The sequence below is a fragment of the Cimex lectularius genome, unplaced genomic scaffold, assembly GCF_000648675.2.
Source record: "Cimex lectularius strain Harlan isolate CLEC.00 unplaced genomic scaffold, Clec_2.1 scaffold138, whole genome shotgun sequence".
Classification (NCBI taxonomy): Eukaryota; Metazoa; Arthropoda; class Insecta; order Hemiptera; family Cimicidae; genus Cimex; species Cimex lectularius.
In genome coordinates this window covers 25,369-169,547 of record NW_019394229.1, presented here as the reverse complement: position 1 = coordinate 169,547, position 144,179 = coordinate 25,369, and the positions used below count along the sequence as shown (strand labels likewise).

The window sequence follows — 144,179 nt, the reverse complement described above, 5'->3', positions numbered from 1 at the left end:
AAGTGTATCCATATAAAGGTCGAGATGAATATAAATGTTACGGATATACCAAGGAGAATCATCTTTTTTCCGCAGTCATTTTTCTAGGAATATTGGAAAATTTATTAAGGAAATATTTAACGATAACTATTTTTATATGGTTTAACAGAAGTTGTTTAATTAGTAATTCGGTCTGGAGAGAGATACTTAATAGAGAGGTTTAGATCGGTCGTGACCTTTGCTGCCTACATCAGCGATATTATACCTTCAGCTAAGTAAATAAAATAAAAAATATAAGCTTATCAATAAGTACACTTCTAGTTTTTTGACTACTATTGCTTTACTCGCGAGTTGTTTAAGCCTTAATTTCTCTTATAATTATGTAAAATCTGGGAGCCAAACTAGAAATGTACTTATTGACAACAGTTGATCGCCTCATCGCTTCGACATGATTATTAAGTCGGCATTCATGACGCTTGGAAAAATTTGGATCTTGACTCCTTAACCATTTCCATATTCAGAACTTGAAACTTACTTATTTGGAGGCACTAAGTTAACCAACGATATTGGGCAGTATTTTCACTTAGTATCCTGCCCCTAAAGGCATATACAGGTGCTTCATTTTCACTTGCATTTGAAGAGTTCCAAACAAAGACACCATTCACAGATGTTATAGATTTTCTCTTGATTACTGATGAAGCCACGATTAGTACTGATATAAAGAAGACAAAAAGGAAAAATAATAATGGAATGTATATATAAATTTTATAATTTATAGTAATGGAGGAATTGACAAAAAGGGTAAGCAAAAGAATAGATGCGTTCATTAAAAAAAATCAATGTTAGCATACGAACGTCATTTTAAAGTGCCAGCAAAATTAATTTAACTTTTACTGCTGACTCATTCAGGCGATGATGTTTCAGCCTGTCATAAATACCACTCTGATTAATTGTGAATGGCTTAAACGCTGAGATTAGGAAGCGATTTATCTCGGATCCCGTCTTTTTTAAATGGGGCCATTTTAGCACAAATTGAAACTAGGAGTTACGAGGCTAGTCGTAAACGCCACTTCCTTTCCTAGACGCCCTCTCAACGCCGTTAACGGCTTCTCAATGGTTTTTCTTATGCTGGAAAAATACTCGGATAGAATCACCTTGGTGGCGGGATTCGGTAAACATGCTACTGCTTTTACGCAACGCGACGTTTTTAAGGAAGTCATATAAAAAATAACATTCTTTAAACGTGATTGAGGATATTCTTGCTTTTTAAATGCCAAGAATATATAGAAGTTGCATAAATTTTATTCCGAATCATATAAATACATATATCATGCCATAAAAGAATTGCCATTATTATAACAGCAAACTTAAATGTCTTATCAAGTAAATAAATTAAACTATTTTTTCTTGCAATGTTCTTATATTATTATCAGATTGGCAAAGTAGAAGAAAATGGAAAAATGAGGATAGAAATACCATACCATAACAAAACAATCTAAAAATATTTTAGTATACAAAAACTCCACTGCCTTAAAAAAACCGACCACCTGCTTTTTGCACGACAAATGGCCAACTTTGAACTAAGCCTCTTAAGCCACAGACCTGAACTAGGTCTCATTTTTTAGAAGATTTTACATTGAACAAGATGGCTTTTTGAATGTTTTCCTAGCTTCAGTCATTTATCAGTAAATTCAAAAATTCGGGAACATGTTAATTTTTGCACCTTTTACTAAAACTAAAAATTAATCTGCGGAGCCTGAAAATCGTCCTATAGACATCTACGGGAAATTTTAATAAGCTTGGTTACCTTGGTCACCAAAATTGGTCACCTTCCATTTTGGCCGATTTCTCTACCGTTTTCGAGCTATTCGCAATTTTCGGACAAATAAGTGTTTGTTTTTTTAATTGCTCATGGAAAAAACAAATCACTCTCTGTCCCGATTTTACCATACATAAATCCATTTTTCGATACGTTATTCGTACCCAAACTGTCACAACACCTGTGGAATTGGAATGAAAAGTTGAATTTCCGTGATGGGTTAAACAAGTGTTTGTCGAAAGCAGAATCATTTCGGATCCTAAAAGGTCAAAGTAAGAAAACGTAAGAATTGTCGCTTCACTGTTCACTGTTTTGAATAATATTCTCGAAAAACTGGCACAACACACAGTTGACTGTTCAAATTTCATGCATTCACGAAAAACAAGAGAGTGACTATCGGTTTATTCCACTTCGGGTATTGGCAGCCTGGGATCAGACGTCGATTTTTTCCGAGTGCCAATGATGTTAGGCTCCAAGACTGCTAACAGCTAGGTCACTTCAGCCCTCAGCGCATGTAGCTCTTCAACTTATAACCACTCCCACTCTCACTCATATTTTAATACATTTTTTTTTTCTATTTCCACACCATTCACTCAAGTATGGTCGTGGAGTACGCGATATTCTTTAATCACCTTTACTCATATGATCTACCTATTCTAACATAATCTAACACATGCACACTAATAAATACGTATCATCCATCGGGGTCAGGTGTTTTTGAAAAAAGAACCTGTTTGTAAGTATGTCATGTTCGAATGCAGGGCCGCTGGATTTGAACTCGGGATCTTTACCGTGAGCGTCGTGTCAACTCCTAAACTGTTGCGGTGACAGAAGCTCTATCTTTCCTAGTATGTACAAACAGTAAATATTCCTTCCTCCCCAAAATTAATATTCGCTGCCTTTGCTTACCATATATTCCTTTCGCAGACCAATGATCCCGGCAGATTCAGAAACTGCAAAACCATGTACAGTGGACAATTAAAAGAAATGTAACTAACTTCACAAGTAGACTGATTACACACCCATACTATCAATTATTTACTTTAACGGAATTTCATTACTCCCATTTGAAAACGTACGTTACTTGGGCCTTCACTTTGATACTAACTTAGAATCCGCACACAAGGCTAAAACTTCCAGAAAACTACAAAAGGTCGATACACCATGATTCTCAAACCACTGTTGACTTATGGTATCGAACTTTCGAGATCAACCTTGCATTCAACTCCTAAGTCCTAAGTACAATTGTTACCCATCCTGCTTATGTATCAAACCTCCACCATGACTTTAATACTCCCTTGTTCCAGAAGTACCACAATTCACTTAACAAAATTGCATCAATCCCTTATCACACATTCCAATGCCTCGGCACGCAGTTCCCTTACCGGATGGTACCCCCGGTCGACTGGAACGTCGATGGTCACGTGATTTCCTACGTGACTAAGAAAATGGAAGTGTGATGTAACAAGGATTTTTATTATTAGTCGTTATTTATTTGTTCTTTAGGTGGCTCACCGCTGGATTAGATCTTCTCACAACTAAATCACGATGTTGTGAAATTATGATGACTGAAGTATAGTCCTGCAATACCCGTCAAATAAGTTTTTCATACTTTCTGGGTAATTTTCTTATTTGGTTTTTAGTAAGGAATGCGTACCTGCTTTTATTATTTATAATTAATGTTATAATCACTTCATTTAATGTTATAAAATGACTGGATCTGAGGGCCCTAGTATCGCTACTTTATATTTTAGTGTGTGGTGTATAGTGATCGATAGTTAATGATTATTTGGAGATCGTGAGATGCGGTCTGGTGTGACGTAGGTTTTAGAAAAACTTTTTCTTTATCGTACCAACGTTTCGAACTTTATTGAGATCATCTTCAGAGCTCAAAGTGTTTGTTTTCTTTGTAGATGTGCCATTATTGATCATATCGATATCTCAATAGAGAAAATGTTTTTCTAAACCTACGTCACACCAGACCTCATCTCACGATCTCCAAATAATTATTAAAATTTTAGGGTGCAGTTTGGACTTCAAAAAATATTCATTTGGACTTCAAAAAATATTCATTATCTTCCATGGGGCTGATGATTGATTGAGATGGGATTAGGAGATATTTAAGTGGGAATAATTTTTTATTGTTATGGCTTCGAATAAAATATTGATTCTTTCTAACTTGTATCTGAAAGAATGTTGTTCAAATGAAAGTTTTAATAATCATAGAGAGGGAGTCGGTTGCTGCAACGGTAGACATTGACACGGCGTTCATCACTGCAAGGTAACGGTCCCGGGTTCAAATTGGGGCTTTGCATTCAAACATGACAACTTACAAATGGGCTCTTTTCAAAAACACCCGCACCCCAATGGTTGATATGACCTCTGCTGTTGCAAAACCTCGTAAAAAAAATAAAATACTAAATGAAAATGAATAATCATATTTTCAAAAAAATAACTTTAGTGTTATAACTTATGTGTGGTGTTTAGTGACTGTTAGTTAATGATAATTTGGAGATCGTGAGATGCGGTCTGGTGTGACGTAGGTTTTATAAAAATATTTTCTTTTTCGGCCAACGTTTCGATCTTTATTGAGATCATCTCCAGGGCCTGTGATTTATAAACATTTTTTAAATACATGTAGGATGTGAAAAAAGTGAATTTGTACAATGCTATGATAATTTCATTTTTTTTACATCCTACATGCATTTGTATAATTTAAACAATGTTTACAAATCCCAGGCCCTGAAGATGATCTCAATAAAGATCGAAACGTTGGCACGATAAAGAAAATGTTTTTCTAACCTACATCACACCAGACTGCATCTCACGATCTCCAAATAATCAGTTATAACATATCTAAAATATTAATAAGTTTTGAAAGGTTTCTTCTATGTTAATGATGGTTTTGATCATTCAAAAATTTACTTTTATTCTACAGTGGTTGTTTTGGTTTTCACATATTTGGAGACAAACGGCTCCTCCTTATTCGCATTACAGATGTATTAATTTTAATTTATACGATTGAGAGAAAGAACTTTTTAAACCATTCATTTTGTAATTTTTTCTTGTGTAACTCAATTGGTCTGTTAAATATACCTCAATATGCAAATATAACGACAGGATTAATTGTAATTAGTCTAAATACTGCCTGTCAACCTTTAGCATGATTGAAAAAAACAGTTATTAAGGAAGTTGAAGAAAGTAAGATTGGTTTCAACTTCCCTATATTTCTATATCTCCTAGTTCATAATAGTTGTTTATAATTGTTTCTTGTCTTAACGTCTTATTAAACAGTACATTGGGTTAATTCTTCACGCCTTCCGATTAATTATTTCTGATTTTTCTGATTGCTAGAAAATTACCTGTTATTTTATTAGGCATAAGGATAATTATATTTTTCGACAGATTGCTTTTTTTCCATTTGTGAAACGGTTATTTTTGATTTGAACTTTAAAAATGCAATATTTTGAGCATGTATTGATTATGTATGTATTTATTTATTATACGTTCAAAACTATTGTCGATTTTATTCACGCACGTCGTATGAAAAAGCCCTACTCAATACGTGTGGTGTTATCAATCTATTATTACCATTTCATTATTTATGTATTTTGTTTTTGCATTATATAAAGAATTGCATAAAAGCATTTTGATAATAATAGGTCATAAATACCTTTCATCGATTCGCCCTTAGCAGAACGTCGAAGGTCGCACATCTCACGAAATTCATAGCTCGTTCTGTCTTAACAAAATAAGCCAAAGTCCGATTGTTCGTCTGGCGTTTTCACTTTCTAGAAAGAACAAACAATGGCACAACTGTTCGTGCCCCAACGAAAAAAAAATCATCAGCTCGTCTTAACCCAGATCGGGCAGGTAGCCCTTCACCGTGCGCGGGCCAAATGTCAGAACTTGCCGAAACCAGCTGTTGATGCCGTGATTAACCAGAGTAGAATGGTCAAAAATTTCAGAGGGCGACCCACTGTTGAGGAAAATCACATCCAGATTTCTGGTATTATAACAAAACCAATTGACGTAAACGTCTCCCTTTTGAAAAATCCGATCCACCCCGAGGCAATTTCTTTCGTTTCTACCGGCCTACGGTCGAAAATCTCCGTAATCGTTTTCCAAGCCGGATCTTCCAGCTAGTGCACAATAAATCTGGTCTTTTATTCGACAATATACTCAAGGTTTGATCTTCTGACCCGGCGAGAGACCACGCCTCAAGGGCGCATTTTTTCTCGCTAGGAAACGTTCTTCATGGCGTGACATTTATTTTTTTTTCTGTGATATATTAATACGATGGTTTTAAAAGGAGTTCTTCGAGCTTATTTACTTGTTCTAGATTGGACAGTTAGTAGGATAGCCTTGTCACCGTTATCGCGGAAGTCCTTTGGTACAACGATGGATTTGTTTTAATGTCATAGGGGTTCCGGTTTGGGCTGAGGCTATGAAAACACACCTAAAGTCCCTAAGAAGTGTTCGAAGGAAAATATAATTCAGGATAATTAAAGGAGACCGGATTATCTCTTCTAAGCAGCATGTGCCGTGACAGGTTTTTTATTAATGGAAATGAAATTAAAATAAACAGTTGAAATAGCTGAACACAAAAGGACTAACAGAGAAATGGAACTACCATTGAAACATGATGGCTGGCATCATCCTGCTTAGGAAATAAAAGCAATGCTACCCATACGAATTACCCTCCTACAGAATTTTCACTTTTCTCTGTTTATTTTATTTTTTTAAGATCGGAATATAATAGGGATATTTGGTTGTAATCAGTCATTTTCATTTATTCTTCAATTTTTTTCAAAAAATAATTGTTATGAAAAAGGAATTGACTTATTTTGATTCAGTGATCTAATCCCAATGTATTGCTAAACTAGTATGGATTAAAATGTTTTTACTACCTACACTGATTCACTAACAAAGATGATTTAAGGAATTATTATGTGGTACTCTGCCAGGATAGTGGAAGGAGCATAAATAATGATCGACGACATCAGCACCATCATTAATAAAGTGCAGAAATAATAAGGGACCTAAATTAGAACCCTGGGGCATTAAAGAATTTGCGTCGATAAATTTACAAAAATAGTCATTTTTGAAAAGAATGTAGGGTTTGAATTGATCCCATGCAAATTACTACGAAACCATGACAATATTGGCGCGTGGAAACCTAGAAAATGTAATTTTTTCAAAAGCATATTAAAATAAATACAAATGAAGAAATGATAAATGAACAAGTTATCTTACTTAAAATGTAAATGTTCCCACAGCATCAGAAATAAAGAAACATGTTAGATTGAGAAATGAAATAACGGAGAAGTGGTCAAAGCAGGTTCAATTTCATTAAATGATTTTCAATTTTAAATCTAGGTCTGACTTTTTACTTATCATTGGCATTTAAAAAAATCAATTATTGATCAACTTCGGCCTCGCGATGGGATATTTATCTTTTAATCTCATCTTACATTCTTATTAATATTATTAATTATCATCTTCCATCATCGTGTTATGATTTGGTATTTAATACCGAAACACCTATTCAAGGGCTTGCTGAACATAATGCCATTTACTTCAAAGTAAGAAGGCCCAGAAGTAATTGTAAACATTATTAAATTAAAAATGTTTACACTTTTTTTTAATATCATTTGCATTATTTACGCAACCTGTAATAATCGTGTTGAGTATAAAATGAGTATTTTTGACTGTAGCATGAATTGAATGATAGAAAAAATGATCAACACAAAACAAAATTCAATTCTATCTAACGATTCCCATCAATGCACATTAAAAAGTAATATAGTTAATAAAAGAAAAGACAGTATGAGTTTACAATGGTTTCTGTGTGGTTTGCAGGATGATGAACCTATATATATATATATATATATATCGGATATATATCGGTAACGTCGGTTACGAATAGCATAGTTCGGGCGAGTATTTTTGAGAAATCAGACTCAAAACTTTGGTTCAAGCAGAATAAAATGCACATCCATCAAGACACGTTTGGCAAGATAACTCGAGCAACTATGCCTATGTACTTATTTTTGGAATGACCACTTAACAACACAATACAACAAATGCGTGATTAACCTTAATATTACATAATTGTGAAAAAGAATTGGTATAATTAATCGAAAGTGTATGAATAACCATGTTTAACACGTTTGCTTATATGCGTACTCCCTTAAACCCACAATGCGCTAGGTAGCTGAAAATTATATAAAATTCGACCTAGATTACTCATTTTTACTTTTTGTTATTTTTCAATAGTCCTTGTAAAAACAGACTTCAAGAAATAAATAAAAATGCATTTTGTTGAACCTTTCGACTCGATGTTTAACACAGACTTGACACAAAACAACGGTTGAAAAAATACCACAATCACTTTTGATGTAGACGCATCTTGTAGATTATGCCCTTTCCTTAGCTAAAATCATACTCTGCAAATTATCTTTCGTGTGCGCTTTTGTACAAAACAAATTTACATTTAGATGTTCTGTTAGATTATCAAAAAAATGTAACCCCTTGGCGCAAGTCATGCCCAATTGCTTAAAGTTTGAGTAGGTAAGTATACTATCGCAATATTCAGAGATTTCAGACTGATGAGTGTTTTGTAGGCGGTTAGTTTGTTATGTATGCTTAGTTTTGATTTTGGTCCAAGGTGTCGGAGTAGTCCATATCTTTCGTTAAATTCTTGCCGTTTTAACCGTTCATGTGGGTTTCAAGTAAGTCTACTATCTAAGTAAAGCCCAAGGTAGCGGACTTGGTTCGATGGTGCTTATTTTGTTGTAAATGTGCACTGGTGGACAGGTTTGTCATTTGAGCGTAAATGTAACTTGTTGACTTTTTGTTCGATTAACCTGATCCGCCACAGATTGTGCCAGTTGATAATAAGGTTCAGATGTTGTTGGAGTGCTTCTGTTGCTAGGATAGGATTGGAGTGTGTTGATAAGATTGCGGTATCGTCCGCATAGGTTATGATTTGTGTTTAGATGTGTGGGTATGTCAGCAGTGTAGATGGTGTAGAGAATTGGGCCTAGGATACTTCCTTGTGGAACGCCAGCTTTGATTGGTGTGATAGATGAAAAATCGGATCCGATTCTTACTTTAAACCATCGATCTGAGAGGAACCATTTCACGATAAGGTAGTAGGAATGAGGGAGGATACATTTTAACTTATAGAGGAGGCCAGGGTGCCATACTCGGTCAAATGCTTCCGTCACGTCCAGAAATACGGCTGAGCAGGATTGTTTGTTTTCTAGAGCCGAAGATATGGTGTCGACTGCTCTGAAGCACTGCTGAACAGTGGAATGGAGAGTTCGAAACCCAAATTGATGATTACGTTCAGTAATTAATGCTAGAGAGAGACTAATAATTATAAGATCAGTCATATGTACTTTACACATTTTTATGCTTCATTTCATCGTATTCACTCTCCAATAATTATCTTAATTGGTAAATTTAAAATTTTTAAGTTTTGTACTTTATTTTTCAGCTTAATATTTGTTTGTATCTTTCTCGCTAAACTTTTCTTTCCTTTTTTAATCTTTAGTCTCCTTTTGATGTCAAGTACGATTGACAAATGCTTACTTATACGCATTTCATACCTTTGTTATACCATTGAAATCTTTACACATCACTATTCACAATATTGTTTAAACAAAATTTCCTTTTCCATCAGAAATTTTCCCATATTCGCCCGAAATCAGATTTATTAAAAAAATTATTTGTATTAACTGCCACCTTACCATATTTATTTATATAATATTTTTCACCCATGTTATTAAATTATAAATTCTTTCATCGTTATGCCCATCTAGGGAGTATTCATTTATATTACAATCTTTCAAAATGACTTCCTTTCCTTTAGTCTTTATTTATTTGCAAAGTTGTTTTTGTATTGTGATAGTTTTAATAGCCAATGTAACCGAATAAACTAGTTGCAACAAGTGCCGATCTTTGCCCAGCAGCTGCCAATTTGTATCTGGTAACGGAATGTTTTTGGAATGTAGATATAGGATTGTTCCACATACGGAATAGCCTGGAATCCTTTCGTTTATGTTCCAACTCCCGCAATTTGCTGCCATCGCCTCGGCATAATTTTCGAACGAAACACCTCCCCCGAGGAGCTCGACTGCAGGGAAAAAACAGTTCTTATAAATTTAAATCGGCAGCCTTCAATCAAGAGTGAAACACAAGAGAGATACTAGAGTGAGTACAGCGGAGGCGAGTGGAAATGGGCCATAAATAAGCCCATGCTTGTCCTGGCCCGGCTGGTCCTTTCTTTCGATCGGCGTACGATTCCGCCAAATTGCCGTGCCGGGAACGATAAATATGCGACCAGTCTATTTATCTTCGCATTTGAATAATTTCTCGATAACTCGAGAGGACAGAAGTACCCGCGGCGTGGCTGAGGGGCACTGTCGTGAATTATGAAGAGCTGTGTAATCCCTTCTCCAAAAATCCGTCGTCGTCCCCCCAATCTGCAATACTGCAGCTTCGTATAAATCTCTTGATATGGCCAGTATACACCGTAGTATCACGACTAAGCATATGTGCCTTTTTTGCAACCTTTAAACTAATTTTGTATTATTGTATGAAGTAACTTTACAAACATGGTTTAGCTTATTCTGAATCTTTTGAAAGCAACTTACTTTTTTTCAGACATGATGCCATGCATGTGTTCAAAAGGTGAAACACGTAACATTACTACAATCGTCACTACTGCCAAAATTACTAACTTGATTTTGCACTCTTTTTTTGTCTGTTCGTCTGTTGCTCTCTCTCTCTCTCTCTCTCTCTCTCTCTCTCTCTCTCACTCTCTCTCTCTCGCTCTCGCTCTCGCTCTCTCTCTCTCTCTATCGCTTTCTCTCTATCTCTCTCACTCCACTCTCTCAGTGGTCAAGAAGTTCTCAGTTACATTTATAATTATTCATTGCAAGTTGCAGTATGTCCGGAAAATTGGAAAAGGTCATTTATTATTTCAATAGTGAAAAAAGCATCACCAAAAAATTGTGCCTCTTACAGACCCAGATAAATATCATCTGTACGTTAGGGAAAATTCTAGACAAAATAGTGTGTTTAGAACTTAATCAATATCTTGAATCTAAAAATGTAATTTATCCATATCAATTTGGTTATAGATCAGCACATAACACGGAAACTGCTTTTATTATGCCTGATGAAATACGAGGAAACATAGATAACAGTAAAATGACTATCATGACGTTAGTTGACTTTGGTCAAGCTTTTAACACTATAAATCCAAAAATCTTAATATTCTGAAATCAATAAATTTATCTGATAACGCTTTCACAAATATTTAACAAACAGAAGTCAGATGATGAAAACACACGATGGCACTCAGTTTCTGAAGAAAAATTCATCAATCACGGGTCTCCGCAAGGGTCTACATTGTCAGCGTTGTTGTTCTCTCTGTATATTAATAGAATATGTCAAGCTTTCCATTGTTGTAAAGTTAAGTTATATGCGGATGATCAAAATGCTTATATCGATGCAAAAGTTTATAATATTAACGAACAAATCGAGAAAATAAAGGCTGACCTAGTAAGACTGGCAGATTTCAATAATAACCATATGTTAGCGTTAAACCCAACTAAACGCAAATCAATAATTTTTGGCCATAATAAATTATTAGAAAAATTGAACCTTGATGATGTAAATAAAAATTGGTAACATCTTTTTAAAATATGAGGAAAATGTCTGTGTTTAACGCTTATCAAAAATTTATCATGGGATGTACAAGCGTTAAAAATCAAAAATCACATCTACTCGACCTTACATAGATTTGATAAATAGTTATGTTTTGCAAAGTACAATTTAAATATCAAAAAATAACGTAATCTACTCAAATCTTTCAACACATAACTTTAAAGAATTCATCGAATTCTACCATTTAAAGTTTTTAAAACTTCAAAACCCGAAATATCTATATGCGAAATTTAAGTACATGTCTCAGATTTATGATAGAGATACTAGGTTTGCAAGCTACCGTCTGCGTTTCGTTAAGCACAAAACCATAAGTTTTAATAGGTCATTCTCAGTAAAAGGAGCAATAACATGTTCGAGGATCCCTATACACAAAAAACGATGTAAAATATCAAAGTTTTCCATGTACTATTTTCCAAACAGTCTTAAAAATCATCTCTTATCTAGTTATGATTGTTTTCTTGTAGATTTATATTGGCAATTAAAATTCATGATTTGTATTGCATTGTATTGAAAAGTATTTTTGTTCACTTATTTTATTAGTAATTTACTTTATAATTGCTCAATTATTATGTAAATTAAAATATTTATTTCAATAAGCAATTTTAAGTAAATACATACGAAGTTCAATGTAAATCAAATAGAAGGAACATATTGACCACAAAAAAAGGTTATGCGAAGTAATTGATGTTTAATAAATTAGTAGTAGAGTAAAATTAGTAAACATTGTATTTCTCATTAGATGTAAGAATGGTCCTTGAGTAATTGAAAATAAAGCGTTCATCATCACTCTCTCTCTCTCTCTCTCTCTCTCTCTCTCTCTCTCTCTCTCTCTTCNTCTGTTACCTTAATATCCCTGCGTTCATCATCACTCTCTCTCTCTCTCTCTCTCTCTCTCTCTCTCTCTCTCTCTCTTTCTCTCCATGTCATAAATACCACTCTTTATTTCCCCTAGATCTTTTGCTCTTTGTATTTTTTAAATATTGCATCCCTTTTTATACTGAATAAGAACGGGAATTTCGGGTCTTTAATGGATAAAATTTCAACGCGTTTTACTAAAAGAAAAATATATATTAATATAAATTAATATATATTAATAATTTTAAAAATAAATATTTTAATTTTTTATCAGCAATATAAACACCTTGATTAACAATTACAAAACTGAAATGTTAACTTGCTCATATTGTTTTGAAATCGGGATTCCAAAATAATTATATTTATATCCTTCGGAGAAGATAGTTTACAAAGTGTTAATGGGTGGCGAAATAATGTTTTTTAATTTCTTAAACGTGACGAGAAAAGGTTAATCTTATATGTCTAAACACCGGTAAGTAATTAAAGCTTTTTCTATTTAACAACTAACCGCCTCCATCTATCAACCCCTAAAACATGCTATAATACTCTTACAATTAGACATTTTGACGTTATCTACCATCTGAAAATGGACTGTCGAAAATTATTTATGGATACGGGCCTCTGGGTCGCTGTTGAATCACATACTGTTCCTGTTACCGTGTCCGGCACATATTAATTAGTGGCCAAATATGTGCCATGCAAGGAAACAAGCTGCCGTAGTTTCTTTCTTTTCGCAACGACGGAAAGTCGACGGAGATAAAGAATACGAGTTTTCTAAAAGAGGAGGGCTTCTGTCCGAGATTACTATCGGTCTTTGTAGCCAGGTAGGAATCTGGTACTCCGCTCCAGTTGAAAGACACACACACACACACACACACACACACACACACACACACACACACACACACACACATATATATATATATATATATATATATATGCACTACTTGCAAAATAAACACTTTATTAACAAGATATCGCTATACAGTATGCGTCGTTCGTCTTACACGTCTACCGACACTCTCACTAAAAAAACCGTCAAAAAACATCTGTTCCCCTCTACTTACTATTTCAGCCAGACGCGGAAGGCAATTGGTCCGAGATACTCTCTCCCCACATATATATGCGTATATGTAAATGAGAAAGTTGTGTTAAATGTGTGTTATTTCTTGCCAAAATTAACTTGGGGTTTGTATAAGACCATTTTTTGCTAAAGGTTCGACAGAAAGGGGGTGGACCACCTTGTTGCTTTTTATAACATAAGCATTCTCCGCTCACGCGCCTTTTTTTGGGCATAATTCAGAAAGGGTTTATCCCATCAAAATTTACCTTGCAATAATAGAGGCATAAAATAAGCTCTAGAGTTATTCAGATATCGTGAGATGCGGTCGGGTGTGTTGTAGGTTTCAGAAAAACATTTTCTTTATCGTGCCAACGTTTCGATCTTTTATTGAGTTCATCTTCAGGGCCTGGGATTTACAAACAATGTTTACGTTTAACAATTACATTTAGGATGTGGAAAAGTGAATTTATACAATGCAAAATATATTTTATATTCAAACAAAGTATTTCTACTCACTCAAAGTGTTTGTCTTCTGTGTAATTGTGCCATCCTTGCGTGTCGTGTTGAGAGTGCCAGTGAGATTTTGCTGTTTTATGTTTATATATGTTTGGTGTTGAAGGTAGAAAGTTTCTCGTCCGATAACTTCAAAATAGCTTTCAAAAATTATAAAACAATCCAAACACTTTTTTCCAAAGTTAAAGATCCCACACCAATAAAAAATAAACTGGCGTAATCTACAAGAACAACTGTTTAAACTGTCCGGCAACTTACATCGGTCTTACATCCCAATATCTGGACAAGAGAGTAAAGCAACATATCTATGATTGCAAAAAACCTAAGCAAAATCCTACAGCACTCGCTACCCACCATTTTGAACACCAGCACAATTTCGACTTCAAATATCCAAAAATATTACATACAGAACAAAGCAAACATAAACGTAATTTCTTAGAAATGGTTAATATCAACAGAGATAAACACAGCATCAATTACAGAACAGATACATGTAAACTCAATCGCAGCTACGCCAATATCATTAATCAAATTCAATATAGCTAGCATACATATATCATTACATTACATTCCACAGTTCAAATATTTTTCATAGTCTAATTGTCCAACAATTTAGCTTTCCTTTTCCTATTTATCCCTTTCTATATAATCCTGAAAGGATAATCTGACCGAACCATCACCAACACATTTTTTCCCTTCGTCCGCACTTTTCACCTCAAAGAAGCCGACGCCTTATACAAAAATGTTTTTTCTATACCGACTTCCTTCCCCACCCCTTCAAAATCCAACGTATACATAAAACAGCAAAATCTCACTGGCACTCTCAACACGACACGCAAGAATGGCACAATTATACAGAAGACAAACACTTTGAGTTAGATGCGGTCTGGTGTAACGTAGGTTTTAGAAAAACATTTTCTTTATCGTGCCAACGTTTCGATCTTTATTGACATCACCTTCAGGGCTCAACGAAATAACGAAGTTAGTGTCGTTTCCCAGCTGGATGAGAGAGTTATGTTAAATCTACTGTCACTGGTTGATTCCTTGCCAAAATTACCTTGGGGTTTGGATAAGTCCATTTTTTTCTAAAGTTAATCTTTACGAAATAAAGGGGGTTGGCCATCTTGCAACAAAAAACATACCACGCGTCTTCTGGTGGGCATAACACAGGGTTGATCCTAGAAATTTTCCATTCACAAAAAGTCGCATAAAATACGTCTACAATCGAATTGTACAATAAATTAGCGAAATTAAATAAATTCTTAATTAAAATAGCCCAATTAGTGTCATTTTCCAGCTAGGTGACGAAGTTAAATCTGTTACCACCGCGCAATTTCTAGCCAAAATTTACTTGGGGTTTGTATAAGACCATATTTTCTAAGATTAGTTTTTTTCCGAATTAAATTGGTGGATTATATAAGTTGATACACCCTGTATATATATTGGATTATATAGACACACACATATATATATATATATATATATATATATATACATATATGAGAAGACATGAGCGTTTATGTGCTATTATGAAAATCATGCACTCATGCCCTTAACCATAGGTCCTTTTCAGGTCCTATTAGATTCGAAAGAGTAAGGCCATTTCACGCCTTCACGGGTATTATCTAGCGTACTTTAATTACGATCTGAAACATTTAATTGTTACAAAATTTACAAATATTTTGAGGGTTTTTCTTCAGATATTGTTTGAGCGAAGAATGAAGAGGTTTCAGGGTGAAGAAGCGTTGTCACTGGGCAACTTTTCCTTTACTCAATAATTGTAGAACATTAAATGTAATAAAAAATATATATATACTTTGATACTTTCCTCTTGCATTGGTCATAATACACCAAATGGCAAAACGTCAAATTCCCATTTAGAACGATAAAACGTAAAAACTTGAAATGTGCTAATTGATTTTTCAGAATTAACCAGAATCGGCACCGATTTTTCACCTATCACACCAATCAAAGCTGGCGTTTCACAAGGAAGTATCCTAGGCCCATTCCTCTACAACAGAATTGGGTAAAATCAAACTAATTCAATCATGATTAAGAATTTGGATTGAAGTTTTATCGTGATTGAATTAGTCATGAGTAAATTAATCATTATATGATTTAGTCATACCTCATGATTGAATTAATTATGATTAAATCATATCATGATTAATTTACTCATGACTAATTCAATCACGATTAAACTTCAATCAAAATTCTTAATCATGATTGAATTAGTTTGATTTTGCCCAACTGGCTACAATGACCAACTTACCAAAATCCAACCGACTCCGGATAAAAATTTTGAGATGAGAGTCGTGCTCAAGGCCAACCTTCAAAAAGTGTTATCATAAACGAAAACCAAAGTTACATATTTATTCTACATGTCTAGGAAGATTGATTTTTGTTAAATAAGGTGTTGAAAGATTTTTGTTTTGATGAAATAAATTTCTGTTAGAAAATTTTTTAAAAGTGCTGAAGTTGTGTATTTTTCATTTCTTGAGCACCCTTTTGAACATGATTTATCGAAATTTAGTCATGACTAACTATATTGTGACTAAATTAGTCATGCCTCGTATTTAATTACTAGTCATGACTAATTTAGCCATCAATCACATATGGCGACTAATGACTAAATTAGTCACTTACTACCAATCATGACTAACGGTCTGAGTGATCAATCATTAATCATTAGACATGACTAATTTTTGCCCAACACTGCTCTACACCATCTAAACTGCTGACATACCCACATATCCAAACACACAAATCCAAATCACAACATACGCGGACGACACCGCAATCTTATCAACCCACTCCAATCCTATCCTAGCAACAGAAGCACTCCAACAACACCTGAACCTTATTACCAAATGGTACAATCTGTGGCGGATCAGGTTAAATGAACAAAAAAGCCAACAAGTTACATTTACGCTCAAACGACAAACCTGTCCACCAGTGCACATGTACAACAAAATAATACCACCATCGAACCAAGTCCGCTATCTTGAGTTTTACTTAGTAGACTTACTTGGAACCCACATGCACGATTAAAACGGCAAGAACTTAACAAAAGACATGGACTACTCAGTCACCTTCTTGGACCAAAATCAAAACTAAGCATAACAAACTAACCGCTTACAAAACACTCATCAGACCTAATCGGACCTACGGAGTCGAGCTGTGGGGTTTGGACAAATCATCCAATATCCAAAGAATTCAGTCTTTTCAATCTCAAGTTCTCCTCCGTACCCTCAATGCTCCCTTCTATGTCACCAATCAAACGAATCATAAAGATCTTAAAATTCCTTTCGTGAAAGATCTTATCCAAACACGCTTCTTCACTTTTCACACTAAACTCTCCCTCCGCCCTAACTCACTAGCCCTAACTCTTTCCTCAACATCTTACCCTTAACTAAGTTCCAGCACTAGTTTCTTTCTCCACTCTCTCCTGGTCTGACAGGTCTGTCAGATTTGTTTATAACTAACTATTGCTCAATGTATATTATGTACAGATAGCAATAAATAAAATAAATATCTTAAAAAAAAGAAGTAACCTGAACAAACTTTATCAACGATATTTTTTAAGAGATATGTTTGTTTGTTCTGGTTGATTGTCAAAATTACAAAAACTATTATTTTATAAAAAGAACCACTTGATTTATGACAGGATAAAAATGATCTATGGACGATACTTGAACTACATTCTTATTAAAGTTAGAAGAGAATGCCAATGATTTTCAAGGTTTCTAGCATATTTTTTTATTTATTTCCACTAGGCGAAACTCAGTCGATTCTGTCATGTTATTTTTCTATCTTTTTAATTTACTACTCAGTGATTAAATACGATTATTATTATTCACAGAAAAGTCTTTAATTAGTAACTTATCTTGGTCGTTAGGATCGTAGTAATTAACTTTAATTGCCGTGTTTATTGTTGGTTGTCTCGTGTGGCCGGATGAATTATCCTCCATCTTTACGATTGAGTATTAGCGATCGCTTATCCGCCGATCTAGCTCTATGAAAAACTTCATTTAACCCGCGGAACAAAAAAAAACCCAAATCGTAGCAGATCGAACCGGCCAATTATTTTTTTTAAAGAGGATCGGATCCTTTACAACCCGGCCATCATCAATGGTAGATGAGGAAGTCGTGATCCCGCCATTACGCACAGCCGACTTCCGCCTCTAATTGATATCATTATCGAGTATGTACTGGGGCCCGCGCATATATTTTTTCAAGGAGTGTTTAGGTCAAATTGTTCAAAAAACGGTATTACTATTAGGGCGAAGGTGATTTCCTGGCCGGGCAATTCATCCGCCACCTCATCTTAAATGCATTAACCGATCCGCCCTGCTCGTTAAACGGCCAGTACGCAGTTTGATTAAGTCAGTGTAAAAGGATCTCATTGAGAACTTTTTTTTATCCCATCTTCGAGACGTTCTTCATCGAAAAGTGGTTCCGGTTCAGAATTAAATGGATCTATATCGAGATTAAATTTTTGATCATTTTCAATCATGCTTCACCCTTCGTACCACTTTCCCAGGAGCCCATTAGCAAAAAAGAGATGCTGGATGGTTCATAAAATATTATTTTAAAAAATTGTCCCATGGCCTATTTTTGCTACTTTGGACTACATGTTCAGTATGACCAAAATAATCGTTAACGGATAAATTAGAGGGTCATTAATGCGCAGACCACATAGAAAAATCCCACAATTTAAATAAAATAAGCTTGTAAAATAGTGTTAAAAATAAAAAGTACATAATTTTGTTGGCTTCTTGGCCTACCTCTTAAATGAAACATTAACTCTAAATTCTGTTCAATTAATTAATCTTTAATTAAGGATTTGGTTGAGATAAAAAATCAGTGTCACGGGGGGATTCGAACCCACGATTTTCGGCTAAATACGCCGCTGCTCTACCACTTGAGCTATCGTGCTATTCTCAGCCCCAGCTTTTGAATTTTCCCTCCTTTTTGCCATTTGTCAAATGTGTAATTTATTTGATTCTCGTCGATAAATAAAATGGCCACGGAGAGCTTTAGTGAAGTATATTTCATTTTGCTTATTACATCTATTAGGTTTCGTGGCCCGATTGACCAAATGAATTCATTTCAATTAATTAATCTTTAATTAAGGGTTAGGTTGAGATAAGGGTGTGGAGATGGGAAGTGGGTGTCCGAGTGGATGGAAATCAAGATAGCCCAAGTGGTTAGAGAAGCGGCGTATTTAGTGGAAGATCGTGGGTTCGAGTCCCGCTCATGACACAGACATTTTTATCTCAACCAAAACCTTAATTAAAGATTAATTAATTAAAAAGAATTTATTTGGTCAATCGGGCCACGACACCTAATAGATTAAATCTAAAAATTGAACTTGTCTAGTCATGATTGACTACCCATCCTCGCGGTTTTGTATGCCATATTCCAGTATTTTCTCATAGACATTGGTTTTTGAGGATATAAGCAGGATGAGGCTAACACTAAAAATCCGTGGATACACAAATAGTGTACACACATATTTTACACCATTTAAGACATTATAGAAATTAAAAAATAAAATAATGAAAAGACAGACGGGAACTGTACTAAACCCTGACGTAATCCCTCAAAGATACTGGCATTCAAAGAATACGTTAAAACATTTGTTTCTCTTTGGATGAACCAATACAACGAGTTGATTGTTGACCTACTGCGGAGTTGATGACAGTGGCCAACACAGACTATTCAACTGCCCCCTCCTTGAGAGTGTGAGGGAACCACTAAAGCTCCTTTTCCGCCACACTTGGCCACCGACCCTCAACGAACTGGTTAAAGAAAAGAGGACCTCAAGCCTGTTAGCCGAGCTATAGTAGATAAAGTAGCTGACTAGTTTTTTCTTTCTTTCTGTTTTCTTCTTTTTCTTCCTATGATGAGTTACTTGTTAGATCTTAGCGCTTCCCTGAACTTTTAATTCCGGGCTGATTACTCCTTGTACCCATAATTGTTAGTTATTTATTAAAATATTGTATATATATCTTTATTAGAAAGTTTACTCAAAAGGATTAACCAGCGAGGGGGAGACCTATTAGATTAGATAAATTAATAATAAGAAAAATATTTCCCTTCTTCCACGGTTCTTCCCTTTCAGGGCAAGGTCGTAGGAAGACATTAAGGACAATAAGATCTCCTAAACTTGCATACCATTTGAATTAGTTTAGTGGCCGTGGTCCGCTGGTACGGGGTCTCCCTTAGGTACGGTGGGGAGGTGGATGGGTAAAACAAAAAGAAAAAAGAACCAATACAACGGACTCAACTAAACTAATATACAGATCACTGAAGATGGCAAGAAATCGAAACTCAGTCAGACCAAAGTCATGAGGATAGGACGACCAAACTACAAGTTCGTAATTCTGCAGAATCTAAATGAAAATGTAACATTAGTTCATCAAGTGACAGAAAATTTCTAATTTTGTTAAATAGATGTTTTTAAAGTTTTGCAAAAAACCGGATAAGACATGTGCCTATTAAGAGTTTTTAAAGTAAGATTTGAGGCAAAAACATACATAATCTTCTAGGACCGCAGAACAGGTTCTGATACCTCATGCCACTTTCCATAATGCTGTAAAGTTTCAAAATGTTTTTAATTGGAGTTTTATTGATTTAAGATACATGGCAAGGGCACAGTTAACAGCTTTCCGGTGTGTTGAACCGTGTCACAGAAAGTATTAATGTAAAAAAGCATAATGACATGGCCTTTCTTGACCTTGAAGTAGCAATAGATATAGTTTAACACAGTCATACTAATTATATTGAAGTTCTACTTCCACTCATCACTGATCATGACCATTCACTCAGTCCAGATCATTCTGTGTTTCACTGTACAATTCATATCCAAAACATTTGAAACTGCTGAAGTGGTTAAAGAGTGGTTGGTGGTTTGTACTGGCTTAGTTCTTAACATTGAGGCGAAGCGAGGGTGCAAAAATTAGCCGTTTTTGTGAATGATTAAGATTGAAAATAAATAGGGCAAAAATATGTTCAAGGCTAGACACGAAATAATTTTTGAATCTGTATTCTGAAAATGTATCATTGGCTTAAAAATGTCAGCTACGGTATTTTCCTTTTATGGTAAAATGTATTTTTTTTTTATACCCATCTCGATCGTGGTTATGATTACGTCGTGAGTGACGATCATGCTTTCAATTCGCTCTCGATTATTTAAAACGCTTAGTAAGCTCTTACGATCCAGGTATAATTTAGAAACACTTGTAACAGACGAGAGCCAATTCATAAATCGAGAGTTGATGGCTTGCGCCTGTCAAACGCATCGAACGATCGCGAAGATGGCTCGGAGATGATAACCGATGTTTCCGTGTTGTTCGTCGACCTCCGGGGCTTTATTGCGACAAGTCAAACGCAAGGCTAAGACAATATTTTAGTATGAGAAATTTCATAAGTTCAACCAGTTGTGAATAAGTGCCTGGTTGAGTTACAGATGTACGACAGCGGACTCCTGGCCAAGTAATTAGCCAACTATTGTATCCCACTGAGTTTTCAGACTAATTTATTGATCCACAAATGATTACACATGTGCTGGAAAGGAAAAAGATATTTCAGTAGATTTTAATAATGTAAATCATATTGGATTTTATTTATCTGTTCATCTGTGTGCGTCGAATTTGAAAGACAATCTTGATATTTCTTTGTTAAAGACGATCTGCCCAAGCATCCCTTATTGCGAAAAACATGTATTATTGACAATTCTCTTCTCCCTAACAATAGTTAAATAACCATGATATACCTTTTTCCCGTAGATTAGTAAAAAAACAAAGTAAATTTACTTCAGTAAATAAACCTAGTATTTATAAGGCCATACTACCAAACAATCTAACCCAATCCAAATCCCAACATATCAGTTCAAAGTTGTTCGCATCATTTTTATATGTCTCTCATCAAGCAGTATATAAAGAAATTAATATACTTTATGCAAAAGTGCGAGCGCAATCGGTGTTGAAAAGTGTAAGCGTTGACACGGCGCTCATCGCTGTAAGGTAAAGGTCCCGATTCGAACCCAGCATGCCTGCTTCTTTTTCATTCTTAGAAATTTTTTTTTTTCAAAACACCGTCACCCCGTGGAATGAAGCTCTGCTGTTGAGAACCCTCTATTTTTTACAGAAAACTTGCTGACTATTGCAATCCTTAACTTCGAATATCCTAGCTGAAAGACCGCGGTCAAGAGATCCCATGTAAATAGCATAACAATAAAGAAAGACAATAAACAAACAAAAATAGTTAAATAGTGCAAAACAAAAAATAACTAATGTTGTGAAAACTTTACTGACCCCTTCAAATCTGTAAAGAAATTAACAAAATAACATTGCTAAGTGGGTAGTGAGTGAGTGTAATATTAGGGGTATTCACAATCTTTGTGTTAACCCTGTTAACTCTGTTAGGTCCTGTTAGATCGATAAAAATGATGACGTAGACTTGTATGAATCGAATACTTAACACGATCTAACAGGCCAGGGCCAATGTTAGGTGTTAGGTCGAAAATGTAGTCACATTGCTATCCGTTAGGACGTAGGTAACCAACATGGCAGCCATGAATTTAACAGCTGTTTTTTGTTTACACTTATTTTTATTCTTAAATACGCATTAAATAAATCAGACCAATACATTTCTTGTGTTAATTCCTGACCTGTCCTTATACTCTCATTCATAATAGATACATCTCCTATCTTATAAGGTCGTAGGCTGTCAGACGTTAGCATACAAGTTAGCTATGTCGGCACGAATTGAAGCGCGTCATTTGTTAGTACTTTTCGAGTGGCAGCAATAGCATTTTGAATGAAAGTGTTGATTATTTTTGCTTCTTTATTAACTTACAATTTAAGACAAAAGAAAACCAAAACAAATAACGACAAGCCTTCCAAGACTGTAATTGCTTTATTTTTGGTTCTACCAATCGCCACGCGCAGCATTGCGGAAAAATGATTATCATGTTTAAAATGCTAAGAAAAGAAGGGAGCGTTTACGATCTTACTGGACATTTTTCTATTCGAGTTAACACGAGTTAACATCTTACAAACATTGTGAATACCCCTATTGACTCTTTTCTGATGACGCAACAATTATGCCAAATGATTCCATTTCTTCGAGGGCTAGTCTAACACCCGACTCAATCTCCTCTAGTCTGCCTTCGTTACCTCTATCTAGTTACAAATATTTACAAGAGCTTTTTAAGGATGCTTTCGTTCCGTCATATTAGTCCTCATTGTGACAAAAATGTCGAGTTAAAACGAAGATTACTTGTTCTCAGATTGTTTCTGTAATGGACAAAGTTTATTGCAGCAGATAATACTTATTCTTATTAAGTTAATACAAGACAAACGAATTCTAGCAACGACAGTCTATATCCTAGTACTCCATGAGATAAAGATCGAGTAACTTCTCTGAACTACTGAGTACTGAACTAAGTAACTAGGAAAGTACAATAAGCCAGAAGTCTGCAGTGCTTGGAGAACAAAAATCCCCGACTTCCTAATATCCATATTCATCCATTATGGATCCAACTGTAAACTGTGTTTGACCATAGGAACCCTCTGTTTTCCAAACATCTCTCCTTTTCAGAAAAGGATTGCTAAAATTGCTTTAGTAAATACTATTGTCGTGTTTCTCTCGTCTGGACTCTATTTTCTTAAATGGCTTTTTGCTATAAGACATTTAATTTTTAGATTTTACCATGAAGTCTGCGGATAATTAACTTATAATTTGTTCGTAACCGATCATTTTGACCTAATCTCTCAGATTAATGTGGATAGATAAAATTCAAAACAAACATTGAAGATAATGAAATGCCGAAACGATTCTGACAGATCAAACTGCCAAGAATAGACATGCCAAAATGATCGGTAACGGTAAAATTACACATTCATAACTTAGTGAGTCTTTTGACTTGAGAAAGCGCAGGAGATATGACTCGAAAATAGAATCGAGTCTCAAGGTTGCGTGTTATATCGGATTACGTCAATCTGCTAACATTTTCAATGGGGGTCACCCATTTAATCGTCCTTGCTCTTCACCAGCGGTCAGCATGGTCAGGGGCTCTACTGCCCGATGGCTGAGGGTGAGCCAACGGGCTGGATCGCCCCAGGGTGGCCCTCGTGCAGAACTGCACAACTGCGCCATCGGCCCGAGGGGAGCACGCTGCTCAGTTATAACTTCCCTGTGGAAGTCCAAGTACATCTTGATAGCGCTTCTGGGTCGATAAAATTCAATTTAATAAAAACCTACGTCGCGCAAATGGAATCCACCGTCACGTCAAAAAGCCTTTAGAAATTTCATTCCATAAGGAGCGTGGAAACCAGTTTTGCTAATATCGCGCGGAAACTGCATTAAATGCACCTTATGCAGGAGCTTTAATGCGTTAAGAACCTTTATTCTTTTTTAATTCTTCTAGTCCTTGTCTTCTTCTCAATATGGAAGGTTTTAGCGTTGATTAATTTGAAAACGTTTAGTTATTTCATGGTGAATCCTCTAAGTATAAAAAAAACTTCTAGCACGAAGTCAGAAATGGAAAAGTGACAAGGTTATACATTCAATCAAGGAATTAATAGTGCAAGGTATTTGTATGTTAATTTGATTGATAATTTACTGTTATGAATATTCAAACATATTATTTTAATAAAGATTAAAAACAAATCATAAAATTGGAAGACACAAGACGAACATATTCTATTATTTTTTCTTAATTTTAATGTTTTAGGCTACACATTTTTTACATAAAAGGAGAGCAATATAAGACATTCATAATTCTTCGAACATAGTTTATTAGTTGGAGTACATAAGGGCAAACACATAATTTTTTTTATATACAAAAATGGAAAAAAAAATCCTTAATGTTTTTAGGATCAGCCATGAAAATAAATGAACTAAACATTACAAGCGTACCAAAGTGTGCAAAAATCATAAATATTACTGTTTTAAATCGTTCCCTGATAAATTTTGACATAATAAATACTGTCGTGGCGTCGGTTCAGCACGGCGCTCATGACGGTAAGGTAAAGGTCCCGGGTTCGAATCCAGCGGCCCTGCATTCGAACCCGTCATACTTACAAATGGGCTTTTTTCAAAAACACCGGCACCAAGAGTGTTGATGTAACCTCCACTGTAGCGAACCTTCGTAAAAAAAAATAAATACTATGATTATGTTTTGATTAAAACTTAAACAAAAATGACGTTCGGGAGTAGAAGTGAAAAAGTAAACAAACGTTATTTTGCGCGTAAACAACTGAGTAATAATAGACCTGCAAAAATTCCGAACATATTTTTTACAATTTTTTAGAAGAAAATAATATTTGTACAAATTAGAACTTTTTTCTTAACAGAATAGACGTGGCAAGTAATAAAATGAACTCTAGGCATAGATTCACTATTTTTCGTGGTCCGCTTGACCAATTAATATCATTTTATTAATTAAGGTTTTAAGTTGAGATAAAAAAGTCAGTGTCACGAGCGGGATTCGAACCCACGACCTTCGGCTCTACCACTTGAGCTATCGTGACTTCAGGCATAGATTTGTCCGAAAAATAAGTATGCTAATATTTATGTACGTATACAAATGCGCTAAGACCTACATAAACCTACAAATTTGGTTTCTAATATGTTAACCTTAAAACTAATTGTTAGGGTTATTAATTAAAGGCTTGGTGAGAATGGTGGCCGAGAGGTTAGGGCGTTTATCTCGTCTTTGACACGCTAGCGGTTCTGTGTTCAAATCCGCACAACCATTGGAATTTTAATTGGTAATATTTATGTAAAAGGTATTCTAAATTCCTCTTCTCTCTCTCTTTCTTTCTATCTTTCTTGTCACTTTCATCTTTCTAGCTTGTCTTTTTCTTCACTGTTATCTTTCTTTTTTTGGTTCTCTTTCTTGCTCTCCCTCTCTATTCCGTATTCTTTGAAATGGTATAAATACGACTGTGGTAGCCCACAGAGATCTTCCGGCTCTCATATTTACCATGTTAGTAGTTCTGGGTTCATGAAATTTTAATTGATATAAGCATCTTCTTTGTGATAGGAATTACTGTTTCTTATTTTATATTTGTTCCAAAGTTCTTTGATTTTGTAGTATAGGGCTCAGGAACGTGAAATTATCTTATTATCTTTATCTTTTATCAATTTTTAATTATAAAAACATAACGAAGTTAGTTTTTTAAATATCAGAATTCGTATTACTTATTGAAAAACGTCTTGTGACTTGTTCATTTTAACATACTATGTACATAAACACCCTTAATTTTATATCTATTTGTATTATGCTTGTGTCCATCTATCCATTGTAGTTTTAACCAAATTTCCTCTACATTTTTCATTATTAAAAGTGCAGCTTTTAAGTAGGAAAAATGAAAATATTAAGTAGGAAATGAATGAAAATATTGTAAAGTGCCTACATGCTAAGCCCAAAGAGTACATAGTCTTAAATTTTTAATGTACTCTGTTAAGTTTCGCATGAAATCTCGTCGGTTAGAGCATGAAGGATTGTTTTTGGGAGTCCAGGTTTTGTTTGATGTCCCCTGATGGTCGGGCGGGGGTTTGGAGGACAGAAAAACCACACAGTGCCGCAACGTTTTCATTCCTGAAAACCGACGTGGGTAGTGGTGTAGATTTGTGGACGAATCTCTATCGAAGGTGACACTTGATCTTCATCGAGGTAGGTTTTCTAACAACACGGCCGAACATTGAAGAAGTATTATCAGTAAAAGATCCCCTTGTGCCAATAATTGTGGACGTGTTTACTTTTGTGCATGATCATTCAAAGCTAAACACATCCAGGATCTTTCCTGATTGGATGTAACGGATTTCTCTGACTTAAACCTATTAATACTACTGACTACTGACTAAATATTAAATACTTTGAGACTGGTCGTCTCAAAAACTAACTGGTGAACGACAGTTAGTAAAGAATTTGCAAGGCTCAAAAATGGCACTGTTCGAAGGATATGAAAATGTTTCACAACTCTGAACGAGCAAATTCAACACCTTATAAATTCATTCCACGTCGAATGAAAGCGGTGATTAAGGCAAGAGAAAGAAATACACTATAGCGAATGAACAATATTTAATCCTTTCCAAGATGTAGTTTGAATAACAATTGTGTATAGTTATTTACAATTTTTTTTATTTCTTATTAAATAAACATGCAATGAACAAAAACTATTAAAAACTATAACGATGCTAAGTTCTTAATCGAAATATTTAAGAGTGGCCGTGGATATTCCTGTCAGTGTGCTATGTGCGTTAGTAAAAATTACAGGGCTGAATTAACCCTGTAATTTTGGGTAAAAAGATTATTTATTCTTGTGCAATCTAATATAATTTGTGATAATTTAAAATATTTTAAAAAAATAGGCAGATAGATATTTCGATGGATACAGATAGTAGAAAAGGAGGCAATTGATTTTTGAGATAGTTTGGATAAAAGATATGGGATATAGTGGGAAAGAAAAGCAAATACATAAATATAATTTAATATTAAATGGAGGAGATATCGGAAGAGAGCGTAAGAGAAAGAGAGATAGATAGATAGATAGATAGAGAGAGAGAGAGAAAGAGAGAGAGAGAGAGAGAGAGAGAGAGAGAGAGAGAGAGAGACGTGATCAAGGATATGTGTGAGTGACTGTCAGAGGATAAAGTTAATAAGTAAGTGATTGAGTGGAAGTAAAGCAAGAATCTGAAAAAATAAAATATAGAAAAAAAGAATGGGTAGTTAGATCGATATATGAAATGGAAGAGGAAAGCGAAAATTTAGATACACAGATAGATTAGTGACCAGAAATTATTGAGTGAAAGAGTGAAAAGGAAGAGGAAGAGAGATAGATAGATAAATTGGTAGATAGATAGATAGATAGATAGATAGATAGATAGATAGAGAGAGAGAGAGAGAGAGAGAGAGAGAGAGAGAGAGAGAGAAGCAAAGTATGAGACTGAAAAAATAAAAATGGAGAAAAGAATTGATAGATAGATGTATGAAATGGAAAAGAAAAGCGAAAATATTTAGATATACATATAGATAGATGAGTGACCCTAAATTTCTGAGTGAAAAACTGATAAGGAAGCGAGCGACAAAGAAAGTGAGAGAGAGAGAGTGAGAGTGACGGTGATCATGGAAATGTGCGATTGACTGTCAGAAGGGAAAGTTAGTAAGTGATTGAGTGGAAGCAAAGTAAGAGACTGAAAATAAAATTGGAGTAAAGAATGGGTAGTTAGATATGTGAAATGGAAAAGAAAAGAGAAAATATTTAGATATACGTAAAGATAGATGAGTGACCCTAAATTACTGAGGGAAGGAATGAAGAGGAAGAGAGAGAGTGAGATTGATAGAGAGAAAAAGAGAGAGAGGGATAGAGAAAGAGGGAGACGGTGATCATGGAAATGTGCGATTGATTGTCAGAGGAGAAAGTTAGTAAGTGATTGAGTGGAAGCAAAATAAGAGACTGAAAAAATTAGAAATGGAGAAAAGAACTGGTAGTTAGATGAAATGGAAAAAAGGAACGAATAGAATTAGACATGCAGATAGAAAGATGAGTGACCTTAAATTATTGAGTGAAGGAGTGAGAGAGGAAGAAAGAGAGAGAGAGTGAGAGAGGGAAAGAGAGTGACTGAGACACTTACGAACAGACAGAAGAACGCATGTCCAAACCAAATGCACGGTAAATTCACTTATAATTTATAATTTGGAAAATTTCGCTTATCATAAAATAAATTTTTAGGTAGGAATCGATTGTACATATATGTATGTTGTATATAAGTATTTTAAATCTGTTATCGCATAAAAAATATTATAAACTTATTGTTCTAATGTCAGGAAACTTTATCTACGTGTGTAAATTTCCGATACAATCAGCATTCATCATTATAACTTTTGTTTTAAATTATGATCAGTGATTAAGACAAGTAGAAAAATTTAGTTCATTTGTACAATTTTCTAGTTTAAATAATGTTCATAATAATACACTCTTCAGGAATATGTAACTGCAACTTAATTTAATTGTTGAACTTTTATTTCAATTTTTTTTAAATTGTTTAATACACAATTTTATGTTTATCCAAAAGGAAAATAAAACTTACTTATCAACAGGAATTCATGAATGCAATGGACGTTAAGCAATACTTATTGCCAAGTTTGAACCAGATTTTTATCCATAACTGACATTCGTTGATTATAAATGCCATCATTAAAGAGGGCAGACGGGCCATTTAATGGATTCGCCTGCGAATGCAAATATCTGTCTTTTACTACCCGACCCCTGTTTCATTAGCTAGCTGCAATCGCGCGAGAACCGAAAGCACAATCGTTAAACTAAAACGATCAGAAAGTCAACAAACTTTTACGGCCGGCCCAATCTATTGAAAAAGCTCGCTTAGAGAGATGTTAATTGATCTTAGGAGAGAAAGAGAGAGAGAGAGAGAGAGAGAGAGAGTGTGAGAGGGAAAGAGAGGTAGACATGGAAATAAATTCATCAGTGTATCCTATTTGCGCCTTCCCTCCTTCATAACGCCCATCCTATACGTTTTCAGAGCAAAAACCGGGAGCAACCTCTAATTAAGTTATATTTTTCTCTGTTGGGGCCACTCATGGCCAAGTTTTTGGCAGCGGAGCATTAACCCGAGTTCACGATCATCCCTGATCTATCGGTGCCAGTACCAAAATCGCTAAATCAATGTTTTCTAGGTTATGCCACCATGAAGGCAACATTAACCAAATCTTTGCCAATTTCATGATGCACGGTAACGTTATTTTTCATCCATTGTAAAGCAACACTAATAATGTAATCGATCTAAAGAAATTTTGTTACTCTTTCTTTGCGTAATTCTTGTACAATCGTGAGGCAGCCAGGTTCAATGACAACCTGGTCATGCTTTTAGTATCGTAACACATTAATACAATTTGAAATAGATTCTCTTCAGAAATATCTTACTATTTGGAACGATGACATAAGCTTCCCAGTTTTATATAATTATTTATACAACAATAGAAAAATTCTGAGGTTGTGTGCTGACCACAAATTATCCTCAAGTTTGTGATAATTCTTTGTGCCATCAAATTGTATAAATAAAATAAATGTAAATAACTTATGTACTTACATGTCCTGACATGTCTTTGTACTTAAAACCTTGTAGAACGAGTATTGCAGTTCAAAATTATTTCCTTTGATTAGTTTCGCTAATTAAAAGAGAACCAGTTTTTCCTATTTATAAAACTTATTTTTAAAGCAATATTCTTGCAAGTATTCCATGATTTTTTGTTGCCAAAGCGAATTGTTATTCCATTTAAAAAATACATCTTTCAATCATCCAAATGGGGTAATAAGAACAAACATTTATTATTAAATATTATATTTATCTCTAATTTATTTTTAACTGTATACAAAAAGAAACATATAACTTGGAAAAGTTACAATAGACAACAAGTAATAAACTATGAAAATATTGATAAACTTCAAAAAAATACACAATTTTTATAAACTACTTTTCGGGGACGTGATCCGTCCGATAAAATAAGTATATATTAACTATGATCCTAAGCTAAACTTGTTTTTTAAATAGCGAAACACAAAAATAAAATATTAAGCTTTGTACAAGGACAAAGTTAAAAGGCGATATAAGAAATAAGCAGTTCATCTCTTATAATTATACTTTCAAATATGTACAATAAATTGGTAAAAGATCATTGTTTTGTCCGTTTTGTGACTAGTGCAATGCGATCAAAAAGCACTTAGCACTTGATATGTTCTGGTAACACAATCACTTGTCTTCTGTCTGAGCAATATAATACACCACGAAGATCACTAAACTAGTTTTTGGGATGGTTGGCAGTTTGTTAGGAACGTGGCGGTGTACCACTGGCAGTGAGGTTGTTCAAGGAGAAAGGTAACTTTGCTTGGCTCTCATCTGACTAGGGGAATAAGAAGGAGGCTTTTTTTCACGTGGGCTCCTCCGTCCCACGGGGGCTAGGACACGTGGAGCTAGAACTGCTCTTGTCCTCTTCCAGATAAAGGGGCGGTCTGCCCTGCAGCCTTTCGGCCGTCACTTTCCCCATGAAAGACCTGATTTCTTCGAAGTAGGATTCTTCTCCTTGAGGCTGTCTCAGAGACAAGAGGCCGCGGTCCGCCCGGTCGTCGAGGATCGTCGGCCCGTCTGCTTCGTGCTTCTTCAAGTGCCGGTCCAAGTTGGTCTGCTGGCCGAAGCACCTATCGCATAGCGGGCATTTGAAAGGCTTCTCTTTGTTGTGGATATTCCGCACGTGGCGCTGAAGATTCGACGATATGCTAAACGACCGCTCGCAGTATTTGCACTTATAGGGCTGCTCTCCTGTGTGTGTCCTCAGATGACGAGTCAGGTTCGCCGATCTAGGGAAAACCTTTCCACAATACTTGCAGGCGTATCTGTCTTTCCCTTTGGAAGGCGAAGTCTCTGGGAAGGATTTCGCCGGGGGTAACGCTTGCGGTCTGGGGTTCAAGAGGAAGGGGTACGGCCGCGGGGGATAAGCCGGCGGCGAGTACTCTCTGTACATGGCCTCTAACATCATGGGGTGAATGGGTTGATGAGGGAAGATCACAGGGTAGGTCGGGCTGGGGCTGTCCTTTTCCCGTTCCGGCGAGGCTATTATCAGGTTCCTGTTTTCGTCTTCCATGTCTCTCCTGACGACACCGCCGCTCTTTTTGTGGTCCACCCTGAGGTCCAAGGGTTGTTCTTCATCCCGTTCGTTCTGGGGCCGTCCGGCAGGCGACATGTGCGGCCCCCGGGTGTTCCGCGACAAGTCGAACGGCATCTCTTCTGCGTGCTCCTCCGGCGTTCCTCCGCACAGGGGATAAACGGCCGCCTGCTTCGGCGAACTCTGACCACTCGCTGGTACCACCATCTTCCTCGGTGATGAGTCTTTCTCCCGCATCCTGTCTCCCGTGAACTGGAGGGGTGACACTCGCTGGTAGGAGCAGTACCACGAGTCCACCACACTCATCCCTCCCTGAAACCAACCAAACAAACATATTACAGAACCTGTTGACATTTTATACAAATCATTAAAGAAAATACAATTCAATTTATTTTAAGAGTATTGGAATTAGGAAATAAAACTTTTAATTAGGCTGCTAATGATCTGTTATTACTGGTGATCCAGACATTTTCTATATAATCTTGTATGGTAAACCGAACTCACGTTTAAAGTTTTATAATCTCTCCACCGAAAATGTTGTTGAAATAATGCTGAAATTAAATTAAAAGTAATTGGCAAATGGCATTTCAGCGGGAAGATCGTCAGAATAACTTACATAAAAGTAATAAAGTCCCGATATGAATTGGATTACATTTTTCAATCTGATAGGTGTTTCTAAACGGCACTGCAAAATGTCGTAAACTTTATCGCGAAGATTCATTAACGGTCTGTGCAAAAGTGCCTCAAGACATGCAAAGAAGCATCCAGGAATCTGGTGCAACGTACTTCATGTCTCGCCAATATGTTCAGATCTTCCTATACCCTTCCCTCTATCACTTATTCATATTTTTTTAAGTATAAATCGAAGACCGGTTTTGATTTGATCGAATCCCGTTTGCTTATTTTCATTGCCACTTTTAGGAGAATCGGGAATACAAATAAAGTAAAATATCTCAATTAACCAGTTTTCGGTTGTTATTAATTTACTCAATCGACCTTTTCAAAGATGGCAAAGGTTTCCTTTTCCTATTTCTAGAAACAAAAGAAAACTTATTTGCGCATTAGAGGTCGATATGAAAAATCTGGCATTTAAACTCTATTGTCTCTGGTTTCAGGGACGGGTCACGGGGCTAGATAATGTCTTATTCATTAGTTATGTCGTTATGTTGAAAATCCTTCATAACGGGCATCATTCTATGTTATTATTCTAATGATTAAGCGCGTTCTCGGAAAAACCTTCGGATATCCTTCCGACATTGTGAAAACAGGCACGTCTCGGATCTGCTCGACGATTGGATTTGAATAATAGATTTAATTTTGTATTATAATCGTATTCAGCATAAAGGATAATTACACGCCTTTTGGTGCAAAATTTTAAAATCCTTCGCAATTGCACGTACCTCGGATACGGCAACAAATCGGCCTGACTTTAACCATGTGCTGATTTTAATTACTACTGAGGAGTTAGCAGTCGATCAGACATTTACGTCAATTTAAAATCGATAAAGCGATGTTTATTATCTCCCTCTTCTTAATTTTACCAGCAAGAACACGAAGTTAATCATCAAACATACAAAGAACAACTGGTCCCTGGGGTGGCTATTAAATACAAATCTTTCTAGTTTAACGGTCTGACATTTGCGGTCTCCGCATGAGTTTGACCGGGACATTAGCACACGAAATATGTGGTCAGTTGGATTAGGTACCGGATTTAAACCGTGTCGCCTGATCATTCGTCATGTCTTACTGATTACTCATGGTCAGCTAAACGCGTCTTAATACACATAGAGTTTCTTAATATTTCCACATGTCAAATCATAAATAGATCTGTTTCTAATTATCAATTTGTAAAATTTAACATTCATGTTGATTCATAGCATTTCTAATATTGCTAATAACTATTCTTAAATTTTTTAAGCGTGGAGATTATTAAAGATGTATAATAGACTGGAGTTTTATTGGTTCCGAATTGGTCAGATTGAACTTGTGCAGAATACATTTCTCCAATTTGATTCTTATTAATTTAAAATTTACAAGGATCCTCATATTTATGAAGCATTTCTAAGGGCATTGAAGTTGCATATATTATGCACTAGAAGACTGGTGTGTGATTTTTTTTTTTTGTATAAGTTGTTAAATAATGGAATAGATTGTTCCTACTTATTAACTTCATTAGGGTTCGTGGTCCGATTGACCCAATAACTTTTTTCAATTAATTAATCTTTATGTAACGTATTGAGATAAAAAAGTCATTTTCATGAGCGGGGTTCAAACCCACGACCCTCCTCTAAATACGCCGTTGCTCTACCACTCGACCTATCGTGACTTCGATCCACTCGGAATTTGATAAGTAAAATGAAGTATATCTTCACGAAAGCTCTCCGTGGCCATTTCATTTATCGCCGAGAATCGAATCCTGATTACACATTTGAAAAATTGCAAAAAGGAGGGAAAAAATCGAACGGTGAGTGAACGGGTTGAGATGGGAAGTAGGTGTCCGAGTGGATCGAAGGTACGATAGCTCAAGTGGTAGAGGAGCGGCGTATTTGTCCGAGGGTCGTGGGTTCGAATCCCGCTCGTAACACTGACTTTTTATCTCAACCAATACCTTACATAAAGACTACTTATTAACATTAATCCAGTTTAAAGTTCCTACTTTTTTCAACGTTTAAGGACCTATTTCATGTAAAACATGGTGATACAAATTACATTATAAATCAGCCTATGCTGCGAATATTAAGACATGCTAATGAATATGAGAATATTGCTTTGCTTAATATATCAGTTCATAACCTAAGAAAAGATGTATTAAACTCTAATCATTAATAGTGGAATTTGTTCCATTTATATAATAATTTTTGGTCTGTTATGTGTTTAGTTTGTAGTATCCAAAATATGTATATATATATATATATATAAATATATATACAGACTGGTTATAGGTATCTACATATTGATAAATAATGAAATAAATAATCCTCATAAAATCCTCATAAAAGTCTCATCGATGTGACAATATATTACAAAGAGACTAAAATCTTTCACATGTGTAATTAAATTTACTTGTATTTTAAAGTTGTCCCTTTCGTTTAGACAGTTCTCTTTATAGTTTATCACTAGGAACGATTTAAATCATACTGATTAGTGGTCTTTTCGGCGTTCGTTTAGTATTGCCCGAGGGCGGCCGAGGCGAAGAAAGCAGGAAAGTGCACAAAGGGAGATTTCGAAGGAGAAGGCAGTTGTGGAACGTATCTTCCATCAGTTGAGCCTAATTGTGGTCTTGTTCATCTCGGACTACACGCCCGTCGACGTCCGGTGACTTTCTACAGATCGCGACCCACACCCAGCGATCTTTCTCGTACATGGGAACAGTCTGCGTTTGGCGATGTGACTGCAATTTCTGACGAAAAACTCATCTTCGTCTCTGTGACCGAGTAATGAAGGGCGATGCGATTAAATAGCATAAATAATCCATTTTCTAAGGTTAACTCGTGATCACATTTTATTCAGGAAAGGTCGTCGAGTTACGCCCACGCGACGACGCCGGAGCCTAGGCGTTCAAGGAGTATTTAATATACCACCTTGTGCGTAAAACCTGAACGTTCTTTTTGGTAAAGTCAAATTAAAACCAACCGTTAGACAATATAACAATAAGAAACACTTCAATCGTGTAAAAGGCGGCAGAATGAAAAATGAGAATATTATATTTTGTCAGGGGTATATTTCCCTGAACAAATTTGCCATGTTTCATGTTCATTTATTTTTTTTCCGGCGTCATGTTGTGTGCCTAGTGTGTCAATATTCATTATTAAAAAATTAATTAAGGTTTTAAGTTGAGATAAAACAGTCAGTGTCACGTGCGGGATTCGAACCCACGACCTTCGGCTTGATACGCCGCTACTCTACCACTTAGGTATCGTGACTTCGATCCCCTTGGGCACTAACTTCCCATCTCAACCGCATGAATAACCTCATGGTACAATTGCCAACCGAAGATACACACATAATTAATTTACAATTTTTGATAAAAATAAATATACCTGGACTATATTCATACATATAATAATAATAAACATAAAATAACCCAGGTCCAACATTAAAGATTGAAGATTGCCAAAACTCGTCTGTCAAGCCGACCAAACTCTAGATTCGTCGACTTTACGGCTATTGCTATTTACTCCGTTTTATTGAGGTAATTGTTAGAAATATAATCTATTTGGTAAAATTGTACTGTTTAATCTAATATTCAAAGGTTGGACAAATCCCAAGTTCTCCGTGGTGGAAATATTTTATTTCATCTTGTCTATTACATAGCGTTTAAGGCTTACGGCCCATCATCAGAGCCTAAACATGAATAACTTCATGGTACAATTGCCAACCGAAGATACACACATAATTAATTTACAATTTTTTATAAAAATAAATATACCTGGATTTTATGTACATATATATATATATTTTTTCCATCCCATTTTGAGGGGGATTTCGTCAAAAACTGTAATAATAACAATAATTTTATTTTAGCCCCTTCATGTGTACAACACATGGTAATGAGATTCTTCACATATGTACCAACTGCCGCTATCCGCCCATATCAGCCTGAGTCTCCACTTATCAGATGGTTATTATTGGTTTTGTACCAATTTGTCAAGCAGGGGAGGCTGGAAAACAGTACCTAATAGTACCATGAGGTTTTCCATGTTTAGGTTCTGATGAAGGGCCATAAGCCCGAAACGACCATGTAAAAGACAAAGTTAAATAAAATATTTCAACTGAGAACGGATGTTTCAACTTTTGGTAATAAATGCTACGAACCTACGAAAAATACGTTTAATTTAAGCAAAAATATTCAATTTATGTAACTATTTTGATTTTTTGTATTTAAATAATTTGTTCCTTATATTTTTCTATATTTGTGATATATCCTCGATTTGAGTTCACGCAGCAGTTAAGCCCATACAAAAGCATCCAAGTGTTCGAGTCAGGATTAAACCGTTATATACAAAAACCAATAGTTTAAATCTCAATTATAGCCTTAACACTAATTAATTAATCTTAATGTAAGGTTTTGGTTGAAATTATAAAGTTATTGTCATGAGCAGGATTCGAACCCACGACCTTCGACTCAATACGCCGCTGCTCTAACCACTTGAGCATCGGGACAAGTGGTTAGAGCAGCGGCGTATTGAGCCGAAGGTCGTGGGTTCGAATCCCGCTTGTGGCACAAACTTTTTCATTTCAACCAAAACCTTACATAAAGATTAATTAATTGCAGGAAGTTATTTGGTCAATCGGACCAGCAAATATAATTGAATTAAATCTAATATATATTTTTATTCCTAATTTCTTGCACAGTCGCATTAGGATTTCAGATAGTTTGATTTTGGAAGTATTAAAAGTGTAGATGTGGCCTCTCAAATAAACACATAAACACTCACACAAATTGTATAGTAGAAATAGTTAATATTGAGTAAGTATATCAGTTGAAAACGACATTTCCGCTCACAAATTGAAATTAGACACTCAGTTTATGAGTGCAGTTTATGTGCACTATCACATTGGTTACAGTCATTTTTAAATTAGTATCCTTAAAACTGAAGCAGAAAAAAAAATAAAAAAAGGTATAGAAATGTATGAAGAAGCCTAAGGAAATATAAATGCCGAGATTTAATTATAAACTATTTTTACTATCTCAGTAGTTAATACTCTTTTAAAACTTTGATTATGATTATCAGGCTTTTTTCGGTGGGAGAGTACATTTCCCTGAACAACTGTGCCATGATCTTCGTTTAATTTTTTCCAATGTTGTGATGTGTGCCTAGTGTGTCAAGTATTCGTTTTCAACTTGCAAACCAGTGGGTCGCTGTATAAAAAATTCCCCTCAATCTAGTCCAAATATCGGGCTAATTATGGTATCGATATTCGATAGAAATGAAGGCGATCCCTCCCTCTCAATTAGACGATTGCGCAACCGAAGCAGAGTCCGTATATCATTACGATAGACGAAATCAGCCGTACACCCGAGTAAGTACTGTAATCAGAGTGAACCCGCTTGTGCAACAAGATACGATCTCCAAGGATAGCCCGAACTCGATACGTTCCGAAACGTGCGCATCGCTCATCCCCGCTTTTCTGCGGAAAATTCCCTTCAAAAAATCCCCTTATCGCGGTCATCATGAAATTAAACGATCTAGGCATGGGCTCACGTTTTTAAAATCAGAGCTCACACACGCTTCTTCTTGTAAATGAACACCTTCCGCGGAGTATGAGATGAAAATCTTCACTTGGGCATTAAAACTCACGGAGCCCATCTCTGTGCGCACTTGCCGTTTTAGAATTTAATTTTTGCCCCCTATCTCGGCTTTTGTCTAGTTGAACACGTACCTCTCCTCGGTGGCACGTTTTTAACAATTTGGCCAATCTCTCTCTTGTACTTACCGAAATGGAGCTTTTTTTGAAAGCACGTGAGCTCACCGGTATTCCAGCGAAGCAGGTGTGAGTGACCGTCGTTTTCTCAAAAATGGAATAGCCGACATTTGTTTAAACCAAGATAAATAAATATTTAAAACTCAGATAAATACTAGCCACCAAAAATATACCTTTCTTGAACCATCACAGCTTATAGCCTAATAATAAAATATGTCTAATAGTAATGTACTATTGTTTATTATTATTTGGAGGTGGTGAGATGCGGTCTGGTGTGATGTAGGTTTTAGAAAAACATTTTCTTTATCGTGCCAACGTTTCGATCTTTATTAAGATCATCTTCAGGGCGCAAAGTGTTTGTTTTCCGTGTAGATGTGTCATTCTTGTCTGTCGTGTTGAAGTTCCATTGTTTATATTAAATACACATACACACACAAACACAAACATCTTGCTTCTGTAATACCTTAAAACAATAAAATATAGTATGTATTTTAACCTTTTTAGATCTGCTGGGTGATGGACTTGTCATATAGTCGTACCAGATCATCCAGGTCTCCCTATTATCGATGGTTTGGCTTATAAAATCCGTCTTTACAATTCACCATCTTCAGTGGTAGATTTTAATTATTTGCTTATATATCTAGCCATATTAATCGGACTGATCAAAAGAGCCCTCATTTTCATTTCTAGTGACTAGCAGATTAAGTGGTTAGGAGACGGACAAACTATAAAACGTGCATTTACAATAGTTATGAAATAAACCATGCTGAAACTAGCTACTTAAACACGTATAAAATTATTCTTTTAGACATTTACTTCTCGCGGTGTTGGGTTACCTTAAAAAAAATTTTTTTTTTTTTCATTTTTAGTCGGTTATGAGTAAAGCCGTCTTAAAGTGTCACAGTGACAGGTTATAGTGGCAGATAGTGCGTAGGGCAGTTTAATAGTCGGGCCCGGCTTTAATGATGTGACATTTACCTCAGTCGACCGGTCCTAACATCTTTTGATAAATCTCTTTTTCCCAAAATGAGCAGCCTGCCGTCGACGGGAATCGTATTCTTATTTATTCGCTCACTCCCTTCGTTACCCGCTTGACAGCTTTTGCCAGTTCCCACGAATAATAGTTAGCTCATTCCCTAAATCATTTTTTAGTACTGTTTTAGCTCGTGGCAACTTAAAAAAACATATAATAGAACTGATATTTTACATAATCGAAACGATATTAATTCTTAAAATGTGGAACTCGTTTTATCGATGATTTAAAAGACCATGAATTTACACGGGATAATTTAGCAAAAAAGTTATAATTTTATTACCATTCTTCAGCAGATTGATAGGTCTTGATCCTGATATATCTTCGATGTTTCATTTCGCCTACATATCGCCTTCATTGGTTGTGTCTGTGCGTTGTCTCTCGTGCTCGTCCCTTTACTAGTGAAAAGTGAAATGAAAGGGAGATTGAGACGAAATTTGAATCAAGGACTATCAAACTGCATATGAACGTTCAAAAACTCCCAAAACAACCAACAATCTTCACAGTTTCTCAATATAATCGGAATATTGAAACATTTGTGCTGGGAAAAATTGTAATAATTGTTTTTTATATATAAGTATAAGTGTACAAATGTCTATAGCGAAGAATTTAATAATGTTATTACTGTAATTATAATATGAAAATTAAAATATTTTATAGGAAAAAATAACTATTATTAAAAATGACTACATTGATTATCGCCAGCCCTCTATGCCTTAGCTTTGAGTTTGGATATTTTATGTACAATGGTAACCAACTCTCTCTTTTCTTTGTACCATTGCCTAGCCTCTTGGTACGTCAGGACCTCGTCAATTGTGGATAAAAAAAGACAAATAATAAACACAAATACACAGAAACAAGTAACAAACAACTGGTTAGCATTTACACAACCCCCAAGAGTACTCGATATTAGAGCTATGGCCTTCTATTCACGCTAATAAATTACATTCATACGTCATACTACATGAACCCTACCCCCAGAGTACTCGATATTCCTCGGAGAAATTAGTGCTATGCCCTTCCATTCACGCTAATAAATTACATTCATACATCATACTACATGCACCCTACCCCTAGAGTACTCGATATTTCACGGGGTATTTGGGGATAAGCTGTCATTCACGCTAATAAATTACGCTCACCCATTCATTCGCACTATTCAGAGTACTCACATTCCTCGGAGTAATTGAAAGTAAAACCTTCCATCTGTGCTAATAAATTACATATAGACATGTCAAATAATTTACTCTACTCAGAGCACCTCAGGATTTAAGATTTAAGATATACCTCGGAGTATACTATTTTCTTTCCTCAAAAACTCTTCAGTCAGTTTAATTAAAATTTTCTGTAAAGAGGTGTAAATGTACGTTCAATCTCTTTTGAGTTCGTGGTCCGATTGACCAAATAACTTCATTCAATTAGTTAGTCCTTATGTAAGGTATTGGTTGAGATAAAAAAGCCAGTGTCACGTATGTTAAACGTGTATGTTAAATAGTGAAGGCTAATAGATTTTTTTAAGGGTAGGTAGCTTACTATAATAAAAATTTGAATTTTGAAAAAGCACTGATTTCTTTTTTCAAATTCTTTATATAAATAATTGTAAAATATATTCTCAAAATTCTAAAATTCGTTAACAAGAACGGTTGGTAGTATTAAGAGAAAGGTGCATTTTTAAGTTTTTAAGGAGAGGCAAAAAAGGAAGAAGTCATAATTCGCACCAAAAATATCTCAATATGACGTTTCAATGGTTTCTTGGGCTCTCTTTCAGGATCATCTCTTTAGAATATGATTAACTATCGATTGCAGATCCTCACAAGAAGCTTATCCAACACATTTTTTTTTGGTTTTTGTTATAACTGATATATTAAGTCTATACTTTGATATTTCACTTTTGAATGTGATCTAACTTGTTTATGAAAAGATGTTATAACATAAGACATTTCAGTAAATGGCGAAATAAACTGGCTAATATTCTAGTAATTGCATCATTTTTTGCAATACAATGGACAACCCGGGATTGCATGTTAATTTTAAGCAGTTTCCCTGGAGATCGAATAGGAGTAAAACAATCCAGTCTATTGCTAAACGCAATGTAAAAACGCATATAAATGTGTGTAAACATTAGATCATAACTTGCCAAATGTTATAAATTTATGTTGTAAGGTTGAAAACAAAGTAGGATTACGGCCAATTATTCATTTTGAACCGGGAATGGAAGTGAGCTATAAATCGTCTACAACTAGGAACGAAACGCGTGCAATAAATCCGTCTCGTTTCGCTCAGAGGTGCCAATTGGCAACCAACCGGGCGTACAAATTTTCCAGCGACAATCGGCCCCATGCCCCATTCACTCGGACAAGTACGTGACCGGAGAGGCGCGTGTCCAACCTTCTCCATCTTTCGCCATAGCCGTAATGAGTCTCCTCGGGAGTTCGACTTTATTAAAAGATCACGGATCGGAGCTCGAGCGACCCCCGTTTCTGAAAAGGGGAAAAAAAACAACTCAGCAACTGGCCAGCATCACGATGGCAATTATCGATATGAGTCGTGACCCCCGCGCAGCTTTCTTTCGGGAATTTCGGGTCGTGTCCGTCCTAGGCGGTGATCCGGGCGGTTTCTGGCCCAGTTTATCTTATCTCTACCAAATATAGACTTCTCGCCGCTTTAGACAGCAGACATTTTAAAAATACTATTTCAACATAAAAAAGGATATTTTAATTTTATAATTTTCCTTCATATAAAAATCATTCTTCTCTATCTACAGTTCAACAAGCTTTTATTGTTCTAAATGTACACCTATGTACAAGAATATTATTGTGTCCCTCTTTTCAATCTTTAAAACTTAATTTTTATCATATGTATTTATAATCTCTTTTTATCCTTTATTAAAAACTAACAATAATAATAAAATACTCTGAATATGATCAATTAGGGTAGCTGGTCTTATCTATTTGTACATTTAAACAATTTTTGTGTAGCAGGGGTTAATCGAGCAATTACGTTTGGCAAGAATAATCAAGTGTGGCGAGAGGCTTAATGAAGCTTCGCTTTTTTGACTGAAGACCGCCGGGGTAAACACCTCTAATGTCAAGACATTCCTTTTTAAATTCGGCGGCAGGTGTACCCTTACATAAAATTATTTTCGTTTATAGTGCTTTCTATAGTTATTCATGTTATTTGTTTACTCTTAAATCTGTCCACAACTGATAAAGGAAATAATTTTAACGAGAAAAGAGTCATACAAGGATAATCATTTTATATTAAAGGACAATAATAACTGAAATTGAATGAGAACACATTCTATCGTCGACCATTTCGAGAAATGTAACCCGTTCAACAGGATTTTGAAAATATTAATAATCTATTATATTTCGTGGTCCGATTGACCAAATAACTTCTTTCAATTAATTAATCTTTATGTAAGTTATTCGTTGAAATGAAAAAGTTAGTGTCACGAGCGGGATTCGAACCCATGACCTTCGGCTCAATAAGCTGCAGCTCTAACCGCGATAGCTCAAGTGGTTAGATCCCTTGCATAAAGATTATTAATAATTTTCGAGTTTAACAAACTTTTACAATATTGAAATTTATGATTTCACTATGTCCATTTACCTGTTATATTTCCGATAGATTCTTCAATTGGTGTCGGTGTAAGAAAAACAAAAGCAAACTTCAAAGAAAATGTGTTTTCTAGAAAAGAATTTGTTCAAAAAATCGAAGACATGCTGTCTGCTGAAAGCACATATGCATAAAAAAGAAAAAAAACAACCTACATTACTATCACAAACTTGAAACAATAAGGTAATTAACACATTATTGAAACACTTCATAAATTATTGGCAAAAGTAAATATCTACAAGTATGCAGGGATTCTTCAATAAATATATGGAGTACAAAACCCAAAAAGATAACTTTTGACCCGTGATCTGTATAGTACAATTTTCTTTATATAATATATCCAAAACCACTAACCATATAAACTTGTACGTCTTTAACATAAAAACTCCACAGAAATAAATTTTTTTACAAACTTTGAAATTCCAAAAAGATTTTATTTTAGTTAGCTTATGGAATCCATGTTAACATTAATATCAATTTATGGTTTCAAGCATAATGAAATTAGAAACTGAATTTACACTAAACTAGATCATTTTACCTCTGTTGATGTTATTTTACCCTGTTCATTTTACATCGGAGATATAACCTCTATCTAGTATAACAAATACCGAATGGCCACTACACCTACACATCTATTCTAAATTTACCGTAAGGATGGATGTTTTTAATTTTTTTTCAAATTAATTTGTGGCTTTATTTGATTTTTACAATAAAATTACAATGCTAAATGCAAATAGTAATTTCGTGCTTGAGCGCGGCAGCGAGTACCTGGGTCCCCTCTTCTGATTTGTGGAGGAAACAGGGTTGTTTTCTTCTACATATTACTGATAGTTTTGTTTAAATAGCGCGTGTTGAGAGTGAATGTATTTATTGTCGAGAATGTGTAGTGTAAGGGGGCGATGGCGGAATATTGAGACCTCAACAACCCCCTTTTTTTATTTTTTTGCAGACCTTTATTCTGGTCATCTTCAGGGGATAAAATGTGGTGCTATTCTTGTCGTGTCGTGTAGGTTTTTGGTGAAAGTTTTGTGTTCACCACAAGAATAGCACCACACCTTATGCGAGTGTGAAATACTTGGTTCAAAATTTCTCATTACATCTTAAATTGTACTTTTTCCAATCAGCATATGTTTTGTATTTACTCAGGCGCTGAAGATGAGCCGAATAAAGGTCGAAACGTCAGCAAAAAATAAAAAACTATCTCATTCGTGACCGCATCTCACGACTTCAACAAATTTTGATACAACCGATCACTAAGAAACACAGTAATTATATCGTTATTAAATAATTGATTTGAAAGAAGAATAGGCAAATTATGGACGGAATTCTGTCATTGAGATCAATAAAAAAGGGCCAAAAAATGAATGTGTAAGAAATGAAAAATAAATGCGTGTTAGGTACGTGAACCCAGTCTTGGTCTAAGTAACTCAAACTTTGTAAGAAAACACCGTAAAATCTAAAAAAAGAAAAGAACTACATGCTATGATCGTAATATCGAATATGACTTGAAAAAAGTAGAAAATCGTTTAAAGTTTTAAAGTTTAGAGTTGCGACATCGAAGTAATTGCCTCCAATGAGCAAGTTTATAGAATTCAAGCACTATAGAAAAGGCCTAGCAGATCTGTCCTCGATGCACATTCATACGAAATTCTCCCTCCAAGGATGCTCACATCCTCACGGTTAACGAGACGGTCATGTACTCCATCTTATAATAATACTCTTCAACCACAATAAAATCGATTTACATTAATCATCCCTCCATCAAAAAGAGCAAGATTACGGCTTAAACAAAAATTGCAAAGAGATATTGCTAAAAGTTTTCGTTTACTTCACTCTTCTGTGTTCTGCCACAACACACTTCGTGTTCTCAGAAAAATTAAATTTCATTTCTCTTGAGGAATGCTGTGTGGATCTCTACCGAACTCATTTTAACAACCATTTGCCAAATTTTTTATGACTGTGATCAACTGAAAACCTAGAAGTCTTTTCAGATAACATAAATAAAAGGGTGAAAAAGTATAATTTATTAACTAATAAAGATCGTGAGATGCGGTCTGGCGCATCTCACGATCTCTAATTAGTCATTAATTAACGATCACTAAATACTACAAGTATAATTTATTATTGAAAAAGAACAAAACAAAAATACTAGAAACTTAAATCGATGAAAAGCACGATCTCCACAAACAGTGTGGATTCAAACGATAAATCCACTTAAGTATATTGCTGTCAAATATTATTTTTTTCATTGCTTTTGTTGTTAGGACACATGTACTTAAAGTCATTATTTTTTACAATATGATATTTTGTTTTTAATTATTTTAATATATGGCTTAGCGAAGCAAAAAATTTAAATATGTGATGTGGAATCATGTACATTATGAAAACTATAATGCACAACTTCTTAAATAGTTTGACAATTCTACAACTTAATTAAATACTTATTCTTTACGAAGTTAGCGAAGAACGACATATATTTTTCCATATTTTTACAATTTCTGTTTTGAATTTGAATATTTGAATCAATTGTAAAGACTAAATAGACATGTTGCCGACAATATGTTTTTATGTGACATAAAAGCGCTTATTTATATTTAACTTACATATATATTATGATCCATCTCCACAGGTACTGTTTTTTGAAAGCTAAATCGTTTGGTAACAAGTTGCTATGGATATTTATTCACACTTGCTTGGTTTCGACGGGAAATTGGAGAAGTTGGAATTTCTGTCTCCGCGGATGGGGAAGGCGTTCTCTGACATAATAGCGTAAAATCCGCCGAAAAAGCCCCTGTCAGCCCAGATCGGCCGATTCTCCTCGGGCTGAGACAATACAAAGTGAAACGTGAAAACCGGAGCGTGAGACCGATGACGCAACGGAGGACGATGGCTCAATTAGATTCTAGGGTCGCCTATGTTTAATGCCTCATTACTACACAGGGATGTAAATTACGGATATGATAGGGAGAAAAGGGCCCGAGGCCCTTTGTACCTTAATGAGCTTCTTCATCCTCCTACCCTCGGGCCTCCGTTGGATGACGGCGCATTGGGATTAACTTGAATTTATTGCGTCCTTCCAACTTCCGCGCATTTAATGCTATTTCGTCTGGCCATAAGTCTGTCTTCATTGATGATAAATCAACGAATACGACATAAATCATACAGAAATCCACACTGTAATTAGGCTATCTCGATGGGAATCTTGAAGAAGGAACGTTGTATCAAGCCTGTTGTAACTTGTTTTTTAATACAGTATAAACGTTTTTTCCCAAATCATTCAACACGTTCCTTCGTATTCTTACCATAATTTTATGTTCGATCCCAGAAAAAAAATTAGCGTCCAAAGTAACTATTGATCTAACGAAATTCCCCCTGCTTTATGTAATCAATTGCAATATAGGTGAAATGACGGTTACTGACAACCTTTAATAATTGTCTCATTCCCGTTTTTAAATTTTTGAATGATTCCAAAATATTTCCTAGCCCGTTTTAAATACGCGCGAGTATTTTGACGGTAATTAACGTCTGTTTCTTGGTGGCCTGTCATTTCATAATTCGTTGATGTCGTGAGGAGCGGTCAAGAATGAGGTAGTTTAGAAAAACACCTTTTTCATTTTTTTGCGACGTTTCGACCTTTATCCGAGTCATCTTCAGGGCATAAATTGTGGTGCTATTCTTGTGGTGTCATATTTGTTTACTACATTTTCACACAAAACCGATACGACACCACAAGAATAGCACCACACTTTATGCCCTGAAGATGACCCGAATAAAAGTCGAAACGTCGGCAAAAAACGAAAAAGGTGTTTTTATTCTTGATCGCTTCTCGCGACTTCAACAAACTGTGATTAACGAAAGCGGCGTTAGTCAGCGAAATTAAAAAAATCACAATTTTCTAACGTAGTCATGCCGTTGATCTCCATGAAAATAGATTTACTAGGTTGTACTCATGAAGAACATTTGTCTTTAGTTCTTTGAATGTAGTTGCAATAAAAGACGCGATATTAGTTGATGTAGTACATTTATTTACAAGAGAGATTTATTGATAAATTTCATAGGACATAGGTGCAATAAATTTATAATTTAGGGGAAAGTAACAGGGCTCTGTACATCCTAAAGCAATCATCCGAAAAGTTAAATACTTTAGGTATATATTGCAGAAACTTCGAATTCAATTAGTGGGGAAAAACCACTAAACAGTTGATGTAGGGGAAACTCTAGACTGATTTTGTTTATAGTTTTTATTTTTGAACAAAAGTCGCAGTCAAATTAAATTTTGTTGAACAACAACATATTGTTTATGAGCAATTATTTTGGAGAAAGAAAGAGAATAATGTAGAAAAACTGGCTTGATATTGGTAATCTGATTCTCATGACTCTCCTTGAGAAGTGTGATTTCATAACGTTCCCTCAGCAGGGGTGCCCAGGGGTTTTTCTCGTAGCATGTTCACCTAGATTAATTACACGAAATCGATTAGTCGCGCATTGTAAAAACAGAAGGTCCTGACATATAATTGACTTGATGCATTATACGTTTGACTTTATCGCATGTCGGCTCTACGCTAGAAGAGGTCCTGGCCTCTCTGAAGGCTTACTGCCCCTTGATTCTGCATTTATTCCAGTCAATCCTGTCAGTCGACTTGCTTCTAACTAGACTTAGAAACTCCAGCTTGTTATCGTCGAGGAACCTGTCCGGCAAATTAAAGTCTTCAAAGTCATATCTCGATTTGTGCCTAATAAGGGTCAGGACATGGACGTCCACTGTCAGCTCTCTCCGGCCGGGCATAATGATGTTGGCCAAGTTGGCATCCACCTTTGCTTTACAATCTCTAAGCCTTCTAAGCCCAATTGGAAATATTAATACAGGCTATTATAATCAACATCAACACTATCTCCCGGATAACGTCCGACCTTGTTTGTTGTACAAAATCATTAACCGCTGTGTAAATATTTGTTCGTAATAAAACGGCCTGCCTGCCATTAAATTACTTTATAACGACTATTCGGTCGGCCAGGGGAACTGCAGATAATTAAATCTGCAGGATAAACTACTATGGATTGCGAAACTCCCAATAGCGAGTGTGCTGAACGGAATGCTATCGAGTGCAACAATACGATTTACATCCCCAGCTTGCAATAAAACAAATGTACAGTTATATAAATAAATAATATAGAAGAAAAATAACTGTAATAAAGGATCGGAAGTTTAAAGAAAAATCAAATGCAATACCGAACAAAAAAATAACAAGGAATGCATTTTACTACGGTTCGAAAGTTATACAGCGATATGAAACTTCAGTTTCGTAACTTTTTTGCAACTTGTGATCACCCGCAAGGAAAAGTACAATAGTTGCAGGATAATCGCAGAATTTCCATCTGGTGATTGGCTAGGGTGAGCCTACACCGCATAATACGCTATACGCCCAAGGCAAGTGTGGTCGCTGACCCAATGAGCGATAGTCAAAATGATTTGAACCAATGCGAGTCGATACAATCCGAGAAATGCAGTTACAACGAGCCGGACGAAAAGTGCCCGGATTGCAACACGACGACGTTCCTGCAACTTCGAGACCTGCAATTGATCCACTGTTCACTTCCGCCATATTCATAACATATTTGTCCGGTTCTGTTTTTGAATATCGAATAGACCACCCCAAATCAAATGATATAAAGAAGGAGCAGAAATTTTCTCCAATGAAATCTCAAAATATATCGTGGGAAGATAACCTAGCAATTTGTAAGCTAACAAAATTTTAATTATTTATTATTATTAACTATCACACAAAGTTTATTCAACCAAATCTGAGAATTGGAAAACTTCATTTACTATGAACAACGAGATAATTGAAATTCAACACCAACAATAAAACAATTACTAATTAACAAAAATTTGATTATTACCTATTTTTTCTATTTCTCAATGTCTGCTACTCACTCACTCTCTCTCTCTCTCTCTCTCTCTCTCTCTCTCTCTCTCTCTCTCTCTCTCTCTCTCTCCCCTCTATTTCTACCTATGTATCTCTGTCTTGTTTTCATGTATGAGTTTATGATTATTCAAAGATCGCGAGATGCGGTCTGGTGTGACGTAGGTTTTAGAAAAACATTGTTTATAAATCCCAGGCTCTGAAGATGATCTCAATAAAGATTGAAACGTTGGCACGATAAAGAAAATGTTTTCCTAAAATCTACGTCACACCAGACCGAATCTCATGATCTGCGAATAATCATTAACTAACGGTCACTTTATACCACAAATTTTTATGAGTTTATGTTGATCTACCATTTTTCTAAATATTCTTTCTGCTTTAAGCTAGAGTAGTACATCGATTTATAATATATTTGCCTATATGTTTATTGGCTGTCAATCTAAATGTACACATTTATAATTTTATTTATATTTATTTACATTCTATAACATCTAATGTATAGCTATCTCTTTGTCAATCATGTTGAAAGATACACGTTTATTTCATTATTTCTATTTACCATTATTCTTCATTCTAAATTACCCATATTTTTATGCACGTCTCAATAATCTCATTATATTTTTCTAGCAACCAATTTGTTTGTCCATCAGCCTGTAGATGCGTATAATTTTCTATCTGACAATCTAATAGTCCATTTATGTATAAAAATATAAACAATAACTGAATATTTCTATTCACCTAACAAATATTACCTTTATATTTATAACTGTCGATTTGTATTATTAAATTATATGTTTGGGCTTATCTTTCCTTTTAAAACCAGCTATTTTCTATGCAATAATCGAACAGCACGTTTTCCATCTTTTTATCGGCTTATGTATTCATGCATATGCTTATTGTCGAACTAAATACAAAATGAAATAAAAAACTTGTGAAACTTTATGTCTTTCTATCTACCTATTGATCTAATCTATCTTTATATCTTTATAATCAATATGTTTATACTTCTCATTCATTATTTATATTGGTTAAACTATCCATTGTGCAACTTGTTTAATATTGAACACAACGCATGGGAACAAATACAAGTTAAAAAATTTTCCCTGATAAAAACAATTTGACTTTCACTTTCACGAACTAATTTTGAATAGGTTGCAACAGAGTTGGAACCAATCTGAAATGTCTGGTTTATTAATAATTTGTGCATAATTACAGTCAATGCCATAATTTATATCAACCATTTAAATGCTAGTCCTCAAATATCTGGAACAATGAAAAATATTTGAACTCTCATTTCTTCTCTTTGAGTTCAAAACAACCTTTTGGAGCTTTTTCTTAGAAATTAATAGTCAATTTGTAAAAAAAGCTTAATCAGGAAGGTGATAATTTACAATGATCTTGGGTCTTATATTCAATCATGTTAGCGAATAAAAAAATATTCTTATTAATTATTATTATTCTATCGACAAGCAATTAATGTTTAATACAGGCAGAATTATTTAATACAGAAATGACGGTATGATCATATATGCCTATATAATTTATTTTATTTGTCTAATACGTTTTTCTTTATTCTTTTTTCGTTTTTCGTTATCCTTTGTTGACAGTTACTGAGTTTTAAAATTTATAGTGTCTTCTAGTGACTGAAAATAATTATTGAGGTTAAGATAAGATTTTTATATAAGATCTAGAGTTTTAGGTTTAACTTAAGATATTTTAAGAATATCCCTGAGAGTTATGATACCCAGGGGATCCATAATGCAACATTATATCCGAAGAATCAGAAAGTCTAGAATAACCCTCAAGGCAAACATCCTTCCATCCTTCTTCTGGGTTTGATGAGAATCAAGGGCAATTCTTTCGATCAGGTGCGAGAATGTCATCGAAATGGCAAAAGGTAAATCTTCGGTTGTAAAAATTTCAGCTGCTGGTGGGCAAAAACCGATGTCGCCCTCACACCCAGGCTACAGAACGTTGCGAAGCCCGGGTCCCGACCCTGAGATAAATCTGCAACAGGGGGCGAACAGAGTGTGGCAAGAAGATCAACCTTGCCCAACTAAATTCCCGGCTGTAATTTGTTTGAAGCGTGATCCTCGTTAAACCCGAGCCCCGGATCCATAATGCTGCACGGTTCACGACCTCACACGCAGCCGGGTCGAAATCAAATTGCCTTCCAATACCAACACACCTTTTGTCAGCACTCTTATCAATGTGAAAAACGATCCAAATATTTAAAAATTTACATAACATGATTTTATTTACAAGGCTTTTTCACTTCCAATTTTTAAAAAGTGAAGCATTTGCCATCACCCTATCCTCATGATTTTATACTAAACCGTTCTTCATACCAAAAACAATCATATTTTCAATGCTATCTTGCTCTAGTACTATATGAAAAGTCTCCCATTGAAATATTAGTAATAAATGCACTTATTTGGATAAAATGACGAATCTAAAGATAGAGGTTCAATACGTTTTAAGTTATTGATGATTATTATTTTCCAGCTACTAAGCAATCCCACTTCGTTTTCTGAGCTGATATTCCTTTCTTTTCACCTTCCTACTAAGTCACTATTATTTTTCACATTATTATCATTATTATATTTTTCACTTTAATAATTCATATAAAAAATAAATAAATTGACATTATTTAATACAGGAAAATTATATCGTTATTTTATATACAAATAATATTCATAAAACAGCGTACAGTTAAGCAAATTTGTTAAAATTAAGTTTTTAACATTAACTATAATTTAAAATAATTTTATTTAATTTAAATTATAGTTAAATTTAATTTAAAATAAAATAATTTAAAAATTACTAAACTTTAAAAGACATTTATCCACATTTTTTCATTTTTATATGCCTTAGCCTGTTCGACTACCTTTTTAGTTTTATCTCTTGATTTTATCACGATTTTTTAATTACCTTTTAAATGTACATAAATTAAACTGTAGAAAAAAATAGAAGAAAAGCAAATAAAATAACTGTACAATTAGATTAGATTTTATAAAATCACATATGTGCAACTGAAAGCGGACTAAAATATATAACTGTGTACATATATAGTCAAAGATAATTTAACTATGCATCTAGACTTATAAGTCTAGATGAACTTGTAATGGGCTTAAGCATAATTTTTCAAAACACATGAAATAGTTCAGATTGCAATGAAAATTTGAACCATCCATTTCTTTATATAACTACTGTTTCCTGTAGAGCTCTTTTAACTTAGTCATGTTTCATCCTAATGCCAGTCGAATCATTCAATTTGCAACATATCGTGGGGAAGGAAAACGTATATTATGATTTGTTTATCTGTGGTGTACTTAAAAATATATATATGTTAATTATATCTACCTTTCAATCACAAAATCTCTCACTCGTACTCTATATCTCTTTCTCACGGTCACTCGCTCTCTCTCTCTCTCTCTCTCTCTCTCTCTCTATATATATATATATATATATATATATATATATATGTATACACACGTATCTAACAACTATCTAATTGTGGGTCTAAGTGTGTGTTAGAATTATAGAAGAAAATAAATATTTTTGCTTAGAATGTAGATTTGGACAATCTAATCCTCACTACACTGTGTATTTTTGTTTTTTCATTCTCTAAAAAACTAGTTTTTTTGATGGTAATAAGTAGACGTTTCCAGATTTTGCACGATGGTTTTAAACATACCGGCAAGAACTACTTTGTTCCCAATTTTAAAAATGTTGGCATGTATTCGTGAGATGTTAAAAAAACAGCATGTCATGTTAGTTTAAGCTTTTCCCAGGTGAGAATTTAATGAGAGGTACGATTTTCGAAATTATGCCACCCTTCTGCCAATAAGTTGTATTTTTCGAAAAGGATCTGCGGTAGAAAGGATACAAGCAATTCAGGACACAGTCCGAGCCGTCAGATAAGAAAATTGTTTGCTTCATTGTTTCACTGACCCTTAAACCCCGTCGGTTGGTCAATTGCTGGCCAGAGGCGGTTTTCGTAAATCGTAATTAATCATATGCGAGATATCGGCACCATTACATGCGATGGAGGCCTCCCGAGATACGATCAGGCGGTGGTTGAAGTAAAAAAAGGCGACTTTTAAAAAACCATCCATTTTAATAACTAGGTGCGTCAAGGATGAACAGGTCGCAACTACTCGTGAATATTCAGAAACTTGTCTTGGAAAAGGGCGGAAAAAACGCAATTTTTCTTCTCCCCGGGTCACTTTCACAAGCGGGAAACGCGCGCGTCTGGGGAATCGTGGGCCCGCCGGGTCCAGGAAGTGGGAAATTTTCCGGTCGAACGGAGATCTCCTTTAGGGACACTTTCCCTCTTTTTTCATCGATACCCTAATAACCCCGGTGACAGTTTGGTCGATTCACTTTATTCGGAAAGGAAAGAATTACTTTTACTTTTTATTTACCGTGATGCGATGAGTCTCGTAACCTGAAACAACCCAACAATTTTCTTACGTTTCAACTGACTTTTTACGATGTTAAAGAGCATTTAAATTAGCATACATTATCCTAATTTACTTAAAACAAACTATCATCTGAACCAAGCAACACTTAAATAAACAACAAAACATCTATTTATTGTATTAATCACATCTGACAACTTTTTCGATATATTGCTATTTTGTGGTCAACGAAAACAAGTCACTGATTTAGATCATAAGTTTAGAATAGATCGCACACTCATAAAGCAAATAGTAAATTTAAACGTAAGTGTAGAAATCACGACGTTAACTCAAGTAGTAGAGCAGCGGCGTATTTAGCCGACGGTCGTGGGTTCGAATCCCGCTCGTGACACTGGCTTTTTTATCTCAACCAAAACCTTACAATAAGATTAATTAATTGAAAGAAGTTATTTTGTCAATCGGACCACGAAATAATAGATTTAATAAGTAAAATTAAGGATACCTTCACGAAAGCTCTCATGGCCATTCATTTGTCGCCGAGAATCGAATCCTGATTACACTTCATTTGAAAAATGGCAAAAAGGAGGGAAAAATTCGAAAGGTTGGAAGTTGGTGTACATTTGCTCAAGTGGTCGAGCAGCGGCGATTTTTCCCGAAGGTCGTGGGTTCGAATCCCGCTCGTGACACTGGCTTTTTTATCTTAACCCATACCTTTCAATAAAGATTAATTAATTGAAAGAAGTTATTTGATCAATCGGGCCGCGAAATCTAATGGGTTAGTATAGATTTCAACCAAAAAGTTTTAATTGGACCCTACGTTTGGCCTTAGTTGTACAAGTTTCGAAGTCGTGAAATTTAGCTAGTTAGAAACCAAAAAAGTTGTAATTTATGGGCTAAGATTACATATACTCATTTTGTACTAATTAGAATGGTTGCATTAACCTGAATAGCGTAAACTCCTACTATGAGTGATGCATATCACGATTATATATTGGTTGTTTAAATAACACTTTCTCAGACGTGCTAATATGGTTTATAAATTCTAAATTATCTAAATGGAAATGCATCTGATGATCAAGTCGTCAAATCCCCAGTTTGCAGTAATAAAACTAGCCTTATGATATCGTTTACTTATAGGGAAAGTCCAAATCATTTTAACTAGAATAAACAAAACTCATGTTTACTTATACATTTCGACATCTGGATTAGCATAAGTCTTGAAAGGTTAAGAAAACAATTCAAAACGAAGTAGGTTTTTGGAAGCCGGGCTGTAAATAACGCCAGGTAACGTTTAAAAAAGTAATTGCAAAAATCCTCTTAAAAAAAAGCAAAAGCATAAAGATTGTTTATGGTGTCGATGGCTATCTCAGCATGTCGTGCAATAATAATTCACCCTAGAAATAGCGTCCTGCGGTGGCCGGGTCGGCCTCAGCACCTCATCGTCCAAGATGGATCGCCGAAAGATTTTGACTTATGTTGTTGTGGGAGTCGCCGAGGAGCAGCCCTTATCGACGGACAAGATTGATGCATTGTCTCATACGGCGAGGTTACAATTTCGAAACGGGTTGGCCAACCTCTGCCCGATGATTTTGAAACGGTACATGATGAGGTTTCGAAACGTATTTGGGGTACTTGCGGTCGGCAATAAACAGCCACATAATTCAGGCGTTCTAATGGCCTCTCCGCTCTTTCAAAACTGCCAAAATATTATCGGGAGCACAATTCAACGGAGTCGATACGTTTAATCATATTGCTTATGTAATATGCGTAGAGCAGATTTTACCATAAATTTATGATTCAAAGGAATACGATTTTTTATTTCTGTTTATTTAGCCGCCAGAAATATATGACTTTCTCTCATCATCAATATGCAAATCAAAACATCTGCTATTGCCACTATAGTATTAGATTAATACAAAGTAATACACGTATCCAATCAATCTTCTATGAGGTCGAAAATAATCTAAACCTTTAAGATGCTATCCACACTCTTTTTATTCGATTAAAATTAATTGATCAATAATTTTGCTTTTCTTGTTCCATGTGTAAAATCATATATTGGGTAGTCGTTAATGAGTTCTAACAATTATTCTATCTGACTAATTATGCAGATCTATTTATGAACGCTGAAGTTCACCAGAAATCTAAAATGAAGACGGTTGTCTGATAATCCAGGACGTACAATCATGAACATGTTTGATCAGACCATTCATTATATGCATCCTTAAATTGATTCACATTTGATACATTACAGCTTATTTCACTTATTAAGTACACTTTGCAAGTGTGTACAATGAATCAAGTTGGTAATTATCACTGATTTATTTTCTGGTTTGAAAAGTTAAACTACAAGTAAATTATTTTATCCGTATCATATAAATTTACCGATTCTACATCAAGTTTACTATTTTTGAATTTTTTTCAGCCAAATGCAGGACGGAGACTAAGCTGAAACACTGAACGCCCTTGGGAGAAGAAAAGCAGTTTCGACTTAAATTGCCAGCAATTACACGGTAGATCAGGGCTGTCACTAAAAAAATATATATTTTTTTTGTAATATGCATTTTCTATTAGGTGTACATTGCAAAATGACAGACGAGGACATCGTATCGATTATATTTTAATGCGTAGGTATGCTGTGCATTCTACTTAATTACACAGACAAAATTAAGAGAATTTACATTTTTATAACACTTCTTTTCAAAACTCTCACATAAAACAGAAATTATGGTCAATTCAAAACCATTAGTTGTAGGATGTAAATAATTAGCTTCCTATTTTTTTCGTAATCGCTCTATTGGTCAACCTAAACTATTTTTTAAACACAAAAACATAACAGCTACTTTTTAATAATGAATTGTCCAAGGTAATTGATAATCCATTATATTTCGTGGTTTGGATTGACCAAATAACTTCTTTCAAGTTATTGAAAGTCAGTGTGTAGTGTAAAAAGTCAGTGTCACGAGCGGGATTCGAACCCACGACCTTCGGCTCAATACGCCGCTACTCTAACCACTTGAGGTAACGTGACTTCGATCCTTTGGGATACCAACTCCCCATCTCAACCTACATTTCGAATTTTCTCTCCTTTTTGCCATTTAAGACGGGGAGTTGGCGTCCGAGTGGATCGAAGGCACGATAGCTCAAGTGATAGAGCAGCGACGTATTTGTCCGAGGGTCGTGGGTTCGAATCCCGCTCGTGACACTGACTTTTTATCTCAACCAATACCTTACATAAAGACTACTTAACATTAATGCCAGCACCTAAACAACATAAACAATTACTTTCAATTAATTAATAGTCCCAATGCTCAAGTGGTTAGAGCAGCGGCGTATTGAGCCGAAGGCCGTGGGTTCGAATCCCTCTCGTGACACTAACTTTTTCATTTCAACCAATACCTTACATAAAAAGATTAATTAATTGAACGTAATTGTTTATGTTGTTTATGTGCTGGCATTGACATTTCAATTATCACAGGTTCAAATTATATTTTAATATGCAGGTATGCTTTTCTTACGTTTTAATTACTTAGAAAAAATAGCAGGACCGATGGGGCTAGGAACGGTGCCGGCGTCCGACTCATATTTGCCACGTTAGCGGTTCTGGACTCCAATCCTGACATAGCCGTTGGAATTTTATTGTAGAATATTTTGAAAAAATATAAAAGTATTGTAAAGAGCTTCTCCTAGTCCTCGACACGGTTAAGCCTTTACAAGAATTACTTTTTGACTTGCAACTGTGAGAGAATTGATGAAACAAAGAAGTTCAGTATAGTGATTATTTTGGAGTCTAAAAATCTCTACTCGAAAGTGAAACGTGTTTTTTGCCATTCAGATCAGTAAATGTTTTGGTATTTTCTGGTCATTTTGGTCAGTCTATCCTCGCTGTTTTGGTCTGCCAGACGCTTCTCGCCTTTACAACAATTCACTGTTAGGCTAAAAGTAAGGTGAGGCACACAAAGACTGAAGGAACAAATGCCCAAGAATAGCAGACCGAAATGATCGGAAGCGGCAAAGTCGAGATTAGTCAACTCGTTGACTCATGAAAAATTTCACAATTGTCTGTATTGGGAGATTTCACCATGTGGGTCTAGACTCTCAGCAATGAAGGTGGCGAGAAGCAGAAATCAAACAGACCAAACCAAAGGGACTTAACAGACAAAAATAACTTGTAACTATAAGCTTACAAATATTTTTTATGGCGAATTTGATATTTTGTTTTATTGCAATACATTTCAGTAATATTGATTGAGTTTTCTGCCGTTGCTAAACAGGACTTTTAACACTATATGGAAAAGACAAATTCTCAAAAATGTCCAACTATTGACGTTAATAACTTTTGTACAAACTTGATGAAGGTAGTTTTTATAAATAAAGAAGTAATTATTTTCTGCGTGGACCATTATTTTATCTTATTTCTATCAAGTTAACATTTAAACGTGTTTACATTTATAAGGGGACGGACAGATTGATGGGTCAGATTTGGGCCAAAACTTTTTTGGTGATTCTGTACTCCAAAATATCGTCCTAAATATTAAATATTTGGGTATTTATGGAATTATTTAGGATCACAAAGACTTCACTTTTCCAATAACAGCTTGTTATTTATACATGTTATTAAGGGAATTCTTATTCGTTAATGAAGCTTTTTTCAAAATCTAATTTTAGTCGCAATAAAATGAGCATCAATCTTTATTCAGGGTTAAAAAATATTATTTTTAATGTATTAATTTTTCATTGTTGGTTAACATAAAAACAAAAATGTACTACAACGCGTAATATTCTAATTTGGTATGATTTAAAAATATAAATCAACAAAATACCGATTTTTCTTCATATTTGAACAAACATTCTGTAACCAAAGTAGGTCAGAAACTGGTACAAACCTTCGATTTCAATTCATTGTGGTGATTCTACCTTTATAAAGCCCTTAGATACTGAAATACGCGGAAATCGGTGTACATTAAGTTTTTGACTGGAGAATTTCGACGACTTTACTAATATTCCTAGTGCAAGCTCTAACATTTTCAAAACATTGACATAGTGAACCTATCATCATATATTATCAAGCACGTTTTATAACTGCATCAAACATTAATATCTGTTTACTATTTCCATTTAAAAAAAGAAGTTAATTTCTGACAACTAATTTTGCCATTTTGTGTATTTTCTTATAGAAATATTATATATCTATTTATCGTACGTACTTCGTTAAAAATTACGTTTCAAATTGTCTGTTTGACGTTAAAATTCTTTCAGATATTTTTGTATTGTAGGCGTTTCAGTCTGATATTTGGATAACTATTTCTCAAAAATTTAAATTCAAACAAAAATTTATATTTAGGGATCTCTAGAGGTGCTAAAACCACATTTTGTATTAGTTTCACGAAAAAAATATTACCTAGTTTACTCGAAAATATTTGGTGTTTAGAATGTTTTTGTTATTGGCAAACTTTGATAGCTTTTACTATATTTTTATTGCAATCTACATTAAAAAAAGCTGCAAAATTTTGTATACACATAATTGATTTGAGCAAACAGAACGGCGAAAAATAATAAAAACATAAAATTTCAACTTTCAATTTTTTTTGGCTAAAACCAGGGCCTATCACAAGAAGTGAGTTCGTGTGCGATATTTTGGTGCGCAGACGCACCAAATAAAGTTTTGTCCAAATCCGTGACCCACCTGGTCGTCCCGTTGTTAATTTTGCGTGACATGGCTAATAAGCTAAACCCAAGGCAAAAAAAAACTTAGTTTTGTGAAAATATCTTAGATTAATTTTGCATTGAAAGTCAGTTTTTTTGTTGCGAAATTTATGTCAAAATATGTTTATTCATATCCACTTAATGTATTCATAATTCAAGTACGTGATCTGTCGCCTATAATCGACCTCAATTTTTTTAAAAATAATTTTTGCAATTTTTTTTATATTGACGGGATAGATAAGGATAATCATAAAATTGGAAGCATGTAAAGGTCTGAGGTACGTACTTAACAAGAAAGGACTTTCAGCATTGCCTCAAAAATATTTACCTGAAACAAAAACAACAATAATTAACAATTTATTGATTGCACAAACATCCTGATGTGACAATGAGGAATATTATTCATTTATTGTCGTATATACTGCTGATTTTTTAAAATAAATGTTAGGGTAAGTGTAAATGTTAGTATTATATTGTTAAAAGTATGCTGCAGAATTTGTTTATTCAGTAAAAGCAGACCTTATGACGAACATCCCGGCTGTGTGAAGATGATCCAGCATCATCTCCCTCTTAAATCGGATTCTCTCCAGCCCAAAAACTTTCGCGGATCATATCGCCCAGGGGATCCTGGACGGTTTACGTAACGGGTCCCTTCCTCCCCTCCCGGCCAGCTTGCCGTATGAATGAAAAAGCTGAATGGGACCTCGTAAAAATCCGTGACGCAACGCCGAGTTCGCGTGCGGCAAAGGTCACGGGGCAGGATGACTCTCGCCCGGTAATAGCGCCGATATTTTACACCGGGGGCGAAACCGGTTGCTGCCAATCAGCAAGCGCGCTCATCCTCTCTGCACCAAAAGGCTAAACGATTATTGCCCCGTAAACGACCCGGCCGGGGCTAAATCACACGACTTTATTGATGGTTATCGTGTTACCGACATAAAAACAGATGTTATAGAATGCAGTTCTCCAACATGCTTTTCATACTTATGTTTATAACTTTACGATCGCTTATTGAAACTAGTCTCAATGTGAGAATCGACTATTTCAAAAGCTTTTCAATCTATCCGTTTAATCCTTTCTTGTACGTGTGGAGGAAACATGCGAGCTATAAAAATATTTCACACATTTGTTTTGCTATCTCTATTTCGCTTCATCGCATAGAGACGAGCATAAATGTCTTAACATACAAGCAAAGAGATCTTGTTTTTCTGAAGAACTATTTTCAAATAAACTCGTCAAAGTTGAAATTTAAACAAGTAAAATTTTAGTTCATTTTGCATAAATAACTATTGTTTATGACACTATAATCTCGAAAACCTAATAGTCAATACAGCAAAATATATTTTATCTCTTCTAGTATAATACCATAATAGTTTTCTAACAAATGCGTGTTGAAATTTTAGGTTACCGACATACCTCTTGGGGGCTAATGGACCTATAGCAAGGTCATTTCTAGGGGGCGTCAGTGACCGCAGCGTTTTAGACGTTGATACGGCGCTCATCGTTGTAAGGTAAAGATCCCGGGTTCGAATCCAGCGGGCATACTTACAAATGGGCTTTTTTTTTTCAAAAACACCTGCATCCCCAGGGTTGACATGTCTTCTCTCGTACCACGAACCCTCGTGAACAATGTCATTTCTAACATTTCTACATGGCAAAAACTTAAAAAAAAAAAAAAAAAAAAACGAAATTTTTCAATGGAAGCAACGTTTTCAAGTTTCAGTTTTCTCTTGGGTTCTGACGGATCATGAACCTGTAGTTTGGTGTTTCCTATCATTTTCGTATGCCTACATACCCAAACACTGAGGATGGCGAAGCTGAAACCCGTCAGAGCGATCAAAATAATCAAAAACGACCAAACTAAGTATGTATCCTCCTAACAATAAACGGTGAATATTTTCTTATTTGTACTTACATCATTCATCAATAGATTTAAAGAATACATTTTTTGGCTGTACAGTTTTGTTTATGGAATTAACTACATGAATGTGAAATAAAGAGAATGATTTTATGATAGATTTTGTTTATTTGGCGTTGTGGTATTTGGCGGGTGGTAGTCTTGTGTTGTAGCTGAAATGTGAAGATGTTACCTCACATGACAGCAAGCTACCCACAATATTTTCAAGGTTACAAGGGTTAAATTGTATGTTGTACTAACCAGCATAAACTTGTTAAAAAAACGATTTGTTAAATATTTCAACAATTTGATTGATTTGTTCGACATAAAGAAATCGGTCTATTGCCAAAGTCTGAAGTCTTCTTCATGATATACATCGTGATGATATACATCTAGAATTGTTTATCATATCTACAAGAACGATTTATATCATGTTCCAGCATCTGTCCAACGAAGATATTTTGCAGTGTTTAAAGATAGTTTTGTTCAAGCTCATTATTCAAATAGTTATTACGATGGTATCTAGGAAAATGGAAATAAACACAGATTCGGATGAACATAGCAGAAACATTTACGTATCGGAGAACTGCACTGTCGTGTAGCCTGTATTATTGTGACCGAAAACAGGAAAATGCCAGAAGACTGGCTATTATCCCCGTCGCGAATCTACGCGAAATTCGAAACCGGGGCGCAACGGATGCGCTGATGATGTCCATGTTTTGGCTCTGCGGTTGCGTAATGGCTGGCCGAAGATCCAGTTACAGCACTTACGAACAGTTGTTACAGATCTTCCGTTAGGCGGGGACCACTTTCATCGTCTTTTTTATTCTTTTCACTCCTCTCCACTCACCCAAGGACATGGTACGTCTCACTTTTCCCCCTTTACTCTTACTAGCCTCCCGACTGAGACCCACCCACGCGAGAATAGAATGTAAACAAAACGTACCGTCCGGCTCTGCTCCACTTCATAACTTTCACCGCTATAAGCGAATTATGAGTTAAATTCGTTTAAAGTAAATTTTTGTTGATTGGCTTTCTCGTCGCAAAAATTCACCTTCACTATTTAATTATTACATTTCAAACATGCCCATTGGCTACCATTAACGTTTTAACACGTTAACTTAACACTGATAGAACATTTGTTTCAGAGGTGTTTAAGTCAAATAATATGCACATTAAATACAATTTTGTAAATAATTTGCATTATTAAACTAAAAAAAAATATTTAAGAAATATTCTTGATCACGATAAGGGTCTCGTTGAAAAAGCAAATTCAGTTGTTACTACCAAGCTTTTGACTTATTTTAAGGCGTCATAAGGGAAAAACAATCTTAAATATGTGTACAAATTGACCGTTTTTTACAGACGATTTCAAATTTCTTTAGACTAACGCAGTCCCAATATTGCCAAGGACTGTAACAATTATAAGCTTTATGAAATAGGTACGGAAGTAACAACTAAATTTGCTTATTCATCAAGATCGTACCGTGAGTATTAGTGAGTAGAAAAGTGGTCCATACATCTTTGATTTTTAAAAGATTATATTTTTATTTTGATTTTTAAAAGATTATAGTTTATATTTTTATGGAAAGACAGTTCACAAAACAATTAATAATAAAATAAGAGAATTTTATTTTTATGTACTAAAAACTAAATGCATTTATGTTTCCTTCTTAGAAAGACTCGTATGTCTTCAACAATTTTGGTGTCTTAAACGACGTTTAAGAGCCCTCAAGTTAAGATATTTGACCATAAATGTGAAAAAATGTATTTTTTCTCATTTATGCAATACATTACAAAACAATCTATTTTATTTGTTGTTTATATTACCTAAAAATTGTTTACATGCGTCAGGTAGAACATAAATTTTATAATTTCTTCTATACTATAAAACAATTGCGATATTTTTTTAAGCTTTGTTCATAAAGGCATTAATATTTAAATTTTATATTTTTCCTTGGGTTAAATTCTAAAATATTACACAGTGATAATTTATACTAAATCTACTTCTTTTCTATTTATTGTAAAGAATACCTAATTTGTAACAGTTTCTTGCCTTATATAAAAATAACTCTTTGGTTTTTGTAAAATTATCACACAGTAAACAAATTCTTTTCAATTAAGAAATCTTTATATAAGGCATTGATTGAGATAAAAAAGTCAGTGTCACGAACGGGATTCGAACCCACGACCTTCGGCTAAATACGCCGCTGCTCTACCACTTGAGCTATTGCCGAAATGAAATGTCCACGGAGATCTTTAGTGAAGTATACCTCATTTTGCTTATAAATCCAATTAGGTTTCGTGGTCCGATTTATCTCAACCAATGCCTTACTTAAAGATTAATTAATTTAAAAGAATTTATTTGGAAACCTAATTAAACTTGATGCATTTTAATTGGTAACATTTTTAATCGAAGGTGTTGGTTGAGATGAAAAAGCAAGTGTTAGGAGCGGAATTCGAACCCATGGCTTTCGTAATTCAAGTCACGTTAGCTCAAGTGGTTAGAGGAGCAGCGTATTGAGCCGAAGGTCGTGGGTTCGAATCCCGCTCGTCTCACTTGCTTTTTTATCCCAACCATGATGTTAGATTAAAAGTATAATTAATTAAAATAATTAGGTAGTCATTTGTGACTACTAAATACATGCAAGGATTAATTCTTGTTACATTTTACATTACAAATCAAAAGAACTGTCAAAATACCAAGTTATCTAAATTTGTCATAGCAATCCTGTCTGTATGAGGCCCACTGATTAATCTTACTGCCCTTTTTTATAACCTAAATATCTTGCTCATATGTCGCTACCCTAGGCCAAAATAGCCTTAATTTACTATCACAAATAATAGGCGACTAGCATTCTTTTTTTATGTTGAATTATTATTTACACTCCTTAATACTACTGTGAACTTTGACATAAAGTTTTGATCAGCATATCACAGTGGATTTTCCATGTCAAACATACGTATATAAAGATACCTAATTGTTTTTCAGCAACATTGTTATCAGGTACCATTTTTAGATCTTTGTGACAACAGTTTTTTTTGTGTTTTTAAGGTTGGGCTTTTTTTTTAAATCAGTGTTTGAACTGCGCTTGTAAGACTTGGTTACTGACTACTCCATTTAATTAACTTTTTAGCAGTGTTGGCATCATTTGCAAAACCACTGAAATGTACCAACTGAAACCTTTTCTAATGCATTTTTGTAAATAACTTATACAACCGGTCCAACAACGAGGTGTATGATTTTATTTTGATTATTTTATCTACTATATTTTATCCAGCATCCTTTTTTTGCTTTAAGTTTAATTTTATACCAGAATTTTTCAATTGATTTATATTTAATTAGCGCTATTAATTCGGTCTTCTATTCTGTTCATAGATTTGTTATTCCACTTCATGTTCTATTTTGTATTATTAATATTTTTTAATTTATATAGATTCAAGCATAAACTTGGCTTTTGTGGAATGATGTACCTATACCATACATACTCCTGTATATTGTAAAGTAAATAAAAAATACAGTAATTTTTCTATTTTAATTTTATTATATATAATTTTTCCTTCTTTCATTTCATACTTATGCTTTATTTTACATGTTGTCAGTCGTCATTTCCGGCCCATTGAGCAAGTTCGTCTTCACCGTGACGAAAGGAAGAGGAAACTGAATGGCTTTTAACTGTTTATTATTAAAATTTAATCTGAATGCCGGAAAGTCGCCCATTGCGAAATGGCCAGGAATGGGCAGATCTTCTCTGATTAACACTCGGGAAGTGCGTTAACGCATTGCGATCGCGTTACGTGTCTGTGATACGAGCCGAATTTTTAAAAATAGATAATATATGCTGAACGGTCACTGGGTCATTTAATGGGTCCGTCTTCACTCGCGGGTTTGCTGAACTACTCAAAAGCGTTTCGGTATTGACGAATTTCTACGTAAAATGCATAAGTTATTCCACCAATATTTCATGATAAATAAATATTCAAAGATTACTGGTGGTTTCTTTCTAAAATATTTATTATTAAGCGTACTTGGAGTATTTGTGTTTTTTTAAGCTAAACAAGGCTTAGAAATAATTAAGAATTAAACTTTAACGTAAAAAAAAAGGAAAAGCAAAACAATTTTCACCCCTTTTTTAGCCTAGAAATGCGGGAAGGAATTATAATTTAACTTTTATCTGTAGAGCTAATAATAGTTATATGCTGTTTGTTTATTATGATTATATACTTACAAACTAAAAGGCTCAACACCAGTCAAAATTTTATTTCTTTATTGCGCAGGACAAAGTACTTCTGGATAGATAAAATGGAAATACGGGACGGATCCAGCCGAGCTTCCTCTTTCCGCTGTGCTATGGTAAAACTGAAAGGCCGGAGGAAACGTCGTCGTTTCGACCCAGCCTCGGTTCTACATATTAATGGCGGAGGGATTGTGATTGTAGATTCGCCATGTCCTCTCATTGGGAGTGGTGAAAGTGATTTAGTTATCGCCCCTACGTACGCACGTGCTCCACGACCCAGATCCCGCAGGAGCAGCCTAGGAGCCCCCAGGTCCTTAACCCCGCTGGCTCCCAAACCCAAAATCCGGCTGTAGATTGATGACCGATGCATTATACATCGGCAGCGATCTAGGACATCCGCTCTCGAAAATTGAGACGTCCCTTCCAGAAAACTCGCCTCCCCCGAGTTCGGTCACGAACCCATTCCTCGCGAAACGTAAGACTTGTTTTCGTTAATTTACATATTCACAAATCACCCGAGCGATCAACAAGAACCGACAAGTTGATCACTCGAACACAGAACACCATAAAAGTGAAGGACTAGAATAAATTCTCAAGTTTTATTTAATAACTGCTGATTTATATTCTAGTCTTAAGCAGACAAGAGTAGTTTGATCATTAATCCAACCTAATATTTTTTTTTCTTGGGGTCTGTTGAAAGATATACTTTTAGTTTGTTCATATCCGATCATCCTCGTTGGTATGGAACATCAGACAAGTTTAGGTATATAAAATGTTTATCATGGAGTGATTACATAAATTCAATAATTTAATATTTAGATATTTTCCATGGTTAGCACTTGCGTTATTCTGCCAGCTGTCCACCTTAATAATCATTTTTGGGTGGTGTTTAGTGACCGTTAGTTAATGATTATTTGGAGATCGTGAGATGCGGTCTGGTGTGACGTAGGTTAGAAAAACATTTTGTTTATCATGCCAACGTTTCGGTCTTTATTGAGATCATCTTCAGGCCCTGGGATTTGTAAACATTGTATAAACACTCAAGTGAGTGAGTACAAATACTTTGAGTGAATCTAAAATTTCTAGCATTGTATAAATTCAATTTTTTTCACATCCTATATGTATTTGTAAAATTTAAACAATGTTTATAAATCCAGGCCCTGATGATGATCTCATTAAAGATCGAAACGTTGGCACGTTAAAGAAAATCACTCAAGGGAATGAGTTTAAACAGTTTGATTGAATCTAAAATTTCTACCATTGTATAAATTCAGTTTTTTCACATCCTACATGTATTTGTAAAATTGAAATAATGTTTATAAATTCCAGCCCCTGAAGATGACCTCAATAAAGATCGATACGTTGGCACGATAAAGAAAATATTTTTCTAAAACCTACGTCACACCAGACCGCATCTCACGATCTCCAAATAATCATTAATAATCATTGTTCTATGAACCATCACTGTTTGAATGCCGTGTCTATTTCCATTAATTAGAGGAAACCTAACTTTATTTTTAAATTTAATCTGAATTGTATCTTAAGGTAGGTGGGGCGATGTTTACGAACCAAAGTTTAGACGTGCTATGTTGGCACTTTTGCAAACCTCGTCGCCTTTCCTTGCTGGTTTGATACATCAGACATGTTTTGACATTTCGCCGTTTTCAGCAATTGGTCTTTTTAGCCAATTTGGTGATTAATATCAGAAAACCTAGTTTTATTATTTATATAAGTCAGTCAAAATTATACCGTGAATTTTTTGGGTTGGCTGGGTGATGACTATAGTTTAGCCATCTCTTTGATCTTTTGTGTTGTATCTATCCTCGCGGTTTTTATGTCAGTCTTATTTTCACGTTCTTCTGTGGTTGGTCTGTGTGTTATTTTGCTGTCTTCCATAACAGTTCTTGTTGAATGCGTCTGTAAAATTGTATTTATAATTAAGTTGTCATAGTCACATTTGTGCGTTTGTTTTTATTGAGGTTAGATTTATTGAGGTTTATGGGTTAGGTGAAAAACCCATGTTCACCTTCGGTCATCTCCGATCGCCCTGGTCGCTGTAAATTCATGGTTTTTTTTAATTTTAATTTTTTTCTGTGGCAAAAACGATTTACATAACTTTAAACTTATATTTTCCCCATCACATAAATACTGTAGAATAACTCCCAAGCTTTTCACGATAACCACAACGAAAGGTTTTATGAAAGTATTCAAAATACAATAAAAAATGTTTACGACACCCAAAATAATTGGTAATTTGAAAATCGTGATGATTTCACGCAAAAATAATTTATCCCGTTTTTGTAGAGGCTGAAAAACAATCTCCATTGCAGAAGCAAACAATGAATTCAACGTTCAACAGGACTTGCAAATATATAGGACAAAAGAGAATAATGTGCCATGAACAGTGCACATTAAAAAATATTGGACAGTCTCAGAAAAATATTTGATTATTACTTAATATGTTTTTTATAAAAGAGTTGATATAAGAGTGATATCTAAGTGAATAAGATTTTTTGTAAATGACATAAAATAAAGTAATTTTCATAATATAAATATATGATTTTTTTATTTACTTACATTAATGATATATTAATTGTAATATAAGTAATTGTACTTAAGGCTAGGAAAGAAATAAAATGCTTGTTTTCGAAAAGATTTAGTTTTAGAAATCTAAAACTTTTCTAGTTTACAATTTTTTCGTTCATTTTTTATTATTTTAGATTCTTAGGTGTACTTTGAGGGAATTTTTGATGGGGTTGATATGATTCAGCTGACGTCTGAAAAAATCGACAATTGTTTTAAAGTTTTCTTATATTTTTTAAAGAATATTTTGTATTATTGCATTTTATGGCTTCGAAGTTCGCGGATTTGTACTTTGCATCTTCTTCATTGTTCCACTATTTGAAACAGCGTAAAGATGACGGCAAGTGAGAATACATGAATAATTTATGCATTATTATAAAACAGCATGATACATTATTTATGCGACCATAAACAAGACGGGAGCGGAAATATGTTCGAGGGAGTAATTAAATTTAAAGCGCTTCAAATAAACTCTTGGCAGATGTATACGTATCAATTGAAGATGACGAATACGTAAAGTTTAATGCCTGAAAATACCGGATAATATTCATTTTATAAATGCCATATTTTACACTTTCAATTGTTCATTTACGTAAAAATGAAGAAGTCTATCAACTGTATTTCACAAAACAATCGTTTCCTACCTTAATATTCTTTTGCATAATGAAGCATAAGTTTAAAATTTTATTTGAAAAATTTCAACAACAGCAGCTGTTTACTATTAATATTAAAGTTAAATAATTAATCTGTATATGTTTAGCGGTCATAATTGACCTATTTAATTGTTTTGATTAATTATACTTTTTATATAAAGTCTTGGTTGAGATGAAAAAGTTAGTGTCACGACGGGATCCGAACCCACGACCTTCGGCTCAATATGCCGCTGCTCTAACCGCTTGAGCTACCGAGACTTTGATCCACTCGTACATCAACTCATTCATTTAAATCCACAACCTTTCGAATTTTCCCGCTCGTGGCACTAATTTTTTCATCTCAATCAATACTTCAGATAAAAAGTATAATTAATTGAAATAAAAGTTTAAAAATATTCTTGTAAAAATTGACGATGGCGAATAAATTTTTTTATTGTACCATTCGTTAGACCGACTTCAGAACCAAAATTGAAAACAAATGTGTGATTTGTGCGTGCGGTCGGCCAGGTGTTTAAGGCAGACTTTGCCCGTTTCCGGTGATTGCGCGCCACAACCTATTTATGACCCTGACAACCACTGAATGTGGCTAAATTCCTAAGTGCATCTGACAGACCAATCTGTTAAGGGAAAGTAGACGAAAATGACCAGGAAAGACCAAATTACAAATATGCTCAATAATTGTTTTTCCCCATTTTATTTTAAGATCTCAAGTCTATGACTAGAATATAAACAAGAGAAATAAAAATAATATTACAGAATAGTAATATACATATATTGATTGAATACAAATATTATAAGTAATAGTGTTAAAGAAAGAAATTGACGCTTACAGCAACTTAAGGATCCCGCCCCGAGGAATATCGAGTACTCTGGGGTGAGTGTGTGATGTCTGGGGAGTAAAAGTAAGTTATTAGCGCGAATGGAGTGGGTTCGGCCCCGCCCCGAGGAATATCGAGTACTCTGGGGTGAGTGTGTGATGTCTGGGGAGCAAAAGTAAGTTATTAGCGCGAATGGAGTGGGTTCGGCCCCGCCCCGAGGAATATCGAGTACTCTGGGGGAGTGAATGTGACCAGACTTTTATGTTAGTATTGTATGTTGTTTATATTTTACTCTGTTGGAATGAATGTAATTTAAGCATGAAAGGAAGGGGTTATTTACCCCGCCCCGAGGAATAGCGAGTACTCTGGGGGAGTGAATGTGACCAGACTTCTATGTTTGTGGCGATATATATGTTATGTATTGTATGTTGTGTATCTATTCTTAAAGTGACAACCTGAGGTACTAACAAGAGGCTCGCTTTTTAAAATAACGACGCAATGTACAAGTAAAAGCAGAAAGTCAGTAACCAGATCGAGATGCTCAAATGGCTGCAGTTCAATACAAAATACGCGAGAAAGCGAGGAAAGAGAAGGAATACACGCGGACGGCCGGCGATGACCTCAGCTATTTGTCGGCCCATAAACCTTCCACTTTATATATATACAGCAACTTAAGTGTTTTGTAATATTTATTACTACTACTTGATTATTACTATGATAAAAAATTTAATTTATGATTTTTTAAAAATAATTTTCTTCGTTATCTTTGAGCTAAAACTAAAACCTGACGGAATGTCGTATGTTCTACTTATTTTTAACAAGCAAGATTATAGAATGAACCAATTATGTCCAGGCCTTTTTTTATAGCATGTGTGTTTTTCAATATAATGCAAAACAACTGGTTATTCTGTTCCAAATTCGTCAAGAAAACGGGAGTATTGGCCATTTGTAAAATTGGAAATTTTCCAGGCCCCCGGCGTGCGATCGACCCGACCAATTAGCCGGATGAATATTCAGTGGGTGGGGTGAGAATTCGTTATGCAAATAGGAAAACTATAGAATGGGAGTCCGGCGATGCGTTGGGAGATTATCCAGACTCATTTTTTGACCTGTCAGTCCGGCGGGTCGACCTGGATTGGAAAGTTGAAGAGGACAGATCTGGAGCTCGGCTAATTGGCCGATGCCGGGACCGGTTCGAGGAGAAAAAATGCGAGCATCTTTGCCGCACAGAAACGAACATTTTTGATCTACTCGGCTGAAATTAGTTCGGACATAGCGGAATTCGGCGAGTTGTTTGTCAGAGTGGCTACTTAAGTTGAAGCTTCAAATAAAAAATCCTTAAGTATTTTTATCGCATTAGGTCTAAAATAGTACTCTTGAATTCAAATAAAATCTCCAATCTAAAATGGTAATTTAAATAAATTTTTAGAGTTTCGTTAAATTAGGTAATTGCTGTCATGCAAAAGGGCCGACCAACTACCCGTTTGGGTGGCATGGATGGCAGGTCAGACCTTATAACTATGTTTTTTTTGTCGAAATTCGAAACCATTAACGTGCCAATTCGGCCACCGACGTATGGTAAGCATTTAAACTCATATCATCCGATTTTTCGGGCGTTCGTATATTTGAATTTGTGTGCGTGCGTAGAAACTAGAAAAACATTCTTGCGTTGTTATCAAAAGACTGAAGAGAATTGGCTATGAGAGTGGAAAGTCCGTGTACTTCATCAGCTTTATCAATCATTAAGACATGTCGTTTCCACGGCATGACATCTCGAAACGTACACGTAATAAGCGTATCTACGAGGATTATTCAAAAGTTCGTGAACGTTCTTTTACGTTATGAAACCAGATCTTCATCGAGCTTACGCTTTCAGAGAATTTAAATGTCCAGCTTTTTCTCACCTATAAAAGCCGTGGTCACCAAGGTGTGACCGATACACGCGGTTTCTGAGATAAATGCTGTTGTAAAATGAACATTTTCTACTATTGCGACTGTAAAAATGTTGGACTATCGTTGTGTGAAATTATGAAGAAATAGTAGGGCTAGTGAAAGCTATTCAAAATTGGGCGAATCCGCATGAAAAAGCCTTCATGAAACGAGGCGAATCTCTTCGGCCTTAGGCATCCTTAATTGGTTCACTTTCGCCTAAATCCACCGGTCATTTATCTTATATTTCGATTCGCGCCGATTGGCGATCATTTGGTTTGTTTAGAGACGTAGAAAGCAAGGATAAGCATACACCGCCCTCGTAAAAACCATTGTTTACAACTCACCGATGGGAAAGAATCATCTCGTCCAGCTCATTCCAGAGAGACCGGATTTCTCTATAATTGTTACTTTTATTGCATATCGTTGAGGATATACGTGATCGGTCGGACGTTCCTCTTTCTTTGGTGGTCAAATTAGAAAACCCAATACTGAATTTGAGCAATCAGATATCAGTCGATCTTTAATTAACGATGTTAAAGTGACCAATTAGATCGAGGGGCGGAAATACATCTCATTTCACAGAAACATTACTACATTTATGCAAAAACCTTTTGGGACAAATGTGATGTTATGAAGCTTTTTAAAAAAAAAACGAAAAAAACTCTTGTGATACTAGGAGATTATTATTGATAAATATGGAATTTGAGTGTTGCCAATAATTTGCAAAAACTGCACTCTATCGTACGAAGAAATATCATACAAACTTGCACAATTATTTTAAAAACCTTAAATTTATCGTAGTTTAACCATTATCATATACAGTTGCTAAGATTAAATAATTTATTATTCATGATTATCAATAATAAAAAAATCATTATTTTTACTTAAAAGCTTGGCTGCTCACAAGTCGTCTACCTCCAAAAAATTATAGTAAGTAAAGTTAGCGTGGTGATATATTAATCAGTACATAATCATTAGGTTTTAACTTAAACTTGCTTCTGTTTATGTTGGAAATGTTCCTGTGAAACCTATACGTCCAAAATGCCATAAAATTGTAACATCGGCAACATTTCATATTGTTTCCTTGAATTTTTCTTGTTTGTTGACTTTCTCAACGTTGCGCAAGAATGGTGGGATTCTGTGTAAAGTCAAAAGCATCCTTCCTACTACCTACTGCCTTATCCTAAAGTCCTACCTTGCCGACCATTTACCCATCCATCCTGTTCGCGCACGATTCCCCCAAGGCAGTGTTCTTGGTCCAATTCTTTACGCAATATGTACTGCTGCCATTCCTAATCACCCAAATACTTCAGTGTTCACATTTCCAGATGATACTGACATCCTGTCCTTGCCATTTATTTTCTACAGTCTCACCTTATCATCTTTGAGCCTTGGCTACAAAAATAAATGAAAATAAACGCCAGTACATTAGTTTCGCATTACGAGGAGCTATCCTTCCTCCAACCTCCACGTATACATCAATTGAGTTCTTCTACCTTGTATACGGCAAACCGTGTTCGCTAGTTAGGACGACATCGACAAACGCCTCACCTGCAATCCGCATGCTAGACTGAAACGGCAAGTCGACAGACGAAACAAACTATCCTTTGACAGTAAATCTACACATTAATGAACGTGGAAATATGGGGCTATTCTATCGAATCCGGTTCAGTCCAAAACGTTCCGTTGTATTACAAATGATCTTTTTTATGTGTCCAAACGTACCCTTCACCATAATCTCAGTTTCCCTTATGCTTCCCACGACATCAAATCAAAACCCAACGAATTCCCCTCATCACTCATTGGTCATAACAATCCCTGAGCAACCAAATTTTTCTCTACCACATTTTCCGATACTTCACACCGCCGACTGAAACGCCTATGACCTCGCGATCGTAACTCGAGTGATATCGAGTGACAAGTGTTTACCTACATCGGAGTGTCACTACTGGCGAATTCTCCCTTCCAGAAAATGCAAGTCCACTGTTCTTTATCTACATTATGTTTGTTTGTAGTTAATTCTACAGTTGTAAATTTCAAATTTAAAAAAAAATCTAGTAAAGTAGCGAATTTTAAATTCACTATCGAAAAAATTGCTTAAATTATTGTTTTGCAAATTTAGTATTGTTTTACTATATTATTGTTAAATTGCTATCATTCTTTATGTCGCATTTATAACATAACGCTGTCAAACGTTGAAACTTTATGCACCAACAGATTTTCTTTAACAGCAGGAAGAAATTTAAACAATACATACTATAATTTGATGGCGATATGCCTGCACGCTCTTTATAGACAGCCAAAAACAATATAGACTTGATGTATGATCAAACCTTATATCTACTGACCAACTACACGCTTTAATATTTTTCATATGTGACAATAGAAAGACACTTAGTCGTAAAAACAGTCGGTCAAACCGTGGGCCATGGATAGTATGAGCAAAACAGAGAGAATAATATTGACCCGACTGCGAATAGGCCACACTAGACTGACGCATGGTCATCTCTTGGCGAGGAAAAGTCCACGGAGATGCCCATTGTGCGGCGCACAAATAACTGTTTAACATTTACAAACCGAATGCGAACTACTGGCGCCGCACAGAACAAAGTGTGGTCTTTCCTCGAGCTTGAAAGAGGTTTTGCAACACAGCAATGACAACAGCAAGAAAGTAATCAAATATCTGAAGCAAATAAATGCATATGGTCGCCTTTAAGGCTTCTCCACACGTGGTTTCATTTTCCCTTCCTGAAGTGAGTGTATTTATTGGCGGGAATGTGTGAGTGTATGGGTAGGTAGTGGTCGGAATATCGAGTACCCCACAGACCCACCGATTTAGGTTAGTATTAGGCTATAATATCTTTTAGAGTGAATGGGCGGAGGCACTGTTGTAATATTAAATGCGCCAGTGGCTCCGCATTTTTTAAATTTGTAAATACAGAATGATTGGTTACTGTTTGAGTGAATGTATTTACTAGTGCGATAGTAGTGTATGCATGGGTGGGTCTATGGTGGAATATCAAGTACCCCATAAACCCACCACCTAGGTTAACGTTTTAGATTAATTGTAATTTTAATTGTACATAATTTATGGATGTATTTATTAGCGTGAACGAGGGCGGGTCTTCAGAGGATTATCGAGTACTCTGAAACCCGCCTATAGGCTAGGCTAGGATTGAATGTTAGTGAATGAGATAGTTTCAGAGCCTTTTCACCACGTGTGGGAGGGCTAAAAATGTAGAAATAACGTCCCAGAACACAACCAGAAAGATTGCCAGACTTCCTACAAAAAAGCTAATTAAAAAAAAAAATTAAATTAAATTAAAAAATAAATAAATTTATAAAACGTGAGGTGGAAGAAATGTGAGGTGCCGGCAATAGCCCAGGCAGCTAGCCGGCCGGAAAAAAAAAATAAATAAATAAATAAAACTTAGTCGTAATTCATTGATATGAGCCAGAGTATATGCAAATCTGTCAAGTTCAATGAAGAAAAATTATTTCGCATTGGAAGTGGCGTTTTCTGTTTAAGGAACGACTACTTAAACGGCCGTTTCCAGATATCGAAATTGTCACCGGGACTTCCGCTAATGCACTCTCGGATTCTGGAGCGTGTGAACTTGAAGGCCCGTTCCCACGTCGAGCGGTTAAAAGCCCCAGGACGATTTACAAGTAATTAAGTTTCACTTCAAATTGAAACCGTCTCGCGGAGTGGATCCTCCGTGTGCCTTTTTTGACAGCTCATAAAACATAATAACCTCCTACGCCGCAATCCCTTTCGGGGTTGATTGGACGTCGGCCCGTCGCACCCGGTTTTAATAGTTATTTATATTTCGTGAGGGGTTTTCATTTGCATCTAGGCCGTCTTAGACTTTCTTCATGGGTGCAGAGCAAAGCAACGCTTCACCCGCGGATCTGAAAGATTCAGGAGACCGAGGATAACGAGATTTCTGGACGACTCGCCTGACCTTTACTCCTACCATTTATGGCGCGTGTGCGAGTATGAAAGCCCTTTCAATTTGCATACACTCTTGGGCAGCCAAAATAATGAAGGCAGGCGGATGAAAAAAAAAGTTGGACAAACAAAGAAACTGGGTTAATACGTACAGAGACTCTTTAACAATTTTGAACAGTGCAAAAGACGTGCATGGACGAAGCTTCTTTAATTTTTACAATATTAAGTCCTTAGATGATTGTTTCGATGAAATATATGTTTTGAATACAATAAATTTTACTTATTTATTTGTAAAACCTGATCAGGAAGAGTCCGGGTTAACAGAATAACGAATAGTTATTATAAATAATTAAATAAAATAATTGTTAAACGTTAAAATCACCGTTGTTTTAAAGGCATTCTTTTATCTCACAGATAGGATCTGTTTTCATCTATCATGTATTTATGCAATATGTCTTCATTCAGTAAACATCGATTCGCCTCGACTTAATAGACTGTGCACAAAGAGTGCCATGTTTGAATGAAATCCAGGTCATTCTTATAGCGAACAGAACAGATAATTTTAAAAATAACGCTTGGAAATCGTAAATTTCTTATGTTTTTGTTTTCAATTTGTGGGAAACGAACTCAAAACAATATTTTTGCCTGTGTAATTTTTCGTAATTACTACAGCTCTGGAAATACGAGACGGGCGGCTTTCGGGCGAGGATGAAACTTTCTTTGCCTTCTCGACATGGAAAATAACAAAATCGAAGAAGGTGGATCATTAGGCCATTTTTCAACACACTGAAGTAGAACACCTGCGTATAATTTTGAAATTGAGTCTTGAAACGGAGTACCTCTATAATTATCAGCATCGTCCTGGGTTGTTTTATTTGAAAAAAAAAGGAATTTAGTGACATCATAGCCACCAGCAGGTAGCAAATGTCCTAAATAAGAGTCAAAATCTACCAGCAATTTTGCCCATTATTTGAAAAATTTTCACTAGTAAATTAAAGCATATAAAAAATGTCTGTTATTTTTTCATTAAAATAAATATTTAAGTGTACAATTTGAACACTTTGATGAAATGTGATTTTCGTTTTTAGTAAAGTATGGTTTAGCAGTAACAGAAAGTTGTACCGCTAGAAGCATAAACAACTATGTAAATTTTGTTCTTTTTTCATATGTGGAGATGTGGGGGCAGATCGTTGCTCGTATCAGCAAAGGGAAATTTATTATCCGTTAATAAGGAGGCGGCAGATCCTGGGCGTAGTGCTGTTCACGGTCACATCCCGGCGAAAGCTGCCTCTAGAGAAAGTGATCTTAATTGACTGACCGCATGCCCTAACAAAGCTCGCCATGACCAGCACCCAAAACGCCAATTTAACAAAAAAAAAATTTTTCCTAAACGGGAACAGTCCAGCCCGTCGTCTGTCAATTACCAGCAAAGTCGGCGCTCCCTTTTTCGACCTGTTATGGGCTTTTATATATGATTTTTTTTTTGACCGGATCCGGTGGTCCTTCGTTATTGAATTTAAGTTAGGAGGGTTTGGCCGGTCCGGTTAGCAGTTTTTGACATCACATGATAAGTTATTTCCAAAAACCTTGTTTTTACGGAGACCCCAAGACAATTCCGAATATCATTCTTAATTGAATCTACATGTTTGGAAATCAGAGGAACTTAAGTCGTCAAAGTTAAATTACACGAAATAATCACGATTTATAATTTTATTTTTAACATTTAAAAATAAACGAGAAAAAGTTGCATTTATTCCATACAAACATTTATTTATTTCTTGCCAAATAAAGAACAGCTTTGCCACAAACGCAGTTTAGCTTCTTATCATCTTCAGTGATGGTAACTTACATAAATTGTATACAGGCCAACCAAAAATATGGCTAGAAATCGATTACGAGTCTGACGGGCCAAAACAGTGGAGATAGGCAAAGAACGTTATCGTAAGATTCTGTTTACTTACCTTATATTAATAATTAATTACCTGCTTCTGTACCAATAAGGGATATCTCATAAGTGCTTGCTACGACTGAATGATTTGTCTAAATAAATACAGGCTCAAAAAAAGATCATCATTCCTTTGGTAAGCTCGCAGGGGAATGAAAGAAAAGCGGCCTGAGAATTTTCGTCGTGACAACTCAGTCTTTATATTTTGATGATGACTGCACATAAAATTCTAATCTTGGACAAGCTGCACCACCCACCATATTTGTAGTCGCAGAAAATTGAGGGATTTTTTCCTAAAAATTACTGAATCTTAATTTATACTCTACTATTGTTTTAAGATAATAAGTTTAATAATTTTTTTTAAGTACGTTATTTATTATTTATTACAACTGGTCAAATGAGGCCATGTGCTGATTTTTCATTGGGTAATAAATATAATATTAATAAATACACTTAAGTCCACTCATTAATGTCACAGTTTAACTAGCTGAGACAACTTTTAAGACAACTTAAAAAAGTTACTCAAATTGCTTGGTCCTTTTCGTTTACAGCATGCTGACTGTGCAGCAGGCTCGTTGTTCGGGTGTCTTTGAAGGCTTAAATCGTGCTTATAAATATACCGTGCGACTTCAATGTCTAGGTGCGCGATGTTCAGGTTTCTGTGTATGTTACTATTGGGTACAACTGCCATATTCGTACAACATGTTTGAAACTGTTGTAGTATGTGTAGTACGTCCTTTGTTTCAAACTCCGAAGTATCTGCTGCCAGATAAAGACTTTAATGCTGTTGATGTCATTTGCAGTCGGTTCGTGGATCTATCCGTTTTCCACTGAAATGGCGTGGTACACAGCAAGCACAGTTGGCCTAGGGTTGTGCCTTGTCGTACGTCAGCCTTGAAGTCGAACATATCAAATTTTTCGTCTTGTTGTCTATTTTGAAACGATATTTCCGAAAGGTAAGAAGTCAAAAGTTCAAAATACTGTTTTGGAAATATGATGTTAAGCTTATACTTTAAACCTTCGGGTCAAATTTATATCTCTTTCAAAACGTAGAGGAACAAATCTGAATATGTATTTTTATATTTTAAAAATTTCTCTATAAAAGCAATAGTCATACGCGTTGCCTCATTACATATTAACTGTAATAAAAAAAGTATGCAAAGTAATAAACGAGTTTCTCTCGCTGGGGAAAATATTCTTGCAATCCTAAAGGACAAATTAATTCCCAGTGAAAAATTGATGACCCACAGATATAAAAAAACACGTTAATTAAAAATGTTGCTTTAATTATATCTCATTATTCTCCAGTTATTAGCTGTAACCTTTTAAAAAGCGATCCTTAATTAGAGTAAACTTTATAAAAAGGCTTCTTCGTAAGACCAGTCATGGTAATCAAAATCAATTAAACTTGAGGGAAAATTAGAGCAATTATTGCCAACCTGGATGAGTGAAATAGTGAGGAAAATTTGACAATTGTGAACTTTATGAACTTTATAGTAGCCTTTTTCTTAAGTTGTCTATGGCATTTTCTCGTAAATAAAAATAGTAAAACCAGCAAGTTTTTTAAATTTAATAAATCGTTTCTAGGACTAGGGCGTGTAATTATATACTGTGGAATGGCACAGTTCCAGAGAAGTCATTTCAAGGATTACGATTTAGAGGTGGAAAGAGGGTGCTAACGAGACGTTTCCTGACTTCCCTTGATTTCAGAAGTAACGTAGTTTTTGACTCGCGCGCGCAAAAAAAAAAAAAAAAAACAGTTTGCGGCCATCAAGGATCCTCATTTGGGACGACGACCGCAAATATTTTTAAAAATATGCCCTTGATTGGTCACGTAACGAGGCCTAAGCGCCTTTGATGCGATCCACCTCCTTGAAGTGTGACCACAGATCAACAACACCTTTGTCCATTACCCTTGGGGACATAAATTATATGTCATTAGGGATTTGTCAATGCTACATGTCCAATGAAATATCACCGGCTATGATTATGGTGAAGGAATTTGCTTCCGAAAGACCCTTAGCTGCAGGAAGAAAGCCGATTCTCGAAGGACCTGGTCAATTTGGAGGTTCAGACACGTCAACATCAAGTAGTCAACTTTGTTTTTTCTTTCAAACTATCGAAACATTGATTTATTCGAAAATACTACGCTTACATGCATGCTAAGAAGAGGGTCGTTCTTATTGATGGTAATTCATTGTAGTGCAGTGAAATAAGTAGAATTAAATATGTAGTTAATAGTTAGTTGAATAATTAAAAGGGAAACGTCGAGCCGGGGAAACAATAGAAGTGATGACTGTGCGTCTGGCCTGCTCGGGGCCAGGATAGAGAGAGAGTTCAGTGGACAACTGACCGAGGGCGAAGAAAGACCGGTGGAAAAGGTGAAACCGATTGAAGAATGTGGATGACCCTGCTCTCTGTGCTGGCCCTAGGTAAGAGCTCATTTTATTCAGTCTTGAAGTAATCTGGCTCGACGGTTCCCGTAAATCTAGCGTAAGGAATTTGGGAATGTTCCGTATATTAACTGTTTAGCTGTAACGGAAATTAGCGTAGAACATTAATATTAAAACTTAAGCGAATGTTATGGAATTTTGAATTTTTCTCAATACCCTAACTGGTAAGGGGGGCATAACATTCATTGTGCATTTTAACTGTTTTTTGCGTAACATCCTAATGTTGACCTTATTATTTCTAGACTTACCTAATTAGTGAAATGAAGTCAAAATGACATTTAAAAGAACTGATGGTTCTCTTCGGCAATATTAACAAATATGAAATATGTTTCCATCTTACTGATGCTAGTTTAATTTTAAAAACTGTAAGGCCAAATGTCACCCTGATTTTCATCCCTATTAAATACCATCGTCGGCGAACTTTAATTTATTGTATGAAGGTGTCTCTGAATGAATGGAAAACTTTTTGTAGGTTGTTGCGCGGTAAATAGGAACTCTAGGGAATAAAATGATTTAACGTCTGCTTAAGAACAGGACGCCATGAAAGGCACGATTAAGAGCAATTAAGGACACTCCATCCGATTGTCCTTAATTGTCAATGATGCATGGCTACCGGAATGTGAAAAGTGCAGGTTCTAATGCTTCCGATTTTATGGCCATGCTTCCGGGATACGCCCCGGAGGCGAAAGAACTAGTTTGAAAATTGCATATACGTAAACAACCGCAAGCCTACCTATTTGCATCGCTAACCTATCAGTAATATTTTATATTTATCTCGGTTTCCCTTCGGGATTTCATTTCACTTTCGTCTGATCGTCTCCGACCAATTCCCTAAATTCCTTGATGCCACAAAAGATGTTTTATGCATTACATTGTACGCACTCAGATAATAGGAGTAATCACGATCTTTGTGTTAACGCTGTTGATTATGTTAAGTCTTGTTAGATAGAGAGAAATGATGACGTAGACTTTTAAGAATCGATTAGTTAACATTGCTCGAACTAACAAGCCAGAGCCAATGGTAGGTATTAAGTCGAAAATGTAGTCACTTTGCTATCCGTTAGGGCATAGGAAACCAACATGGCAGCCATGAATTTAACAGCTGTTTTTTTGTTTATTCGTATTTTTATTCTTTAATACGCATTAAATAAATTAGACAAATACATTTCTTTTGTTAATTTATGACCTGTCCTTATACTCTATTTCATAATAGATATATCCCATATCCTATAAATTAGTAGGCTGGTAGGTGTTAGGATAGAGGTTAGGTATATCGGCACGAATTGAAGTCATTTGTTAGTACCTTTCGAGTGCATAAATAGCATTTTGAATGAAACAGTGGATTAATTTTCCTTTTTTATTCACTTCTGGCATCTTACAATTTAACACAAAAGAAAAAAAACAAGCCTATAAGGACTGTTATATCTTTATTTTTGGTTCTACCAATCGCCACGCGCATCATATATAACCGAGTTAACATCTTACAAAAATCGTGAATACCCCTAATAGCTATCTCCAGAAGTAACAACACTATAGAAACATCACCGCCCTTCTCCTTTAGAACAATGTGAAAACCGACCAAAACAGGCAATACTAGATTAAGATCATGAGGTCTTGAGACAATAACCCTTTCGTTAGTTAAAAATTAGTCAGGATCGTTGGCTTGGGTGAGTCGATATATTTCAAATAGACTCTACGTCAATTCCTTGACGAAAGGAATATTCAGGACATATGGATAGTGAGATTAGTGACATAACAATTAACTTTTGCAATTGATCCGAGATTTTCGATAGGAAAGATTGGGTAAAACGAATATTGAATATATTAACGGAAACCAACAGTTCTGATCCATGTATTCAAAGAGGTTTTACACAAGCAGAATTGTCTTTTCTTAAGTTCACATTTCTTACGTTGTCTACACCGTATCAGTCTGCTGTCTAAATTTCTAAGTACCTAATTTAAGTGCTTAGTAGCTCGTTGTTGGTGTACAGTGATGAGTCAGTTTTTTAAATAACTATGCATAAAGGGCGCATTTAACTTCTTTCACTTTTGTACCATCTGCAGAAAAAAATTTCTTGGATGGATGGAAGTTAATGGTTCTCAGAAAGGGAACCAAAATGACCCCTTATGGAACACCGTTTAATGCTGGTCTCATCTGGACATTCCTGAGCGTTCAATAGATAGATTGAAGATTTAAGTAAAACAAAGGGAATTTTATAGAGAATTCCTAGGTGTCAGGATATTCTAAAGTCTGGGCTCTTTCTAAGAAATCACTCAGGCATTATTTTTCTAATGAGAAGCCATTCTAAAACCTTTCTGGATCGAAAAGTGTTATTTAGGGAAACCGTATTGAAGAAAAGATAGATATTATTCTCATCAGTAAATAATTTTCAATATGCAACGCTAAGAAATTAAAGGTTTTCGAAAGTCTTCACCTATTGAGAAATAGAAATAATTTATTTAGCCAGCTGTGCTGCTTGTGTAGGAGTAAAAGGAAGAAATTCTTCGTGAATTACGACGGTCGTTCGATTGTTTTTAACCCAAGAAAAAAAAAAAAAACAGTTTTAAGTCGACTGTTGCAGGGCTCTTTTTCTTCTCGGATCGATCTCCTTTCACCGCCCGTCGAAACCGAAGCCCTCGGGCGGATCGGAAGGCCTCGCTGGTTTTGTTGCCATCTTAATCGGGTCGGCCTAAATGAACGAACCACGGGCATTAGACGATTCCTGGCTGATGCCTGCCTATTCCGACGGAATACGTCACATTCCTGAGAGAAAAAGGTGAAGGATACTGCTAAACGTGTGGCGAATCGACGGGGTTTAAAGTTCTCAAGGCGAGCCCATTGGGAGGATAATTGCGTTTCCTGGACAATCTCCGCAGGCTGGACTATTTGTTTGTTTAGATAATTAGCAGTCTTTTTTTTCAATTAGAACTCAGCTGTGTTTGAAACGTGGTGATTTTCACATTCGAAAAGAAAACGAAATAAAATTATAAAAGAAGATCTTTAAATTCTAGGTTTACAACACTTCCAGTAGCAGTTGAAAACACGCCACTACTCAATCGCATCCACTCGTATAGTTAATTTCAATCCTCACCCAAAAAGAACTGGATGGAATCTTGAAAATTACCACTTAGCACGGTAATAACACGAAAATATTCTAAAAAGAAGAATGAATGCTCCTTGTTGTTTAAAGGCCGAATAAATGATATAATTAGTGGAACGTGACGATGAAAAGTAGAATAATAGTGTAAAGAAATGTCCTAGCAATCTATGTTAATCTAATCATAAGCATATAAGTTTTACGTGTTTATTTTTTGAGTTCTATCTGACCAGCAAACTATTTTGCAAATTAAATCCATTAGAGTTCGTGGTCCGATTAACTGAATAACTTTTTTCAATTAATTAATCTTCACGTAAGGGTTGAGATAAAAAAGTCAGTGTCACGAGCGGGATTCGAACCCACGACTTTCGGCTAAATACGCCGCTGCTCTACCACTTTGAGCTATCGTGACTTCCACCCACTTCCCATCTCACCACCATCTTTTGAATTTTCTTTTTCAAATATCTTATTATCTAATCGATTCTCGGCGACAAATGAAATGGGCACGGAGAGCTTTAATGAAGATATACTTCATTTTACTAATTAAATCTATTAAAGTTCGTGGTCCGTTGGCCGAATAACTTTTTTCAATTAATTAATCATTACATAAGGTATTGGTTGCGATAAAATCGTATTTAGCAAAATACATTTTTTATTATTCAATATTTTAACGTTCGATTATATTGATGTTTTTAGTTAAAACACCTGAGACTAGGACAACAGGAAATGCATCGGTGGGGTGGGTAAATGAATGGAAAATGGGTAATTTTTAAACAATCTTGATAAATGCTATATTTGCGCCTGTGACGAAAAATATCGGGTTGGGTAACGGTGAAGGTGTTTGCACCTTGATCAGACTGTACCTCTCTACTCCAGTTTCACTCTAACTTGGGGTCTCTCTGACCAGTCCGGGATTTGCATCCGATACCGGGGAGCATTAACATAGTGTATTATCATAGCCGGGGTGGGGCTGGAGAGCGAGTACGGGAGAAAGAGACGTGTAAAAGCGAGAGGGCAGAGAAAGAGCAAGGGAGAGCATGATAGAAGAGAGATGTGATCTCATTCCACCACCGGGTCTACATTCCTTTCCTCCTTCCATTCCCCTGGGCACGCAAGACTCACATTAATTGGCAACAAAATCAACCTGGACTAAAGTATTTTTTTTCCTCCTTCTACTACGATTTTGCGATCTTTCATCTTGCACGATCCACTTGCGACAATGAATTCGTCTTATTAAAATTTATGAGTTTGATTTTATGTTGGATTTTCAGAGTGCAATCTCTCTTCTGCGCGGTTTGTTTTGAAGTATGCTAATGCAAGAGTTCTGAGGCTGCCGAATGTTTATCGTTCGGTTCAAACGATGCCATTCGTTTTTTTTTCTCTGTATGATAGTTTCAAAAGTGGCAGCATAATTTCCAGATATCCTCAAATATAAACATTCAATAAACTTTCTAATGCGTTACCATAACGGTAAATGTTCAATCTCTTTATTTTTCGTGTTAAAGGAAATTGATCATACGTCCCGAACTCTACAAATGTCTCATATCGGGGGTCAGTAAATATGGTAATGGCACTTCTGGTACCCTGGAGAAGAACATAGGCGATTCTTCAGGTGTGATCGTTTTAATGAAGCTTTTCGACTGCCTGGAGGGTAGTTATAAATTCTAATCTCTTGGGAATTGGTTTTCTACCCCAGTCTTCAATTATTCCTCAGCATATTTCAACTGTGCGTTCGGTGCCAAAAGATTTATTTAGCAGACAAAAAAGACGTTAATTTAAAAAAAACTTCCTGCATTTAAAAAGTTGCATTAAAAAATGCCTGTTAATTTTAGTCGTTCGTCCGCATTTTTTCTTATAAATCCATGCATAGGATAATCTTAATTTTTACAATTCTTACTTGACAACTAGATCACCGCCAAAGTAATTTCTAAACCGGCAGTGCAATAAACGATTCGGAGTATGCGAGCAATTACCTTCTTCATAATCACACCAGTTTTTTTAATTTATCCCTTATCAGGCAAACCATTATGGCGTCGGCTGTTTTGATGATTTTTTTTATGCTCATTGTTCATGTGTCTTGTAAAACTAGTAAATAACTTGAAGGTTCTAGCATTTCAAACGTGTGAGTACTTTTTACCGCAATAATATAATAAATATATAAAATTTACCATATTATATCCATTTACCAGTAATATCTGGTAGTACATTTGACTTTATAAATTCTATATTTTGAGTGTTTCGCGATATTATTTGCAACTTCACAATCTCCTTTACGAAATTCCATCTGGTCACGGTTACGATTTACTATAAATAATATTTATTCATTATATTATTTATATATTTGTTAATTCATTTATTTGTTAAATTGTAAAAACTTAATATTGTATAAAGTAAGAACTTAAGAACGAAAAATAACCATATTACTGAAAGTATCGCTTTTATTTTCACGTATTTTAATTAATTTAATGTTTGTTATGTTTTTTAATTAAGTATCCGGCCCAGAAAGCTTAATAAAAGCGGAAAGCTTAGCAAAAAAGATACTACTTCATTTTGGACCGCATAACTGAACCCAGTCATCAATTGTTTAACTTCGCCAGTCGATGATTCTCTATGAAATAATACAACAGAAAAACTTTAAAATATTAAACGTTAAAAAATTGTTTATAACAAAATGCTAAAAAGGGGAGGAGTTTCGCTTAAGTCGGAGCTCAAATTGATTGATGAATCCTGAAGATTTCGTCTTTAAGAAAAACTCGGGAATGCATAATGCATTGAAATGAATTAAAACATAAGATTATATTTATAAAAGAGTGATCGGTTCAATTATGCGCGCCTCCGCAGAAGGCATTTTTTTAATATCCTCGGCAGGTTTAACGACTGGTTATTGACAAAATATAAACCCGTCCTCCTCAACGAGAGCCAATAATTAAGAGGATTAGTGGCCATTTGAATAAATGTATTTTTTTTCTTCTCTCCTTTTTCCACGAGGGCTAATCCGAGACGTCGGACGTCCAAGGCTGAGTGGCTGTCTTCGCGGGTTTGACAAGCCATCGGGCCGGGCGCAGGAAGCAAAAAGGGCGAACCGGTTATGAGATCGAGAGCCTTCGGTGCGACCTTTTTTTTCATCTCAGCAGGACATCGTCTTTTCTTTCAAAATCCCTTTTCCAGCATGTCGGAAAAACGACGGACGTGAAGGTTGCGAGGCGCCTTCGGTTTACACCAAGGAGACTTGTCAAACATGCAAATTTACATTTGCACTTGTTTACAACGGTGGCACTATGTAGATTGTAGATTTGTTGTTGATGTTTCTAAAAGAACCTTTTGCGCAGTGTCTATCTTGTAGGTATTCTGTTCTTTCACATATGGGATATATAGCCTATTATCTTCGGGCATTTTATTGGCCTTACTGGCCCCATATTTATATTTCCTGAATTGCGCTTTACATTGTCCATAGATCGAAATCATCCCTTTATTAGACTTTCACAGTAGCTTGTTACTTTTCTTGAATTTTTTCAGCTTAAGGTGTCCCAAAATTAACGCAAGATTGAATTTTATTGAAACCAGGCCGAAACAATATTTCATTTTTCCCCATGCCCATTGAGTATTATAAAATTTCTTGGCAGGAGATCCATTAATCCCTAAGTGTCGCGTAGGTTGTAAGTTTAAGCGAGGTCAGTATAGTACCACCCCAAGTGTATTACTACCAAAGAGCAGTAATTTAATCAACTTGGGAGGATGGAAATCATCCCTTTATTTGATATTCACAATAACTTGCTACTTTTCTTGAATTTCTTCAACTTAATATTTTTCTCCATGCTCATTGAGTATTATAAAATTTTTTGACAGGAGATTCCCCTAGGTAAGTATAAGCGAGGTCAGTATTGTACCACCCTAAGTGTATTACTACCAAAGGGCAGTAATTTAATCAACTTGGATGGATGGAAATCATCCCTTTATTTGATATTCACAATAACTTGCTACTTTTCTTGAATTTCTTCAACTTAATATTTTTCACCATGCCCATTGAGTATTACAAAATGTATTACTACCAAAGGGTAGTAATTTAATCAACTTAGCAATTACTCTAATGTCTGAAATCTTACCGAAGGGTTTCGAGCTATTTGTGTAGAACTCTTCCTGGCTAGTTTGTCAATCTCTTTAGTGCGTTCTGTCCTGAATGTCCTGGATCCTTTAATTTTCGAAGATAAAAACTTTCGATCCATATTAAAATGCCATGTAAAAAATAGGGTTGTTTTTAGTAGTTTTTTCTCTTATCTACTATTTTTAGTGGCATAATTTATATGTTCAGATCGCGTCCTCTATATCACCCATATTTCATCCTTTCGTAGTTCATCTATATGTTCTAGTTGTTTTAGCAACATGTTTGATCTTAGAATATTCTATCCCTGAGTCCTTGTGCAACATGTTTACTTTTTTCTAGAAGGAAATATTCAAGAATCATAGGATTTGTAACATCTTCAAAGCAGACGGCTTGTTAATGTCTTCTGTTATACTCAGACGTCATCTATTGAAAGTGTGATTATGAACTCTCTCGGAGTAAGACAACCAATGTTTATGGCACTAAATGTACAACAATCTTATTAAAAACGTAAACATCAAAACAATTTAGAATAACAAATTAACATAACGGTCATACTTTAAAGAGGATTGAAGACGTAATGAAGGACTTGAATGAAGGATTGTGGTGCATAAAATAGTTTCTGATTGCGGTGTGCAATTGCATTGTTCCCACCTTCTGGCTCAATTAAGTCTCTGGTTCCGTCTTTATTTCAAATTGACTCCATCCAGTTGGGTTGTCGATTCATGATCGTCCGATCTTCCCTTTGCTGCCTATTTGATGTGACGTTTCATATTTCTAACATCGGGCGTTAGTCGGTTCACATGTGTCAACTGGTTTGTTGACATTCACGATATAAAACGATGGGATTGGTTCAGTCAGGTGAAAACTACAGGACTAGACCTGGTCTATTCTGTCATGGGATGCCAGTACAAATATGTCCATGTTGCGATTTGAACTGGACGTTTTTATATTTCTGAAAAGACGTAAAGAAATTACTAAATAAGAATATATATGACTAAATGATTTTTAATATATGTAATGCATACGATTGCCCATTAAAATTGTATTGACAATCAAGGATTTAACCACCAATCTCCACGGTAGTGTACCGGCTGATTTTAAAATACTTTAAACGGTATTGGACAAATGTCCTGTAGTCTTTTATGGTTGTTCGGGCCAATTCGGATTTCTCAGCCTTCCTTATTTTAAGAGGGTGCATGCAAATGCTCGGCAGTAATCCTCAGGGAACATCGCTGAATGTTTTACGGCGGGCAGTAAAAGCCAGAACGACATCCAGGCGATTTCTTCTGAACTTCCTTTTCTCTTCCCCGATAGTTCTTTAGAGAATACTTGAATATTTTTATTTAGAAATGCGTTTGGATTTTAATTAATACGATTTTATATTAGAGAAAACAGATGGTACCAATTTTGTTCATATATACAGCCGCCATTTCTGATATGAACAAATAATACTGTACGTTGGGTTGCTAAAACTGGAAAACATGAAAGTAATCATTTTGAAACATGTCCTAATGGCCAAACGAAGCTTATTCATTCTATAAGATACACAATAATCAGAACTGATCATTTAATAGCCCCTTCTTTTTTATCGTTTATTTTTTCCGTCATTGTAATATTAAAAAATTCAACATTCAATTTACAATCTTTTTCTTCCTATAAAGATTTATTGGAATGCATAATAGACTCACGTTTTAATTTTTAATTTTTTTGCAATATTCCAGGTTATTTTTCTGAGATGACCTCTGGATCTGTTCGCAGATCGGGCCTTGGAAGAAACGGCCAATTCATCTCTCACTAAGACTGCCCCTGAGCTTTTTATATAGCAGTGGTGAATCACGCTTTTAAATCATTAACTCAAAGGGTTAATTCTAGAGCCGGAAAACTAAGTTTCGAGGACGTCATGATATCATCGTTGAGATGACATGACTATCAGACATAACATCCAACTGTCTGCGTATCCTTGGCTGCAATAGAGAATATAGTTTTTTAGCATAAAAGAATGCAATACAATACATTTTATAATTTCGCTAAGTGTTATATGTTTTTTAATTTAGACTCGTTTTCTATCCTAAAACATCAATATTCCCCAAAATTTTGTTTAAATAATACCGAAAAGAAGACTAAGACTATTTCAAGAAATTAATCTTTAATTAAGGTTTTGGTTCATATAAAAAAGTCAGTGTCACAAGCGGGATTCGAACCCACGACCGTCGGCTAAATACGCCGCTGTTCTACCACTTGAGCTTTCGCGAGTTCGATCCACTCGGACACCAACTTCCCATCTCAACCTCACCTTTGAATTTTTCCCTCCTTTTCCCCTCATTTGTCGCCGAGAATCAAATAGATTACACGACATTTGAAAAATGGCAAAAGAGGTAAGGAGTCCGAGGGGATCGAAGTCACAATAGCTCAAGTAGTAGAGCAGCGGCGTATTTAGCCGAAGGCCGTGGGTTCGAATCCCGCTTGTGAAACTGACCTTTTTATCTCAACCAAAACCTCAATTAAAGATTAATTTCTTGAAAAGAAATTAGTTGGTCAAGCGGACCACGAAATCTAATAAATATAAAAATAAATAAACTATTTCAAGAGTTACTCTTCTTACGCTGCATTTGAAAACTGGACGAATTCTACAAGGTTTAAATTTATGCTGGGAAAATAAACTTCATTTAATAAAATAAAATTAAAAAAAAAATTACAACCCCTTACATTTCCGTTTCATTGAACCTCTCATACCTTAAAATAATTTATTCATTTTGGAGCAAAGGCCATAAAAATGTCTTCTTCGTTAAAAGAAGTTCTTTTATCTTTGAGATTGAAATTTATCAGCTTATTGAAATATAATTGTAGAAAGTGTCCTCGCTAGTAGTAAGATAATTAAAAACCATTAAAAATAAATTGAACATATTATATAAAAATCTATCTAATCTAAAAATATATCTTTCGATCTTATCAAAATATTTAATATATTTACTAAGCCTTAGATTCGTTGGCTTTCTTCTAATTTTCATACTATAATATTTTTATAATTAAAGTGAGTAGTAATACTTTGATTAAATATAAAAAATATTTATTTCCATTGTATAAATTCACTTTTTTCCACATCCTACATGTTTTTGTTAAATTTAAAAAATGTTTGTAAATCCCACGCCCTGAAGATGATGTCAATAAAGATCGAAACGTTGCCATGATAAAGAAAACGTTTTTCTGAAACCTACATCACACCAGAGAGCATCAAACGATTTCTGAATAATCATCGACAAACGGTCACTAATCACCACACATTTATAATTACAACAAAATTTGTCTTAGTTATCGTTCTTAGATTTCGATTTTGACATATTGACATTTCTTATAGTAATAAATTATTATCTTTAAAGAAGAGAAGAAACGCTTAACATAATGCTTGTCACCTCCAATTTATGAATAATAATCACATTATTTATTCTAAATAGTTTACTGGAATATATTTGTGGCAATATAAACATTAGAATTTTGTTATCGCATAAAAGATAGACAGGTATTCTGATCTAAAATCTTGTATTTGGTACCTGGATAGGATTCAAGCCAAACACCAACCTGAAACAGAAAAAAAAGGCAACAGATTAAATCTCCGATTCCATTTAAATGCATTTACATAGTTTGATTTGGCAATGTTTTGAGGTATCCTATTATTTTTGTTTACGCGATTAGGAATCGTCCTTCTTTATCGTTTCTCAGGACCGGGAGTCGTTAAGAAGTCAGCGTTTATCTGATCCTGCCCTGGACCGGAGGGCGGCAGCGTATGAATAATGAAAATAAATAAATGAAACCATTATTTACCCTGGGTGGGCAGGGACGGCTGAGAAATTGAATAATTAGATTTATTAGGGTCATCGGTTATCTTTTCACACATCACCGATTTAAAGGCTCTATCCAGATAATCTCGGGCAGTTTTTTTTTTGTAGCCCATTCTTCCGTCTGTACGAATCGGGGTCAAGTATATTCATAAATTTTTGAAACCTTAATTATGAAACAAGCCTTTCGGCATTTGTATTGTTCAAAGTTTATATTTATCGAAGGACTTAAAGGTAGCCAAATTATAAGTAGAAATATTTTATATCTGTGATTGACCATTATAAACGTATTTTCTTATAAACACAAAGCTTTATTGCTTTCTAGTTCGTTTTGGATAATTATCAACCTGCAAAATATTAAGTTGGGGTGATTAGATCTACTTTAGAGGTCGTATGGAGCAAAACCAACCTTTTGGCCTGTTCGAGTTTTCGGTGGATTCTTCCACCATCATCAAGGCCTATTTATTAAAAAAAAAAAGTTTAAGTTATTATATTTACTTGACCCATTGAGAACAAAAAATTTAATAACAAGGTATTGCAAAATATTTACAGTCAACATGTACAATTTGAATTTGAAATTTATATTAAATGTGTGGTGATTAGTGACCGTTAGTCGATGATTATTCGGAGATCGTGAGATGCGATCTGATGTGACGTAGGCTTTAGAAAACCATTTTCTTTATCGTGCCAACTTTTCGATCTTTATTAAGATCATCTTCAGGGCCTGGGATATATAAACATTGTTTAAATTTTACAAATGCATGTAGGAGGTGAGCAAAAAATATGAATTTATACAATGCTAGAAAATTTTAGATTTAAAAAAATGAATTTATACATTGCTAGAAAATGTTATATTTAAAAAAAATGAATTTATACAATTCTAGAAAATTTTAGATAAAAAAATGAATTTATACAATGCAAGAAAATTTTAGATAGAAAAAATGAATTAATAAAATGCAAGAAAATTTTAGATTAAAAAAAAAGAATTTATACAATGCTAGAAAATTTCATATTAAAAATGAATTTGTACAATGCTAGAAAATTTTAGATTTAAAAAATGAATTTATACAATGCTAGAACATTTTAGATAAAAAAATGAATTTATACAAAATTTTAGATTCAATCAAAGTATTTGTCTTGTATATAAAAGTATATTGTATTTATATAAAATATAGAATAGAATGGAAATGCTTTTTATTTCTTTTCCTCGAAATAACAAATATGAACTGTACAAAATGCATATACATATTTGTGATACCATCTGTCTGCAGAAGTTGGCAAGCATAATATGTATATAATATATATAAGAGGCATTGAATCCTATATTAAATCAACTACAGAAAAAATAACAATACAATAAACAAGCGCACATACATAAACGATTTCTCACAATGTAACAAATTTAGTTTAAGATATGTCCATTGCCCATTTGTAGCCCATAACAACTATTAATAAGTGTATAAATATTGTATACAGTACTCAATTTAACATTCACAAAATAGACTTTGAATTCCAGTAACAATCCCACACAACAATAACAAGTTATAGATTCAAGTAGTAAAACACGAGAATAAATAAACAGAGGACTAAATAAATAGTTAAATATATTAATTTAATAATTAAATTCTTGTGTCAATTGATTTCTATATTTTAATGCATATATTACATAATGGTATAGTTCCCGCCAATTTTGTCCATTTAAATATTTGAGAAATGTATTCCACTTTAATTCGAATGCATGTAAAAAAGATTTTCTCTAGTTCCGCAGATTTGGGCAACATACAAAATGGAAGACAGTTTCATCTGCTAACATATTGCAGAGAGAACTCATATGCCTCTCCCCGCTTCTAGCGTATGAACAATTTAAATTTAACATTTCCCTCCTAGCTTTCATTATTATAGACTTAAAACACCTTCGTGAACTGTCTTTTAAAAACGTGGTTTCCCTTAAGTCGGTGTTGATTATATAAAATATATAATTTTTTAAATTTCAAATTCTGGTTGTAGATGTTAGTTGTAAATGTTCTGTAAAATTCACATATACCTAGTTATTAATTTTTTTCATCTCATTCAGTCAGGTAATTATATCAACGGTAAAGCCCAAAAAGTTGTTTTTGCTCCATATGTCCTCTACAAAACACCTCATCACCTAAACTTAAGTTTTCCAGTTCATTCTAAGGAAAATAATTATTGTAAGATAATAAAAAAGTTTAGTTCCCGTAGGCTCTAACTATTTCATAGGTATGATTCTAAATTGTAATTGTGAAAATTTCAATATAATCGATAGAATTTTTTAAAGAATAATTTGTGATCGTGCCAATAATTCATACAAAAGCGTGAAATCTTCATGTATTATTAATATAGCGTACGAATAGTGTCGGCAAATGCGAAAAGAAATCCAGGCGGTGGTGGACACAAACCCATCCTTATCTCGGTATCGGCATGCGGAACACTTGCAAGCTCAGCTGGGGGAAAAAAAAGTCCCCGCTGGACCGATCCGGACTTTACCTTCGAAAAAGCCGACGATATAAATAAAACATGCGTCGGGAACTTAACACATTGAACACAACAAACCTTTTTCGACTTGATGGAAGGCCAAAATTTTGAGTTCAGATGTCTGAAAACGCTTGAATGATTCACAGGTGCAGCAGCAGAGATACGTAAAAAAGTTAGGTAATGTAAGAATGAAACACTAAATGCTAGATACTTTTCATACAACTTTGACACCAAATAAAAGAGATTGTATTGAAAATTGGACCAAACACTCCCTATCTTTCTTTTCTCCTAAAAAATTAAAAATACCATTGAAAGGGTGAGGAACAAGTTAGTAGAAAATGCGTAGTGCAAAAGGCATTCTAAAACATGTACTACACAAACCTAGCTGTATGATAATTTTTACCAAAAGGCAATTGAAAGTTCTATATTCCAGGGTAAACATTTCTTCTGGGGGCGGGGGCGTTGCAAATATTGGTTTGGCATGTCGTTCTTCCGAGTGATGTACAAGGCAGCCCTCTCCGAAGAAGTAAGTCCACTTTGTTTAACCGAAGAGTTTCGAAGGTCGCTAAATTGAAATACAAATCTCCCGCAGCTCTCCAATTTCAGGACATGGAGCAAAGACTATAAATTCTTGATACATCCCATTACTTAAAAGCCGGGCGGGTCATCTTTCAGATCCCACGCGCCTCTCGACTCTTCGCGCAACGTGGGCTTTTTCAAATGTCAAGGACCTTTCAATCAACACTTAATAAAAGCCCGGTTAATCTGTTGAGGACTACCTGGCCTTGCTGATTGGGCGCGGTCGGCCTTGCTTCCTCCCAAGGAGCAGACCCGGCGGGATCGTCTTTCCCTTTTTTCAAAAATTGACTGGATAACATGGAAATGATTCGGACTTACAAATATTCCTATAAATCTTAGTATTAGTGCAATCTTAGTGCAGGCCTAGGAAAGACATTTATGACGAATAAAATAATATCATAAATCGCTTAATGGTTACTTGTGTTTTATGTGAAATCCTTGAAAATATTGCCTAATATTTATTTATTTTTTAGTAAGGTATATAAACCAGTTTGTATAAAAAAAACCAGCGAGTCTAAGCGGATCAAACAATATAATAAAATGCTTTTTGGATGGTATTACTTGTGAAATCCTTGATTCTCAGCTAGCAAAAAAATGGCAATATTTTTTATCATAATCAAAGAACGACATTAAAACGACGTTACAAATTAGAACTTCGTGAATAATTAACAAATGGTCGATAATAATTACACAACAGAAGATACCGTTTGAAGACATTGCCTTAACGGGCGATAAAGTCGATGGTGAGTCGTAATTAAATAGGGGAAAGCAATCAAGACGGATGTGATAAACGGCGACATTCTTATAAATTTAATTTACAACTAGCTTGTCGGCTCGTAATAATTTAATTTCACGTGCATTAAGGGTGAATTGCAAGGAGTGGAGGGTCATTAAAGGACGGTTTTAACAATGGGAATTAAAAATGAAAAATAAATAAAAATTAATTTTAGCAATAATAACAGAGGATCAGTAATCGTCGATTTTTTTGCGAATATTTTCTTTCTGCCTATCTCACTTTCTCTCTCTCTCTCTCTCTCTCTCTCTCTCTCTCTCACTTGCTCTTTGCTTCTCTTTTTTCTTTCCCACTGTCTGAATCACTACCTCTCTGCCATGCTAATTTATCCATTTTTCTCACTCTCTCTCTCTCTTTCTCTCTCTCACTACTACTTTTCTCTCTTTCTATTTCCCAGCGAATCTCGCTCACACTCCCTCACTCTTTCCTTAACTTTTTTTCTTTCCCACTCTCTCTCTCTCTTTCTATCTTTACATTTTTCCTCTTTCTACTTCCGACTGAACTTGCTCACTCTCTTTCTCTCTCTCTCTCTCTCCTCTCTCTATTTATCTGTCGCTCTCTCTCTCCTCTCTCTATTTATCTGTCGCTCTCTCTCTCTCTCTCTGCCTGTCTGTCTGTCTGTCTGTCTCTCTCTCTCTCTCTCTCTCTCTCTCTCTCTCTCTATTTATCTGTCGCTCTCTCTCTCTCTCTCTGCCTGTCTGTCTGTCTGTGCTGTCTCTCTCTCTCTCTCTCTCTCTCTCTCTCTCTCTCTCGCTCTCTCTCTCTCTCTCTTCCTCACTAATTCATTCACTCCGTTTTTCTCTTTCCTTAAATGGTAAAGCTAACTTTGCGTGATTAAATAAACCGATTAATCAATATCTCTGTCTTCTCTATCATTCCGCAGCATCTCACTTTGTATTTATCTTTCTCCCTCTCTCACTCACTTCCTCTCTATCTATCTATTTCTTTATCATGTCTGTCTATCTATCTGGTCTCTCTCTCCCCCATTATATTTATTGATTTCTCTCCTTTGTACTAACAACTACTTTACTCTCGTTCTGTATCACACTTACTAACTCTTTCTCTCATTATTTTCTATGTATTTTCTCGCCATATGTTTCTTTCCCACTCTCTCTTCCTTCCCTCACTCTATATCTTTCTTCTCCCGTCTTCTTTTAAGCATATTTTCTCTCTAGTAATACTTTCAATAATTTTTATGAAGAATAAATAAGCTGCCTAAAAATTATACAATCTAAAAAATATTCGAACGTTGATAAAAAAAAATCCTTTCATCACGATGTAGGGCGGGAAAAAGTAGTGATATTGTTTTAGTAAGTTTTATGTTTTTGACCTGTTAAATTATACATAATGAAGAACATATTTCAGGTTAAAGAGAGATAGTTATAATGCATTTTTTGACGTTGTTTAAAATGTTCTAATTTCGTTCTATATTAAATTTTTTATGTACTTTGTTTCGGTTATTTTTCGTGTCGAAAGCCCATAATTTTACTAGGTGCGGTTTTCATATTTTAAAAGCTAAAATTTACTACAGATTGAACGTTAAATCATCTTTTCCAATATGCTTTTTAATTTATTCAACTTCCAATTTCACACTCTCTTTTTTGTAATCTTCTTCCCGGTTGATTTCTTTTCGGATAAATAGGTCCGAAATTCACTGAAGATGCCATTAGATTACAGCCTTGTTTGCCAGTTCTTCCGGGCTGCATGTGTTTCGGTTCATAGACGGCGTTTTTTGGAAAAAAACGAAAAAGGAAAAACCGTCTCAACGAGTAACAAATGAGCTCCACTTTTTCGGCCCAACTGACAAAAACCGGTGGTGGAATTCCACTTAATGATTCAACGCCAGAAATAGATGTTCAACTTATATTAATGTTGATTGCCCGCGCAGAACGGCGAGAGATTTTTTAATTACGATAAAAGGCCTCGCAGCCCTGATAAAATCGAAACAGGGCGAATACAAAACTAACTAAGCCAATCTGTGTTTAGGAGATTTATAAGCTTCTTTCTGCCTTTAACGGCCATTTTATTCTAACCCTTTTTGAAGAAGATTATTCATTCTGTCATTTGAATATACCAAGGATACATTTTACCACTTATTCTGTATTCTTAAGGATTGCATACTTAAAAAGCTAATGGGACATTGATTATTTAAAAAAAATTAAAATTGTCGGTAATAACAAACTAAGAGTAAAAAATATGAATATATTTATTATCCTTTACGATTATTTTAAACAAATTAAAAACTGAAGAGATAAGCAAGACCTCCAAAATAAAAGTCTAACCTGATTGGTCCAGGTGTTGGTGAATTAATCTACGAGACGATTATAAATAGTAATACCTTACATGTTTTTAAATGAAGCTTACGAATTTCATCAAATTGAATAATATTATTCACGTGTGATCGTAAATGTTTTTCAAATTTAATTATGATTTTGATTTGTAGCTTAGAACTGGCAAAGGTTTAAAACCGAAGAAAATATAATTTCACGAATATCACAAAAAATGAAGTATGCTGGTAAATATAAAATCATGATGTAGTAATAATTTCGAGCTTTAATGCAGTGTAACAGTGTAAATAACAAAATTTATTTATTTTTTTAAATAACACCCTTTTCGCACTTTGGCGCCAGAAGTCGTAAATAAAATACCAGCCTTATGAAGTTGCTTACTTAATCCACTTCCCAGCATAACACAAGTTTTAAACATTTATTGAGCATAGGATGAAGGCAAAAATTACAGTTGTTTGCAGCGTTGAAAAAAAAGAATTTGCACAGAAATCTATCACTTTTGACAAATTAATTTTTCAAAATTAGATATGTCGGCGTAGGAGAAAACCATTTTATTTGACACCAAGCTTATTAAATAATAATCTCAATACTTCATGAATAATTTGAGCTTTATAATATATACAAGTATTGTACAATTAATGTTATACAAGTAACATTTTTCTCTTCGCAGGATAAGACAGACTTGTTGCGTTTTTAAACAATAATTTTAATAATATTTCTTCCTTTGTATTATGACATGGAGATGTCTTTATGTTTCCTATGTCATTTTGTTCGGAGTTCTTTACACCGGTTCAAAAATGGAAGAGGAACAAAAAGATACCGGTTACCCTTTTTGGTAAATAATAGAAACAGTGTAAATGCAATTAATCAAAAGGTAAAAAGGAGAAATACGAGAGGCTAAGTTCGAGTTTTGAATGTTAATAAAGTCCTAGAAACGCATTTTGTTCTTTTCAAGTTACGAGGTGTGTTTTTGTACAGAAGCAGTCGAGCTCATAAATCATTGAAAAACGGTTTATGCTAATCTCTAAAAAGCCTAAGCAAATAATAATTAAAGCCCGTTTTCTAGTTTTCATTTTTTATAATATTCTTTTTTAATTTTCTTTTAGAATACGTTAATGATGACAAAACTGATCCGAGAAAGTTTGCAAAAAGCCGGAAATTAATTAATTACTTCACGCGTGGTCGAAGTTATTTTTCGAAGGAGTTGCCACTAATTTACGAATTGGTCGCGCGCTGATTCCACCGGGGTCTAGGCCGTTTCATTATGCAGAGAAATTTCATAAAACATTTTTTTACATTTTTTCTTAATTCTGATTAGTTGTTTATTAAACAGAAAATTAATATAACCTGTTTCAATTCAATGAAATATTTTAATCTGTTGAAAAATTTTAAATGCTTCGTAAAAACTAACTAGACAATTATCGTTCTAAATGGATAATAATAACCTGTTTCGTAGCAGAAAACTTGTTATGCGAGTGTGTTTTTGTATATTTATTATACATAAACATTGTACTTTGTAAAGAATATGTGAATATAATTTTAATGCAATATACTGGGATAAATTACAGCACCGGTGGATTATAAATTGAATACACGTCAAGCAAAACAATAAAAGTTTTCACCAACTGGCATATAAAAATTACAATAACCATATCCAAAATATATATAATATTTGGTTTCATACACAAAACACACACACTCAATTACATAAATGTAAAACATTTCATACCGCTAGCTAAAACGAATAAACTAACGGAAAAATTAAAGAGAAACATCGATATAGCACACGCAAGATGTCAAATTCCAAATACAATTAATTAAGGTTTTTAGTTGAGATGAAAAAAAGTTAATGGCACGAGCGGGATTCGAACCCACGATCTTCGGCTAGATACGCCGCTGCTCTACCACTTGAGCTAATCAATCGAGGTCACGATAGCTCAAGAGAAACACACACACACACACACACACACACACACACAGAGAGAGAGAGAGAGAGAGAGAGAGAGAGAGAGAGAGAGAGAGAGAGTGGTAGGGCGCAACCGTGAGAAGGATACATGACAGATAAACGAAGAGAGGGTGATGAGATGCAGGAAAAGAGGGTAAAAGTAAAGTAGAATAGAGAGAAGGAGTGAAACAGAGAAAAAGAAGGAGAGAGCAAGAAAAAATAAGATGGGAAAAGAAAAAGAGAATAACGAAGAGAAAGAGAAAAATGATGATAGTGAGAGAAAGAGAAAGAGAGAGAGACAGACAGACAGAGAGAAAGTGGAAGAGAGGGAGGAAAACGCGTAATAGGGAGGGGTATGAAAGAAAAAGATGAGGAACGTAAGAGTGAGTGAAAGATAAAAAGTGGGGGGGTGTGAACGAGGATGTAAAGAGAGAATAAGTGAAAGAGAGAAAGAGGGAGAAGAGAGTGAGAGTGAGATGCATTGGGAACGGGAAATACTGGCGAACATTCATAAATGTCTCCTCATCAATTGCCCTGTGAACTTATATGAACATTTTGATTCCCAAGGAACATAAAATAAATGAGATCATCCCATCCTGGTAAAACGTTCTCAAAACGTAAAAGTTCATCTCAGCAGGAAAAAATAACACCTTAGCTCCAGTTTTCGAAGGCCGCACGTAGAGCAGTAATCGCTCCGAAAGATTCACACCTGCACCCTTGAGACGGCCGTCACCACAGTCTATGTGTCACACCAGGTGACCGTCGCCCTTGCGGATCCCGCTGCGGAAGAGCGGTCGCACCGGGTTACGTAATTAGACGGCAGCCTTTGTTCCTGTATCGGGAAGCGTCACGTAAAAATTCGCCGTTGCCCAATAACTTGAGCCAGAACGGAATTGGCCCTGTGGATATCAGTTACAGGTACCCTTGACGTAACCAGGAACTGCCTTCGTGAAACCGCAATAACTTATTATGATATCGATGAGGAGGATTTAATGAACCGTGTCCGCCGATCAAGGTTTCACGCTTCTTGCAAAAAACCTCAGAATGTACCTGGGACGGACGGCCGGGCGCTTACCTCCAAACGGTACCCGTCAAAAGGGTATATCAACAAACAAAAAAATTATGCCAACTGCTAGGACATAGCCAGACCGAACGTCTTCGGGATTACGTACGTTTCAGTTCTGTCATGTTTTATCTATTTTGGCACATTCCAAAATATAGGGAACCAATAAAATTCAAATCTAGTTTTGGTATTTTCGGAACTACTAATATCATAAATAATGGGTAAAGCAAGTATTCAGATCAATGTAAAACAGTGCAAAAAAATGGTTTTACCTACACGCAGACCGAATATTGTTTAGCGAATTGTATAATCACAAGGAGAACAAAAATTTTATAAACAAGTTATCTGACTAAATTTAAAGTAAAAGTCTGCTTCCGTCAGAGTTTGTGAATTATTTTAGTTGATTGCTGGAAGAACACTTCAATAATTAGACAGCCAGAGTGTCGAGTAAAAATAAAAAATTAAAAGTTTGGAAGTGGCGGATGTAAATTTATTACTTTAAAAATATCGAGCACAAAACAAGACATCTATATACAGACTATATCAGACGTGTGAAGAATAAATTAATTAAAGTGAAATCAAATCCTTGCCCAGGAAGGTGTGCTTTTAGAAGTTGATCCAATGAAAAAAAATGCGGCAAACACGAAATAGCATTTGCGATAAAACAGAAGATACAAGATAAATAAAAACCCAAGAATTATGACTAATTAATTAATCCTAAATATTATGTTTTTGATTTTAGAAAATTAGGTAATCTACGTAATTAAAACAGTATTACGTTTTCAACTGCTTTGAAATAATGAATAGAGAATTATGAATAGCTGGCTTAATTTGAAAACTCCTTCGGGGCCTACTGAATATTTAAACAACATATGCATACGTAAATGGGAAGGAAAACCATAAAAGGATAAAGGCGGTGATCAAAATTAAAACGTCTTTTATATAGTGTGTTCAAACACATCTTCAAATATTGTTTCTTTGAATAGAAAAACTATTACCAATATGGGAAATCAGTGCAATGCTTGAAACTATACTATTTACTATATCTAAATGGTTATGTAGACCAAATGAGACCTTTATATCCACCAGCATAAAACCATTAATAAATAAGAGTTTAACCGATTTATATGAATTTTCCGACCATTATAACTCCAAAGTTTAATCAATTGTATTAAACAACACAATTTTACTGATTAACGATTACTGATTTATATAAGGGCAAATCTGCACTTACATATATGCACACACGTGTACAGAGTTGAGTCTACCACTTCTTGCAGTCAACCCGCAATTTTAGCTTTGGTACTGAACAAAAAATTACCGGCAGGACTCGAGAATCACCCACCCCGGGTTTGGGAGTCCCAAACAGACAGAACTCGGTCTGTCTTTTGGTGACTGACACCACCGAGGTTGACTTACTGGGGCTGTCAACAGCTAAGCTATTTCAGCATTCAATGCAATCAGTTCTTAAATCCATACTTATGTACAAACTCACTCGCTCTTTAATATATTCTTTCCTATTTACGTACCATTGACTCAATTACTGGTGAAGTACTCGTCATGCCTCCATCACCCTTAACATCAATTATGTAACTAACCCAATTGAGGATCGGTAGGTACTCAATATTCCGCCAGCGGCCCTTTCCCAACACATTCACGCTAATAAATAAATTCACTTCCAAAACATGCAAGGGACACAAAACTATTTCCAATGAAACGACCTCCAAGAATCGGAACGGAGGGAGTACTCGATTATATCACATTTTTCAAAAAATCCAATTTCCAATTTAAAATAGTTTGATAAAGACACATTGTTTCACCCACTATGGTAAAATAATAAAAAATAATAAAATAATATTTTAGAAGTTCGCTTTTTATTATTATAATTTTTTTATCGCAAAGGTAATGAAAATTGGCGTATGTGATAGTATGTTAAATATTTCTGAGAGCCGGACTTACAAAATTCACGTTTTTCCTTTGTTTATTTTTATTTAATTTCCTTTCTGAACATTGAAATGAATCAACGTTTTTTAAGTTTTATTTTACAACATATAACAATTAAAACGGATAGTATTTTATTTTTGTTTGAGTTAACTAATTTTTATTCCTTTCAATTTCCTTTTAAATTTTTCCATCTCTGACCTTTTTCTTTTGCTTTAACGCTAATTACCAATAACTATGGAGCTATGTATATAGATGATTGGGTAGAGAAAGTGAAAAAGATAGACAGTAATGAGAACGAGAGAGAGGTTTAAACTGGGGAATGTACTATAATCACTTGTGACAAAATAAACCGAAGTTATTTCTCTGAATTTTGAGATACCAAACAGTTTAAGCGATCTTTTGACATTTGAAAATGATAAAAAGAAGGAAAATTCGAACGGTGTAGTGTAAGATGGAGAGATGGGAAGTTGGTGTCCGAGAGGATCGGAGTCACGATAGCTCAAGTGGTAGAGCAGCGGCGTATTACCCGAAGGTCGTGGGTTCGAATCCCGCTCGTAACACTGACTTTTTATCTCAACCGAAACCTCTCTCTCTCTCTCTCTCTCTCTTTTTTTTTTTTAACTTTTTCAACCCACCTATCTATATACATATTTGATATTAATTAGGGTTAAAGCAAAACAATAGACCTCAGCGAAATAAAATATTAAAACAAGCCTGTGGAAGAAGAAGAATACAACAGAAAAGAAGCACATGAAAGCTTTGGATCTGGTAAAAAGCCTTAATAACCTTAGCAAAGATCCGATTGAAATTGCACAATATACTAATATATCAATATTGGTAGTGGTGCACAAGGTCGTAAAGAGGTCGACTCTTAATAATATATTATAACCGATAACCTATAGGTTCATCATGCCGTAGACGTCATGAAAAAACCTAACATAATTAACTAAATTGTAATGTACACTATTAGAAGTTATTGTATAAAAAATAACTACAAAATTTATGTCTATACTATATAATTTTGTATTAAACCAGTAACAATATAAGATTTTGATCATAAAATTGCAGTTCCTAATCTGTAAAAAATATTTCAATAGTACCTCGGTTTCATAATCCAAAATATTTGCCCACTTATTCGTTATGGCGTATAAAACTACTACCACCCTCATAAAGAAAAAAATGTTTTTATTTGTTTTATTAAGGATTTATCGCGTTTTCAGAACGGCTTCGGCCATTAACACGAAATGGGAATTTGCGGAAGGAGTGAGGTCACTTTCCGACCGTCGTGTTCACTTGATTTCCCGTTACCGAAGGAAAGAAGGAAAGAGCGTTTGTGATTACCCGAGCTGGTTCATTAGACGTTCCTCATCCTTAATGTATTCTAATGGTATACAGTTGGCCGTTCGTTTGTAATTGATGGACTCTGAAGATAGTGTTGCTGATGCGAGTGGGGGGGCACGTGTCACGTCCAACGACTCCAAAACGTTCTCGTAGCGAAATCAGCACCGCTGACTCCTTTATTAACGACCCGGTGCAAATTAGTGGAATTACTAATTAATTGTGAATCCTTAAAATCGTCTCCGGGACGAATTACCCTAAGCACGTTGTTAGGAGAAAGCGATAGATTCCACTGCCGACGAAACGAATCCGATGAAAGGAATCCCGAGGTAACGAATTTTGCATTATGTAAAACCGTTCACCGTTGAAAAAAAAGATCGACACAAAAAATAGGCTGTTCCATGCATATTAATTATTAAAATTCCTATTCTAACTTGCCTGAAATGTTGTCTGGCCATATCGGATGTCCGCTGCGTGCTAAAACGTATCGACATTTCGAAAAACGAAACCGTCACAATCCTCTAAGGGAAAATTAAGCAAAAATAATATTTTTTTAAAATCTTCACAAAAAATTATATAGTTACTTCCGATCAACACAACTATACTACAAACATTAATATATAACACAGTATATTGTCATAACTTGAGTATAAGAATAATTTCGATTTACTGAAATGACCTGCTGAAGGGGTCAAGAATTATCAAGTTTCGAATTAAAAAGGTCGACTGTATTTGATCTGAACAATAACAAACAAAATTGAAACATTCTTTTGAAAGTTCACCAGCCATTTTTGGTAAATCATGTTTTCAAGAAAGTTTATTTTGGTAAAACAAAATTAACTTAATTAAGGGGGGCGTCGGTGGCCGCAACGGTTTAGGCGTTGACACGGCATCACTGGAAGGTAAAGGTCCCGGGTTCGAATCCAGCGGCCATGCATTCAAACCCGACATACATACAAATGGGATTTTTTCAAAAACATCGGCACCGTGAGGGTGGGGAAAAAACCAATTATTAAGAATTGAAAATGTCTTAATGTAAACATTAATAATGTTTATTATATATATATTATTAATAGATTAATTGTAAGGTAATGGTTGAAATAAAAATGTCAATGTCACGAACGGGTTTCGATCCCACGACTTTCGGCTAAATGCGCCACTGCCCTACCACTTGAGCTATGTGACTTCGATCCACTCGGACACCAACTTCCCACTTCAACCTATCTTTCGAATTTTCCCTCCTTTTTGCCATTTTTCAAATATCTTGGAATATTAATTGATTCTCGGCGACAAATGAAATGGCCACGTAGAGCTTTAATGAAGATATACTTCATTTTTCTAATTAAATTCATTAGAGTTCGTGGTCCGATTGACCAAATAACTTTTTTCAATTAATTAATCTTTACGTAAGGTATTCGTTTAAATGAAAAAGGTAGGCTGAGATGGATAGTTGGTGGATCTAAGTCACGATAGCTCAAGTGGTAGAGCATCGGCGTATTTAGCCGAAGGTCGTGGGTTCGAATCCCGCTCGTGACACTGACTTTTTTTATCTCAACTTAAAAACCTTAAGTACTTGTTTATATTTTCTAAATAGGACTCTACTCCTGATGAAGTTTGAATGAATAGTCAAAATCTTAGCAAGAATAACCAGCAATTTAATTCAATTTATACTTTATCATCTTTTAAATATAGTTTCACTAAATACCACCTTCGGACCACGAAATATAATGTATTATTAATAGAAATAATAATGTAACTATATAAATTTTTTGACAGAAATGAATAAAATTAAAAACGAAATTCTTGTGGCAAGTTGCCGAAACCTGGAAGAAAAATCAAGTTTTTCGTTTAAAAAAGGTTTCAAAAAGGCCTGAAAAATAGAACGATACTTTTAATCTAAAATACAATATTAATCAACCGTTAAAATTTGACCTTAAAATTATTTATCTGGTCAAAAGCTAGAAAGAAAAAGTCCTCTTCTTTGGCCTAACAACTAATACAACTATGTTTTTTGAAATTTAAATTGCGTGTTGGAATGTTCGTGTTTGTATTAAAGATTTTAATTGTTTTTTTACAAAAATTTATGAATGAAGAATTCCAAAGTTGGGAAAATAACACGCTCAATATATTTCTGCATCTTGGGAAGAAAATTCCATAGTAGTCGGTTTTATCTTAAATTATTCATTATCTTTGTAAATGTGTTTTGAAAGGTTCCAGGAAACTTTCAAGCTTGATAGTTCCACCTGTTTTTGCTTTTCAATCTTCCTTTTATAAATAGTCGTGCATTCAATCCAAAGGAATGCCCGACACTGCGAAATGTCGTTTGGAAACCGAGTATGACAAGTGAAAAAATGATCAGGAAAGAAGAGGTACATCGTTCTATTTTAATGTACGCCCAAGGGACCTCCGCCCTTTAAATTCTAATCGGTAGATGTAAAGAATATATTGCGGTAGCCAACACCCTTGGACTATAGTTCAAGGATGTACACGTACCGAATATCGACCTGCTCTCAATCCCCGAGTCCTTGCTACATCCAGCCGAGACCTCAACACTTTGTCATTGTTAACAGTTCTAGATGTCATAGTGAGAAATGATGTCGCTCAACGAGGCATTCATCTCTTGATGATTCTCCACTCTGTGGATTTCATTTGGTGGCTGACCTTTGAAAGAGTCTCGAGAGCTTTTTGTTGCCGGATTTTGCAACTCCTCCTTAAAAGGCGGCGTAAATAAGGACCAGCCTCGTTTCAAGCTCCATCAGTGCAAACATTCATTATTTCTCTTTATTTCCCTCCGTCACACTTTATAATATTGTAAGGATCACCTTCTCGACTTCAAATTGTCTATCATCTAGTTCTGAGTTCTGACAATAGGAACATTTCCGTCCGTCTAATGGATTTTGTAGAACACCATCAACAAACTATTGTTGAAAATGACTTGTTTTTCTTATTTATTTTATATTTTATCTTATTTATTTACTCTTTTAAAAACAACGGAAAATTCTGAAAAAATGTCAATCTATCTCACGTAGTGAACTATCTAATATATATCAAACATTCATTTTGCGCACTAAAAATTACTATTGCAATTTTTAATAAAAAAACAGAATCAGGAAATACTTTATTTTGTTTTTAGCGTAAGTGTGCATGCTCAATGTCAAAAAATTTTGTATTACTCAGTATATTTTGAAATTTTTTCCATATTATAGCCAACCCCTCTGGATGTCGGTTCTGAATTAGAATCTCTAATTGAACGAATGTTTTTTTTCTGTTTAGTCATTAAATTAACGAAACTCAAAAATTATTTTGTATCATGTTTCATAATCTGTTTTTAAACTTTTTTTTTAAAGATGTTTATTTTATTTATTGCTATCTGTACATAATATACATTGAGGAAACAGTTATAAACAAATCTGACAGACTTGTCAGACCAGGGATTAAAAAATTTAATTTCATCCGCCTGATTTTTTATGTTTAAATATCGCCAACATATTTAAAATTATTTACCGGTTGAAAGGCGGGCTATGGCATTTAGGCAGGATGTAGCAAGCTTGTTGCTGAAGAGCAAACTGAGGAGTACCACGATCTTTTGTAATAACGGCCGAAAGAAAAAGAGGGTTATATAACAAATTATACCGCAAACGACCACTTTTATTTAAACCGTAGAATTTTTGATCTCATTATCCATCCAACCCAGATTATCCATCCTCTCGCTACATGTAAATAAAAATAGCCAAACGATAGCTGTCATATTAGACAAAGAAAGACTAATGCAACAGCTATTCAAAGATTCAGAATTTTTTTCAGCTTCTGGCTAATAAAAATACTTCTAATTTGACATTGCTTTAGATCAAAATGTTTTTAAATTCGTCCAAATCAGTATACTACTGTCTTGCAGAAATGCATTATGTTGAAATTTTGATAAGGCAATTGTACAATAATAATACTACCATGAACATTGATGTTTTGTTAAGAACCAATAATCTTAAGATTTTATATATATATATATATATATAAACGCTCATTTTCTATATAAAAATTGATTAAGTGATAGAAGAAAGGACTGTCACGCTGTTTGCACCACCCTGCAGCGGTTCCACCAATTAAAATCCCATAAAAGTTTTATGACACAATTGAACAAATTCGTACAAGTAAGGATTACGTGTTTTATATCTGTCAGCTGAATTAAAGTAGAAAAGAAACCCTGCTAAAAAATTTATTTAACCTTACAATTTAAATATCTTTTTGGATTACCTATGAAAGCAACTTACTCTTTTGGTGTCTAACGATAAAAATGGTATAAAAATATAATAGCTTTATCTATTATTCTAGTTATACATTATGTTTATTGTTTATAATTGATAAACTTTCACAGCATACACACAATGTTCAAATACCTCGCCAGAACTCATGTTACATTTTATATAAATCTGCCTGACATTACTACTTCAATTTATATATCGAATTTAAACTATGTCAAAAATCTAGTCGTAGAATAGGCATCATTTTTAAAGGAAGCAGCGTGACATTCTTAACCGGATAGACTAAGTGCTTAGATTTATTAATTTAGAATTCTATTTCTTATGGTGTTTAGCAACAGCAGACGAAATATTAACCCGATGTTTTTCAACCACATCCCCTCCCTCAAAAATATAATGTGGTAGACACGTTGGGATTCGAACGCTGGACTGTAATAGTAAAAAGTGAACCCATTATTTTTGCATTCGCCTAAGAGAATAGAAACACTTCATACAAAGGCAAATATTTTCTGAATTAAAAAAACTTGTTAGTTTTTACAAGGTATATTGATTTTACCTTAAAAAATGTTCACGTTTTTAATTACGTTGAATTTCCAATTTGGAATGGGATTTTGTGTTCATGTTGGCCACATTCCACAGATATTTTATTATTTGTGCCATGAAGTGATTGAGTGGATGCAAAAAATTCATTCTCAGGGTACGACCTTGCAATAACGAACTATTCCTTTTGTAGTTAACACTATCATAATTTAATAGTTACATATCTGGTCTGCCCATTCCCGCTGATTTTGTCTATTAGACGCGTTCCGATAAGTTGCCATCGTCAATGTTGAGTCAGGGTGATTTCTGTCGATTCAAGTTTCTGTTACGAAGTCATGGATGCTGGGGGGGTTGACCCAGTGTTAGCTTCGTTTGTAGGTGTGTTTCATAGATCAAATCAGGTCTTTTTTTGCCGTGGTGTAGAATGGTATCAAAATAGATCTAAATCACATCCCAGAAATCACCTAGACAAGTTAAGATGGTAAAATGTCGAAACACATCTGGCAGGATTAATCAGCGAGGATAGGCAGACAAGAGGATAAATAACTATGAACGTATATCATCGAGCAGACACTATTCATAAAATTCACTTGCAAACATATAGTTTTACGTAAGTTTAGTTTGTTATTGATGCTTTTTGATTAGAAATTATATAAATTTTGGGTATCAAATCCACATATGTAGTTTGAGCCGTCAAATTATTTGTCCTAACAGGTGAAAGTATGTTTGGAATGGGATTTTGTATTCATGCTAGCCAAATTCCTCAGAGATTTTATTATTTGTGCCATGAAGTGATTGAGTGTGTGCAAAAAATGCGTTTTCAGGGCACGACCTTGGGATGAAAAATTTCCAATCTAGATTCGATTTTATCCAAGCGGATTATTCAATATTGGACAAGATTTGACCCGGCTTCCTTAAATAGCCAGATTTGGACCCGTTGTCGAAACGGCCAGGGCCGGAATAAAGTTCATTATTCTTCTTTCCCATAACCGGGTACCGGTCGATTCAGATCCACCCACGCCTCGATTATCTTCCTATATCTGGCGCTGGTAAATTCACAAAAGCCGGCTAATGATCTTTTATGCCGAGGCGATAAATATCATTGCCCACGAGGATCTTTATGCCGGAGTCAAGCTAATTCGACCGCGGCGGCGGGTGGAGGCGGCGCATGTTTATGGATCGGAAAACGGAGACCGTAGAACTCGGTTGGAAAATAATCCGACATGAGAAGTGAATTAGATCATGATTCAGGGATATGAACACGTTATGTAAATACGGACGGCTCGCTCGCATTGTTCGAGCACATTTGGTGCAAGTCGCCGGCAGAAGGCCTCAAATATCAATAAACAAACATAAATGGGTCGTAAGAACATTTTAAAAACGTTCCATTCCATGGGAGTACAAAAGAAATATATGGCTTTTGCGCCATGACCAACTAGTACTCTCACATATTATGCGCATATGTTATTTGCGTTATACGAATCTAACGTTCGGTTAAACAAGAATTGTCGAATAATTTTACTTTATGACTAATAAATACTAGCTTAAAGAAATGTACATATACGTATTTGGGTACTGTGATAATTTAGCTAGTACATTCAAGAGAAAAAGACTTTATTCCATAAATTCTGAAAGCGCGAAAACCGACTTGTGGTCTAATAAGCAGGACGGGAATAATTTTTTTTCTACTCAATATTCATATTTATGACACCTTCTATAGTTTGTGTCTATCTGTTCATTAAAAATAATCGACCACGGAAATTAACAATTCGTCTGTTCGATAGTTTCCGACCTTCAGGTCCGCCTTGTCTCCGCCTTGCGCTTCCAACAAACAAACTAAGCAAACTCAAAGATAATCTACTCAAATGAGTCATTTGTCACTCCGATCGTCCTTGATCATCCAGGTCTCCGACATGTCAAACATTTGAATATGTATCACGTTAATATTATTTAAATTACGATCATGAATTTTCATGACCAACTAAATTCGGCTGAACTTTAAAATAAACAATTCAGTTAGTCTAGACTTATAAGAACGGCGAAGAAGTCAAGCTGGTAATTTCCGATTATTTTGGCCATCACTTCGAGGTGGTTCGGGTTTTCCTCCAGTTTTCACATGTACACGTTAAACATAAGTGAATTAGGATTCCGGTCAATTTGTTTCTATGAGTGCTGCCATTCTTCGATTCATATGAAATAATCACTTCTTCCTTTCCATTATTCAGTGTGAACACAAATTTTTGACGTTCTAAAAATTACAATACTAAAGCATCCCAGTCGAATCAGTTTCTTTTCAACCCCCAGGTTTGTGGGATTATGTTTCGGGATCTGCGTGGTGGAGCTTGGTCGATTCTGATAATTTTAAAAGGCGTTTTTGCCATTTTCAGCGGTAGCTTCGGATTTTCATTCTCCAGTTTTTCTATGTTTAACCATAAGTCAATTCGGATTCTAGTTAGTTTAGGTTGGTGAGTTTGTGTTTTTATAACGAATCTACTGTTCATGTCCAATAATGTCTATTCTACCATTCCTTCAAAAAGAAGACAACTTTTGGACCTTTTGGTTACACAGGTGAACTTTCACTATGTAATCTTCCTGGCAGTTTCATGTCTTTTTAATAAATCAATTAGGATTCTGATTAGTCTATGCGTTGGAATTCAGCAAATCTACAAATTTGTCGATTGGGGAAACCGACTGATGAAGATGGTGTCAAGCCAAAATGCGGCAGACAGACAAAGCAAGGATAAGCAAGCCAACATGAGCAGAGACCATCCAACTATATTTTAATCAGACACAGATCCAAAGAAGAAATTCCTGATCATCATACTGAAGATTGAATCTTTTTTGTTTTTGTAAAGTTCAACAAAGTCGATATTTTTTTAACTTAAAATGCTGATATTAACCTTTCGAACGGTTGTAATAATGTTGAATTTGGATAACCTCTAGAGGACTTTAGAAGAGTGTTAGATATATGGACCACTTTTTTACTCCCAAATAATCCGGATCTCAGTATGGCCTTGATGAAAAAATATCAATTTTAACTGCAAGTTTTTTTAAATCTATTTTAAAGTCATCAGGGAAAAACTATCTTAAATATGTATTAAAATTTGCACCGTTTTAACTGATGATTTTCAAATTGCTTTAAAGACCGACTCAGTCTCAACATTGCCAAGGACTGTTACAGTTTGTTCCCTCCTGCGAAGTTATGATGTTTTATGATATAACGGTAACCAACTCTTTATCCTATTTATTCAGCTATCGTGAGATGCGGTCGGGTGTGATGTAGGTTTCAGAAAAACATTTTCTTTATCGAGCCAACGATTTCTTTATCCTATTCCTAGTCTCTCTATACCTCAGGGCTTCGACAACTGTTGATAAAATAACACAAATACATAGAAACACAGAAATAAGATTAAAAAACATGATAGTCTGGTTCGCATTGACACGACCCCTGAGTAATCGATATTCCTCGAGGCATTTAGGAATATGCCCGTCCATTCACGCTAAGAAATTACATTCACACATCAGACTTCGTTTACATTACCACAGAGTACGGAGATTATTAATTGAATATCAGACATCGAAGCCATGTTTTTAATTATTACAATTTTTTAGAGATAGGGCAACAATTCTACAAAATTTGAAGCTTTTCTGAATTTGAAAATCTTCGTTTCTAGAATTCAAGGATTAAAACATAAGGCCAAGGTGCTCACCAGGAAAGGTGGTCGAAGGGAAGGTAGAGAACTAAGAACAAAATAAAAACGTTCAAGATTCCTCATTGCTCATTCAGAAACTGGCCAAGTGTTAAGAAATAAATAAAAAGTTGTTACACGAGTACATCAAAGTAGGAGTGAAGTGAGGTTGGCCACAATGTAGATATCACTACTTTTGATAGGCTGACTTTTTTGTGATGGCGTCCGGAACTTTTATCTTTTCTTTTGAGTTCTCTCAGATGGTAGACAAAACATACGAACTTGCCCTCAGTGTATATATCATTACATTGATAGGCTAATTTTTTTGTACGGGGTTTGTTACATGGCCCTTTTTTCATGGTTAGGCTTTTGTTGGGATACCATATGTTTTTATCACTTCAGCATCGTGGACGTCGTCTTGGTTTTGACTACCCCTACCGCCCTAAAGCGGCACTAGTTTTGACAAAATTGCAATTTTCGTATACTTACCTTTACGTTAATATATATAACCAACATTTCTGTCAAATATCAAATTTCTCCAAAGGGAAGTTCATCACAATTTTTTTAAAGATACAACCCCTCCTCCCCTTAAGCGACATTAATTATGAGAAAATCGCAATTTTCGTAAGGTGTACTTTTATACCAAATTTCGTGTTTCTACCTATAAAGGAAGTGTCTTATCATTTCGATGACGAGACTACACACTCCCTCCCCCTAAAGCGGCATTAATTTTGAGAAAATTGCAATTTTCAGATATTTTCCTTTACCTGCTAAATAAACCCTACCTTTTTGTGCAATTTGACGTTTCTAGCTATTCGCGAATTACCGTATAATTTTGATGATTAGAGAGATAAAAATAATCCAAATGTTGAAATTTTTCCCTTTCAAAAAGGCTTAATATTAAATGCTCAAATTTTTAAAATATCCTAAGCAATCTAAGCTTACTGTATGTTTCAAATTTTAAAATCTTAAGAGGAAGCAGAGATAAGAGGTGAGAAAAACCGAGTGAATTGGGTTGGGTAAAGATGCACATGGCATCTTGCTGGAACTCAGATTTGATTAGCGTTATTTAAAACACGGATTCGGTGAAATTATTTATTTGCTTACGCAGTACTATTTTATGACTTAAAAACTTCATATTTCGATAAAATTCTGAGGTTTTCCTCTAAGATGAGCCGCAATCCGATTATCCGATGATTTCAGATTTTCGGCAATTTAGATAGAAATGTAGAAAGTGTTGAAACAAGCTATCAAAATCATCACGCCCCGACGCATAATTTCCGAAAATGTCAGATCCATTAAACGCTGAAGATTGCCGATTGTCGTTCACCTTCGTCCAGGCTGACGATTAAACGGTGCGATTTCGGCCTTTGGAGGATTTGGACCAATTAAAATCAGCGCGACCAAGCGGACGGAGATAAAATGGAAATCCCATCCTGGACTCGACCTTTATCGGACTTCGCCTGATTGGAACCTGAGCGTTCATTAGGAGATAGACGTCGAAAGGTCGAGAGGCGTCTCAGAATATCGCTTGCCCTTTTCAACTGGTTCACTTGCTAGAGATATAGATCGGTGGCAACTTTGCATACTTGAAGACTTTCCGCCCTTTGTCCGGGAAGAGGACAATATCGAACAATCCTCATTAAACCATATATGTGTACAGTTTGATGTTAAACCGAACTGTTGATGAAAAAGGCACCGGTGGCGGTTTCTTAAAAGTTTTTGACAAAAATTCTTACATTCTTAAAAAAATATACATATCATAAATCAAATAATAGCATAAATTGTCATATATTATATATACTGCTATTATCTAATATATATTAATGGTTTTTTTAATCTCAAATCTTGGCGTTCAAGATTTGATTTACAAACAATATCGTTTTTACAAATAGTTCTTCATTCCTCTTTCGTATTCTTGCAGTTTTAAAACATTTATTCAATGACCTACAAAATTCGCAATTTTAACTCTATTAAAATTACTTTTTGCGCCCGTTACAAATTGTAAGGCCTTGAAGAGTGTAGAAAGGATAAGAACCATTCATGAATCATTATTTATGTAAAGCCGGGAATCGTGGTTGTTTTGTGATAAATGAAAATAAATGTCACCGTGGATCGTTTAGCTGTATTTATTGGCAAATTCCACGTAACGATATCTACATATATTAGTACTTTAATTATGTGTACCAATCTTCTCAAGAATTTCGTTTTTATTTACCTCAAGTTGAAAAAGTGCAAAAGATTTTATACGTCTTCTAGGTTCTGTTCCTCAAGAATTAATCTAAATCACGAGAAAATTAATATAAATGCAATTAAAATCCGAAAAACTACAAATTTGTCATTAATGAGTTGATGGTTTAGGCGTTGACTCGGCGTTCATCGCTGTAAGGTAAAGGTCCAGGGTTCGAATGCACTGCCCTGATATACGTACAAATGGCGTTTTTCAAAATCACAAAGACTCCGAGGGTTGGTATACCCTCAAAGTTGAAATATTCTCGTTAAAAAGCAAGAAAAAATATGAGAGAGTGGATAATTAAAAAGAAAAGTGATACGAATAATTTTAAATTTTTGTAGAACAATATTACATATTTTGTGGTATAAATTCAGAAAAATTATAAGTTTCACAGATTCCCGGAATAATTAAAATGTTTTACCTAAGCATAATGTTTGCTATAACATGATAATACATGTTTATTCCTTATCTTTTTACGATGCTCCTTATGCAATTACGACGAGGAATACTGAGTACTACAATATATGACAGTATAAATGAAATGTTGTGTGTGAATGGAATATATTATGGTGAATGGTAGGGCTTCTTCCCAACTACCTGGAGAAATAAGGAATTCTCTGGGGCGGTATTAATTTATATTATTAGCGTGAATGGTTAAGCTCTTTCACTTGTGCTCTTGAGCTTTTAGGGAGTGTGAATGAAATTTAGTGTACGAATATAATTTATTAGGCAAAAAGGAGGGAAAATTTGAAAGGTAGGGTTGAGATGGTAAGTTAGTGTCCGAGTGGATCGAAGTGGTAAGAGCAGCGGACTTTTGAGCCGAAGGTCGTGGGTTCGAATCCCGCTCGTGACACTAACTATTTTATCTTAATCAATACCTTACATAAATATTAATTAATCGAAAGATGTTATTTGGTCTATCAGACCACGAAATATAATAGATTTAATCATTTATTAGCGTGAATGGTGGCGCTCCTTCCCTAATCACGATGAAGAATACCATGTACGTGTTTTCAAATATATATTTTTATTACATGTGTAAAATATTTGTGTTTATTGTATGTATATTTAATCTCTGATTGATGAAAACAAGGATAGTAAAACGAGAGAGCACACACTCAATATTATATTGAGTAAGACGTGAATATAACTTGATTGCAGCTCCAGAAAAATTAATTAGAAAGGAATGAAATGCATTAAAATATATTATAATGAATTAAGGTTCTTTGGTTGAGATAAAAAAATCAATTGCACGAGCGAGATTCGAACCCACGATCTTCGGCTTGATACGCCGCTGCTCTACCACTTGAGCTACCGCGACCTCTATCCGCTCGGAAAATAACCTCCCATCTCAACCTCACCTCTTGAATTTTCCCTCCTTTTTGCCATTTTTCATTGAGATGGGAAGTTAGTGTCCGAGTGGATCGAGGTCACGATAGCTCAAGTGGGAGAGCAGCAGCGTATCTAGCCGAAGATCGTGGGTTCGAATCCCGCTCGTGCCATTGACTTTTTTATCTCAACCAAAAAACCTTAATTAATCGGAATACATTAATTGGTCANATATAACTTTTTGATATTTATACTACTTATGTCTATAATTTTTATTTTTTTAAGTTTTTGCTTATTTCAAGTTGTGTTTTTGACACATGTGGTAATAGTGAACAAACATTTTTCTCTTGTTATACGATTTTGTTGCTTCATGAGATGTTGTCATGTCAGACGCATTTTTAAGTTCCCCAGGGCGCAGCGCGACCCTGGTCTCTCGGCCCTTTGTCAGAAGGCCCGTTAACTTCGGAGTTTATGAAATTGAGAATTAGAATTGCCGCTCCGGGGCCGAAGTTGGCTCGGATAAAAACACGCCCTGGGGATATGCATCTTATTGTTAGCCGTTACACAAGAGCCAACCTCAATACCGTAATTAATGAAACTTACGAGGCGTAAGGGCTTTTTAGGCCAAAATTTCAATCGACCCAGTTCAAGAAAAATTGACCTTATTGTCCTTCGAAGATTCCAATTATGCATTGTTTTCAGCGATAATGGAACAATTAATGAGAAGAGGAGAAAGTCTTTCTAAATACGTCGCACATTATGAATTCAATAAAACAACAGAGGGGAAAGCATTTCTTTCAAAATAAAAACTCTGATCGACCTAAGTTATGGAGAAACGAATTTCTACAATTTTGTAAACGAACTGGCAACTAACCAACTTCTTTCGTGATTACTTTGACATTTCATAAGTTATGTTTCAAAATATAACGAGGAAGACGGATATTAAAAAATATCCTATAACCTAGAGAAAGAGATGTTTTTACGGGCGAAACTCTATAACAATCCCGGTCAAATGTCGAGTTCGAAAGTCTTCTCCCGTCCTAAAACGTCATAAAATGGAATATAATATTGAAGAGGAAAACATTTATTTTTACAAACCAACGTTTTTGTATGGATCGTCTTTGTATGTTTAAAGGAAAAACTTGATTGAAAACCCCTCCTTGCCAAGCATATCGTACTTTCAAGTCCTTTGAATGTCCTTACGAAAAAATTACCTTAGAAATGGTAGAATACGAAACACCCCAAGTTGAAGAAGCGTTAAGTCTTAATATACGTTTTGACTTGTATTATATTTATCTTCAAACTAAAGAAACAGATTATTTGAAGGATTTTGACCTGGTTCTTATTATATAAAGTCCGTTGCTAAATGCTTATTGACCTTTCTGTTGAAAAATGGTCAGTTTCTCTCCTAATGATTGATATAACAAATCCGTTTGCATTTATTGGTAATTCTAAGATAATAAATTTGACTTCCGTCCTCATCGTTCCACGATCCAACAAGGTTTCAGAGTTGCTACACGTTATCTCCTCTGCTCTAGAGAATAAAGAGTATGCCTTGAATGCATGCCTAGACGTAACACAGGCTTTTGACCCGGCGTGCTTCCTGAAATCCTATATAACCGACCGTTGCTTGAGCGGCAACGAGTTACGGGAGGTCGGACAGATACAAGCCGCGCCCCACAAAGGGGAATTCTTAGTCCAATCCATTGTCTAATTCAGCTGACCTACACGCTAAATACCATCGTCACCACCTACGCGGACGATACCGCAATTTGTCTTCTAACTCGAATCCTATCCAAGCTGCCTCCAACATCCAAGAACATCTCGAGCTTACCGAAATCTGGTGCAAAAAGTGGAGGACAAGACAGAATGAAGAGGAATGTCATCGTACACTCATCGAACGAAAAAATTGAAAAAATAGTCTTGCACATCAACAACAAAAAGATACCAATTTCTATTTAAGTCAAATACATACGACACCAGACTGACGTTGAATCCTCATGCAAGACTCACGAGATAACAACTTTATAGACTCTTAGAGAACACGACGACTACAAGGACCGAAATCTCTTTTGACCGTCAACACCAAACTTGAAAGTCTGCGACCATTTGGGACTTACGGATTGTAACTGTGTGAATCTGCTAAGCCATTTAACAACCAGCAAATCCAATGTAATCGAAAGTCCTGAGAGAAACCGTCAAAGCTATTTACTACGTTACTCACCTCACTATCCACAACATCAACATTCCTTCTGATTGAACTGAACCGTTCCCGATTCCACAAGTTTCACACCAACATCTCGATCTATCTAACCCCCAATCAATCTTTACAGATTCCCTCCGAAGTACCGCCAAGTAGCCTTAATCGACGATGGCCTATAGACCTAACCTAAAGATCCACTTAATCCTTCACAATGAGTGCAGCACAGGTTGCTTTCTTATGGCAGGTATCCTCGGGATGCAACGCTGGCATTAGTGTTACACAGCTGTGACCGTGTGAACAAAAGTTTTTCGATTACATTTATAATACAAATGTGATATATTTATGTATAAACATGCATATATATGTTAAAAAATAATTATTTAAAAAAAATTGTAAAACTATAATATATATTGTAAAGTTTTGTGGATCCAATGGATAAATGTGTCAGCATATTCTTGGACTAAATTAGTTTTTATGTTCTATGTTTTTGGTATAACTGAACAGTTTTGCTATTTTCCTACCAAAAATTCTTGTTTGATCCAGCTTCAATTCTAAATAATATAAAAAATTGAATACGTATTTTGAATATTGTTTTCATTTATTGTTATTATAACTATTCAGAAATCGTGAGATGCGTTCTGGTGTGATGTAGGTTTCAGAAAAACATTTTCTTTATTGTGCCAACGTTTCGATCTTTATTGAGATCATCTTCAGGGCCTTATTATAGGGGTTATTATAACAATGAGTTCATTCATTTATTTCCATAAATTCTTCTTTTTTCATATTTTTGTTTATAATCAGCACATGTAGTTTCATGTATTCTTCGCAATTGCAAAATCATTTTAAATCAGTTGTGCTTTCCTATACATTCATCCAAACAGGTCCTTTTTTTAAAATATTTTTAGACGCGTCAATTTAGAAATTGCATGCTTAACACGTGGAACAGCATATTAAGCAGCTTCCGCGATTCATTTATAGCCGTCGCAAGATAAATGGTCGGATGGTCGGAATTATAATATATAATCACCTGCGGGCTCTTTGGGAGCTGGTGAGTGATTTACAGAACGGACCACGCCGAAATCATCCAAAGGATTGTTAATAAACTGGTGATTTACAGGGTGAAGTCACACCTGGCAATGAATTTTACGTGTTGCTTCCAACTTTCTGACACGGGCAGTGGTGATAATCGCGCATCACCGACACTCTTCTTCCCCGGCATTCGAAGCAAGTAATAAAATGTTATGACTAAGAGTTTTTATTCCACATAATTCTACTTTAATTTATGACCTTTTCGTCCTTTAGTGGTTTGGGCCGGCGAAAATATTCTCGCATTTAAACAATTGTTCAAAAGTAAATTATTGCTTTTTTTTTAGAAGTATGTAGTTTACAATATTTTTTTACAAAAATAAATAATTAATATTAAAAAACGTAATGTTCACAAAGGATTTTTGTGTCGATTCAACCATTGAGATATTACATAATTTTTATAATTTACGACTCAAATCAAAATTAATTAATAAATCAGTTAAATAAAATTAATAATTAATATAAAACTAATATTGTTTTCCCTGTGTCTGTTCTGAACTACCCTAAAGAGACACATTAACAATCGCCAAAGATTTTCTATTCTATTTATCACTTTGATAAATCTTGTTTATACTTTCTCAATTTTAAAATAATAAAGTATAGAAAAATGAATTAATTAGCACAATGGTCAGCAAGATACAGATGTAAATTCTCTGTTTTCATCCAATTACACAGCTTAGCGAAACTATAATTAAAAGATAATAAAGAAAGATGATAAAGTATAAATTGAATTAAATTGCTGGTTATTCTTGCTAAGATTTTGACTAATCATTCAAACTTCATCAGGAGTAGAGTCCTATTTAGAAAAAATAAACAAGTACTTAAGGTTTTTAAGTTGAGATAAAAAAGTCAATGTCACGAGGGGGATTCGAACCTACGACCTTCGGCTTGATGCGCCACTACTCTACCACTTGAGCTATCATAACTTCGATCCACTCGGACACTAACTTCCTATCTCAACCGAGCTTTCGAATTTTTCTCCTTTTTGCCATTTTTCAGCTCAAGTGGTAGTGCATCGGCATATTTAGCCGAAGATCGTGGGTTCGAATCCCGCTCGTGACACTGATTTTTTTATTTCAACTTAAAAACCTTAATTAGTTGAATGTTATTAATTGGTCAAGCGGACCACGAAAAATAGTGAATTTAAACAAGTACGTTGGATCGCTTAAATCCAAAACTTAAACTTATATAAACAACTTAAATCCGTATTTCAGTTATAAAATATTTCATTTTGAAACCATCTATGCAATAATATTAGCGAATAGTCGTGTTTCTAAGGGATTTGTGCGATCCAGGCCTTGTGAATTCTGAATTAAACGTCAAAATCTTGGCACGGGTAAACAGAAATGTTAGAGAATTAGAACTCCCCTGTTTACTCTAGGTCCTATTAGCTCGAGGAAAATGGTGAGGTAGGCTTGGAAGAATCGGCTAGTTAACATTGCGAGATGTAACTGGCCAGGGCAAATGGTTAGATGTTAGGTCGCAAATGTAGTCACATTGCGATCCGTTAGGGCGTAGGTAACCAACATGGCAGCCATGAATTTAACAGCTGTTTTTTGTTTACACGTATTTTTATTCTTAAATACGCATTAATTAAATCAGACCAATTTGTTATCTTTTGACATCTTTTGTTAATTTCAGACCTGTCCTTATACTCTCATTTATAATAGATACATCCACTAGCCTATAAAGTTGTAGGCAGTAAGTCGTTAGGATACAAGTTAAGCATGTCGGCACGAATTGAAGCGTGTTATTTGTTAGTACTTTTCGAGTGCATTTTGAATAAAAGAATTGATTAATTTTCCTTTTTTATTAACTTCTGGCATCTTACAATTTTACACAAAATAAAACCAAAATAAACAACAACAAATCTTCAAGGACTGTTATAGCTTTATCTTTAGTTCCACCAATCGAAACGCGCAACATTGCGGAAAAATTAACGTTTAACATGCTAAGAAAAGAAGGGGGCATTCACGATCTTACTGGACATTTCTCTATTCTAGTTAACAAAAGTTAACATCTTACAAACATCGTGAATACCCCTAATGTCAATCTAATTTTGTCGATTTTTACTCATCTCTCCTGGTTATCGTTATTATCTAATAAAACATCAAATTCTGTGTTCCGGTGGCGGTAATAAACTTTTAGAATTATTAATTAAACATTGTTAGGATACACACTCAAATATGCTAACACCTATACAATTTTAAATGCATAATAACAGACTTCAAGGTGCAAATCTTGCGAGTTATTTTATGAAGAGTTTTAGAGAGGAGTATCTAGTAAAAAGAAAAAAATGGAAAAGGTGTTGTGCTCGCCTTGAACAAGCAATATCTTCCTTCACATCGAAACTTTCAATATCACGATGTACCCCGCCCGGTATCAATTGCACCGCAGCCTTCCTTACAGTTCAAAGGATAACAAATCGAAGGCGAAATGAAGTAAAAGGGAGGCCTTGATCTGCCATAAATCGGGATGGTATTTTCCCACCGTCTTTTTAGACTTTTATTCGCGTCACACCGCTGAAACACGAGAAGGACCGAGAAACGGAGAAAATTCGGAAAATTTAAATTATAAAATTCCCAAATTGCTGTTGAGATTCCTTAACGACCATCTCTCCAGTTCACCTTAACGGTGATTAGTGATTAGTGTAGTGCGTACGAATGGGCTGATATGAATTGCAAAGCGTGTTCATTTCACCTCTCAGCTCTTTGTAGTCCTATCGTAGTCGTAAAAACGGATTCAACTGGTGGGATCCCAGCTTTTTTTCAGATGTTCTAATGCATCAGGACGTAGTTAACAATGTGGTTTACTGCCTGTTCAATTGGCCTACCTGTCGTGCTTCAACCCCAACGCATTACGTTAACAGTTCGTTAATCGCCAAGAGAAATGTCTTCATCGAATAATGTTGAATCTATGATTTCAAACACCTTCCTTGCTTGAATTGTTCAACAAAAGATTGACTGATTACTTGAAAACATACCTAGAATACGTTAACATTATTAACATAATTGGCGGATTTTTCTTGATTAACTTTGACTCCACAGCACTTTTTTTATGATTTGAACCGCCCAAGAAATGCACTTTAATTATATTACTTACTCAAGCAATCTTTTACGGTCGATCTAATCTACTCGGAATTTTATATACATGGTCATCTCAAAACTACTTCATTCAACCAGTTCATCATCTTGCATAAAAAACTAAGGAAGCTATTAAAAAAGTAGTTTGCTTCGTCAGACACGTTTCGTCATTTTACCTTCTTCAGTGGTGGATTGATTGTCAGAGACAAAGAGCGAAAGAGAGAAAGAGGGAGAGAGGGAGAGAGGGAGAGAGGGAGAGGGAGAGAGAGAGAGAGAGAGAGAGAGAGAGAGAGAGAGAGAGAGAGAGAGTGAGAGAGAGAGACCATCCTTAATCCTGCTTCCATAAACATCGCAATGGTGGTACTATTTTTCCATTTAAGTTCGTATCATGTCATTATGACAACTTGTAATGAAGTATCTTTCAGTACATTTGCGTTCCCTCCGGACTCAGCGCTGTGATTTCATCTGGTAACTCTGCGATTTCTTGCCTTTTATAGTTTCTGGACATTTCCGCTTTATTGGCGCGATTGGCCTCTCCAGGAAAACCTCCGGAACTGGAACTCGGGCAGGTAAGGGGGCAAAGTAAAAGTGTCCTCTTGTACGTCAGGGCCGGGCCACGATCCATGCTGTATCCTTGTTGCTACCGGGTCGTGCCGCGGGTTATCTCATCGGCGAAGGCGTATCTCCAGATCTCAACACCTACAAGCCCCGGGGACATGATGTGGCCAGAGACCAGCCCTCGTCCCTCTCTCTACCGACAATGCGTTTCACTTCCGAATATATTCAGTATTCGGTTCTTCGTTAAACGAACGGGATCCCGGCAATTTGCTATTTACCTCCTTTCCATCACAGATCAACGGATGTTAGAATGTAAAATGAGCAATCTAGACTGATGGACAAATCATTGCGTGACTAAAGTGGTTCAAAAATGTGAAAATGAACACCTCATCTCCGTTTAGCTAATTGGGTTCACGCAAGCATTTCAAAAATACACTGTATATGAAAAATAAATTAACGATAGCATGCCATATTTTGAAATGATCGACACAAGTAATATTTTTGTAGTCTGTCTATTCTCGCTAGTTTTCATTCATCACTTCACTTCAATCATACGCGTTCCTCACTGGAGATGGCATGACGACTATGAGTGCTACAAAAACCAGCGATAATAGACGGACGCAAACAAAATTATGAGTCAGCGTTCAGTTCATCCACTATCAACACACGTATTATTGGATTATTAGACCAATCTATTTTTTTTTTTTTTTTTTTTTTTTTTTTTGTGGTTTGGCCTGTTAAGAGATTTTATATCTTACTAACTGTTCCGTTTGAAAGAAAGAAATCTTATATTAGTAAATTGTTAGAAAGCATTTATGCACTGTAACGTTTATTGCATATAAAAAACAGGCATAAGGCCAATTTGGAAAACAAAACGAAACCAATCAATTCTTTCGTCAAGTTTTCGAAGATTATAATTTTTTCATCAGGACTTCGAAACGATTTCTTATTATTTACACGGTAACAAATACAACATCCACATACAAAAATTTTAGCTTCAACCATTCAACTAATCTATGATGTTTGCTTAGTAGAGAGACGAGATTTTCAAACCTTATTAATTCTACAATATAATTGTAAGTTTAATCAATTTTATTTGTGCAAATATTTTTATATTCTTAGACAGTCAATTAGTCAAATAAATGCATTTTCAGAACAAAATAGAAAACATCAAAAGAAAGCAACATAAAAATAAAAAATGAAGATCATGAACTTGGTGTTTTAACCCAGGTTTACATTTTATGTGCCCACTTAATTTGTAAATTCACCTCATAAAAAGATTTTTTTCTTTATCATTAACGTTTGTCGAGTCATATTAAAAATCGGTGAAATTATAAACTGATTATAAAATCGTTGCAGGTTGTAATTTTTGTTCACTGTATTTCATATCCATATCTTTGTGGATTATTATCTTTACATGATATGTCCTAATTATTTTTATTTTAAAGAAAGCGTTCTGGTTGCGGGATTTTGCTTGTTTCTCTCATTTTACAGCTTCCCTTTCACCTCGGTTCAACGTTCATTAAAATGTTATAATTTGGAGAAAACACCAATGAAATTCATCTATGTTAAGGAATAGCCATCCACGATTAGAAAATATTCAGATGAAAAAGTTTTTACTTTTTTAACTACTGTTCTATTTCATTTTTCTTGCATCAATGGTTTTGGTTTGTCTGGATTTATAAGCTTATGATCGAAATGCTTAACGTTTATAAGCTCCAATGTGCACATATCTTGAGCATATCACTCGTCGCAGTCCACCGGCCATTCCAGGTTTGGCCGTTTACAACAAATTGCAGGGAAACCTCAAGATTCACCAAGCCCGGGGTCAGATCTGGGTCTGTCCGTCTAGCCACCGAGGTTGGACTACTGGGACAATCAATACCTAGGTCAATTCATCACCTATCACTTGGAGTTCCTAGATCCAAACCCATTCACACTTAATACGTCCTTTTCTATTTGCATACCATTATACCATTCACTCAATAAGGTTAGTGGAGTACTTGATATATCGTCCATCGCCCACATATTATAAAACTAACCTAATTAAGAGTCTATGGGGTATTAAAGTTGCACCATCATAGTCACACTACCCAGTCACTCTAATAAATACATTCACTCCAAACACACAACAAACTAAACTATCAGTACTATGTACACTGATATAGTCCTGTTTCTTCCAAAAATCGGAACAAGACACAGATACTCACTACCTTACTCAAGGAAGATTCTACATTTGCTGTTATCCATCTTTTTTTACTTATTGGAATGGCTTTATTTTTATTATTCGTAAGCCTTATTATTAGAAGGTGTTTTTAAATAAAATTCACGTTTTTTTTAAAGTACTATCCAATTAAAATGGAATGGAATAATATAAAATCAATACTTTTTCCAGTAACAAACTGGATATACTTGAAATGGGCTGAAACGTCAAAACAACGTGAATTTTATTTGTACAAACCGTTCACATAATAAGTCTTATAAAAAGTAATAATAAAAAATTTTATTTGATTTTTTATACTTAATTCAATGACTTGTTTTCAATGCATATTATCATGATTTTATGTGGTTTAGGTGGGGCTGTTTTTTCATAATAATTTTAGAGATAAGTAATTTTAAATTCAGGACCTATTAAATACAAAGTGAAAATAATTTATTTTTGTTTAAAACAAGTATACGTTTGTTAACAAACGACCTTGTAAACTATCAGGTTTAGTTGAATTGATCTTTCGTTTCTCAAAACTTTGTTCAAATGTTTTTCGAGTGGCGTGTTTGTGTCATAAACGATCGTGCATGTTGTCCAGACAGTATGGATGAAATGTAGTTTACATATTGAGTAGAAATCAAGCTAAATTAATTTCTAAGAATTTTACCTTATGACACAATTTTCAAGTAATGGATTTTACGCGTGAGTGGTGCGAAGTCGCATATGGCTTTGTTTGCGGCTCAAACGGTTAAGCAACGACCAGGAAGCCTAGACCAAAAATGGGATTTACGATTGTAAAAATAAAAAAAGACGAAACAACTGGCCCAGATGTCAGACATGAGATCGTTCCGGTGTTGTCAGATCAAAGGGCGCCGCATCAAAAGCGTCCGATATGCTCCCGTCTCGCGATACGTCTTCTGACATACACATATTTCGTTTAATCTCCCATACATGATCTTTAGCCGAGGAGTCGAAGTGTGAATTAAAGTGAAAATTCAATGATTTTCCGAGTTAGGCACAAACAGGATGATCGGCTTGTAAGCAAAAGGACTGGTAAGTTTCTCCGCAAAGAATAAAATTGAGTTCTAACTAGCTAGACTTTGGCTACCAAGAAACGTTGTACTCTATTAACGGGTGCAGCTTCTTTCCCTAAAATATAATCTCGTGCCAATTAAATTTTTTCAAAGGGTAAAGGCTAATCGTGAAACCGTTTTATATGTACAGGCAATTGCGTTCCTCAGCTTTTAACTACTTTGAAGCCGTATTTTAATTAAATTTCATCAGAAAGAATTTTTTGCAGACAATCCATGGTTTGTTATACAACGTTAAAGTGCAGGGGAGAAAACATATTCTGCTATTTATATAAAAGAAAAAAGTGGGAGAACACCAACTAGGCTCGCTTTGCAATTAAGCAAAATTTTGGTTTATATAATAAAATAATTGACACAATTCTTCCAATTATTCTTAGTAAACACATCAATTGTTATACAGCGTTGTAAAAACAAATAATGATAGAATCTTAAAAAAAAATCAAAAATTCAATATATTTTTTTGTCCTTTGAGTCTCGTTGGCTGACAGGAAGCAAAGGGAACGAAAACAAGATATAATTCGTAGATACGAACAGAAAAAAAACAACATAATAAAATTCACAAAGGTTGAGGACTCGATCGGAAGAAAAATAAGACCCGAATTGCATTAGCTAATAAAAATAAACTGCTTGAAAGCGCATTAAAAACACAGAAATATAATAAACACAGTTGATAAACAAATACAACTTTAGTCTTTCAGAAGTAGCTCGTAACCTTTGTGTACCCGTTTTGCACATGAACTTTTTAAAAATTGTAACAAAACATTTAATCGATTATACAAATTTGTTTGCATTTTTATTTTGTTGTAATTATTTTAATTGATTTGCTAGTTCAAATCGATCAAAGACTGCGAGAAAAATCATTCAGTATTGAATATAAATAAAGGATTATCGGAAATCAAGTCTTATTAATTTTTCCTAATGGGAAAATTATTACGTTAATTAATTTAAATTTCAAGGTTGCTGAATTTAAAGCGTTAGTTTATTTTCAACGGAAAAAACATTTATTTTACTTTTAAAACGATTCAACTTGCAATTTCGTGATTTGTCGTATTTTTATTTAGAAAATTACAAAAAAGAAAATTTAAATTTTTTTTTGCTAAATGTAAAATAATAGAGTAGGGTATTTGTTAAAATGATAGGAAAGTAGGAGAAAATTATGGTTAGACAGAAGGAAATAATTTTATTGTTTATGATTTAATCATCATCAAATGGGGTATACACAACTTTAATTATTACAATAAATGTATCGTTAATTTTTAATTATGTACGAACTTGACTGCAGATGCTTTTTCCTAGAGTGTATAAAGGACATTTACTTTAGAAGCTTTATGTTTTTCCTATATTTAAAAACATGCGGTTTATGTTGCGGTTGAGTTTGTTGATGTGCTTTTTAGGTCACTTGCTAATTTCGATTCATCAGAGTAAAAAGAAGCTTGACTTTTTAGCATATTATCATTGACTGTTGTTATGTCGTTTTTCTTTCAGATAGAATATTCAATTGAATTGTTTAGTTCTACCTTAAGATCGACGAGCCGGCTGGTTTGACGAGCGGCTGACTGTCAGGCTCTGCATAAACCCAATTTTCCAAAAATCCAACTGTATCCAGTACCTGTAATAGAAACAGAAAAAAGACTGGTTAATTTCACAATCGTACAATCGTTTTCCGAGTTGATGCTTAATTGGAACTAAATGTGTAAGACGTATGAACGTCTGTATTCAGCCGGCGAGACTATTTTCTACCCTGGGCTGGACCACCATACATAACTTATATCAGTAATTGCACAGTGATTAATGAGCCATTACAGTCTCACGAAGCGGCGGAGGTTAGTTTGAAGAGGAACGTATTTTCAAGCAAAAAAAAAACTGGAGAGTCCGTTTTTTTATCAATATGTATTTTGTTTATATGGAGATCGAACGGCAAGGAATTTTTCTATAAAAGTATTTAGGTGCACTTCTAGACTGCATTAACTTTTTTTTTAAACCTGCGCGAACCTGCCTCTAAATCAACGTCTGATTACAGTAAAACATGTCCAGTAAAACATGCCCTAAATTTTTCACTTACATCTTAGTAATCAAACCTCTTCTCCTTTTATTTTTGTCGTCATTGATTCATGTGAGGGGAATTTATTGTACTTCACTATCTCTTTGTTTTACTTTTTATTGCCTATCTGTTTTTCCGAACCACTAAGGGGTACCGGCAGTGGTCCCAAAAATACATAAAGGCAATAAAAAGTTACACAAAGAAGTTGTCAAGTTCAATCGATACCCCACCATATCTTAATATGGGACGACCAGGTTGATGGGTCAAGGATTTGGACCAAACTTTTTTTTACTGGCTCTAAACTCAAAATGTCGGACACTTATACGCCACTTATTGTGAATAGGCCGTGGTTTCACCAAAACGTTTTTTGGAAAGTTCAAATTTTCTGTTTTTCAATATTTTTATTTCGCCGTTCTTCTTTCTCAAATCAGCTATCGATTTATAGCATTTTTTATGTAGATTATATATAAAAATATAGCAAAAGCTATCAAAGTTTATCAATAACCAAAGAGTAGCTAAAACAAATATTTTTCAAGTAAACTAGGCCATAAATTTTGTGTAAGCACCTCTAGCGACCCCGAAATATAAACTTTTGTTTAAATTTTAATTTATCCATTTTTTGACCACTAAAATTGTTCCGATTTTTGAGGGAGGAGTTATCAGAAAATCTGATTGAAACAAAATAAATTCAAAAACGGTTAAAAGGATTATAAAGTCGAACAGACAATTTGAAAGAAGAGGAACGTACCTTTTTAACAACGTACGTACCATGAAATATATAAAAAAATTTCCATAGAAAATACAGAAAATACCAAATTTTTGTCAATTAACATTATTTATCGAAGTAAAAAAAATAATTAGTTGTTTCATACAGTTATAAAATGTACTTGTCAGTAGAGCTTGAGGAATGTCAGTCAGTTTGGGATGGGTAGGGAAGGTCGTCAAAATTATCAGTCAATAAATTAATTCACACTGATTTTCCCGAAAGTCCGTATCTAAGGTTTTGAGTATTTTCCTACTTTGCTTACAGAATGTTTATTAAAATTTGAAAAAAGCAGTATTTTGATATATTTTTAAATCCTGCCAAAGTAGAATATTCCGTGTCGTATTGCGATTTGTGTCCGATATTTTGGAGTGTAGAATCGCCAAAATAAGTTTGGTACAAATCCATGGCCTACCAACTTAGTCGTCCCCTGCTGGTGCAGTGTAATATTTAATAATGATCTATCAAACATTTTTTAAATCAATGTGATAAGGAAAATTCATTGCAACACAATTTGTGTATGTGTGTGTGTGAGATAGATAGATATATAGATAGATGAGAGAGAGAGAGAGAGAGAGAGAGAGAGAGAGAGAGAGAATTAGGGTGAATGAGAATGAGAAAGAGTAAGAAATGATTCATAAGCGTCAAAATATCTTCCAACACAATGTCATCATAACTGGCTAATCTTTATGATCAATGTCCAATAAAAATAATCGTCTACAGTTTAATTAAGTAGAAGTGTTTTGTAGGTTTTCAATTATTTAATTTTTTTCTGAAAAACAAAATCGTAATATTGAATCGTGATGAAGGACCACTCGAAGATCAAGATCAGTATGATGTTTGAACATTTAGAAATATATGTATTGTAGTTCTTCTTAGGGGTTTATTTTACAAGAAATCTTCGTTATAGTTTCTATCTCCACCACAGTCTTAGTAGTTTAATAATTTACTTTCCAACTATTTTTTGCCTCCTCCCAAATAAATGGTTAGTTTCAGACCTTTTTAAAGGCGATTAAAATATTGACAAATGCACGACGTTTGCCGGTGTGTACACCATTTTCATTTCTGGTTTATTTAGGGAAAATATTTTTATTTTAAAAATTAAATAAATTTTAAATTATTCTTTTTCCTAATTACGTACATAACTACAATAGGAAAGCAATTTTTAAAAAAATGCGTTAATAAAAAGTTTAAAAAAATAAATAACAAAATTGCTGCTTATGTTTTACGTCAAATTTTGGAATTTTTTCAGTAAAACTACATTTTACATAATTTGAATAAAACAACAATACCTAAAAATAAGATCAATTTAACTATTCATAAAAGTTTCATATTTTTTCTCGAGATTACAGGCAAAAATAGTTTCTAGAGTAAAACAATCGAATTAGCTCCGGAAGTAACAATTTTAAAAGAGTTCCTTATTCCACTGGCCCATGACAAAGGACGAGACCTTCAATCAAGGCTCGATTCATGTAGACGAAAGTAGGTGGTGTAAAAGGGAAGGCGCGTAAACAAATTTCAATTTCGAAAACTTCTTTTGAAAAAGGGATGAAAGCACGTGGTGTAATCCGCTCTCGGTAATGTCGAAAACAGTCGTGCGTTAACGGCAAGTTGACAAAAGGTATCGAAAATCTGCCTAATTAAATCGTGCTGCGGGGAAGCCGGATCGGTGCTTAGACAATAAAGGCGATGACGATTTCTGCGACGGAGGAGGCGAACAATGCCCGTCCGGGGGCATTGTCGGGATTGCAATTACGACTACGCCCTCGGGATGTGGGCCAACTCCACGGTTTAATTGTAACGTGTAATTAGGCCGTTGTTGCTGCTCCTGATGTCGAGCTTTGCGGCGTGGCGAAATCGATGGAAGTGAGCGCCTTCCGAAGGCCGCCTGGAAAAACGCTCACCGGAACGTGTCCAGGCGTGAGATGGTTTCTGCTGATTCTTATTATTAGCGCGACACAAATCGGACTTCGTGAAATTCTCTGTTTCAGTTGGAAAAAGAATGCTTGCCAAGGTTTAGCTCTTTGTTCGCTGGATACAAGAAGATAAGCAGGTTAATCTTTCTTTCCCAACTATTTCATGACCACGGTAATTTAAAAAAAAACCAAGACTGTTGGAAAATTTTAGGAATGACAGGTAATTGAAATTGTTGACACTGCTCGATAAGCAGTTGGCAACTTGAACTTGCAGTTTGTTCGTTTCCGATCATCCTCCCTATCACGAACACTGGATCAATGATCTTGAAGAAAAAAGAAAATTCAGTAATTACTGCCAAACCTTCGGCCTATTAACAGTTCATATATGGCTTACCGACAATATATCTACCGATTGAGATATTTACGTTTTTTACAGGTAAGCTCAACATTTCTTGAAAGGCGACTCAGTCCTAACATTGCCAATTCACATTCCATAGTAATGTGGGGAATGAGTAGGTCTTCAAGGAAATTTGAGATCGCCTGTAAAACACTTAAATATCTCAATCTGTACACTTAATAAAGATAGTTTTGCCCTTATCGATGACCTTAAATAGGTCGGAAGCTTGGCAGTAACAGCTGAATTTGCTTTTTTCTTCAAGATCATATTTTGGTCCAGAGTGTTTGTGAGTGACTTGATACTTCGAGCATTGAAATTCTGTCTATCAGTCGCCTTTCTGCTTCTCGCCATCTTCTATGCCGAATCTGTACCAAGTTGATAACGAACGTAAACCAAGGATTTATATTGTTGTAAACCGACTACTGAGGAAAGAGAAAAGCCTAGATCCCCCCTGCTTTCCAAGACTTCAGTTTTTTATACATTTATAATACAATGAGAAATGTTTGTGTCGGCGGTGTGTTTGTTGACTTGTATTCGGGGGGTTAAGTCCGAAAAAAAGGGATAAGCGTCTAACCTGATCAGAAACGACAAAATTATAGTTTTTCGCATTTCTTTCTGATTTCTTTTGTAAAGCAAATAAACGAAATGATGTAATAGTCATTTATTTAGCAATTACAGCTATTGTTCCCTGTTCCAATTTATTTATTTTTTTAATGTATGATACTTTTGTGTACCTAGTTGTGTTGAAAATGCATGAATTTTTTAGCATGTGTAAATTCAGCAGAACAAATTCAGCATTCAATAAATTAAATAATAAATTCGCAATAAGCAGTGTGACAAGGTCGGTAGTTGAACTTGAATACCTCATTGACCCTCAATTAAGCTCGTTATTATAATAGGTCTCCTCACACAAGACTTAATAAACAGCAACTTAATACAAGACTTGGACTACTTTGAAGACTTCTTTGATCGAAATCGACTTTGACAATAAAGACAAAGCTAACACTGTACAAGTGTTTACTAAGACCAACATGGATGTACGGAGTGGAACTGTGGGGTACTGCTAAGCCTTTCAATATCCAGTCCTTCCAATCGAAAGTCCATAGACAAATTGTCATAGCACCTTATTATGTCACTAACCTCGCTATGCACGAACACCTCAATATTCCTTTTGTAAACGAACTTATCCGGTCCAGATTCAAACCTTCCACATTAACCTTTCTAACCATCCTAACCAAAATGCACGAACCCTCTTCACTCATTCCCATCCTGACATCCCATCACGTTGCCTCAACCGACGATGGCCTCGGGACCTCCTTGACCCCTAATCATACACACTGAGTGCCACCAATGGCTGGCTCCTCAATGCATGTGTTCTACCGGTGTAATGCCAGCATTAGTGCTAGTGTTGTGCTGGGTTATATATTAATCATGTGTTCATATTTGTACAGTATACTAATATGCATAGGTAACAAAAAAATAGGTATAAAGGTAAAGAAATAAGAATGTATTTAAGGGTGAGTGAAAGTTTGAATGAAGTAGGAACTGATTGCGTTGGGTGCTGAACGCCCTGCTGATGCCAACCCGACATAGTCCAACCTCGGTGGCTGGACGGATAAGACCGAGGTTTGACCCCGGAGGTGATTCTGGAACCTACTGGTAATTTATTGAAAATTGCAAAAACTGGAATTGACGGTGGGCTGCGAGAAATGATAGGATTAACTCTGTGCACGTGTGCACCTGCAATTTTAATTATAATGACTTAAATATATCTAAAATCAAATTTTCTGCTTGTACTTGAACGTTTATATTTTATAAAAAATATTTTCATAAACATAAAGTTATTGTTTCTTTTTACAATAGGCTTTTTGTAAATAATTTATTATTGAACATATTTCACAGAGACTACTCAAAGACAATTTCCTAACAATATACTTTATTTAAAATGTATCGATTTTGGGATGCTCCCCGCTCGCCCTTTTCTGCTGGTTTGCACTTACAAGTGTCCAGTTAAATGTTAATGTTAATACTTTACTCCAACAACTTTTTTTCAATTTCATTCCAAAAATTATAATAGTAAAAATCAGAAAATTATTTAATTTAGTTGTTCTCATTTTGTCTCTCTAATTTGTTATACTCAAAAGTATTTTTTATATCCGTTAGTCGAAAGTAGAGTGTAAATATTGGAAATGTTTGGTATCGATTTTTTTTTTACTTCGCATTGTTCCTTTAGGAAGAAGATTCCCCCATCGTTGAGGCTAACAACAATCCGACAATAATGACACATCGTTAAACTATTTTCCCATCACGGATTGTATTGGTTTTCACATACGCTTATACCATGCTGTCACATATCATATTTTTTTATGTTTTTTCAGCGTTTTTTTAAACTATCAAGCTATTTCAGTCTGCGAATAACCTGGCGAGGAGAAAACGCCGTTTGCGGCAACTGTGTTGCGACAAGAAGCTGGAGGACCTGCGAACTCATTGTCTGAACCTGGGAACATCTTCGTGGTCGGGGCCCAAGTTCACACGCATCCTTTGTCTCGGTGGCCGTTTACGAGAAACGCTCTCAGGTGAACTCGGCCGGCGTTTATCATTAGTTTTAGCACCTTTCGCAAATCCAAAGCCGGCTTTTCCACGGTTTTGATGCAACCCGCGACCCTCGGAGCCGAGATAAGGCATAAACGATTTTTACGCAATTTGAATTCTCGGCGAGTTCATGGGAATCCTTTACCATTTGAAACTCAGAATGTATCCTACAATTACTCATCCTAATGTAAACAAACGAGATTTCAACGAGTAAGATCATAATTAAAAAATATCTCTTCTCTTTTAAGGATTTGATTTGCATTAGAATAAGTTTTGGTACATGTATTGTATCTGGGATTTACCTAACTTTGTTATAATTACATTCGGTCACATGCCAGTTTATAAGTTTTGTTTTTAGAAAATTGTATCATCGCCAAATCTGAACTGATAACTCTGCTCACTTGACTGTGCCCGTCTAGTCTTGCAGATATGCCTGTATTCACTCGCAGACCATCCATAACGTTCGACTTCTTAATCATAAAGTTAACGTGTGTTTCTTAGTGACCTGTTGTTTCATAAATTGTCAAAGTCTGAGGAGCGTTGGCAGTTTAAAAAAACACCATTTTCATTTTTTTTGCTGACGTTTCGACCTTTGTTCGGGTCATCTTCAGGACCATTATTTATATTTATACATATGTATGTTTATTTACATGTAAATATATGTATATTGTATTTTTTACAAACAACATATGTTTTGTAATTTACCCAGGCCCTGAAGATGGCCTGAATAAAGGTCGAAACGTCGGCAAATCATGAAAAGATGTTTTTCTAAATTACCTAATTTTTAACCGCTCCTCACGACTTCAACAATATATAGTTAATTTTAGAGCAATACGCCTTTTCCTATCTTTTCTTATTTTTAGGTAAAACTAATATGATGTTATGTTTGTTGTGGTTTTATACAGAATACGTATTTTTAGGTTTTTTGCAGGATGATAAACCATTAGTTAGGTCATTTCGATCTGACTGCTCTGACTATCCTCTCTTTTTAATTATTAAACTTGTTTCACTAAAGAAACCAAAAAAATATGTAATATAATGTACATAATATATATACTTTTTATGTTGAACTTATCAAAGTACAAGACTGACGTAACACTAAACCACTCACCACTGATAAAAGTCGAAAAGCACTAGTTGGTCAATAGCTGCGAGAAGAGGAACGACGGAACTTCAAAAATACATATCACTACTTTCAAACTTGGGGCAAAAAAATTAATGGGTGAAATTCCGTACTTACAAAAGGAAACAACTGAAAAATCGCACACACGATAATAATTTAAGATGGATAAAAGGCAGACCGGGATGAGCGAAGACGACTGGAATTATTTTGAATAGCTCATCCTGGTCTGCATACCACACTGGTTTAGTTTGGACACGTTTTCGTATTTGGCCCTTCTCACTATTTGGTCTGAGTGTCATTAGGTCAGTCGTATCGTCATTGCATTTGCTCTTTTAGCACTTTTGAAGGAAGAAATTCGATTGTGTTCATAAAGCCGACTTTCATTTTTTTTTTTACTTTATTTTACTTAAACCATTATGTATGACTATTTTTGTAGCATTGTTTCGCGGTATTCTACTGTGCTAAGTTTTCTACTAAAAATGACAAATATCTGAAAGATGTCTAGACCTAATCAGTGAGAATAGGCAGACCAGGATGATCGCAGGTTCTATTACTCTGGCAATATTTATTTGTACGAATTTATCATCAAAGAAAAGTCTAAATAAGGTAGAGAAGTGGTAATTTACAAAATCAAATATCGATTAACGAACACGTCATTTAAACAAAAAACACCCTGCTTAAATAGGAAAACTAGACTTGTAGAAGACATTGATCTAGATATAAAATATGTGGGACATCAAGGTATCTCCTTCAGCGATGTCGACCAATATTTGTTGTCAGATATGATAGCAATTTCAACCGTTAAAAAACTCGCATAATAATTTATCAACGGGATCATGTTTGTTGGCTGGGAGACCAGTTTTATAAAATTGATTGTTTTAATCAGAGTAGAAGTAGAACCTTTGTAGATATACATTTATCAACTGCTATATTTTCTATCCCTGTTTTTGACAAATTGTAATTTTTTTTATTTGAAAAGAAAAAACAAATAGTGTATATTAATAGGGTGGACTTTCATTCAGCATGACGGCAGCGTAAAAGAAAAAATTGCTTGTATACTTAATTTTTCCTGTCGGGAATGGTCAGAAGCTGCTTTACGGTTAAGCATGCCGCAAACGATGTTTACTATTCAAAACATAAATTCTAGATGCAATAATCAACCTTTTGTTAACTGACAGTTCGACAGTGTCACAAATTTCACCCAGATTACGCCCGATTACAGTTTTATGAATCCGATTGCCTTGGAACGCTGAGATTTGTAACAGTACCATTGTTCTCCGTTTGCAACGTTCCATTGTCGATTCGACCGAATCTAAGTGATCGAAACTCGCTTAAGTGGAAAGCGTTTAATACCTACCAGATTTCATCGGGTCAGATTCGCTTGACCAACATATTACTTCATTCTAACTAGTATAAAGATTCACCTTATCGCTGTGCTGCAATCATTCGGTATTCAAGTGATTATGGCTATAAAATTTTGTTTGATTCCCTGCCAATTGTAAAAAGTAATACTTTGGCTAATACTTCCAACAACACCCAAGTCAAAGTCGTTCTTCCTTAAAAAGCCATACTCACCAATTAACTAGTTATTTGTATTAAGGTGTGGTTCGATTTATGAATTATCTGTAGTGATACAGTGTGCAATCAGTGTTACGACACAAGAAGCGGATGCCAGTGCGTACCCACGTCGTTGTTAATGATGCACAAGTAATTAATGATTCCATTTAAGAGACCACATCCGCTTGTAGCTGCCGTGGAAGCGCCAGTTCGTGTTTGCAAAAGCCATCTATTTCAAAACGCACCGTTACAGATTTCTCTCGCAACGGCCATTTACTTCGACAATTGTGAATTAGGAATCCGGACGGAGCGGCGACCGCGACTGTGGATCTCGTCGCGTCTCGCTAGGACATGCTCGATGGACCATGCGACGCGTGGACGTTATAACCTGAAAACAAGGTGTTAACTCTGTTACTGTAGATGATAGCTTCTCAGTTTACAACGGACATTTTACATAATATAAAAACACTGCTTGAACCGTTTTAAATTAAATTTTAAGTTCTTTACATGTGCTCTTATATTGTCAACCGCATGGACCAAGAACAATAATATACTCGTAACTCAAAGAAGGATTGCTTTTTATCTATCCTTGCGTTAATAGTAAAGTGTGAAAAATAATACCAACAATTTCATTGTGTGAAGATTAATTAGAGCATGTATCACGTAACTTATAATTTCTCCATGATATTACTTAAGAACACTATCTGTTAATCTATGTTTCAAGATTCAACATGAACCAAAACCTTTAATTGAACAAATGAAAAATTGAATTTATAGTTAAATCTACAAAAAGTTGGTGGTGTTTGTTGGTATAAGATTCGGTGTTTGTATATTGAACTAATCAGAACTGATGACTTAAACGGTTCTACTTTCCGGGGGGTTACTCAGTGAAGATGGCATGAATCCTAAAATGTTTGAGTAAAATTTAAAGCAGTTTGAACAGAGCGTGATAATTCAACATAAAATATACTTATACAAAAAATTCTGAAGCTTCGTTCACCGTTTGTTAAGGGGTGTCCGACTTAGGCCTAGTACGCACTGGGATTCTTTGAGTCGACTTTTTTAATCTCCGGAGAGTCTCGGCTGCGTCTAGCCTGAGTCCGGGCTGCCCGGACTCATTGTTGCAATGAATCTGGTGTGTTGCGGGCTAGCATTTTCGGATTCTTTTGAATCCCATGTTGCGCAATATTTGCCAGAGTGGACGTGAATCGGAACAAGCGCTCTTGCTTTATTTATTTAGTTGACGTTGTAGTGTTTTCTTGCAAATTTTGACACTGTCTTGTACAAAGGTATGTTGTGGAGTACTGAGTTGAATATTACAGTTTTTTCGAAGACATGCATTCCCATCGGTGTTGTGGGATGTATCATTTACGGAATACAGAAATCGGGAATCCAAAAGCCAAACATTGAACGGTATGGCTCAAAAAACGATGAATAACGGCTTCGCACACTTCTGGAACGAAATCTGATATTGATTGTTTTGAAATCCTGAAGGTGTACGTACATGAGGATAGTATTCGAGTCTCCAGAGAGTGGCAGCTAATCTGTTGGCCGGAGAGATAGATTTCCGAAAGTTGGTATCTTTCTTGGAAATTTGACTACCAACTTTCATTAAAATGTTTTTGAAATCTGTCGGGGACATACTCAAAAAATTACTGAACCCTGCGCCATTATTTAATCGCAACGTGTCCAAAAGATTTTTCCCGTGCTGATTCCCGCCGTGAAATATTGATCATTTTCACAAGCACTGATGAATGTGAACTGAATCTTGCTCTGGACCCGATTCTTTGTCGCGGAGCAGAGTCGGGGCTGCCTCGCAAAATGAATCTACGCAGCCCCGCGCGTCCCGCAACATGAATCGACTCAAAGAATCCCAGTGCGTACTAGAATTTACATTTGCCACGCTATTCCTTCTGAGTTCGAATCCAAGCGTTGCTCTTGGAATTTTATTTGAGAATCATTTAGAAAAAACTGTTCTAACCCCTTCTCCCGACTCAAGGGTTGCTGGACATTAACCCTCCAGTGAGAAGTTACTAACTTTAGGCAATCAGGCTCAGAGATAATGCTTTAAAGTTTATTTTTTAAGTTATTTGTAGTTGATGCTTGGATTTCACTAATAAAAACTATAAAAAATTAGACCATGATCATATTTTGTGTTCAGTTTTTATTGCAATTTTAATAATATGATTAATTAATTATTTTTTATACTGAGAAGAGTAGGAACAAGAAGCAACAAGAAAAGTAGGTATGTGTGAGTCGAAAACAAAACTGCTGCACAAACTTCTTGTCTGGTTTCGTTTGTTTCTTAATTTTTGACCCATTTCAGTTACAAGCTGCAGGCATCGCGTGTTCTTGTTAAACAATATTTTATTTTAAACTTTATTAATCCAGTTTGTTTTAAATTGAATTTTTAATTTAAGAAAATTATTGCATGTCTGGCTGTTTGAAAATAATTCTTCTTTCCGTTCTCTTATAACGAAACAGCCCTCAGAACACACATTGAGAGGACTTTTTGAAAATGTTATTCCAGTGAAGATCGGCGGATGGGACTCGCGTGTCGTTTCACTCTCCTGGAGTTACACAATTAAGATCACATGAGCATGCGGCCGACACTCTCTCATAAATATGTTTTATATAATCAAGGATGGAGATGAACAAATAGCCTCGCCCTCCTTTCCAATTTTTCCAATGATTAATTATTCCTCGGACGCGCCGGTGCTTGGCACACATCCTCCGGTCAGGCGCGGTTTGACGGACGGTGGGCCGAATTTGGGCAAGGAGATCCGGAAAGAGTATAAACGGTATTTACGGTCGTTAAAACGCTCGTCGAGGCTAAGCGGCTCCAAATGATGATTGTCTTTCATCTATAATTTCCGCAATTACTATATTTCTAATTCTTTTTTTTATCTGTAATTGCAGGCTATCAAATATCATAAACTGAGGATAGACTAAACGAAAGAAATAGAAGGACAATATATCAAGTGCTGCAGTAAAAAATTAGTTTCGATTTAGTTTCACCTAACAAATTGAACGAATTGGTATTGTTTTTTATCGAACTCCTTTTAGGAATTACATCTGCCTACAGCTAGATTGGGTAGACGTGAGGTCAGGTCAGCAAATAAAATTTATCATGCAAACAGTCGGATGGTTGTTTAAATTAAATACATATCTCTAAGAACTAAGGGGTAATGTAATACATACCTCTAAGGATTAAACGACAAAAGTAGCGAGGCAGTATGGACCCTCAAATTTCTTCTTTTTTATACATGTGCTTTTTGCTTTATCGACTTTTATATAATTGACTGGTAGACTTACGAGAAGTTTTGTTTAATAGATCAAAAAGTAATTATGAATTCGACCATGACCATTATCAACTACTTTGGGTCATTTTTTTGCTGCTTTTCCATCATTGGTATGTCTATCATCCTGTTTTGCTTTGTAAAAAGTGTTTCTCTTTCCCGATCGTTTCTGTATTTTTCTTTGTTTCCAGTTCCATTTTTATATTTGGAGAATTCGAAAAATCGAAACTCATCTGGCGTAGCAAACCGTATGAAGAAATTACAAAAGCAATGTTAAATAAACGACTTTTGTTAAAAAAAAAATCATTTAATTATTGATTACTGCACTTTAAATATGCAACAAGCAAAAATATTGAAATTGTTGAATGTGCACACATGGTTTTATGCACGGACACACAAAAGGGCATGTAAGGCATAACGGAGTCTATCCAGTGATGGAGTCGTTAGGGTACCAACAGGGTGGAGTAACTTGGCAACTTACTTTGCCGATGTTTTGAGGATGACAATACGCATATTAAGGGTTTTGAGTGATTGGGAAATTTAGAATGAAAATTTTTGTGATGAAATTGGGCAAAGTCGGATACGAATGTGATTTTGAAGTCGGTATGAATTGAATGGTTAGAGACATAACAGGAAGAGTTAATTATTGTTAGAAGAATTTTTGATAGGGTTTGTAGTCTGTCAGCAGGGCAGTGTATAGTCTTATTTTTCTGTTACTGTAAGTTTGGACCGCTTCTCAAGTAGTCTTTTTAGCAGTCTGAATTTTGTATTTAAATTGTTACGTTTGAATCTCTATGGGGAATCCGTGTGAGTCGTTTGTTGAGGTACAGTACAAGGTATGTGGTTCGCAACAGGGATGGGAGATTATTGAAATGTAAAGGAAGGGGAGGTTTTCGTTAAGAGCGAAAATAATGTATTTGGATTTAGTTTCAAGCCATGATTCCGCATTGGCCGAGCGATTGAAGCCGATTCGAATGAATGTAAGGGATTTTGTAAATTAGGTGAAGCTATAACTACGTCTTTATCTGAGTTGAGTATTGATATGTCATCGGCAAAGGTTGAAAAGTTTTAGGGTGATCAGCCATGTAGATGGTGTAGAGTAGGGGAACGAGAACGCTCCCCTGTGGTACACCTAAGAGAATCGGGTAAATGGAGAAGAAAGAAGCGTTTTGGACAGTTTAGAACTGACAGTAAGGTATAATTTTAGTTTCAGGAATAGAGTAGTAGGTAAGTGCCCTTGAGCTGAGAAAAAGTAGTTTTTTGAGAATCTTCCCGATTAAAGGTAAAAGACTGGTTGGTCTGTAGGAACTAGGAAGGAGAGTGGGTTTGTTCTATTTAGGAATAACCTTTATTTAAAAGAATTTACATAGGGTGGGGATAAATAAACTACATTTAAATAACCGGAAATTGTTAGTAATGTAATCATTTCTATAAAATGAAAAATATTTAAAAAATTAAATATTGGATTTTTAAACAGTATTATCAAACATTTCACCACGAAAGTAAATTTTCATTGTTTGACGAGTCCGCAGAGAAGTTTCTATCGAAAATAACTCGTTTCGCTCATTTCATTCTTGAGATTATTACCTATCTAGGAATGAAACATGAGGTATTTCAAACGCACAAATACGATACTCAACTTCTGTAAAAACCCATTAAAATACTAGTGGCACTTAATAAATCTTACGATGTAAACTTAGCTATTTAACCCAAAGCACCCTCAGCAACAGCAAGTTTTGTGCAATGGTTTGCAGAATTACATAGGTAAAAATATATTAGGCTTTAGAAAAAAACATTGTATTTGTTTATATAATGTAAAAAATGTCAACTTTATGGTGAAATGGCCTTGGTTGTAGAATAAAATTTATCTCAAGTTAAGCCAGATTAAGTAATAACAATCCAAGGATTAATGATACATATGTTAAATAGCATGACCTCGTAAGTATGGTATACTCACTTTTATTAATTGGTTTTCTTGTATTCTTTTTAATCGGTTTCCTAGACCGACCGTAGAGAAATAGGTTGAAATTTTTTGACATAATATATTTATTGCATCTATCATTTATTTATTGTGGAAACATAAATATTGGCCAGTTTAGTCACTTAGCATACAGATATAGCAGCATTTTTTATACGGGAAATAAATTCTTTTTCTGGAAATCTAATATTTAGCACATAAAGTCATTTGATTTAAAATCTTCAACTCTTAGTATTATTCATATTTTAAATAATTTATTAAATCTTTTTTGCGAAATTTCTCTGTGGCTTGCGGTTTGATGGACCTGCAGTTTGGTAGTTGTCGATCATCTTGTTTTGCTACCCTCACGGTTTTAGTCCATAAAAACGCTCTTCAGATAGAACCAACAAATGTATGTGTGTGTGTGTGTGTGTGTGTGTGTGTGTGTGTGTGTGTGTGTGTGTGTGTGTGTGTGTGTGTGTGTGTGTGTGTGTGTACTCGCTTTGGCAGTAATTTTTTAAACTAGGACATAAATATGCAGATTCGTGATGATATTAGATGTGAAGGAAAAGTAAGGTAAAGTGATTCCTGTCATATAGGAGTGTTCAATGATTTCACAATTATTAGAAAATCCACAGGTTATTCCGAGTTACGAACCCAGGACTGCTAGCGTAGTAAATACGAATCGGACGCCCTAACCTCTCGGTCACCGAGGTTAAAATTTAGTTATTATATGTTTAATTATTATTGCAATAATTTTTTGAAATTTTTTTAGTTGCAGCTCGCCATAGATATTAAAATATTGATACTATACAGATTATTAAAATTAAATCAATTTTCTTTGATAGAACTAGACTGTAATTAACTCTCATAGCCACTGATGGGCGTTTTGGAAAAAAGTAAAACACTTTCGCATGTTGTCACCAGCAGGAGGTCGGTTTAAAGTCGTCGATATTTCAATCAAAACTAACCATCTAAGTACCGTATATTACAATTTAAAATTAATTATGCATGAATTAAATAAGACGAGCCAATTTAGTCAGATCACGGAGTTAATGCTAGGTCCGGTAACATAAGTGTAAGCAATTTCAGATATGTCCTGTTTGCCCTCTTCGAATTGATATCATTAATAAGCCATTTGAATTACTGTTTCTGGTTATTATTTCTTCTCCCTCTCCGAGCAAGGGTAGCTCATAAAAAGTAAAAGTAGTTCGAGAAATTGAGTCGAAGAAAAAAATGGCGCAATTTACTAACGCGTGGAGCATTTCCTCCGTTGGGATTGACGTTAGAATCAGACAGGTGGAACTTTCTATATTGAATTTGTAATTTCGACCCTGTGCAAATATTCTAATGTTGCTAATTGCCGGCTACCGTTCCGCATGTGAAAGTGGATTGACCCGAGGCTGGTCGGTTTTACCCCGGTCATGTGCTTTGAAAAACCCATCAATGAAACGCGAGATCAATCAATTCGGAAAAATGGAGCAACTTAATATGTTAAAAAAAAGGCGAGACGTGGATAAAATACGCTTGTGCAACAGCACGGTTCATGTTTAAAAATAAAACCTCTTTCGAGGCTGGAAAATAGTTTAAAGCAATCCAAATAGGCAGATTTTTAAAAGTGAACATCACAAAACAGGCGATGATGTTTTGAAAAATTGTAAAAAGTGTAATAGTTTGCTTACACAGGCCAATCAATCCCTACTCATACCGGGTACGAAAATATGCTCATGTCATAAAAAATACAATAAGATGTTAAAAAATTAATGGAAGTTTTTGAATTAAGATGTTTTCTAAAAATCGTATTATTTAGTCAATTGCCCCTCGCCCTATCATTATAATTCAAAAACTAATATGTGAGTTGAATTGACCAGCTGGCAACAGAAGCCGTCATACCAAATATTTTTTCTTTTTGTAACAGATTTTTTTATATCTTGTCCACAATGTTGTTTTCTCCCCCCAGGTGTCATTTTGAAAGGGTCAAACCCCAGACGTCCAGCTTCTTCCAATTCCAGTAGTTTTTCCCCCCGGCCGCGACGATAAAGCGTAGTTAACCCAAGTTGCGAATTTTAGAAATGGGTTCAATTAAAAAAAACCAGTCGAGCGATCCGGTTCGAAATTCCATCCAGTTCATCCGTACAACGAATTATAAAGGTCAGTTATGTGGACTAATCAATCATAAATCGATTTAAAAAGAAGAAAAAGCAAAAACAACGAATGTCATCACATTACATATATCAATTCTGTTAGCCTGCTGTACCACTCGTGTATAATATTTTGTTGTATAAAGTAAGAAAATTGGGAAGAACTTGCTTACTTAGATTTTATAAAGTATGAATGCCCTATTTGATAACGTGGAGAGTCCACAAACTAAAGAAGGGTCATTTTTTATAGTTATATCTGAATGTTTGGTTAATTTTTTTCTTCTACTATCTATTTCATTTTTATTAGTGACGTTTATAGTTTTTATTTTGTGCAAATAAATTTTTGCAAAATTGTATGTAAACGTTTGATGACTTCAAAAAATTCATGCGAATTTTCAGTTTTTACGATGTGCTCATCAGTTGAATATGAAAATAATGTAAATTTTAATATGATTGTTTATTATTAATTGTGCATGTTTTGATATTTTTTTCTTGATGGCTGAGGTGGGATGAACCTATAATAATCATCCCAGTCTTCCCGTTGTCGCTGGTTCGGTCTTTCAGGTTGATCCACCATTTCGACATCTTTAGTTGCGTAATTTTTTATTGTCTTTTCAAAATATCTTTTATTTACAGAATACACTGAAATTGGTGCTGAAACGGTCATTTTTTGATAGTTATATCTGAACCTTTGGTTAATCTTTTTCTTCTTCTATCTATTTTATTTTCATCAGTAAAGTTTATAAATTTTTATTTTGTGCAAATAAATTTCTGCAAAATTGTGTGTACACGTTTAGTGGTCTTCATAAAAATCCATGCGAATTTTCAGTTTTTACAATGTGCTGGCCAGTTGAAGTATGAAAATAATATAATTTCGAATATGATTCTCTATTATTAATTGTGCATGTTTTGAGATTTTTTCTTGATGGCTGAGGTGGGATGATCCTATAATTTAATCATCCCAGTCTTCCTGTTGTCGCTGGTTCGGTCTTTCAGGTTGATCCAGCATTTCGCCATCTTTAGTTGCGAAATTTTTTATTGTCTTTTCCAAATATATTTTATTTACAGAATACACTGAAATTGGTGCTGAAACGGTCATTTTTTGATAATTATATCTGAACGTTTGGTTATATTTTTCATCCTCTATCTATTTTATTTTCAATAGTGACGTTTATAAATTTTTATTTTGTTCAAATAAATTTCTGCACAGTTGTATGTAAACGTTTAGTGGTCTTCATAAAAACCCATGTGAATTTTCAGTATTTACGTTGTGCTCGTCAGTTGAAGTATGAAAATAATATAATTTTGAATTTAATTGGTGCTGAATGGGTTTTAACAGAACAAACCAACATCCACAAGAAGATTACGAT

At 35.0% G+C, this 144,179-nt stretch overlaps 1 protein-coding gene across 3 annotated transcripts; it reads right to left on the bottom strand.

The window, feature by feature from the left end:
• Window positions 1–30,362: 30,362 nt before the first annotated feature.
• On the bottom strand, window positions 30,363–126,632 carry LOC106665128 (MDS1 and EVI1 complex locus protein EVI1-like). Of its 3 annotated transcripts, none has more exons than XM_024230373.1 (2): window positions 126,541–126,632; window positions 30,363–31,977 (listed from the first exon to the last, which is right to left on the bottom strand). In XM_024230373.1, the coding sequence occupies exon 2, from the start codon at window positions 31,969–31,971 to the stop codon at window positions 30,934–30,936; it is 1,038 nt and encodes a 345-aa protein (XP_024086141.1). In that variant the 5' UTR covers window positions 31,972–31,977; window positions 126,541–126,632; the 3' UTR covers window positions 30,363–30,933. The 3 variants fall into 3 exon arrangements, with proteins under 3 accessions (XP_024086141.1, XP_024086142.1, XP_024086140.1); XM_024230374.1 differs by lacking the exon at window positions 126,541–126,632 and adding an exon at window positions 90,019–90,046; XM_024230372.1 differs by lacking the exon at window positions 126,541–126,632 and adding an exon at window positions 39,408–39,532.
• Between the last annotated feature and the right edge of the window lie 17,547 nt (window positions 126,633–144,179).